The following is a 122191-nucleotide window of genomic DNA, read 5'->3' as shown; positions in this document are numbered from 1 at the left end:
CATTTTTATGCCTAATTATATTATTTCATCTAATGCCTTGCCATACTATGATGTTTGTATGACATTTTATGCCTTAATATAGCATGATGTATTTTTGACATTTTATGCCATATTATACTATGACGTTTTTTTGCATTTTTCTGCCATACTAGATTAAAATCTTTTTTGGCATTTTTATGCCTAATTATATTATTTCATCTAATGCCTTGCCATACTATGATGTTTGTATGACATTTTATGCCTTAATATAGTATGATGCATTTTTGACATTTTATGCCATACTATACTATGACGTTTTTTGCCATTTTTCTGCCATACTATACTTTGACGTTTTTTGGCATTTTTATGCCTAATTATATTATTTTGTCTAATGCCTTACCATACTATGATGTTTGTATGACATTTTATGCCTTAATATAGCATGATGTATTTTTGACATTTTATGCCATATTATACTGTGTCGTTTTTTTGCATTTTTCTGCCATACTAGATTAAAATCTTTTTTGGCATTTTTATGCCTAATTATATTATTTCATCTAATGCCTTGCCATACTATGACGTTTGTATGACATTTTATGCCTTAATATAGTATGATGCATTTTTGACATTTTATGCAATACTATACTATGACGTTTTTTGCCATTTTTCTGCCATAATATACTTTGACGTTTTTCGGCATTTTTATGCCTAATTATATAATTTCATCTAATGCCTTGCCATACTATGATGTTTGTATGACATTTTATGCCTTAATATAGTATGATGTATTTTTGACATTTTATGCCATTCTATCCCTATGACTTTTTTTGGCATTTTTCTGCCATAATATACTATGACGTTTTTCGGCATTTTTATGCCTAATTATATAATTTCATCTAAGGCCTTGCCATACTATGATGTTTGTATGACATTTTATGCCTTAATATAGTATGATGTATTTTTGACATTTTATGCCATTCTATACCTATGACTTTTTTTGGCATTTTTCTGCCATACTAGACTCAAATCTTTTTTGGTATTTTTATTCCTAATTATATTATTTTGTCTAATGCCTTGCCATACTATGACCTTTGTATGACATTTTATGCCTTAATATAATATGATGCATTTTTGACGTTTTATGCCATACTATGTTTTTTGGCATTTTTCTGCCATAATATACTTTGATGTTTTTTGGCATTTTTATGCCTAATTATATCATTTTGTCTAATGCTTTGTCATACTACGACGTTTGTATGAACTTTTATGCCATAATATCCCATTACGTTATTTGGCATTTTTCTGCCATATTAGACTAAGATATTTTTTGGCATTTTTATGCCTAATTATATCATTTTGTCTAATGCTTTGTCATACTACGACGTTTGTATGAACTTTTATGCCATAATATCCCATTACGTTATTTGGCATTTTTCTGCCATATTAGACTAAGATATTTTTTGGCATTTTTATGCCTAATTATATCATTTTGTCTAATGCTTTGTCATACTACGACGTTTGTATGAACTTTTATGCCATAATATCCCATTACGTTATTTGGCATTTTTCTGCCATATTAGACTAAGATATTTTTTGGCATTTTTATGCCTAAATATATTATTTTGTGTAATGCCTTGCCATACTATGACCTTTGTATGACATTTTATGCCTTAATATAATATGATGCATTTTTGACGTTTTATGCCATACTATGTTTTTTGGCATTTTTCTGCCATAATATACTTTGACGTTTTTTGCCATTTTTATGCCTAATTATATCATTTTGTCTAATGCTTTGTCATACTACGACGTTTGTATGAACTTTTATGCCATAATATTCCATTACGTTATTTGGCATTTTTCTGCCATATTAGACTAAGATATTTTTTGGCATTTTTATGCCTTACTATACTATGTCGTTTGATGCCTGACCATAGTATGATGTTTTTATGACCGTTTACGAGTTAATATACTGTGACATTTTTTGGCATTTTTCTGCCATACTATACTTTGACGTTTTTTTGCATTTTTATGCCTAATTATATTATTTTGTCTAATCCCTTGCCATACTATGACATTTATATGACCTTCTATGCCTTAATATAGTATGATGTTTTTTTGACATTTTATGACATACTATACTATGATGTTTTTGCATTTGTCTTCCATATTATACTTTCCATACTATACTATGACGTTTTTTGTCATTTTTCTGCCATACTATACCATCTCATTTGATGCCTGAGCATAGTATGCCTAATTATACTATTCTTCTCATGCCTTACCATACTTTGTCGTTTTCATGACCTTTTATGCCTTAATATACTATGATGTTTTTTTGAAGTTTTATGCCGTACGTTTTTTAGAATTTTTCTGCCATACTTTACTTTGACATTTTTTTTTACATTATTATGCCTTACTATATTATGAGGTTTGTGGAGATTTTTATGCCTTACGATAGTATGAATTTTGTGAACATTTGTGTGCCTTACTATACTATGATGTTTTTTATTAAATAGTATGCTATGACTTTTTTGCCATTCGAATGCCTTAATATACTATGATGTTTTTTTGACTTTTGTATGCCCTACTATACTATGACGTTTAGGACAGATATGAACATATAAGTTTATGAGATATATGAAATGCTCATAGTAAAATGCAACTTTATTAATACTACAGGCTTATCAAAATTCTATATGTTTGTATATGATTTCCTTAATAATTTCTTTTTAATTTTAAACATCCACATCTATCTTTTACTTTAACATATATAATGTGAACACATACTGACAGGCTTTGGGATGGATATATATTCATGTAACATATATCTATTATATAAAAAGGCATACTAAAATATATGGTTCTATTACCTAGACATATCTGTCAAGTATATGATATTGGTCCAAACAATTTTCATGTCATTTTTACATATATTGGCTATACTTCAAATACATATAATTTTAGTTCTTATGTATATATTTTTCATATATGGAAATTCAACACATGTACACATATTACATTTGCGTATGGGCATTCCCAAGTGTAAAGTCAGACCTTATGTTAATAAACCGCTTGATTTATGGCACTACAAAGACAATCTCCTTGTTTTGGAGGGGTGGCAGGGTTGTTGCGTCCATACCAATGTTGAGACCAAACTTACACCCTTGTGTATGATATTGCAATTTTACTGACTTGTAATTGCATTTAAAACAGTGCTCATGCACTGTTTTAGAACACTTATTTTGATGTGATTGCTGTCTTTATGGCATTGTATTGTCATTTGTGCAATTTTTAACCATCAGCTCTCTCGCACATTTATAGAAATGTTGATGTAATGTATAAACATGCTTTGCCCTTATGAATAAATAGAATGAAATGAAATGAACAATTCTACAGCAATATTTTCAGAGATGATTACTAAAAATCAGTAAATCTTTGCATCATCTTTCTTGTATTTTGGGTTTCTGGCAGCTTTATATGCTGTTAAATTGACTCAAAGATAAAGGATAGTCAGGACAGTTTAAAATCTGCATAACAAAAACTGAATGTGAAAATGAACCAAGAAAACACTTTCATAGGAGTTAATTAAGAAATCATCAGATGAGAATTGCAGTTTCCAATACTGTCTCTACCTATGTGTTGTTGCCATAGTTGTACTTAGTATAGAAATGTAATTTCTATGGCAAAAAAGTGAATAATACACACTGAAGGAGGACCTCTGTACATGCTGACGCCTGCAGTCCCTGAAAAGATAATCACAAGGGCAGAAACGTATGATGTCAGTTCCCAGTAGAGCCTGCCCCAAGGCTATCACTTAAAATAATGAACAGAAAGGCTGCTGATGTGTACACATGTAATGCCCTCATGGATTTGTGGATTTATCTCTGTTACAGACACGTGTGACCTCCTATACTCCCTGAAAACTTGCCCAAACTTAGGGCAGTTCAGCTGTTAGTTTCACATGTTTGGGAAGAGGTGAAGTTTAGGTTTGACAAGAGCAGGGAGAGTCACAGCTTTCTGAGAAAATGCATCTCATTGCTGCATAAAATGAGGGTTTCTCCTGAGTGAATCTAGAAAAAGTTCTTGCTCTTTAATCTTTGTTGTTTGTCAAGTTATTCACTGGAAAAGGAAATATACTTCATCACTGAGCCAGGAGTAAGGCCTTTTACTGAATGCTTAGTCATAGTCATATTAAGGAGTTTGTCCCGGTAAACATGCCAAGACTTATTTAATCCAGTGTTGGAAGAAGTAAACAGATCCTTAAAAGTAGAAGTACATAGGTCTTATGTACCTTAGAAGTAACAGTCATAATGGCTCAGTGATTGATTTATTATATACAATATTATATTGTTTCTGATGCATCATTGTGTAAGCAGCATTTTATTGTGCACTTTTAGTCAGTACTTTATTTCTACTGAAACTATCCAAGTAAATACGACTTGCCATTTGATTAATTAAAAAAAATAATTCTTATTAAATTTTAGTTTAGCAAAAATAAAAAAAGGCGAAATACAAAGTAACACAAATGTATGTATACGTATACATACATTGGCACTTTCTATAAGGGGCTTACATCCTTATGCCACTTTATAAACCCGCACATATGTTTGCCCCAATACATACAGTATACACATACACATTTAATCACAAGAACAAAAACAACACAACAAAACAAGGCAGTATAAAAGGATACTTTCAGTAAAGGTTTATAAGTCCATGAGAGTCCATCCAAATGTCAAGAGTTTGATTAATTCACTTAATTAATCTCAGTATATTGCGAGGGATCATTGTTTTCACGTGAGGTTTTGACTTAACCAGTCTGAAATATCAGTTTCGCACAATTTTTTTTAGCCTGGAACACACACAATTCAATCAACTTGTCTGTGCATGAGGAAGGTTGTTTGCTGACACAGAAAACAGCCGCCATGTTGTCTTCACTGTTTTTCTGTATCTCATGAAAGGCACAACAGTGGATAAGTTGAGAGTGGATAAGAGTAAAAGAAATGAGCAGAATTGTGTTCATTTATGAATCTATTTTTATTTTATTTTTTTAGCTTAAATATTTAACTTTAATGATAAAGAACACTAAAATCAAACTGGATATTAGAGTCATCTTAACTTAAAATGCCAAGTTAAATATCTGTTGATCTGTTGTAGTTGATGTTCCTGAAGACTTTAAGTACAAGTAATTTATTTTTTGTGTATTTAAATAGCTAATTTCAAGCTGTTAGCTTTAAAGTCATGATTTTGAAAATGTAACTATTTCAATGACAGAGAGTCAGTGATATTTAACACCTATACATACACTTATTAGGTTCTTCTGGCTTGAAAGTTTTATTGCCACAAATAAGATTCAAATTTAAGGCAGTTTAACAAAAGACAGCAGATGAACGTGTGTACTTTGCATTTGACTGCAACTTTTATTTTTTTGCAAATACACTAGAAATGTTTACAAAAGCACTGTAGAAACATCTGTGCAGTGTAAATTATCAAAACTAAAAATGGATATTACTTTGAAATCATTTTGCACCTAACATGACAAGGGGATTGTCATTTTCAGCAGCAAAACAAATTAGTACATCTTAAGAGGAAACGTCTGTTAGTGACTTCAGAACATTGAAACAGGGAGATGCGGTTGTTACACCAAAGAGCAAATTAAGGAAAAAAAAATTATAACAAAGGATGGTATGGCACTAGTGCTCATCCCTGATGGAGGGCTTCATTCATCAAGATAGTTTACACAGCATCAATTCTTTACTTTACTCAGTCATCAAGATAATCAGCCTTCCAGTAAATCACTCCAGTTTGACAGAAATGGTGCATTTGGCTCCACAAACAAGTTTTTACTCTCACAAGTTCTCATACTCGTCCAACACCTGAATCTTAAACCATTCATATACACTCTTACAGACATTTTATTTTACAGGGCTCTGACAGGTCCCAGCTTAACAGACTGGTCTATCTTTACACTTTTTTTCATATTTTCAGTGTGAAAAAAATGAAATGTTGAATGAAAATGAAATGTGATGTGCTTGTACTCAAGCTGAATATTACAAAATAAAAAGACTAAATCACTCTACATAAAAAGGAATAAATCCTACACAAGTCAAACTAACAAAAGTCACAAATTCAGGAACAAAAAGATACATAAATATCATGTGGCCCCTTACAAAACATCCACAACTTATTTTACACAGCTATGTATTGCTTTGTCTTACATAATACTGAGATTTTTTTCTGCTCAAAGAGCATTGATTACTTTTGTTTGCGCTTGCGCTGGGTGAGAAAAAAGCAATACCCATCAAACTACCATCTGTGATCTTTTTTCTTTTGCCTTGATGTAAAAAGGCACATACATGCATTCACGCACACAAAACACATTTGCAAATACTTCACATAAGTGGTGGCACGATTTAAAAAAAAAAAAAAAAAAAAAATGGTAGGTAGGCGGTGGTTTTGTGGCACAGCCATTATCGCAGAGGAGAGTAAACACGGCGCTGGGGCAGATCTATGTGGGTTATCTTTGGTCAAGCAGGGACGAGCCAATGAGCTTGAAGGATTGGACTCAAAGGTCAGTGTAGTAGAAGTCAGACAGGTGGAGGAGTAGTGATGGCTCAGGTGTGTGTGTGTATGTTTGAACAGGCGCTGTACAAGCAACACACACGACTCACAGGATTAAGGTTTTTCAGGTTCAAGTAAATATTTCCAAAAGGTGGATAACGATGGACTGTGAGTTTGCACAAGGCAAAGTTTCTTGCATGTAGGTGAAATAAAAAAAGGCCTTTAGTGAATTGGTTTTACTTTAAAGGACAATTTCAACATTTTGGAGAACATACTTTTTTGCTTTCTGCTGGAGAGTTAGATTAGAAGATTAATACCACTCACGTGTCTGTCTGTTAAACCTTAAGATGGAGCATAGCTTTGCTTAGCTTAGCTTAGTTTAGCATAAAGACTGGAAACCTGGCTCTGGCTCTTACAAGCACCAGTTTTACAGATGGGTTACCTGCCAAATTATTTGTTGATGCAGTAACTTCCTGGAACCAAGAAATTCTCCATCACATAACCACCCAGAAAACAGTGAACTGTAATTTTCACTAGGGCTGCACCTAATGATCATTTTCATTATGGATTAATCAGCCAATTCATTTCTAGATTGGTCTACAAAACATTTAAAAAAACAGCATTAAATGTCAATGATAGCATCCTATAACACATTTGAGAGGCTAAAATCATCAGAGCCAGGCTGGCCTAGCTAAGCTAAGCATCTCCAGGCTGTGGCTTCAAATTCAGGAGACAAACACGAGAGTGGCATCAATCTTCTCATCTTAACTCTCCACCAGGAGGCGAATAAGCCTATTCCCCAAAATGTTGAACTGCTTTAAAAAGGACTCTCCACCGGTGCTATTAAACCCAGAATCAGACTTCTGACACCAATCTTAGATGGCGCTAGAGTGGCTCGCCCTTTCTGTCAAGTTTACTAACCCTATATATTAACCCCCATGGTACATGTGATATGGTCAGTTCAACTGTTAATTGAGGAATGACTGGTTAACTAGTGATTACTTTACATAAATGTTTCTAGTGATAACTGTAACTGCTAATTCCAATAAATGGCAGAAAGCTTTGGGCTTTGTATCTTTGTGCTCAGGTGTCAAAGGGTTGGCGACACAGAAAGTCTTAAAGATTTAAGACTTGAGAAAAAAAAAAAAAAAAAAGAGTCTGTGGATCAACCTGAAACCGAATACGAGCACATTATGGTTAATACCCCATATTCAAATACAAGTCCATAGGTTATGGCATTTTTTAGCAGCAATAACAAATACAAAAGTATATCAAAAGAAGACACTCCATGTGCTGAGAAGCAAGTAACACAGAGGCAGGGATGTCTGTTGTCCATTTACAACAACAGCACAACCAACACTAGCCAGGACAAACCATTGAAATGTACTGAACATATGGACCACCTGCATTGAAATGACAAGGACAAAAAAAAAAAAACAAACAAAAAAACAATGAAAATACACAGGGCACAATTTCCAGGCAAAGTGCAGGGAATTTTCCATATTGACAGTATTATGGCCTTAAATTCACTTCCCATCGACAGACAGCAATGGGTTTTAACGTGTGATGAGACAAATGTGGCGGACAGAAAAATGAAAAACACATCATGAAACATAAGACAAACAGTGATTCAAGTGCTGTGTGCTGCGTTTGCCTGAATGCCTACAGCTCCTTGGCAAACCGAACGACTGCACAGCGACGGGTGGCGCGCAGGGCTCCCTCAACACCCAATGATTCCTTTTTTTTCTTTTTTTTTTTTTTAATAGTCACGGCACTTGACAAGTGTCTTTGACAGATCAGCTGTAAATATAGTAGTAATAGGACCAAAAAAAAACCTGGTAGCCTTGTGTGAGGACTGGTTTTAGCAATCCAAATTGTGCTTTCTCTAATAAGTAACAGTGTAGACGTGCAGGAGCGGTCGACACCAGACAGAGTTAGTGTCTTTCAGCACACCTAGGAGGACTGCTTGCTGGATTTGGTCAGAGGTATCTCAACATTTCCCCTTTATATATGTACAATAAGGACAAAGAGATTTCCAGCTTATTTGAACAATGTATGAACATAAAGAACACACTGAACCATTGTAAGGCAGAAAGCAGGTTCAAGTCTCCCTTGTAAGTTCTGTGGGTGTTTGTTTTTTTCCTTTTTATCTCGATGTGTGATGAAGCCTAAAAAAGGTGTGACTTTATCAAGCTACTGTCGGCAATCCTAACAATTTCCCATCTAGCTACTCTCACCTTAACTAATGAGGACTTTGAAATGTAGCTGAATGTTTCATTTTTTAACTAGTGTTTTGAAAAAGAAAAAAAAAAAAAGTAATGCAGACAAAAAATAAGGAGAAGAGGAGGGGGTGGGGCCAAAATCACGAGTATTTCATGTGTCACACTACACCACGCCTGTGTCAAGAAAAACAGTTGCCCATTGTCCATCTAAACAGGACACTGAAGTGTAAGATAAAGGTGCACAGACACTTTCACTAATTGATACTTGAAAGTGCGGTGTGTGCGCACTAATTCATCTTAGGAAAAAAGGCAAAAATCCTATAAATAGTTTGGCTCAGTCCATTTTTCTTTTCTGTCTTTCTTTCGTTTGTACAAAAAGGATATGCCAAGTTCAGTTTTAGCAAAACCATTTTATCCTCTGTGCCCAGGAGTTCAGAGTTTTGTCCTAAGGATTCAGTTTACAGGGGCTTTTTAATCTGTCGACTTGAAAGTGTTCTCCTCACGCAACACTGATGGAGAGGAAATTAGCAAGAATACAACTGTAACAACACCCACTGTTGTTCAGGTGAATACTAAACACTCTTTTAGCCACGTTAGTCGGCAAAAGTCTGCTCAGAAGATCATGCATCCGTGTGCAGCAGCGACACCTATGCTACTGTGTTCCCTCAGAAGAATTATGGAAAAAAGGCTTGTCCTGGCCGAGCCCACCCAGAGTCCCGGCGTGTTTAAGGGGCCGACCAGGACGGAAATGAGGAATAAAGGTGTGAGAGTTTGTTGTTGTGTTGCAGCACGGCAGGCAGTGAGGGCCATGCTCAGCAGGTAGAGTAGAGGAGGACAGACAGTCATAAGAGGGCTCAGTGAGAGGAGCAACGTCTTTGTTGACTAAACATATACTGGGGTTTGTGTCCCACCCCTTTTCCCTATCCTCCCCACCACCCAAAATACGTGAAAACGAGCCCACTGTGTGTGTGAACCCCCACCCGTGGTAATGTAACACCCCTGTGCTGCTCCCTCAGCCCCCTTCCTGAGCTCCACACTTGGGCAGGAGATCCTCAATCAACACTTCTGGGCCTCCACTGGAGACATGGCAATGTAGGAGCCATTCCTCATTGGCTGGTTGGCTGGCGTTTCCGACGGCTCGTCCGGTTTGTCGCTGACCTGAGTGTAGGCCGTGTCCTCTTTTGCCGTCTGGATGAGGAAGAGTCGGGACAACAAGAGGTGTTAGTACAAACGCAGCACTGGCAAGATGTTCAAATATGCTTTTATGCTCAACACTGACATTAAAATGGGACTAAATGTTTTGACTGTAACGTTCACACGACAACCTAAAATGTGCACCAGTTACGACAAAAAACCAAGCAAATTAACTTAAAAACAAAAAGGAACCAATTACACTGTGAGGCGAGAACTCAAAAAGGAATATCGTGTCCGTAAAGACAATTAAAAATGATAATCAGAGATGATGGATAACAAATTAAAAGGAGAATAGCAAACAAGGCAAAATGAAGACTTACAGTAAAAGAATGAAAAGCTTCAGTAAAATCAATACGTTTTACTTCATTCTAAAACAGAAAAGGAAAAAAGGGGGGGGTTACAGAAAATTAAAATTAGAACATGGTTAATACAACACTTCTTCACATTGCAATTAAGCAATAACAGTCTCTCAGTCCTAAGATGAACTTAAATTCACGTGTGTACAGAATAGAATAGTTTGCCTTTTTTTTGGGAAACACGCCAATTCAATTTCTTGCAGAGAATTAGATGAGAAAATTGACACCACTCTCTTATCCGCACTTTAACTATGAAGCTGAAGTCTGTGCGAAGGCAAGATCCAAACAAAATCCAAATACCAGCATTTCTAAAGCTCACTAATTAACGTGGTATATCTTGTTTTTTCTGTAGAAAAAGTATCACAAAACTAGGTCAAAACCTAGTGTATGGCTGGACCACACTGTAGGCTATTTGCATTCTGTCTTATGTCAGCTGGTTTCAGCTCTTTTTCTATTTGCATCTCTCCTCCTCTCTGTGCTCACATATACAGTATTTTGATTCAGCCGAATTCCAAGTAAAGCTGTTCTCATTTGCGTGTTTTTCTGTTTCTGTCGTCAAACAACAGAACAAGTACAAAATAGTGACGGAAACACAGCCCATTAAAACTACATGTTAACCGGCAGTAACTTCCAAGCCATTTCCAAGCTGCTGCTAAAATCCTTGATTTTATGAACGCAACGCCATCTGACAAAATGACCATCCACATAAGTTACAGACGACTGCTGTGGTGAGATTTCAGCTATTTCAGCTACCTGTAAAAGCCAAAAACCACACATTTTGGTGCTGGTAGGCAGATTGTGTTACCTTCGGACAGGATCAGGTTAACCGTTCCAACCTGTTTCTTGACTTTATGCTAAGTTAAGCTAACTGCCTCCTGGCTGTAGTTTTATATTTAAACAGACAAACAAGAGTGGCATCAACCTTTTCATCTGTCAACCAAAAAAAGAAATATTTCCCAAAAATAACAAACTACTTCTTTAACATGTGTATTGCAGGCCACTCTATGGATCGTGAATAACCTGAACTACAATAGCATGAAGGCAGTAAGGGCCAGGGTTCAAATCAGAAACCCTGTACTACTAAAGATAAGAGGTGAACATGCGTTGTACATCATCCCGAGGACTATTCTAGTTCAATGCACATTGGTACTCGACAGTGCTACGATAGTTTATAGCTATGCTGACGCTTTCTTCCTGAATACCAAGACTCATCAAAAGATGCATTGACTGTTAAATATTCAGCAAGAAAAACACATGACATCCATTTGATCCAGAATTGTGGAAAACTGCTCATGCAGGCTTTGCTACTCAGGAATCATGCAATGTGTTAGTTAACATGCGCACAGCTCAGGGGTTAAACCTGCTAAAGCTTGGTGAGGTTAATGTAGGAAAATGTTAATCATGCAGAAACCCGGTCAAAACTTTCAAAACTCTAGGATTTACTGTGACATATTATACTATTATCTATCATCACTCTAGGTCCCATTTACACTGTGAACTATGTCAGTGGGTAGCACACTTTTTTTTTCACACCAGGGTAACTGTGGGGATTAATAATACTAAATTTAGGATTAATAATACCACAGCAGCAGGGGCAGTTCCTACCTTCTTCTGGCGGTTTCGGCAGAACAAGACGACGAGCACCAGCAGCAGGATGATGCCCAAACCCACGATGAGCAAGGGGAAGTTTGACACAAGGGTCACAATCAAGAGCAGCGTCCTCATCTGGGAAGCTGAGTCATCATCAATGGTCGCCGTCTAGGTTCAAGATAGAGACGACAATATTGATTTAAGTTTCCCTTACAAGAACAGGTTTATTTCAGTTTGTGTTGAAGGAGGGTGGGGGGTGGGGGGGTGGGGGAGGGTCCTCACCTCATTGACGAACATGATGGGGAAAATGGTCTCGTTGATGTACTTGGTTTTGCTGCAGGGCAGACAGACAGAGACAGAGCGAGAGAAGGACAGAGCGAGAGAGAGAGAGACGGTAAGGTCAGGGGGAACATCTGGCTCAACATGTGGCTGTAATGGGGACAGTATGTGGCAACAGTGAAGTGGGTCACAGTTCAACAAAGTTCGACTTACGGGAAGCCTTGGACTCTCTTCATGATGATATTGAGTTGAGCTCGCTTGCAGGCACGAATGGGAACTCCCGTGGTCTTAAAAAAAAAAAAAAAAAAAAAAAGAAAAGAAAAAGAAGACAAAAAGATATTATTTTAAGTAGAAAGCTTCCGGTGAATCTCGCTTTAGCTTTTCTTATCTTTCTTATAATTCTCACACATTGGAAGAAAATTAAGTATCCCAACCATTAAAATGTGGCTGGATCATTTAGAGAATCGCGTTAAGAAACAATAGACAATTAGGCGACAATTAGGCAACCCCTAATTTAGACCCTTTAATGCCGTTACTACAAATCATGATCAAAACAACATTTCAATAAGACTGTCATAAACCGAAAGTTAAAAAGGTTCAACACAGATCAACCCATGTGGCTCCAATCTGCTGGGATATTAAATATGAGCTGTACCGGCTGCAAGTCGAGGTACGTCTCGTGTTCCTCCTTGTTGGGGTTGAGCCCGTCGACAGCATTGATGTACTTGGGGTCCGCTTGATAAAAGTGGGGGAAAGACACGACGATGGGAGCACCTGGAGGGAAACAAGTACGAAGAGTCAGTGTTTGTGTTTGTGCCTGAAGATGACTCAACATAAACAACGAATGCTGGAGAAAGACGAAAGAAGAAGAAGAAACGTGAGATAAGATAAAACTATGGTACTTTGTGTCAAGCAGATAAACTGGAATTTCAGTAATTGATATATTGCTGCAGATAGCTGAAGAATGTGTGTCAGGGGTTATATTGGGCCTAAATAGTGATTAGCTGACAAACCTAAGACAAGACAGCTTCTTCTGAGGCACTGAATATCCTGTTCTTACCCCTAATTTGAGTAAGAAAAATCATATCTATTTAAAGCTTATAATACTTAAACTCTTAGTGGAGTTAAATGATGTATATACATGTATAATTGCACATATATTGTTTTAAATTAAATTAACTCCACAAACTGTAAAAGACAACATTTCAAAGAGGCAAATTTAACATGTATTTAATATACATCTTGCCAAAATAAAACTCTCCACCTAAAGTCCTTAGGTCATAGGTATATTGGACAAGTAAATACAAAGTGAAAATCATCTTCAACAATACTAAGAGAACAAAACACACATTAACACTACTCTGAAAGATTACCTTTAGAGTCTTTTAAAATGCCAGAAAACTGTGAAAATTACCAATTACTATACATGTCTTGTTTTGTCTGACAAACAGACCAAAGACACTGAGTTTGTGGGTAATTTTTCACCCCCTCACTGGTAATAATAACAATAATTATTGTAATTACAGCCGAAATTACCAGCCGTTTTTCAGCCTCAGTCCTCCTGTAATTTAAAGTATTTTAAAGTGGACCTCTAAGTTTAAAACGTCTTCTACCTGCATTTCACCAGCTCAGTGTAAAATTATATGTAGGATCTGGGATGAGAAAAGAGGAGTGAAATAACCAGGGACTATTTTATCCCCAACCTCCTCCTGTAATGTTAATCATGTCCGAACGGGCCTTTAGACTGTATATGTTGGAAGAACGTTACACAAAAAAACAAAACAAAGAATACTATAAGGATTTTAAATTAACTTCATGTAAATTATACAAACAGCAGAGCGCCGGGGTTACAGTAGCATATCGTTCTGTGATACTACAATGACTTCATGTGTCAAGCCCACTGGAGATTGCCTTATCAGAGCAATCACGCTCTACTCAATGACCACCATAAAATACTTCAACAGCCAGCACAGTTAATTATTGAACCATGTATTGAGTAAAACCTGGCATGCTCAAACAGAGAGAATCAGGCAGCAGGGCAGGGGACGTGGTAGCTGACTGAAAGGACATTTCTGCGGGGTAGAAAGAAGGGGGGAAACTGTCATGGGACTGGTTTGGGGTTATCAAAGGGAGGTGGGTGGTGGTGGGTAACTGGGTCAGGCTCTATGGTTACAGAGGGGGCTCAGAATGAGGGGGGGGGGGGGGGGGTGGGGGTGGGGTGTTCCTACCTTCTCGACAAACGCTGACTTTAAGCACCCCGGTGCCGAGACAGTCTCCAGCTGGCACACAGAAGCCCTTGTTAGCGGGGTTGTCTTCGGGACTCATGAGGACGTCGCTCGGGGGTGCAAAGCGATACGCCTGGATGCCTTTCACCTCCACGTCTTCCACATAGGCTAGATGAATAGACCTGAGGAAAGGAAACAGCTCAGATCTATTCCTAGTTTTGGGAATCATAAGGAAAAACAACTTAAAGAGCCTCTTGAGAAGTCTAAATAAAGACATCTAACAAGTAGGAAAGAGCTCTTGTCATCTTCTAAGCAGTTAGGAGAATAAAACAAATAAGTGTCAAGAACAAGATGATCACTTCCTGTATAATCACACCTCCCAGCTGTGTCCAGGTCAAACTCTGGACTCTTCACGTGTGTTTTACATTCATTGCCATCCTTATCAAAGTTGTAATAACCAGAACTCAGGTCCTTCAGTAGATTTTTAAGCAGGTTGTATATGTCTCAGCCATCATTTCCCAACTTGTACCTTGCTGAAGTTCCTGTCCACACCCTGCCAGGATGCTTTGACTGTAAACAAATCTACAGCAATACACGCACATGTGCATACCTGCAGAGATCGGCGGCAAAGATGTAGAGTAGCTCGTTCCTGTTTATTAGAGGGTGGAAGACAGCGCCATCCGTTCCGTTGATCATGTTGCTCTGATTGGAAGACCACCACGACATCTTCCTATTGTTTGTTTAAAAAAAGAAAAAACACACACAGGCTATATAAGTGCTGGGTGAAGTTCAAGTACTGCACTTGAGTGCAATTTTGAGGTACTTCAGTATTTTCCATTTATACTTCTTCTCTATTATAGTAATTATGATTAACAATTCCTTCTCAGATTAAGATTTCACATGAAAAAAAAACATACAATTTTAAATACAATGCTTATAAAATACAACACACTGTTAAAGATTAAACTAGTGTTTCCCAACTATTTTGGCTTGTGACCTCTTACAAAAAAGCAAAGTGTGGTTGGTTAATCGGTTTTGATTAACCTGCCAATTATTCTTTCATTCATCTAACTCACATTTACTGTCCTGTCTTTACCTGATCTCCTTGCACTTTGTCTAATTGAACAGATTTAGTACTTAGTGCCTTCTCCAAGGTCTTCTACTGTTGTCCCTCACTTGTAAGTCGCTTTGGATAAAAGCGTGATGTAATTGATTTAGAGAAACATTTGTCATAACATGATTTCTCAGTCCATCCTAAAATGTCTGATTCAGTTTACTATCATGTATGAAAAGATTTCAAATCCTGACGTTTGAGAAGCTGAAAGCAGTGAATGTTTAGAATTGACAGCAAATTTTTTTTAAAAAGAGTAAATCTGCAATCAACTAATCAATTGTGTCAGAAGTGTGATTCTGAGGCCGAAAGACGTTAAAATGATCGAGTATGTAATTTTAAAAAAAGTAAAGATTCTTTTCAAAACTCAAATGCATGCAAACATGAATATGAATATGAATGAAAAGAATCTGTGTAGCATAACTTTTCCTTCTTTTAATCATTTCACAACCATCCAGATTTATCTTTGGTTTGGAAACCACTAGATTACATCACCTAAATAAAATGTTACTTGTGTGTTGATGGATTAGTATTGACAATCTAATACTCTAATATATAACATCATATCAGTCATGAGAACAAGCATAATTTGCTGCTAATACCTCTGTATCTTTTACCTAAGTAGCATTTTGAATGCAGGATTCGTACTTGTAATGAAGTGGATTTACACTGTTGTAGTGGTACTTTTACTTGGGTAAAGGATCTGAACACTTGCTCCAACACCGGATTCTACCTACACATGCTGCTCGCATTCAAAGTACAAAGTCACTTCAGATATACAAACACTCATTTTGCAATCCTGATCTACCTAAAGCCAGGGAGCAAAGGCTCTCTCCTCTGGACTTTCACATACCGGTTGTGTAACAAAATAAATGAATATGATAACTGGGAGGAAGTGGAACCCGTGTGCTGACGAGACAGAGTTTTACTATCATTGAGGAAAGCGAGGAAAAGGAAAAAAAAAAAAATCTTTTTTTTTTTTCCTTAGACAGAGGACACTGCCTGACATGAGTTGTTACCTCAGGCCGTTCCACGTGTCAATCTTGCCATAATCCAAGTAGTTCTCCTCGCCAGTGTGGAACACAAACTCTCCTTCATGAGTGCCATTTTTCTGTGGAAAACAACACAAGGTTCAGACAGAGCTGCTGTGACCGACAGATGTTGAGGATACAGCAGAGAGGCACTGAGTCAGAAACAAGTGTTAATGTCTGCTGACAAAGGACCATGGGAACTGTGGAAGAAACACTGCTTTGTATTTGTCATAAAATATGCCCCTTGGCGTTTTCTCATCAGACGCTTACACAATAAGGCTTTAGTAATTGATTGAAAAACTGGTAGGCATTTTCACATCAACTGTTTTGGCCTCCAAGAAAACTACACCGATGTTATAAAGGGCAGTATTTACATTTAAGCTATGAATGTCCAAAAATAGGGAAGTTGACATCTTCAAAAATTCCTCTGACGGAACAGTGGAAAAAGATATTCAGTTCACAATCATATATGGCAAAGAAAAGCAGCAAACTCTTACATTTGGGAGGCTGGAAGATGTGTATTTTTGGCATTTTTGCTTAAAATTGACCGAAACAAACGATTGAATTTCTGCTGATCGACCAATTGTTTTAGCTCTGTTAAATGCTTTCCTCAGCATCACATGGCTGGTGTTGCAGATGTTGGCCTGTAAACAGGAAGTACAATCATCTTCCATCAGCATGTGGCCAATCTCACTTCTTGCGCGACACTACCACAGGTTTCCTCTTGTCTGACACTTTAGTAACCCTTAACAACCAATACCCCAGAGATTTCTTAAGGTTTTTCTTGAGCCACTTGCCTCCACAATCACATTCAGGGGCGCCACAGCTTACCTTCCACATCAGCCCAAAATATTCATCCACGTCAGGCTTCATGGAGTGGATCTTTGTGAGAATAGGGTCTTTGAATCCCCACAGGAACTCATCCACGGTGCGTGTCATGAACAGCCCGACACCCAGGCTGTTCATATACATGGAAATAAAAGTTCGCACGATGAAGGAGTAGGAGTTCATCTCATTCATCACCGCCTGAGGAAGAAAGACAATGAGTTGTTTGCAAAAGATATACGCTGGCTTGTTTGTCTTGGCTTGATATGCCTGATGTTATTGTGCTCAAACTGTCACGTTAAAACTAGGAGGACAATGGCTTCGAGTGTGTTAGCGGAAAACAGTGTGAACAAAAACTAGGGGACCTGATGAACCATGTCTTACCACATACGGGATGTTGACAGTCCTGATAATGTCAACCTTGGGGTCTCCAGCGGACTTCTCAGGCACAAAGACAAAGGTTTTCGGGTTAAGGGCATAAATCTTGGTGCCGTTCTCCAGGAAAGTTATGTTTTCTCTCGGCCTGTATTCCCTGGTGTGGAAAGGGCATTAGTCAGTTAGTCCAGATGTCTTTTGTTTTGAAGCATTAACAAAATCAACCCAGATGATTTCTTCAAAACATGGCTGACATGAAAACCAGCTTCCTTTTCCATCACTATATATCACACGTTTGCAGCTGCACCCCTACTCCAAACCACTGATTGGGTTATGGTCTTCAAATCAAACCTACCTGTAAGTATAGGGTCCGATCTGTTTTACAGATGCCTTCCCGCCTTTCAAGAACTCGTCTGGATTGGTCACATTGAAGAAGTAATACTCCATATAAACAGGTGGAGGTGGATTCTTCCATGACTCAAACACTCGGCTCTTCTCCGTCAAAGTCATTTCCTGTCAGCAAAAAGAAAAAGAAAGAAAAAAAGAAGAAAAAAAAAGAAAGAAAAATCAAATACACATTCGGATTGAGAAACAACTGAGAATCAACAACTCCCACAGCATTTTTACACTTAGGTGGAGCAATGTTTTATTCACATTTTGGAACTTTCAAAGACGTTCCCTATTCTGAATGACTGCCATCTGAGAGCACACATGGCACTTTTCTGCAATGAGCTGGTGCCGGGCCAAGACCCTGAAACCCAGAGGGAGGCAGAGAGAAGTCCTTCATAGCTGAAAAACCGTCAGGACAGGCAGAAAGTCTGAGCAAAAACTGCACAGTCTTTGACCTCAGCAAGCCGAGGCAGGAATCTGTCTGTGGGCTACTAGTCAGCCCACACAACCCAGCAATGTGTTGCAATAATAAGACATGACATCAGTTAAGCCTAAGCCATCGAACTACATGCAAAACATCAGGCGAGACTATAAAAGCCGAACCAGCCTCCACAAGAACATGGTTTCACTCTGAGCAGTTTCACAGATGTTTTGGCTGCGATCGCGTGGAGAGAAACAAACCTGAAAACCAAAGTTAGTGGCAACTGTGTGTGACATAAGCCTGGCTGCCGCATGTCTGAACATGAGAAATCAGTAACTAGATCGTCAAAGTGTACAAGGAAACAGAAAAGCTGAAGATACTGATCAGGACAAGCAAGCCCGTTTTCAATCGTTTGGATGTTTTTAAAAGTTTGGGAAAGGAGAAATCACCCACTTCCTTTCATGTATTTTAAATGGTGAGTTCCTGAAAACCATACACCCCCCCACCCCCCATACATCATCCTCTGCAGTCTCTCAGAGGCACTTCAGAGGGTGAGAAAATATAACTTAAGGTGTGGTGAGCACTTCCTGTTTGGATCTTAACTTCCACCGTTTAAAACATGTTTTTCTCCATACAACTGTTTACTGGGTTTTGTTGCATCCTCATCCCCACTTTACGAAAAACCATGATAGATGTCAGAGGGGTCAACCAAAATACATACTTTTATAGTCTGCGTAGAAACAGTGAGATGGTTCAACTAACTGAAAGACACATAAGATTCAAACACACAAAGAAAAAAGTCTCACTTGGCTGATTTAGGTATGTGATCATGAAATATACGCTCTAGTCTTTGAACACGTTACAAAAATGATTTGACTGGTGTAGGGCTGCAACTAATGGTTATTTTCATTGTTCATTAATCTGCTAATTATTTTCCCAATTTATCTGTTAAATGTTTAGTGTGTAAAAGTCCCAAAAGTTCAAATTTCATGTCTTTATTTTCTCATAATAAAGAATTACTAATGTCTAACTAACCATCAGCGTCATGATGACACCCTGATTACTCAGTTTCAGTTTTATGTCAAAGCTGCGTGACCTCCTCCAAAAAATGTCTCGTGAAGCAGAGAAGAGACCCTGAAAGGGAAGTTTAAGTATTTGAGACATGAAACTCTCCCGAGTCTTGATGAGTCAGCATTTTAATTAATAGCTGAATTTAAAGAAGCGTGTGACCATCATGAACAGTGCACTACAGAACATACATAAAACATAATCCAGTTGAATTGAGTTAAAATGTTTCCTTGTAAAAACAAAATGCAAACTGTCACTTTTGAAACAGGCGTCTGTCTCATCGTTCCCCTGCAGCATTTGAGAAACAAACGTGTCTGTGCCCTGCATGAATCCCTGTGTTCGCCAACCTTGAACAAAGGTCTTCCAAAAAGGCCTTCAAAGTTAGTCAGAATGAGACTCATTTATGAAAATAAAACCTTGATACATCACAAAAAAAAGACAAGAACAAGTGAGAGACAAAGTGGAGAGGGTTTGTCAGTGTGATCAAAATACAGTGTTTGTCATTAGCTAGTGCTGAGTTTAACTAAACAAACAGCAATGTGACCTGAGCCTCAGCCAAACAGCTGCAGGCACAGCTTAGGTGTGGCGTGACAAGATCCTGTTTTCAGTTGCAACATAGGAAATGCAAAGAAAATCCTTTAAGAGTGCCTCCTGTATGGAAGACTTTGACTTCAAGTTGTGAATGAATGGCAAAATTTGAACTACAACATGCTGTGTTTTACCAGCACGACCTTGTTCTTGAACGCTTTTTGCTCAATCAGTCACACTACCTTGAAAAGTCTCCTCTCCCAAACAGAGGCTGAGAGGAGTGGCATGATCTTCTCAGAACCACTCGGGATAGGCAGAGGCTGGGACAACAACAAGGCACTATGAGGTTGCTCCCAGGCAAAAATCCTGCCCCTGAGGACAAGCAGTCTGTCAAATTCCTCGCATGACTTTTTTTGTTGTCGTTTCCCTCCACGCCCAGCTCAGCAGACATACAGAGTTTGTGTCCTGGAGGTAGCTTTGACTTGTCCCAAACAACTAGGCTACATCATTATTACAGAGAGCCGCATTCGACATGAGATTAGGTAGATTTTTGAAGTCAGTTCAGCATGTCGGGTTCCGCCTAATTCAATGGGAAGACTGTGGCGAAAGAGGATTAGCTATGCTGTCATTTCGTGTAATCGCCAGCCACATCAGAATTATGTCCCCTGTTGATGAACTTTGACTAACTCTCTTAATTTGGGTCCCCTGGGATGCTGCCGTGATTCAGAATGAGAGAAAAATGAGACCCAGGCCTAAATTTAACTCCAGGAGGTGAAAACCGTGTCAGGGAGGCGGCTGTTTGTGAGTTTCCTACTTGGACAAATAGTTAATTTTTCTTCTTCTTGGGGGGTGGGAGGGGGTGGTTGCGAAGGAGCAAAGAAGCAGAGAGATTTTAAAGTACAGATTATGAGCTGCACAGTGCATCCAACAGTGATTCATGTCAGTAAGAGGAATGTGAGGTATTTAAAAGGGCGATGGGTCTGTAGGGTGGGATAGGGTGTCAGCTGCCAACAACCCCCACCCCATCGCCCCATATATACCTTAAAATACTGTAAATAAGAAAAAATGTATAATTCAGTACATCCCAACACCAAGAGCCCACCAAATGTAGTTTTACACTTCAGCACAAATTTACTGCTGTTTTCCCTTATGTTTATAGGAGCGCAACGCCAAGAAAAACATCAACCTGATTCACTACTGTGCCGCATGTTGAGCTGATTCTAGAGGTGAGGGGGAAAAGAGTGAAAGTAGCAGTTGTTTCTAAGCAATGTGCAAATCGAACCCAAGTCAGAAATAAATGTTTAGCCTCTCTCTTCTCCATAATGTCAACATGAGTGTTAAATCATTGCAAAGACTCAACTAACGTACTGAAACACAGCCTGTATGTTGATTAACTCATATGAAATTCACGAGACAGATATTGCTGATCAATCTGACAAGCCTGGATTGATTTGTGAAGCAGTGATGACTCAAAATAGACTGGTATTGAAATTTTACAAAAATGAATGACTGCATTTGTTGGGACTGCATTTGGAGGACACATGCCTTTTATTCCCAATAATTTAACCTCTGAAGTCACTCCCATTAATACAAATTGGATTGGTTTATACAAGTTGGACGCTTGATTTTCAGAAAGGTGCAAGGCTGCTTCTGCCACACAATGTAAAAAAACTTACTACAGATTCTCCCCTGGAAGTCAGGGACTCCCCGTTTCTTCTGCACTCACCCAAGCTCCCTTCCCCCCATCCATCCAGACCCGCACACCTCCCCCCCTAACCCACCGTGTCCCTGCTGGCGGAGATTCCTACTATTACTACCAGTAACCCTCCTCAGAACAGTCACCAGTCCAGAAGTGCATCAAGCCTGCTTCTGCAGAAATGTGTCACTGGGTCATGCGCACAGTGCTGGACAGGTTAAGAGCATACTATCAGCAAAGAGAAAGCACATATCGTACGTTTTCTCCCCATTTTCCTCGCGGTTCCTTTCATTCAATAAGAACTTAAATGCATCATGTGATGATTGCTTAAGTCATATAAACGATGTAGATCCATATTGGTTTGTCAAAGGACATACAAATGTCATAATACAGGGTGAGGTCATAATAAAGTCACCTTTAAGAGTCGCACAGTTATTCTCCCCCTTACGGGAATTATAGGGGATTTCTACCTAAAAGCGAAGAGCGTATTAGGCTTTTGTGTAATGTAAAAACATACATGCTGATTAATCATCTGTCTAAGAGCAAGCTTGACCAGAACCTCGAAGCTGCAACACCATGCACCACGACTTACGCGCTGCTAGACCTCGGATTCATACGGATTCCGTAAGAGAAACGCTTCGAAATGATCCCGCAGAGCTGGAGCTGCAGAATGCAGCACCTGAGAAAATTACCACTTAGTAAACACTTAAAATCAAGACAATTCATACACACAAACACCTCTATATTGGATGATCTTGAGACCTTGCATGCACTATCACCAGTGGGATGCTGAATGCGCATGATTGGCCACTGCAGATGAAACGCTTAAACATTTAAACCCCTCATGTGTGACAGATGGAAGAAGTGTGAAAGGAAGGAAATGTACACTGCAGTAGTTGCTGTTGGTGTGGGTAAAATTGTACAACTCACCTTTTTTAACCGGCTGTGTATCATTGTTTGGAAGACTTGAGCCACGACCAAGGCGATCCCCACAATCAGGAGGTGAGCGCACACGATGCCGGTGGCATAAATGGCACAGGATCTTCGAGTCATGATGCCGGGCGGATGTGTTGTCCTCTAGGGCCCCCGGAAAAAAAACTTTACCGAAGTCGATGTTAACTTCCCCCCCAAAAAAATTAACTAAAAGATAACGAAGACGAGGTGTATGAGACCGTGAAACCTCGCCGTCTCCCGAGCAGCAGCTGGTAAACTTCTCTCTCCGCCGTCCTGGCGTGGGCTTCTCGGCGAGGCTGGAGAGGGGAAAGAAAATGAGAATCGAGAAAAATGTTGGCACTTCTCATCAAAATCCGGGATAACACTGGACGACAGAGTGAGGACTGAGCTGCTGTGGTGCTGGGGCGGTGGTGAAATGAAGCAGCAGCTCTCAGCACATCGGGACGTAAGCGAAGAGATGTCCACCTCCTCTTGCTGCACGCATTAATGAACTCGGTCAGGCGTATACCTCTTTTGGACTGCATGGGCGGTGGGCGTGTGTAGAAATAAAGGAAAAAAAGAAAAAATCAGTGATGGTGCTCTCCTCACACGGCTGATGTCACCGTTTCTAACAACAATATAATAATATGCAACGGAAACAAAAAGCAGAAGTATCTTTCTTATTTATTACTCTTTTATGTGAGACTTTATGCACAATTTGTTTGGCTTTTGGTTTCGTTTAATAACTTTTTGCACCGATGCTTCCCTGGTGTGATGATAGTTTAGGTTTCTGGCATGTAGGAGCTTGCAATACAACATGTTAAGATCATCAGGATTATTGCATGAATTAGGAGCATCGTGCTCATCCACACATGGATGCTCGGTGGCAGCATCCACCGGGCGACTTTTTAAATGATCTTACCAGGTGTGTGTTGATGCACACGATGAGGGAAACGGTTCAAAATTTCACTTAAAACTGTGACATCTTATCATTTGCCTCGTTCACATAGACAATGAGCAGACGGCGGAAAACCGTTACCTTTTATAAAGACTCCGCTATCTCACCTCATCCTGGCTCCTTTAATAAACTCAGCGTGGACGTGAAAAAATGAGCCATTCAAACAACCAACGATCGGTGACGTAGGCTCTTTGTCCGACCAGCAGCCGCTCTGGTTGGCTAACGTCCTCCCGGACCACCGCTCAGGACCACTCCCTCTACGCGCTGATTGGTGCGACGCTGGTGAGTGCGATACTGAATTTGATCGACTGATTTCGGGGCGGGGCTTATTTAAAGGGGGAACCGGCCGGTCGTGAGGTTCCGCACACAGAGTGGACGTTCACCTGCTGCTGTGGAGCCCACTTAACCACATATGACTTCTCTGTGGAACCAGAGAAAAATGTGGATGATTTATAGGCAGCATTATGGCCACCATGAGGCAAACGACCACTAAATATTGACAAACATGAATTATATGTGATTGAGAACAAGAGCATCTGAAGGGTCCTCACCATTAAGACAAAAATGTCACTGTTTGCAGTCAGCAGTGTTGTTGACAGCAAACCCTGAGATAGGGTGTTGAACCTAACAGACCTACACAAAAACATGTAACGTTTACATTTGCAGAGCAGGAATTACACAAAAATGTGTTATTTCAGCCAAAAAAAGCTATGAAAGGTTTGGACAACCCAGGTCAAATCACATATTTTGTCAATTTTTTGAAATTGAAAGAAGTAAATACAACCCCTGCAGAGAACAGATAAAAAAATAATCTTTGTTCAAATGACATTTTTTTTAAATAATTAACTGGCAATGCTTAAAAAATGTGAAGGTCGTGTTGTATGTATCTCTAGAATCTAGATCTCTAGATGAAAAAAATATTCAGTCTGATAAATGATATAATATATTTTGAACTGTTTTCCCAAGTTATGCATCTGTTTTTAAATCATAAAACAAGATGGCAGCCCTCTGGGAAGACCTGGGTAGAGAACCGGCAGCAGGGAGATACAGAACAGGGGTAAATGTTTTTTAAATGACCTTTTATATATATATATATTAGCAGTAGATGGTGTAAATTCTCAGTGTGACATGCAGAGGGAAAAACAGCAATGACATTAACTTTGCAGATATACTACAAAAAATCCATATGTTTCAGCACAGCAAAAACAGATATGTGCTATGCTTTGCTTGCCTGCTCGTTGGTCACCTTTCTCCGAGCTTTCGTCCAATGAACATTGATTTTTGTTCAAAGTAAATTCTTAATTTTTCACTATGATTCAGTCCTAGCAGCAGTAGGAACACTAGTTTAGGGATACAGTGTATGAAATGCAAATTCAGACTTCTTTAAATGGGAAAAATGTAAATACGGTAGCATCATTTTGATGTTGCACCAATGGGCTTGTAGCTGTTGAAGCCACTTTGGAAAAGCACAGGCCCTGAAGACTGGAAAATTAACTTGAACTGGAAATGCATGCTGAAGTTGTAGATGTTTCACACCTATAAATGCCATCAGTTCTTCGCTACATCAGTGTGTTACCAGAATTTGGTCGAAATGTGACAAAGAAATAAAGTAAGAAAAGGTCAAAGGTGGCATTTCTCTGGAATTTTTTGTTGCCTTTTGGATTCTGTGGCACTCGAAGCATCTAACCGGTGTAAGGCTGAAACAGGACACCACCGTCCTTATTTACAGACAACACCAGCTGCTTATCTCAAGAGCAGGCTTTTACCCAGAATTCTAGTGGACGAGACGCCATTTCAGATTCCAGGTTACCTAATGAGATGAGAAGGCTGGCTAAATCTGTCTGCACTCGCCAGCTCAACCAGTCATTTACAGATTCAAACGATTGGTTGCCGCTCTTTTTCTGCAATGAATCTGAATCAATCTCGGTAAAGCTATCGTGTCTCATGAGTGAACTGTCTCCCTCTGACTGGGGTTTGTTTGAGGTTTGGTTGATGTCTAATAAGATTCATCCTGCTATAAAATGGTGTACAAGCAGGATGACTGAGAGGTGAGCACGGTCATTCAGTCACCTCTTTCATAATCCATTCCTAAATAAAGTAGGACAAAAGGCTACCATTTTTCGTCTGGAAGTGATATACATCATGTTGTTTGATGTCGCTTAGTGGAAGGAACTAACTGGGCTGGACTCTTAACATTAATGTAATTGAGTGTTACCTCATTGTACTAAGCCTTATAGCAATCCCAGAGGATGGGGGCTGCAGGAGGGGGGCGGCATCTGTTCAAACAAGGGAAGTAAAAAATGCTAAAGAAAATCATCAGGGGGGAAGGATAACAGTCAAGTAATGCAGCAACATTGTTTCTGCCAAAAGAAAGGGTGGGAGGGTGAAGAGGGGTAAAACAGTTCAACCTTTGTAATGGTTTCTTTTTATGTTTGGTCAGCAGAGCGACACTGATTTTTTTTTTTTGTTGGAAGCTGAAGACACCCAGCTTTTGGAGGCCTACACAAAGCTGACTAGAGATAATTTTTAAAAAAAGTGAATATCTCTATGTATAGCATCATAAAAGGGATTCACATTTAGAATAAGGCAGCCATTCATACAAACCACAACAAGAAGACCGTTATCCAGAGGTAAATCATTTTTGGACAAGTTCTTCAAACTAGTGTCTGTTGTCCCCACAAGTCGTTCATTGTGTTCTGACACATTTTGTCCCCCACCAAAAAAACTGCCCCAATGGCTTTTGGTGTGCACTTTGAAGACGCGGCTAAAGTGCAAATCTGCATAAACAGCGAGCACATTTATTTGGACACAAATGCGCATTCAAGAGTTCGGAAAAGAAAGTATTCTCTGAATGTTTCATACATTCTGCACAGTCAGCTTTTCAGAGTCATTCGTGATAAATGTGCAAAATGGGTTATGTCCTAACTCATGTGAGCTTCACTTCACATCGAGTTTAGGAGGAATTCGAGGTCATCATTCTCTCAGACTCAATAATTATAATAAGAGTTCAACTGAAAGTCAGTAATTCACTAGCTCCAGTTCTTTTTTGACATGGTGAACAGAAGGTTGTCACACAGTGTAGTTTGACTGCTGGTATTGTCATAAATGAACAGTATATCCTGTCTGAGGTTTGACAGGTGGATTCGCTGTGTCAACTTTGCAGAGGCCAAATGTAAACACCCTTTACCTGCTAAGATATCAGATTACAGATATCAGATAACACACTGTATGCACAATGATTCATGTCTTTCAGACTCTCCTTCAAATGATAATTCATCACATTGTATTCATCTGCAGCACTGTACAAACAATACTGTCAACACCCTAACTCTCAAAGCTATCTGAGGTTATATCTTTGTGTTTCGAGCGCCAAGAGGATAAACAGGTGTGTGTGAATGAAGACAATTACTAATAAGAAGACTAAGAGTCTACAGTTAGCAGTTCTGTGAGGTTGTACTAAGGCACAGCAATGTCTTGATCTGAATGCTAACATCAGCATGCTAACATGCTCACAGTGACAATGCTAACATGCTGATGTTTAGCAGGTATAATGTTTACAATATTTGCCATCTAAGTGTAGTGTGTTAGCATGCTAATTAGCACTTAACACAATGTACAACTGAGGCTGATGATTAATCATTAGTTTTGTAGGTATAAACCAATAAACCAAAGTATAAACTGGGAATGTGACCGGATGATGGCGCTAGATAGAAAGTTAGAAAGTTATTACAATTCACCCTGAGGGAGCTTGAATTTAATAGGAATCCACCCAACAATTAAAGTAAAGTAAAATATTTCAGTCTGGACCACAGTATTGAACAAACTGACCATCATTGCTATCCGTAGTCCACACTGCTAGCAGGGTTTAAAAAAAAAGAAAAAAGAGGCTTATTTAAGTTTAAGGCAAACACAAACCTTGGCTGTGGGTTTAGAAACTTTTACAGCAATTTTGTTTAAAACTCTAAAATTATATAATTCTTGAAAGTTTAATTTTGACCTTGAAAACACTAGTTTTCCAGAAAAGAAATCTTTGCTCAAGGTCCACTTACTTGCTTTTTCTGTGTTTTTAATCACATCTTTACATGACATAGAAACCACAAAAAAGCTGGTAAGTGGACTTAGAGTTAAGACTTTTTGGTAAAGTCTAAAATGATCCTTGTTCTTAGTTCTGAATAGAAGACATTCTGAATATAAAGGTATAGCACAACAAAAGTAATATGTGAAAACTTAGCAGTTTACATTACAACACCATGATGTGTATCAGTTTTGTATCTTGCAGTTTTAACTTTTGTTTTTCTATGCTTGGGAAAATTATACCAAGTCTGCCACAAACCTTTCAACCCTGTGTTTAAACCAGACAATCTCAAAAATGAATGGTAAACCAGCACAAATGAAAGCAGATTTTCTTAAACATAAAATTTAGGAGCATTATTTTTACTTTTCAGCAACAATCTATCTCTGACAATGTGAAAATCAACCATGTGATACACCAGTCACATTCCATCATCTATCCTCCCTATCTCCAGCTCCCTCCTTATATCAACACAACAGGAACAACATTAAGGCTTTCTGTAAATACTGCTCGACATGGTAAGCGGTGTCCTCCACCCCACAGGGCTGTACGACAGTGGAGCCTGGTACTGGACATTGAGTCACGGTGCTTTCGAGGCTGAGACAGTCTTTGTAAGGCCACAGACTGATATACAGGCATAGCTGGGGGAGTGGAGACTTGTGAGGAATGGCAGACCTTTTCACTGGAGGTGATTAATGCAAACTGAGCCATTAAGTGCTATGGGAGGAGTACACTACAGTGAATTTATTTCTAGGTTAATTCATCCCTTGCTCTCCTGGGAGAGGATCACAGTGACCAAAAGAACTCGCTGTGTTGTAGCAGACAAAAGAAATGTTAGGTAATCTTAGAAATAAAATGTGGGGTAAGAGGGAAAGCTGAAAGATTGGATCCAGTGTCCTATACTTAAACCATACGACGTAACTAAATACATCTACCCAAGTACTGTATATAAGTTCAGTTTTGAGGTCTGTGCACCTAACTTCAATTTTCAGCACTTTATACCCAATTCTACCATGTGTTAAAGTGAGATATTGTACTTTTTACTATTAATTAGTGCCACCAACTGTTTATCTCAATGCGCCCACGTAATAGTAGCGCATGGAATTGTGCATTAATTAGTATTTTCTTTTGCTGATTTTCTAGAAATTAGTGTCAAATTTGACCTACATATTGATGGAAACTTCTGAATGCAGCATTTTTACTTGTATTGGAGTATTTTACAATGTTGTATTGGTACTTTTACTTCCATCACTGGCTGCAGAATTGTTAAGTAATACGAAAAATCAAAAGGTGCCATAAGACAAAAAGCTGAGAAGTTGGATCCAATGTCCTTTACACTAAAGAAAAAATGAGGGTGTTTCTTTGTCATTGTATGTCTTGTATATGTTTTCTCATGGTCAGAGTTTCTAGTTTATTTAACCAACAGTGGTTAAGTGATGGACTGACCATAGAACTCCTTTGTCCACCTAGGTGTGGTTCATTTCCCACCATTCATCTAATGTGTTTTGTAACAGGAGACTTCGACTCATTGTTCCTGCATAGAGCAACAAAGTGTTAATTTAAGAATTCAAGGAGGCAGCGCTGTCACACCACATTACAATGGCAGAAAAATGAACTTGATGATCTCCATAACAACATATCTTGAAGACATGACAACTGTTTACTGTGATTTCAATTTTCCACAGTGACCTTGCTTAGCCTTGCCGTCCCCAGACTTGAGAGGAGAGTTATGTAACAATGTATGCATTGTGCATTAGCCATAGTCTGATGAAGCCAGCCCACAATTTTAGTCACTCATTAAGTTGCAACAGGAAAACTGAAGTTGCAAGATTTACTCATCACAGTAAATGACAATACAAAAAGTCATTTAGTAGTACTAAGAGATGACTAACAAAGTAAGAAATTATTTTATCCCATGCAGGTAAAATGAACAAGTATCCATGCCTGGAAATGCCTCAAGAACAGTTGGGATATTATCTGGCTGCAGTTTATTAATGTACATTGCTGAAATTGTTGGTTGATTGGTTAGTCATTCGACTGACAGATAATTAAATGCCAACAATTTAATGACTGATTCATTATTTGAGGCATTTATCAAGCAATATATAATGTGTTTCGTCTGTAGCTTCAGGTTCACTAAGAACTGCAAGAGCATGGTGTAATAAACACATAAACATGGGTCACATGACCAATTATGACCATCTTCATTTTGTCATTTTTTAGTGTTTTAACATTTTTTCATATATATTCTGTACATACCTACATACATATACATACACACACACACGTGTGTGTGTGTGTGTGTGTGTAGGTGTATATACAGAAATTATATGTATGAAAAAACAAAAACCTTGTTAAGTGGTTTCAAAAATTTGACAGTTAATGAACTGAATAGAATTTTGTCTCAAATTTCCTTTGTTTCTGTTGAGGAAGCTGTGTGACTCACACAGTGAATAAAGGTAACTTCAACAAAAGTTGACTGGACCTTGATTGTAGGACAGTGAGGGAAAACCTCTTGTGCTAGCCTACAACTGTATTGCATCTTGTGCAGATAGTGTGTTGGAAGAATTGCACATCCCCTCTGGTGTATTGTTTTCTACAATTGCTCAACATCCTAGAAGCCGTCAAAGACAGTTAAAAATGGCAGTAAAAAGCTTCTCACTGCGAAACCAGCATGCTGCCAAACCCTCTGATTTCACCATAAACAAAAACATTTCCTGTGTATCACACCAGTTTCCCCCAATTGTACTTATTCTGTTGATTAGAAATAGAAAGTCTCTGGAGGAAAATAAATCCTGTCCCGTTGCTTTGTTTTTTCATTTATTTTATTTTGCATGTGTGGAGTAAATATACAAATACAAGAATGCAAATCATCAAGTAAATAATCAAAAGTGGCCTCCCTTTACTGTTCCTCATTCCTTTCTTGATGAGATAAATCAAGTGCTGAAATGATGATCTGAATTATTACAATGAGTATCATTTAGGATTTGTTCATGGATCAAAGTGGAATTAGTTTTCAAATTTTATCATTTCACTACTTTTGCCCTGATCACATTAGGCATATCAGCAAACACAGTGTCTTGAGGTTTGCATATGTAAACTGTAAAGTAGATATGGTTGTCCTAATATTTACTCTCAGATTTTTTTCTCCAAAGGGGCAGAGCTTTCCCAGGTCAGGCCATCTTTGAGCAACCATTTAGAGAGCTGTTTGTAGACAATGACAAATTATAGAGGTGTCGTGTTTCAGTATTTATGCCAGGATGCATGAGGAGGAAATCCTTTTGAAGAGGAAAGAGGCATAAAGTATCTATGCCTAAAATTTACAGTACACAAAGTTTCAGGCATTTCCTCATTAGAATCTAACAGTAAGCCCCCCTCCCAAGTGAGTATCCTTGTCCTTTCCTTGTGCACATGGACACATTTGGGGGGAGTGATCGTATAACAATACAATATTAAATGTGAATTTAACCTGCCAGGATTAAATCCCCCTTCCAGTGCCAAATTCAACAATATAATAATGCTATTTTCAACAACAGTTATTTGTTGGCATAACTAAACATAGGAAACACCAAGCAAGAGGGAGCAGGAGAGAAGCCTGTAGTAATTGCTATGTTAAAGAAACTAGCAGATCTGAATAGCATAGCAATAGCAACCAGAAATGAGACAACAGGCTTACTGCCGCATGTCTGCACCGCAAGAAAAGCCCTGTTAAAAATAAAGGGTGTCTGTCGACTGAAACACTAGAGGGCTTTAAATATGACAAGGAGAGTTGAATTTGTTTTAACGTGTGTTGCAGTACAAATGGGAGCAGTTCAAAATCATATTATTATTATTATATTAAAATACTGGCATGACCAATTATACATATCAAACAGAGGGAATTACAAATAAATAAAGGCCTGTTACCTTCTGCAGTTGAGGTAAATAAAGGCAACGGTCACTATTTGAGGAGATGTGTATAGTTGAAAACAGTTGTGGATCCGCTGTAAACGCCTCCAGATCATGTAATAGAAACTGTTTTCGCCAAATTATTTTGAAAGAGCAACAGCCAATGGGAAAAGTCCGACACTCGGTCGAGCAGTGGTGTAACTCCATCACTCAGTCAGTCATGGACATTCACAGATGTAGTGCTACAGCCAAAAATAAAACAGTATAAAGCTCCTTGTGAGCATGCAGGCCAAATAAAAAACTGCATCTAAAAATATAAACTTTTCAGGAGCTAAAAGCAGCCTTCATTATGGCTTGATCACCGTGTGTTTGAGTTTACCCAGGCAGTATCAAATTGCATTTATTGGCCAAAGGATGGCAGAATTTCCCCATTCCCCATTCATGTAGCCCCTTATAATGTGAGGTAAAAACATGAAAATAATCTGTATTAGAGTTATACATTTTCTCATGACAATTGTTCTTAGAGAATTTGCTTTGCTGGTAAATTAAAAAAAAGAGCATATTTTAAGCACTCAAATGGGAACAGCAGACCAAAGCTGGTAGTTTTGTGGTGAGGAAATACATAAACTGAAAGGTCAAAATATCAACAAATACAGTTAATCTCAATATGGGTGTTAGTTTTGATGCATGTTGGTTTTAAAAACAGATGACTCATCAGTACACCAGCAAGGAGAAGGAAGGCCCTTGTAGGTCACTGTATGTCACCCAGTCTGACTGAGGCATGTAGGAGAAAGCTATGAAAGTGCTGTGTTGGTAGGAACAGAGTCACATGAGTGAAACTCCATCTATAATTTAACGTTGGAAATTAGTCAGAGAAATCACGCCATACTGACGTAACATGGTCATCGCTACATTATCCATTCACAGATTTGTGTTGCTGTCATATGTTGTTGCCTCAGAGCAGTCCTGTGAAAGCACGAGGAATCTATAGGCAAGAGGAAGAGGCTCGGGATGACTGGCTTGATAAACAAATTCATTCACAGTCTTGATAAGCTCCAGCATAGATCTTACTGGAGGCTGTAGTTCTTGGCATGGAAATACCAGAACTGTTTTTTTTAAATGCCGTTTTAATTGTTACTTTGTGACCAACTACAAAAGATAAAGAATAAAACATTGATACTGTTGTTTGCCCTTTCCATCAGCTGATGGTTTTCTTTTCCAAAGCATAAAAACATGGTTCTTACTTGAAGTAATTAGAAAGTATATTTGCTTTATGAACTGCTATTAGATGTTAAAACATTGAGCATGTTTTATTTATGGTAACAGTAAAGTAAATTTTATTTTATATTTTACGTAAAGACAAGTTCAGAAAACCAGTTGAAAGTGCTGATGTCTAATTTATAGTATGTCTATAGATTATCATTTTTTCATTATTAATATTTTACTTACAATGGTATATATATATATAAAAGTGCACAAAATAATTTACATTTAAATAGACTGCATTATTATAGTTTTATTTCATACATGTTTATGCTGTATTTGTGTGTATAAATATAGATATAAAGATATTTTTAACAACATTCAACTGTTCTATAACAATATTTTGAGTGTTTTCCTTACAGTTAGAGATCTTAATGGGTTTATACTTTGTTTAAATGACAAGTCAGACTTATACAGTAGCTCAGCTGTTCTGACAAAAGGATACCATGTATGACAGTGTAAACGGTGCTAAACCAAGACAAAAATTATTGCATTCAAAGCAAAAATTACCCAAAATTAACTCCAGAGGGTAAACTGCTCCATCAACAACACGATCTTATAGGCTAATTATGCAAAAACAGTGAGTAAACACTGAATTGAAGGTGTCTATTATGGTTGCAAATCTCAAATGTGTATTCAAATGTCACTGTTTTGTGGCTGCATTCAAGTTGGGGCTATTTCACTGGCAAACAAACCGAAACAGCGCATTAGACAGTTCACTGACCGCATTGAAACTGTTTACTAAGTTAGTTTGCTGCTATAAATAGGGATCATCAGTGTTGAAAGAGGGGAAACAGTAGTCTCTCTGTCCCAGCAGTGTTTCCCTGTTGTTTGAACAGCAGGAGAGTCTGGGGACCTGAACTCAGGCTAATTAGCTAATTCATCAACCCCAAAGGGAATGACATGTGATTAAGGCCAGTCAACAATCACTTTTCTATGTAATGTTGTCATGAATTAATCTGTAAATTTAAATTAAATTATAACTGTAAACTATAGGGAACTACTGATTAAGTCAGAAGTTAATACCAGCTCTGACAATAGTTTAGCATGGGTAATTAATAGTACCTTAATCTGTGGTGGAATATAACGAATTACCTACATTTACCCAAGTCTTCTACCAATAACTACAAATATGTGGTACTTGTATTGATGATGATGATAAGATTATTTATTATTCTTTGTAATTGGTTAAAGTACACAAAAGAAAGGTGAGGCAGTCAAAATTCACTCCACCTCAAGCAGCTACAACATTGAAATGCTGCTTACACAGAAAATAATGTGCATATATTAATTTAACATTTATTTTTCTGCATAATGAGTAGTTTCGATACTTCAGGTTCATTTGGCTGATAATACATGTGCACTTTTATTTGAGTAACATTTTGAGAGTGAAACCTTCACTCTTTTATACTGAAATATATTTATTTAAATTGCCTATATAAACTTATCTGACAAATTATCTAAAAAGGAGAGCTCTCTAGCGCTCAAACATTTGCACAATAGACTCCACACAGGGGGAATTTGACTCATCTTTATAACCATACCTTTTATTAATATGCTACTGGCTTGTGCACTTGTACTGTAAGACAGGAGAAAAAGGCAAACAATCTCTACTATTATGGGTGAGTGTTCTTAGTAACTGTCCCTCAAACAACACAACAGCTGTTACCACATTAAACACTCTATAAATGGACCTTGAATGTGGTACTATTATCTACACTCCATATAAAGTCCACGCATATCCAACATAGCAGCATAACATTAGCGTAAAATGAAACGTCTATTTTAGGTTAATGTGTGCTGTGATATTGCTGCACCAGTACTGGCCAATGACCCAGATGCTTTAGTTAAGTAAAAATACCAATAGGCCTACTGCAATGGAAAAATACTTTTACAAGTAAGAGTCCTTCATTCAATACCCTTAAGTAAAAGTATAATAGTATTATCGGCAATACTTGTCTCCTGTGACTGACATATTATGATAGATCATATTATCATCATATTGTTAATACTAATGCATCAGTTTGTAAGCAGCATTTTACTGTAGAAGCTGCCTGAGATGGAGCTAGTTTTGAATTACTTTATTTAGCTTGTTAAGTATAGTAGTTTCCAGTTTCCAACCTAGGAGTCAGGCTCATCCAAATGGCCACCAGATAAATCTCAAGGGTTGTGAGATTATTAGAGGGAAAGGACAGAAGAAGTTCTGATACACAGATGTTTTCAGTTTTTGAATTTTTCTCTTATCTTTGATTTTGAGTGACATATTGGCTTTTTTGAACACTTACCGAGTGGGAATCCGGCCAAAACACGGTGACCACAACTGTACACTGATTTAAGTGTAAAACGTAAATACTCAAGTTAACTACAACTAATGGTTTTATAATTATAGGCTATATCCATCACTGACACTGATAGCCAAATTAAAGATAGTGTTTACGTTCAATTAATGTAAAACGGCCGTTTAACGTCCTCTCGTTTCTCATGTAATGCCTACTGTCTACTGTACCTACTTACCTCTCTACTGTCTCTGCTACGACCCATTATTTTACGTTGTCATGGTTACCAGGCAACAAAACAACGCTTGGCATGTCATGTGCCGGATTTCTTTCTTTCTTTCTTTTTTAACGTTGTGAATGTAAAAGACAGGGACAGTTTGTTTTCTGTAACGTTGTACAAAACTGAGCATGTTAGTGAATAATACTGATAAGGAACCATGGAGACAAAAAACACGCAGCCAACTTTCCCTTGGTAAGTAACGGTTAACGTCGTTAATTGTTAGAGGACACATTAACAGTCGTCTCTCTAACGAAATAATACAAAGTTGTTTCTTTGTAACGAACGCAAAACACTAGTGGGAGTATTTAGTAGTATTTAGATTAACTAAAAGTAGAAATACTACAATGTAAACCTATTCCATTACAAGTAAAATTCTTCTATTCAAAGTTTTGTGTGAAGTGTAAGAGTTATCAGCATAGCCTACTGTGAATACTCAAAGTGAGCCTAGGCCTACTCATTATGCAGAAAGTCCTCATTCAGACTGCTTTATTATTAGTGGAAAGTAAGTAGTACATTTACTCCTGCTCTGTACCGAAGTACAATTTTGAGGTATTTGCTTACTGTTCTTGAGTATTTCAACTTATGCTACTTGATACTTGTACTTTACATTACATAGGGAAATCTTGCATTGTTTCTCCAATAAATTTGTTATAGTTATAGTTATAGTTACTTTAGACATTAAGATAGCAGTTCATATATGATGCTTATAAAATATGATGCATTAATATAGATTGAAGTGTCAAACTCTACATATACTGGCTGAAATGAGCTCCACCTCAACCAGCTGTAACATTAAAATACTGCTGGAGTGTTAATACATAAGTAATAGTATTCCAACAATAGCCTATAAATAATGATAAAACGATTGAATACTTTTTTACTTTTAAAATCTTTAAAGTTGGACTTTTACTCGCTACAGGGGATTTTTACATGTTACAAATACTTTTTTCCACCAGTGGTTGTATTATTAACAATGTCTTAATGCAAGCATTCATTTTGGGTAGTTTTATTAAAAAAATTATTTATAATTTTGCATCTTATTATATAAACTGATTATATATGTAAGTAATAGCTGAATCTATCACCTATCTGTCAGATGAATGATGTGGAGTAAAAACTACACTCAAACTACGAAACTACACAGAGCAGAAGTATAACGTTACATTAATACATATTCAAGGAAAGTACATGTACCTTAAAATTAAATTTTAGTAAAGTAATGATGAGTAATTGTGCTTAGTTACTCCCACAACACTGCCTGGCATACCAGCTGTAATAAAGACACTAAAGTATCTTGGTCTTTCACTTTAGCACTTACAGTATTTATATATGAAAATGTTATGGAGTATTTCTTTCGACCTGTATAGTTATTGTGTCTGTCTGCTGACCTGAACTGAACCGGTCTAAGGGTCGAAAAACGGAGGCCGGAAATGGAGAGGCAAGCATGTTACAGTATATAGCTGTAGTAGGCATGTACAGACTGCTATTTGGTCACTGAGCTGCTTCATTTAGACCTACAGTATGTGTGTGTTGAGAAGAGGGGATGAAACTAGACCCCCTTCTACTTTGGTTAAAGATTTAAAGACCTCTAATGAGAGCCAAATTTGTCAGTCTGTTGCTGAGCAAACAGTAACAAAATTATCTCCTCAGACAATGACAAAATAAAAGCTACATTTTAAATTAAGCCATAGGGATGCAATTAATGATTATTTTAATAATTCATTAGTCTGGTCATTATTTTTTGGATTAATTGATGTAGTATGTGAAATCTTGTGTGACATCTTCAAATGTCTTGTTTTGTTCGACCAAAAACCCCAAAATATTTATTATATTGATATACTGTATGTATATGTATGTACCCCAAAAAAGTAGCAAATAATTTAAAATCTGGGAATATTTGGCATCATTTCATTGTTTTTGTTTGAAAAATGATTAATCAATTTCTAAAATAGTTGCCGCTTATTTTTCTGTCAATCGACTAATCCGCTAATTATTGCAGTTGTATAAAACCACAAGCACTATCAAACAAAATTTAGATTACTGAAGTAGGATTGGTCAATATGGATAAAATCTTCTATCAGGGAATATGTAATTTTATATCATTATATTATTATCTGCTGTAAAAATCAATTGATAGGTTTTTTGGATAAACAAAAGCTACTTCATCAAATTCATGCATAAAATAATTTAAATCTTAAAATCTGTTACACCCACTGCTGGTTAAGTCTTTGGACGAATGTTATTCAACCCTGTGAACTTTATTTTAAATTCAGGTGAGATCAAAAGACTTGAGGGAATCTGGGAATTGTTGGAGAAATGTTATCAAATGATTTGAAGAAACTGAGGGAAATTGAAGGGTGAGTTTATGGGGTCAATTCAATTCAATTTAAAATACTTTTTTGGCAATTTGAGGCAAGCCAGTCTGGAAACAACAGTAGACAATTCATTTGTACACATAGAAATACACATAAGACAATCTGAGAAAGAGTTGAGATTAATGGTAATGGCCATTCCATAACTGACCAACAACATCCACCACCATAAAGGCACATATTATGTCAAAAAATAAATAAATAAATAATGCAAGTGCATTTATCAGTCCATACACAAGGCGAACTGACCATTTCTATTACTTATGTGGCTGTTCACAAGTCTAATGGCATAGAGGCAATCTAAAACACATTCCTGAGTGTATTAGCTTAAAGTATTCTTAGAGGACATGTGGGGTCGTTGATAATCTTATATGCCTTTTTGAGAACTTGTTCAGATGTTGGATCCAACATATAGACAAGAGAAACTCTCCCCACCAAAACAAAACTTGAAAATGGTTTGTGGCTAGTACAGTAGGTCTACAATTAATACTATTTTGTGAAGCTTATAAAGTTCAAACAATAGCAGCCTTTTATTGCCAGCTGTAACTTAATCAGGCAGAAACATGTAAAAGGGAAGTGCAGAAGACTATTTTAGTTTCTCTTAGGAAGAAAGTGACACTTGACCTCACTTCAAACTTTACTTATTCTACAGAATATGATATAACTTTGAACTACAGTGGGCTTCGCTTACCAAAACTTGGAAATTGATGGATGACAGTGTTCAAGAAGGAAAATGTTCTCATAAAGTCCAAACACAACTATTGGATACCAACAGAATAAACCCAATTAATAAGCAAGACACAAGAGAAGAGACAACAGATCAAAGTATTAGTATATAGTATTATCATTATTATCAGGTGCTCCACAGGGAATTTAACATATCTTATCATCTTCTTTTTTACAGAGACATGACGCAGTGACTGATCTTTACTAAGTACAGATCAGTCAGTACAGAGTGTCCAACTGGCAAAACATAAAGTCAGACATAAAGGCAACTCAGACAGCAGTGTGCATGGGGTGAAACCCAGGGTGCATTTCCTGCGCAAACATGAAAAAAGAACACTAAACGTCTGCACACACTAAAATTGAAAGTGCTACTTTTCCACGTCAACCTTTCAAAATCAACTTTGTGGATGAGGAGAAATAAAACCTTTTGCAACCAGATATACCAGAATGACAAAATGAAACCATTCATGTGATTCCTTCCTCTGTTTTCAACTTTTGTCCTTTATATACATTTGTCAGTTTATACACACACTATGAACACACACTGCTGAGATAGCTGACTCAATTTTTTAGTTGCTCTGTTTGCAAGTTTTACATTATATCTGTATCTCAAGTTGAATTGTAATTGTTGAGGTATATTGTATATTGTGGAACACAGTCTTTGTGACTGATGGAGACACATGATTTTAACGGACACTATAACTGTGGCGCGCAGCAGCCACTACACAGTGACTTTATTACATTGTCTGCTATCCTGTGTCTGGTATAGTATTCCCGAGGCGAAGCTATAATGAATACATTCTACTGTTTGTTTATAAAGTGTCCTTGTTTATCATTATCCTTAACCTGTATTGTATCACAAAGTTCAAGTCATATTCAAACATGTGCTTTATATAGATTAGTAAAACTTTTTTTTTTAATCTGCAGGTACAAGGAGAGGTTGCAGACCAAGTATCTTAAAGCCCCAACAAACAAGATTTCATTGGTCAGCAGTAGTTGGGGTTTTGTAAATGTGAACCTCGATGATTGCTCTTCAGTCTTATCTGAGGCCCGGAGAGGTGTCTCACCGGTTATTTTCCATGACACTTCAAACCACAGTTCCACTCAAAAGCCTAGAAAGAGCATCCCTAAAGAGCATGCGTGCTTCTCAAAGCAGATGATCCGAAAACAGATTCGCAGAGAATATGTGGCCTCTGTGGAGGGAAACATCAAACAGCATCCTTTAGCTATGTACCCGCACTATAAGGATCACATGACCGCAGAGGTAAGTGGAGATGACAGCAGTCTGGACTACTAAGATCTTATGTGCTAGAAAAACGAGGCCTGTATTAAAAGTTGAGCGTAGACAGAGAGTGAATGAGGCCTGAACGAAGCATAATACATTTATTCCCTGTTAAAATATATTTACATGACTTAATCTTTTCTTTCCAGTTATTTGATAAGGTGGTATCCATTTTGGACCCAGACATGTGCGTAAACAGCACCTCTTCACTTCCTACGCCTACAACACACCATGCAGAGGAGGAAGAAGAGGAACACTGTAAAGAGCCAAGTAAGGAGGACATAAGCAGAGCCAAACAAGGAAAATCTGCCAATAAAATGCAAGTATACTGAAAATTAGATTGGTAGTATTTATATAAACCACTTTGATCTATTATTCAATTAGATATACCTGACTATGGAAAATAAACAAACGAATTCAGGATTCTGCTTGTAATATACACATCACTTCTAAATCATTTTACAGCAGCTCTGACGTCCAAATCCCAAGTCCTGGAAACCCATATATACTACAAATGAATGGAAACGGTATCAAGAAAGGTCAGAAGGTCAAAGTGAATCAACTGAGCAACCATGAAAACATGAAAGTAGCCACCAAACTTTTCAGCAGATGGTTTGTTTCTCCGGTAAGAGCAAGTTTGAGACACTAGACTACATAGATGCTACAGTACTGTTTGTCCAACCTTAGACAAGAGCTAACATAATATCAAAATGATGATACAAGGGATTTATGTTTGACTCTTGCAGGATGAAGAGATCAATGTTCCTGAATGTCCCATACTTCAACACTCTTCATCAACCACCTTTCCCATTTAAGTGGAGAACGCCAACTGTTTCTGAGTTCAAGACTAAAACCTTGTCAAAGCCACATACAGGGAGGACAGTTACATTTCTAAAGCCTTTGAGCCAAATATAGTACAGAAAGAGTAAAGTTTACAAAATATTAAGCACACAAATAGAAGTAAAATATCACTTTTGATGACTGCTGATGAGAAAAATCCAGAAACATGTACAGCAAAGAGCCTGGTAACTGAATCCCAAAACCTGGAAGAAAACTGGCACAGATGACTTCAAGACACAGGCAACATGTTCAAGGAGCTGGATTTTAAAATCCAAACAAGTGATAAGATGAGGACTACCACCTGCCACAAAAATCCATATCCCCTTCACTGTCTATTAAAAATGGGGGACAGCTGGTTTGATGACAAGATGAGGAGATAAAACAAATGTACAGTATGTAACCGAAGCTGTCAGGAGTTATGTAATCCACAATGGACTAAGCATGATCAGGGAAACAATTCGAGACTATATATTTAGAGGCAGTCTTAAAAAAAAAGCATATGTGTTCAGAGCATTTGCATAAAGGAAATGACCTAAAAAAAGAAACAGAAAAACAGAAGAGAAAATAAAGAGAAGTTAATCTAAAATACATCCCTTTTTTTCATTGTTCTATCTGAATCATTTCAATAAAAGAGGGGTGGGTCTTTCTGAGTGCATAAGGGAGACATTTAACTACTGTATCAGCAAAGGGGGCAGATATTACCCTGAACCGCATGTTGTATTAGCGCCAACTATTTGTCCTGTCTATTCTACTGTATATAACAGTAAATCCTAATACAGCTAGTCAAATAACGTGACCTTGGCTCAGATAAGCAACAAAAAATGATGTATGGATTAACCAATTAAATAATAATTACTTAAAATTGACACTTCCTTTGTTGACCTTCTTTTATTCATTATGAGTTGATGAGCTCATGACAGAATTTGCTAAAAAAAAAAAAAAAAAGGACTTAACACCCTCCTCCAGCACAATTCACTGTCAATATAAATACCATTTTTAGTTTATATATAAAGTCTCCCAAAAGGCTGCAATCTGATACAAAAACACCTTATAACTAACATCACTGCTTATAGCCGGCAAGAAAAAAAATGTTCCAGACCTTTGTAAATAAAGAGACTTAAGCTTTATTAAGACTTTTGGATACCTTCTAAAGTTTTCTGTTTGAGGGAACTGAATTCAAAGCTTTTTAAAATTTTTGAGACCAGCAGATACCCTGACTGCCTGTTGCACTGGCAGAATCAGAATCAGTTTTACTAACAAAGGATAATTACACATACAAGGAATTTGACTCTGGTTTCTAGTGGCTTTCATTGTATTTCCACACAGTGTGTATGTGTATGAACCTAGACTATAGAGACTTTATATTTTATTTGATAACATTCCAGACCTTAAATAACTGATCAAACACTTCTTTTTTTTAAGATAAAAACACTTTAATTAGACAATAAATTATGACAATTCAGCTAATAGTGGATTTCTATAAAACCTTTTTTGACATCCAACTTCATCTGGTGAGCCTTTCAAAAATTAGCTTTCTGTAAGACAAAAAAAATTAAGTAATTAAATTTATTCTGAGGTCGGAGATTACACAGATTATGATCTATTTAACATCTTGATATTTTTATGTAAATGATGAGGTCTGTGAGCTGCTGCAGGGCAAATTTAACAGGAAATGCCTCTTGTTGCAATTGATTTCAGTTGCCTCAATACATCCTCCTGACTCCTCAGACTGTGTGTTATGACATTTCTTGCAGCGCTACAGTGGATGAAATAATCAATCTGACAAAATGTCTGTCTGATTTATCATCTGTTATCGATCAACTGTCAGTATTTGACTTCTGTGTGGATGTTGTCCAGCTTTCCCTTCACACTAACACAGTGTGAAATTGCCATCTCAGTCTTTGAAACAGACACTGAACTGATACAGTATCATGAGAAAAAACCCCACAAATGACTCAGCCTGTGGCTCTTGTTAACTAAAATCTCTTCTAATTATGTTCCATATTTTTTTTCTACCACAGACTAATCTAAATGTTTACTTGAATAAATCTGAAGTGTGCTCAAACACAATCTATCACACAGTGTTCGTATTGATATGATAAACTGTGTATATAAGATGTACAATATCAACAACTTACTGCAACGAGGAGCCAGCCTCAGGTCTGTTGTGATGAGTCGTGCTAGTCTTAGCTGTTTGGGTCGGATGTCAGGAGAGAGTGGACGGGTGACCTGCGTCCCAGTGAGATGAGCATTGGGGAGGATGTGAACTTCACTTCTGGACTCGACATAACACGACCTGGATAAATCATAATCTCAATGTTAGAGAATTAAATACTGATATTGGAAAAAGTCCACAGTTTTGTTGTATTTATTGAGTCTATTTTATGTAAGAGTTCAACTAATGATTAATTTCATTATTGATTAATCTGCTGATAATTTCCTCAATTAGCTGTTTTCAAAGTCAATCTATATCTCAAATAAAATCTATTTTCAATGACAAAAAAAACAGGAAATCCTCATATTTGACCAGTTAACAGTTGCCAGTTTAACTTCAGAAAGTAACTTGAATGATTAATTAAATTAAATTTTCTGTTCAATTAATTGACTAGTTGTTGGAGCTCTAATGTTATGTGAAAGGATTAACAAGAAACTGGAATACATTTGGGAAAAGGGCATCTTTTTGACAGATTTCATGAAAATGACAAGCTGGTGATGAAAACTCACTCTCACTGAAGGATTTGTTGTTGATTATTTTCCCGTTCAGCTCAGCTGTTGTCAGGAAATGTGGCTCGCTGTACACAGTGCATGAACAAACAGACACGCATTACATCGCAATTACAGAGCCTGCAGCACTTTGCCGTGTCTTCCATGTTATATGAGGGGGTAAAAGGTCACATGGGTAGATGGTGTGACCATGTCGTAGCCTTGAGGCACGTCATGCTCACAGCATTCAAACAAAAAAGATGCTACATTGAGCTATTTAGGTTTGGCCGCTCTCCCTACCTCCCACAGGTTTTTGTTCTCAATCTGGAGCCAGTTTTTACGTCTTCAGCCTTGTCGGTGCTGCTGGAAGTGCTGGGGAATATTAAAATTTAAAGTGAGACATAGAAGATACAAGAACATATCACATTCCATGAGTCCATAACAGATACATAGATAAGACACTTGGGAGTTTTTAAGTATACGAGGTGAACAGCTTGTCTCTTCTTTTTACGGTATATTACAGCAACAGTGTGGTCAATGAAACCACTCATGTATAGATCCTCCCTCCTCCTCCACTCCAGCAGCTTCCTGCTCACTTAGCAGCATCACATGATTGTCAGATGTGACCTAAGCTAGCCTCAGAACGAAGTTAATCCTTGCACTGTGTGGGAATGGAGCCAGACGTACAATGTGGTTCTGTGCACTCTCTCCGGTGCAGACCTCCTCCTGTGGAAGCAGCTGCCAGCGGCGCTGTTATCAGTGTGTGGTCTGTGGTTCTCTGAAATCACTCCTCGCAGCTCTCTGACAAGAGACCTGAGCTCCCGGGCGGGGCTCTCCTGCTGCCTCTTTGACTTCAGCAGCCAAAGGAGGAGAGAGGAGAGAAAGGCGATGTCAGTGCAGTGCTGTGGTGATGTCAATATTATAAATAGTTTGTTTGATTAGCATGCATCTGAACAGAGAAACCAGGGCATGCATGACAATCTCACAGGTTCTTTTATCATGCTTGAAGTCAGCAAACGCACATAAAATTGCAGTATGATACTATAAGACAAAACATACCAAACAGTATTTCACTGCTGTGTTGAAATATTTACACTCTGGTTTCTCTCCGTACCACAGGAATGTAACGCTGTGTGTGTGTTTTTGATTTAAAGGCCGAGCAGATGTGCTGAGCTTGTGTCTGAGCTGCCAAATAAACAACGATTCACACATGCACTTGATGAGCTGGAACTGTAGGAGATAAGCAAGATATAGGGAGTTTCTGACTGCACCTTGATCTGAGTGTTGAAGGCATGCTGGGAAGAGGGTGGAGTAGTGATTGCTGCTGGAGTCGGGGAGTCCAGGTCTGGTGGAGGTACATTCAGAGCTGCGCGCAGGTTTTGACCTTGGAGTTCCTACAGAAAAGGAGAAATTGGTTATAACTTTGTTTGTTAAAGGGTGTTTCATCAAGTTCTCTTGATGAAAGTCAGCATAAACATGACTTGACTAAGGCATTACTATCAAACATGCAAGAGAAGCTTAGCATGAAGCATCTAAATAAAATATGGATGTACTTTTACATACATAAGGAATATTGTGTACAAAGTGGATTAACCCTTATTCCCTTAGACAAAGAGACTTTTAGAATGTAATCAGCTCTACCTTCAGGTCAAGGGCATGTTGGAGTTTCAGACGATAAAACTCCTGCTCCTGCAGCTGGATGAAATCTTGGCAGCCTGCGAAGCTTTCTGTCATCTTTGGGAAGATACAAATGTATTTGAAAAAATAACACAGTGATGGTGACAAACAGAGGCAGGTAGGGCTGATAAGGTCATTCTTTTTAACCTAAATATATACACTTGAATTGTCTGTTTTGATAATAGCTGTTTAGGAAAAAAGTGACATAGACACTTACAATATACAATTATAATAAAACAAGTTATTGATAGTAAAAAGTTATTGAGATAATGTCGGTATTTCTGTTGTACAGCATTTGCACATCACCAAACTGTTTCCTTTAAGACCTTTTAAAACCATTTTTTTTTTAGCATTTTCATGCTTTTATTAGACAGCATGTAACGGGCAGAAGACTGAGACAGGCGAGAGAGATGGAAAATAAACCGCAAACGGGTGTGAACCAGGGACGTTGTAGTTCATGGTCTGCACTTGACCCTCAAGGCCACCAGGGGACCATGAGCATGTACTTTTTAAAACAAAATACATTTTAGTACAAATTCATATCCTTTCTCCTTAGAAAGTTTAAATAAACTTTCATACAAATGTGTGTGTGTGTGTGTGTACTACTCTGACCAGAAACTCTTCTCTACTTTCTTTAAAAGCCATATGCTGTTTGAAATAAAGGTGTAAAAGGGTAAATGAGCACCACCTTATGAAGGATTGTCTCCAGCTGGCCAATCCGGTCCCTTAATTGTTGGTCTTTGGAACGAAGGGCCTCCAGCTCACTGGCAAGTTGTTTTTTCTCCTCCCTGACGAAGGTGAGCTCCTGGATCTGACGGTGGCTCTCCAGGCTCTGATAACGCTTCTCCTGGACAGTGAGAACAAGAGACGTGAAGCAAATGTCAGTGTAAAATGTATTTAACTTTAACATGAGAGAAGCAAGTGAATGAACTTGACTGTGACTGGTACATTAAGTTCTTCACCTGGTACAGCTTCTCCACAGCCTCCTCTAGGTGTTGGATTTTGCCCTGCAGAGAGTCGACCTGCTCCCTTCTAGCAGTGATCTCCTTCTGCATGTCCATGGCCACTTGGAGGCCTGAGGTGGACACAAATCCACAAGACAAATGGACACAGAGACACAAAGAGGATAGAAAGAGCAACACACACGAGACATCAGGAGCATATATCACAGAGCTTTAATCTTGGGCTTTCTACATGTCAGCTTGTATCTCAGACTGAAATGCAGCTGAGGATGATGTATATTTGCAGTTTCATTGAACTACACTAATAATTTTTTGTGCAAGACATTGTCAACATTCCTTGATTTCATTAGGATCCAAAGTAAATCACTGATATCGTTCCACTTCAAAGCAGATTGGATGCAAATCAGAGGAATGTTGTCTGATGTTTCTTTGGACATGAGAGCTTTTAATTAAGTCTCAGTTTAAATAATGACGTGGATCTAACCATGTCCATCGGCTCCTTCCAGGGTCCTAAGGGTGCTCCTGACCTGGTCCAGCTCATCATGGGCGTTCCTTAGCTGACTCTGGAGCCTCAGCACCACACCCTCCTGCTCCTCATTCTTACAGCTGTGTAGCCGTTGCAGTTCCTTGTGCTCCTCTGAAATCATGCCCACACAAACACATGAATTATATCCACAGTGAGACATACACTTTAGCAACTAAGCAAACACGGGCAACAATGGAAGGGCTTGGTTGACAATGTAAACATACCAAACATGGCTCTTTGTATTTCTAACACAGCAGGACAAGAAGATCATTTGATTTGGCAAAAAACTGTGAGAGCTGAACTTTTTCTAGAAACAGCGTTGCAGAGGGAGCCAGAATTCCTGGTGCATGAAAGGCCCTGGTTATGCTAATCTGCTGTTCAGAGGTAACAAAAATCCTGAAGACCAGTGGGGTTTACTTGACTTCATACAATAAGTCAATATGGAATACTATATTACATGGTAATTAATAAACACATGAGTATTTTACTATGTATGAGAACAAGGCAGAAAACAAATTAATTTCATTCTCGTGTCCTTCATATCATTGTTTGACACAAACTGAAAGCTGACTATACCATGACTAATAGGATTTTACATGATTGCACAATTTTCAGAAATTTAGAACAGTATGGGTTTGTTGGTTTCTTTGTTTGTGACAAATAAGACGAATAAGACAAATATGTTTTTTGGCTTTAAATGTTCCAGATTCAGATTTGATTAGAGCTGAGGATGGAGCTTTAATTGAACATATTTTGGACAATGTTTTAATGTTTTCTGAATATATTTCCAAAGCATGGAATAGGAGGTGAGAAAAAAGTTACAGACAGATGAAAGCTTCATACATCAAGTTGATTGCAGATTATATATTATCAATTCAAAACATATAAAGTGTTAACTGACATGAACTAGTGTATAAATGTATACACATCAGAATGTGTGGTTAGACGATTAATGTGTCTGACTAATCCCATGAGGTCATGTTAACAACTAGAGATATAAAACTATTTATAATTTCAATGAGGAAAATATAGTGAGTTTGTTTTCCTAACCATAGTTTGAGTTACATGATGAATCTTGGTCTCCTATAAGTTGTGAGAGAAATATTATATTCTGATGTTATGGATGTGTTTTGCTCTTGTGTGGACTTCACTGCATCACCTGTTGTCCAAGTTAGGAATGAAATAAATCTGACATTTATGTAAGCAATTACACTTATTGTGTTAACTATTGGGTAACTGTCTGTTTTGGTGTTTTGCATCTTTGCCAAAAGGCACATTTGACTTGAGAACTTGCATGTAAACTGTTTCCCCCACGTAAAACTGATATTAAAGAGCACTTTCACCTGATTTCACCTGTTGGGCTAAGACTTCTTTACTTTGATAAAGTAGACAAGTGATGAAAAGTTCTGCCCCTTCAAAGGTAATACAGATTCAGCAAAGCTCAACTCACTAGTGAGTCTGAGTAACTGGATACGCTGGATCTCCATCTGGGTGGTGAGCTGCTGTTTCTCCAGAGTTTCCTCCTGGACACGCTGACTTTGTTCAGCCACAGACGCCTGTAGCTGCCGCCTCTCGTGCTCTGCAGTAGCCAGGTCTGACTTGTTCTGGTCTAACTCAGCCTGATCAGTATATGGCACAAGAGGGAGGAAGAAAGAACGATTTTCAAAAGAAAGTAAAGTTAGTGTTGATGTAGAAAAGTATGTGGCATATGAAAGTCAATGGGAAGAAGAGAAATTATAAATTCAATGAATTGATAAGGGAAAGTAACTTCAGGAATCTAGTCTGTCATCATAATTTTGTTCCTGACCCCGAGCTGCTGAATCTCCAGCTTCTGCTGGTTTAGCTGGTTGCTGAGGAGACTGTTCTCTTGGTGAAGGTTGTCGATGGTGCGGCTGTGCATCTGGACGCTGCTCTCCATCTGTAAAAGTAGCATAGCTGTCAGCTTCTCTCGGTCATCAAGCTTCAGCTTCAGTGTCTCTCCTTCTACGTGCAGGGTCTGGCACCGGCTCTGAGCTTCTTCCAACCAGGACAGATGCTGGAAAAATCAGTTTAGCTTTAATTCAGTGAGCCATCAAAACAGACAGATATCACCGGATCATGGTTTTTTAATCTAAAAACCCATGTCGTGTACAGAAATACATGATCTCTTACCTGCTGAGCTTCTTGCTGCTTGAGCTGGAGCTCTTTGTCTTTCTCCCGCAGGAGTTCCTGGGATTTCCTCCCCTCCTGGGCCCTCTGATCCAGCAGGGTCTGTAGGCAATTTTTCTCCTCCCCACTTCTGCGAAGCTGCTCCCTGGCCTCTTCCACCCGTCCTCTCAGGGCCTTTACCTCCACCTGAAGCTCACACTGCTGCTGCTCACCGCACCTCTGGAGGATAAAGCAGGAGGCAGAGATTGTATTTAAAAAGGACAAAAAAATAATAAATCTTTTGACATTGTGTAGAAATATGATCTCAATGATGGGAGAGAAACTGGCTTGACATTTCATCTTGTGTTATTTTTCAATAGATGACTGATAAAACATGTCCTGCGTTTGAGGAAACCCTTCTGAGCAGTTACACCTCAATTTACATGTTCACATGGAGATGGAAGCATTGTAGTATGTTCACCAAAATGAACATGCTCCTTGGACTTAAGAACAAGGACATGAAAAGCTTAAATTTTTAATGGACTGAGTGATCAACAAGTAACTACAGCTTCTAATTTACTCCAATAGGTTTCTGTGTCTTTACTGGGTATGTGTTGAGATCCATTTGCCTGCAGTGCCAATAACCTGACACTTCAGTTTCCACTTTTAACTGTGGTCTTTCATGTAAACATGCATCTATATGAGGATTTTAGGTATAGTAACAAAAGAAAGAGACAAAATCCTGGTTTCATATTCATGGTTTCCTGCAGCACCTTGAGTTGGCCAAGCTGGGACTGAAACTCCTCTGCCTGTTGTAAAGATCGCTCTCTCTCTCTTTGGGCATCCACCAGCTGAGACTGAACCTGAAGGAGCTGCTGCTCCAGACAGCAAACCTATAATTTCACAAATGACATTCGCAAACCAAATAAAAAATTATTTTAGTTCTCATTCTGACATAGGACGAATCCTCATTTTCTTGACAGGACAGGAGTTCCACCAGTGTTGCTTCACTACATTCATTACATTTATAATAATAATTAGAAGTAAACACCAGCACAAACGTGGTGAGTTCACATGGTGGCTGTTTGTCTTATCCTCAAATCACTTTGGTCATACTGATCTAAACATCTAGTGAAGCAGATAAGTATGGCTGGTTAATATTTACATTTAACAGCCTCAGTAAATTGTAGCTTACATTGCTCCTCATAATATTATGGTAGATTATTCCTTACCTTATCTCTATGGCTGGAAAGGGTTGACTCAAGTTCACTGACTTGACACTGGTGCAACGACGTCTGTCTCTCTGCAAGTTTCCTGGGCATAGAAATGATATGTTTTGACGAATACATGAATACATGAATTCAGAAATTCAACATTGTCTGAACTTTTAAGTCAGAAAGCCTTAGACTGAAAACTCCTCTCAGAACAAACAGGCCTGACATGTTTTGGGAACAGCACTTACTTTAACAGCTCCAGCTTGACACTTAAGCTGACACTGTTGTATCTTGATGAGTTCAGTTTGTCAGTCAACAGTGCCATCTCCTGGTCAAGACTTGCAATCAAGTCTTTCATTCTAAGACAGAAACATGAAGAGTGCTTAACAACACTGGTATGGAAGGCAACATACTTTTTGATACTTTAGGCATATTTTCTGTTTGTTTTCTTAGTTGGAAGGAAAACAAAAGTAAAACACCATAATTCAATATGGAACAGGTAGGTATGGTAGCTCTAGTGGCGATATTCCGTTATTAGTCCCACAGTGGGGAAATTTGAAATAACCTGCACTATGGTCAATGACTATTTTATTACTAAAACTAATAATTTAATTCAGCTGTGAGTATGCTTATTGTTGTGGTCTGTTAACAAAAAACATTTTCTGCCTGCACTTTCACATCCTTCTTTAAGCAATGAACTTCACCAATCCAGTGCACTCAGGTGTTCAAATTCCTTGTTTTATCCCACAAGCAGCCCAAAACCGAAACATGTTTGTATTGCTGTCATAAATGACAAAGAAATGACCATATCCTCACATTTATTAAGTGAAAATCTGAGAATACTTGGCTTAAATGTTGACAAAAGTGACAAAATGTATTTATTTATTATCAAAATAGATTTCACATTTTCTGCTAATTGACTAAATGATTAATCAACTAATCACTGCAGCTCTACATTAAATTACCTTTGTTTTTGCTTATTTACTCCACTGCATTCTTCACTCCCCGGATGATCTATTGACTGCCATAAAACAGATGAAAAAAAAAAATCAGACACAATGGGAGGAAAAGTCTCAAGTACAGTCACAGTGAACATCATCTGTAACTGACATCTAGTACTTACCAAAAAAGGTCTCTCCTGTAGCTTCTGTGTCTCTTTGTTAAAATCCTCAGTTAACTTGGCAGCTGGGGACAGCTGTCTTGAACCAGTGGCGACGTTAGGACTTGTAATGGAGCTGTTTCCACATTGTTTATCATGTGATAACAGAGAAGAGTACGTCTCCTTCATAATCTGTTCCAATGTCTCTACTTTCCTGTTAAGCGCCATTGCCTCGTCCTCTGTCTCCTGTAGCTTTTGGTCCGCGGCCCTTTTGATGTTTTGGAGCTCTTCCAACATGCACAGCATCTTTTCCATCTGATCAACGTGTTTCCTCGAATCCTTCACTCTACAAATAAAAAGATCTGTGGGTCAAAAAGATTTTAAAACTTTCTTTACTGAAGTAAAATTGCATCACTGTGTTCACCTGAGGTCAGACAGGACATCCTTTTCCATTTGGACTTTATGCAGCTTAGTCTGCAGATTCATGATGGCTTTGTCAAAATTGAATGTCTCTTGTTCATGTTGATCCTGTGTCTGTGTATGAGAAAATAATAAATTATAAAGACAAAGTATTCAGTCATTCAGACAGCATCAAACTGAGAAGATTCATGGAAGAGTCAAGTATGAACCTTGCTGAGCTGCAAGTCAGACAGCTGTTGAAGACAGTCATCTATTGCATTTTCCAACACCTCCTTTTCAGGAGAGCTGATTTGCCTTTGGGACACCTCCTGGTTTAAATTTTCCACACCACAGACAAGAGGCGGAGTCACTGCCTGATGGTGGGTTGGAAGGATGGTGAACTCCCCAGGTGGGTCATCTACCAAAAGAGCACAAGAACTTTAAAATATACAGTACACTGTCCATGTTGTCAAAGTTAAGGGTTGGTGAAACATGTGTTCATTTAACAGTTACTGGGCTTTTGCCTATATTGATTTCTTCTTAAAACATTTTGCTTTCCAAAGTGTTTCTCCCCTACACATCTGGATATCAAGTCCAGTGATTTAGATTCAGTGTTGTCTTAAATGAAATCACCTAGATAACTGATATGAACCTTCACTTTTACATGTAACACTCAGGTGAGTTACATGTGGATGTTGTGAAAAAATAAAAATAAATAAGCCCTTACTTTCATCTGTCTGGCTCCTGCTACATAAACATTTTGGGTGACACTTCTTGTACTCACTGTGGTTGTGGCAGCTTTGTCCAGGTGAGCTATTGATACCATATGTGCAGCAAAACCTCTCCAAAGCTACTTTGGTTGCATTTTCCACCTCTTCTTGAAGTCTTTGGGTTTCCTTGGTTCGTCTGTCAAGCTCCTCACTGTCAAGAAATGTCAAGAAAGGTTATACAGGAAATTTTACTTGAATCATAAATGTGTTATTTTTGTATTCAGGAGTTTTGATGTTGACTTTTTTTTGGTTTGGACTGTGTTTTATTGTTTAGCTTTTAAGCTTCCATTATCTATTTTATGTTAAATGTTTTGTGATGTCTGCATGAAATGGGTAGTTCATCCAGTGTAAGACTTTTGAATCTCAGCCGAAGCGAGGTGTCATGAGTCTCTAAAAAAGGTTAACAGATGACTTGTTGACAGACTTAACAGTTACTTAAAAACCTGCACAGAAAGCGAAAACATGATTTCCTTAACTTAAATCTAAGTTAGCTTACCCGTTGTTCCCGCTGCAGCTTGTGTTAGTTTTATATGGTTCGGTAGAGATTCAAAATGTAAAACGTGAGCGCCATTATTGCTGGAAAGCCCCAAACTCTGAGGCTCAGAGGGCTGAAACCCCGACATCTGTATTCACTTTAGCAACAAAGCCATTGATATAAATATTTACAAGCTAGGCTATATAAAATAACCGCAACCACTTTCTAAAATAACATAAACAGCTAGCTAGTTTCATCACCATGGAAACAGCTTCCCGTTGCTAATTCCTGGCTAGCCTTGATTCGATGCATTCGATGGTGGTAACAGCTTGATAACATTGTCAGACTGGCTTCGTTTGTCGTAAAATTAAACGTTACATGGTTCTATAACATGAAATTGATTGAAAAGGTAACGATAACGACGATAGTTTGAACACCGGTCAACACCCGCTTTTTGTTACACTATTGTGACGCAACCACGCAAGACAAAGCATTTCCAGTGGTGCATGATGGTCAATGTAGTCTACAACCAGGTCAGCAGTTGTTTGTTTATTCTGGGCGGATCATCTTTTCTGCGGGGATCAAGGATCTTGTTTTTAACATTTACCGCCCCTCATTGTTATCAAAAATGGAAACATGAAGAACTGAGAGGTGTAATTAAGTCGCAGCACTTTTATTATCCTGCACGTCGGCGGCTTCTGGGCGAGGTAAGACGACGGTTTGTTGGTTTACGCTAGCAGGATAGCTAAGTTAGCTAACATTGTCGTTATTTGTGTTTGTGAAGCCTTTAACTTTTTGGTATTACTGGATTTTATTTTTCCACAGAGCCGAAGTAAGTTTAAAAATCCGAGTCTATTAATTCAACCTCTTCTGAAATATGGGTGTTTATGCTATGATTGATTACCTGACCTAGTTTCTGTTTCTGTTGCTCAGTACATATTTTCATTCAGCATAAACTAATGCCACGATTGAATGTGATTTTAATGGCGTTTAACTACTTTTGCCTTTGCTTTTTTGCTATTATTCGCATTGATCAGTTTATAGGTTTTTGGGCGGTTTATGTGTGTGTGTGTGTGTGTGTGTGTGTGTGTGTGTGTGTGTGTGTGTGTGTGTGTGTGTGTGTGGGGACGGAGAGAGGTGGGGGAGTTTTCAAAGGATACATGACACCCAGTAGGTGGGGTTTTCGAGACCATATTTATATGCTCTCATCCCCTCACTCTATAATGTAGGGAGACAGTTGTTGTGGATTTTGTCTTGGATCACAATGCAGAACCATTGAAACATGTTTTTTTCCAGGATGAGGGATCTTCAAGCTGTTGACAGCTTGCTGTTGAAAGAGCTGAAGTCATGTTGTGCTAAAGAGTACAACTTTCTTCCCAGAGAGACTGGTCTGAAGCTGATGGAGTCGGCTTCCACAGAGGTAACCCATTGACCTACTTTTAAATTTTTGGCTGTCTGTGCAGGCATATGGGTTTGCTCCACTTATGTACATTTAATATGTAATGGTCCATTTTCAGAAACACAGTGGAGTGTCTGCGAAATGCAGGGACATCAGAGCTGAGGAGCTGTGGGGCCTGACCAGTTTCTTTGGCTACAGCACCCAAACATTTGTTCAAGCTGTCAATTTGCTTGACCGATTCCTCACCATTATGAAGGTTTGAACTTAATAAAGAACTTAAGTGTAAAATATTTTGTCAAGTTCCAAAATGAACCTGTACATTGTTTTGTAAACTCAGTCTACATACTTTGCATGTTTTATATCACGTTCCCACACCATTGCCACAACAACAACAACAACCTTGTTTGACCTTGAATCATGAGATGTTGACTCACACTTATCACTGTTGTGTTAATGTGACAGGTGCAGCCCAAACACTTGCCCTGTATTGGAGTCTGCTGTCTTCATATTGCAGCCAAAATGGTTGAGGAAGAAAGCAATGTCTCACCCACCCATGAACTCATTCGCATCAGCCAAAGCAAGTTCACTGTGTCAGACCTCTGTCGCATGGAGAAGATCATCTCAGAGAAGCTCAGTGTGGAGCCTGAAGCAGTGACAGCCTTAACCTTTCTACACCTCTACTACTCAGCCTTTACATCCCTGTCTGCTGGAAGGTAAATGTTTCATTTTCTTTGACTTACTTTTGTGTATGTGTGTGATGCATTGGTCAAATCGATTCTGCTTGGCATGAGGTTTATACTAGAAGGATCACATTAGGATTCCCTCTATATTTTAAGGGAGGAGATCCCAAGCATTGGGAGACTGGAAGCCCAGCTAAAAGCCTGCTTATGCCGGCTTGTTTTCTCTAAAGCCAAAGTAAGAATTGCTCACAGGCGACAATTTCTCAGCATAGCAGCATTCATATTAAGTCCCGGTACTTATTAATCTGCTGTTTTTCTCCATCACAGCCATCAGTGCTGGCACTGTCACTCATTGCTCAAGAGTTTGAAGCTCTCCAGTCCATCACCTTGTTGAAGATTGTCCAGCAATTCCAAAGATATCTAAAGGTATAAAAAAAGGGGAGGAATGACTATCACAGGTTATTAGACACTATGATAATGTCTTCAAATATCTTGTTTTGTCCAACAAATTGTCCAAAACGGAAAGATGTAGATCATAGAAGACTAGAAGAAATATATTTACTATCAATGAATGGACTAATTTTTTCAGCTCTTGTGTCATGTTCCCCATTGTGTCTGATGTTAAATTTCTTCTAAATTGTATTAATTTTATTCTTGATAAATAAGCATGATATTTCTCTGGAATTTTTTTTGTCCACTGTTTTCAGACTGAGAGTCTATAATTCACCACATTTTAACACTACTACTACACTTCTCACTTCAAGCAATGGCAGAATACCATGTTGAGCAGCATTTAAGTCTCTTATGTGGTTTATATGCTAAAGTTCTCATTCTTGACTTCTTCAGTTTCAGGATTTTTTACATTTCTTTGCCTTGTATCATAAATGCTTATGTTGAAATTATGCAATGTGGCATGATGGTCTCACTGCCTGTCCATGTGCAAAGGTTGTATGTGGAAAAATACAGCACTAGACTTGTTGATGATAGTGTATTTTGAGACTGCAGTGTCTCAGTTGTTTCCTGTTTGTCGTTTTCACAGATCAGTGACAGCGAGCTGCTCCACTGGAAGGAACTTGTGGCCAAGTGCATGACAGAGTACCGCTCGAGCGAATGTAGCAAACCAGACAACAAAAAGCTGGTTTGGATTGTGTCCAGGAGAACGGCACAGAATCTCCAGGCCAATCACTTCAGTGTCCCGGGTCTGCCAACTATTCCTGAGGGGACCTGGAATGAGAGTGAGAGGTTAATAGTCCAGTTTTTTCATTTTATTCTATCTGTCTTTTTTTTTTTTTTTACAGTCAACAACCAGGGATGGTTTCCAAAAGCTGGTTTGATTTTTTTTTTTTTTTGATTTGGTTCCCAGACAGCAAAATACCCAGATTTGATAGGCTTCAACCTCTTATCAAATATTACATTTTTCCGCACTCTTTCTTTTTTTATTAACCAAGAACAAAGAAAAACATAAAGGTAGCAGCTTCTTATTATAAGCTGACTGTGGCTGGTGCTGGTTAAATGAACAAACATCACCAGCAGCGGATTACATCAGCTGTAGCTAATTAACGCTAATTCATTTTAAATCTAAAGATTAAAATGAAAGGTTTGGCTGTTACTGTGCTCGCTGCAGCTGTTGTCTGTATTCAGACAAAGATTGCTTGTGAGAGAAATGATTTGTAACGCCACTGTAGCACTGCCAGCAGATTGTGTTGCTGTGGTTCAACAGGGACTAACAAAGTGGTGACTCTTCTGCAGAGAAATGATCAGCTAATCATCTTTAAGAATCTCAGTTAAACTTTTATATATACCACATATTTTTTGATTCATACCATATCAGCATTTTAGTTTGATCAGCAAAGAACTGAAAAGGGAATACAGAATGGGAGGATGAATACAAAACCAGCGGCCTTTTGTTTTGCAACTCTGAAGGACAATAGTTCATGTTTATATGGGGTGGATTTTGCATTTAAGCGCAGTATTGTGTATGAATGACCTCCTCTTCTTTCGCAGTGAGGACTCCTGTGAGGACATGAGCTGCGGAGAAGACAGTCTATGCGGCTCGCCAGGAAGTGATGGCGAAGGAGCCTTCTTCCCTTCCAGCTTTCTCAAATGCAGAAAGTGATGAGTCCTCATTGTGCAGTAGCGCTGGATGTGTGTTTGTCCCCTGAATTGTAGCTGCTTTAAAGTGGTCACCATGTTTCAGAGTAAACCTGTGTTTCACTTGTTACATATATATCTAATACGTGTGCCAAGTGACAGGTTGCGATCATTAAGTGCCTGTGTTGATTCAGTTTGTTGTTGGTTTCTTTAATGTTTAAAAAAAAAAAAAAAACATATCGTAATAATGCAAAATGGAAAATTGCAATATATCTTGGCAGCTTGATGGCAATACATCTGAATGTCTTTTTCCAACATGTTCTCTCTGCGGTTGTTTGTGTCCAAGCTCGACACATTCCAGGAAAAATAGTGAAGCACAAAGAAGAACTTACTGGATGTCAGTCATGAGGTTAACTCACTGTTGAATACCAGCTAACACTAGCACATCCTCAATCTTTTTCTACAACAGTTTTTTATACTCAGTGCTTTACATATATACAGTACTCTGCAAATGTATGTTTACTTACGTACATACACAATTATAATGTGACATATATGACATTGTAGTGTTACAATATCAGACTGTAGATGCATGGACACATTGAAATGTGTGATTATGAATGGATGTTCATGTTTACCAAAATAAGCTTACTGTAAAAAAAAATGTTTAAAAAAAATGTACATAACATGTAAAAAAGGAAGAAAAAATTTTATGTTTTGTGAGCGCGACCATAATGTGTGTTGTATTTGATATAACGTGGAATATGTTGGAAGGGTCAGAAAACTCCTTCCAAATAAAAAAAAAAGTAGTTTTTATCTACCACTTGTGTTTTCTCTTTTCATTTTAAATTCTCCACTAGTGGTGAACCGGAGCACTGTCTGTAGTTATCTTAGGAAACTGTTCACACTCGACCTGGAAAAAACCCAGATCAAGAGAAACAGGGTCAGAAAACTAGCATCTTGGGTAATGTTTGTTTACCAACTGTTTAACTGCCTATTTAAACTGAACATATTTGACTTGATCAGACAAAGCAAAGCAATTTCAATATGTCAACTTGTTCTTCAGGGAATAATGGAGGGCACCTTCCACTGTTTTCTCACATTTTATAGACTAAACAATCAAATCAGTTATTCAAGAAAATAACTGTCTGATGTATCAATCATGAAACTAATTGTTGATTTCACTACAATTAAAGACTTAAAACTAAATTTTAACACATTGCTTCTATGAGACAGATCGTGGAGTTGATATTCTAATTCAGTGATGCAAATTTCTAACAAGTTAGTGATTAATCAAATTAAGTAGAGCCAAATGATGGTGTGTAAACCTGGAGCTTTTGGGACTCCTAGGAGTCTGCGGCCCCTTGACAGTTGCCCGCTTAGCCCAGCAGGTAATCCCGCCTTGCTGAGGCTGCACATATGGGGCCCAGATTTTTGTGCTATGCTGGTGAGTAGTATAAAGTAGCATAAAGTGGAATTACTCAGTAAAGTACAAATACCTCACATTTACTTTCCACTACCGCCTAAATGCTCAGATTAAAGATCAGAGGGCACAGGTTAGAGGATTTGACTGTCTCTTCCTCCTGTTTTAAAGCCTCTCCCATCTCTCTATTTCTATCCCATTCAATTTATTACTGGACAAGCTTTCCATTATGCTGAGAGCCGCAGAGAAGCAGCGTGTGTGTGTGTGTGTGTGTGTGTGTGTGTGAGAGAGAGAGAGAGACACAGAGGGAGGGGTAGGGGGGTGGGCGGAGGTGGTGCCGGTGATGCTGCTGGTGGTGGTGCTGGTGTTGGTGAACGGGGCTTGTCTTCTGGCTGGCTGGATGTGTTGACACGCATTTCTGCTCCATCTCCTTGATTAAAGCGGCAGCCTGGAGGGGAGTCGCAGCCGAGTGTGAAGCAGCAGCGGCAGCAGCAGCAGCAGCAGTAGTCAGGGGTCTGGGCAGGCGGAGGAATGAGAGAGGACCGAGCCGCGGCATCTTCACTATGCAGCCGACTACCACCACCAGCCGTCCATTTTATACGACTATATGAGCCGATGAGCTCCAGTTTGTCTGTGTCTTGCAGGCAGGCAGCAACAGTGTGCGGTCCCGGAGATGACAATATAGGCCAACGCCTCGCTGCAGCTACATACAGGGAATGAAAACGCTCCCAAGATGGTCCGCATCGCCAAGGCCCTGGGTTTGGTTATTCTGTGCGTCGCTGTGCTCATACTGTCGCTCATCAGCTATGTCTCCCTGAGAAAAGACAGCCTCTTCACCTCCTCTAAATATTACATGGGAGGCCCGAGGATTATGTTCCATGCAGGATTTCGGTGAGTGATCTTCTTTTTCATAGCAGAGATTGTAGGTAGTTGATGAGATGCAGACCAAGGTTGGTGTAAATATAAACAGAGGAGTGTGGCCTGTAATGTGCATGATTCAACCTGGATGTGATATACAAGCCTTATACATCACTTTCCCTCAATTTGGACCATATGCTTCCTGTCAATCAAACACTGAGCTGTCCAAGGTGGTGCTGAAAATATACTTAGATAAATTATACTTTTAGATAACTTGACACACACTACAGTAGCTATACTGTGAAGGTATGCATCATCCTCATCAACATCACATCCATTTTTTTGTGGCTCAAAAGACAGAGGTGGCAGGTAACTGAGTACATTTCCTCAAGTACTGTGCAGTTCTGAGGTATTTAATATGAGTATTTCCATTTATGCTACTTTATACTTTAAAAGGAAAATTGCATTTTTTTTTATCTTGCTGCATTTATTTGGCACTTACAAGTCACTTTATGAAATATGATGCTTTGTTATGAATTAAACAACTATTTTTTATAATTCTTTAAGTATTTTCTCAATAAAAAAGGCCAAACATTTCATTGTTCTATTGTCTAAGATTTGAGGATTTGTTTATTTTATTTTTGCATGGACAAAACAGGCAATGTAAAGGTTTCACTTTGGGTCTATTGCGAAAGGCTCACTGTTAGTTTTTACGAACCAAAATTTTTTACGTGTGGCATTAGTATTTACACATTATGTAATGGATCTTAATTCTTCTTCCACTACTGATAATTAATAGTTAATTTGAAGATCTATGTTTTACATGTGCAACCCACATGATCAACATGTAAATAGTGTTGAGTACATTTACTCAAATATTGTGTTTAAGTACAACTTGGAGGTACTTGTACTTCACTTAAGTACAAATAAACAATGATACAGCCTATTATTATTATAGAGTAAGCTTGCTGTGGCCTATACGGTATGAAAAACTCAGATCTCTCTATAGAAAACCATCAGAATAAAGGTAGCCAATAATCAAAAACAGGACAAGACCAATACGAATACGAGCGTGACTCTAGATTACGTTTAATATCACATAATGATTACTAAGCATGATATTTCTTTTTTAAATGTAATGTTGTTTTCAGGTCTCAGTTTGCCATGAATTTTCTGGACCCATCCTTCATCCCATTAACCAACGCCCTGAACGAAGAGCTTCAAGGAAAACCGTCCAAATGGAAGTTCAACAAGACTGCTTTTTATCAGCAGAGGTAAGAGATTTTAATTCTCAACTATATTTCCTACTGTACTTCATAAGGTTTTTTCTTTTTTGTTTTATCTGTCATCCTGCAGGATATAGGGTAGGCCAGTAGTGGTTAAGTGTTGGTTAAATGTTAAATGTATAGTTGGACAGGGCAACTAATATTTTCCTTATTGATTAATCTGCCAGTTATTTAATTGATCAATGAACTAATTGTTTGATCTATACAACATTAGAAAATAGTACAAGAAAATGCCCATGATAATTTCCCAGAGCCTGAGGTGACATCTTCAAATTGTTTGTTTTGCCTAATCAACAATCCAACACCTAAAAAAATATTCAGTTTATTATCATATAAAACAGAGAAAAGCATCAAATCTTCACATTTGTGAAGCTGGACTTATTATCTGACTTAAACGATAAATCAATTATCAAAATAGTCACTGATTAATTTTCTGTGGATCGACTAATCAAATATTCTACTTCTACTAACAACTGCACAGTAAGTAATGGCTATGCACTTATGCAGTTATGTCTTGTGGCTGCATCACACTTGTATTTATTGAGCTGAAACTAGATCGCTTGTTTAGATGCATATAAATAGGCCCATAAATACAAAGCTGCATCTCCTATTGCTGCCTGTAACCGTGTTTTCTAAGTGTTTTTTCTTTTTTTCAGGAAAGATATCTTCAGCTACATTGACATTCCCAACAACTTCTCCCTCACAAAGAATCGTGTGCGTGTTGGCCAGCTGATGCACTTTGATTACTCCAGCCACAAGTACGTCTTCTCCATCAGCAACAACTTCAAATCCCTGCTCCCAGACACCTCTCCTATCCTCAACAAGCACTACAGCATGTGTGCTGTGGTGGGAAACAGCGGCATCCTGACCGGCAGCCACTGTGGTCCAGAAATCGACCAGGCTGACTTCGTCTTTCGCTGCAACTTCGCTCCCACGGAGGTCTACTCCAAGGATGTGGGCAGGAAGACCAACCTGACCACCTTTAACCCCAGCATCCTGGAGAGATACTACAATAACCTGCTGACCATTCAAGACAGGAATAATTTCTTCCTCAACCTGAAGAAGCTGGAGGGAGCCATCCTGTGGATCCCCGCCTTCTTCCTCCATACCTCAGCCACAGTGACCAGGACCCTGGTGGACTTCTTTGTGGAGCACAAGGGCCAACTGAAGGTCGAACTGGCCTGGCCAGGAAACATCATGCACGATGTCAACAAGTAAGAGGGCTGATCTGATTTATCATTTGTGCACAACCAAAGTGACAATAATGACACATCTAAATGGAAAGTTTTTTTAGGGCTATAGCCATTGGGATTTTTTGGAGAATTTGAGAGCTTTAGCTGCCCAGAGGGAGGTTACATTCAGCAGTTAAAAACTTTGGCATTGTGGGTGTTGTTTACAGGCTGATTCGAGGACTTTTAGGCTCAGTATATTAAATTTGGTTTTATGCCAACAAAAAATACGTATGTAAAGGACAAGGACTGGGCATCAGTATTGGTGCTCACTGCTCAATGCATCAGTGTTAAAGCTTCAGCAGGAAGGATTAGGATCTGGATATTCTCCACTTTGGAAATCAGAGTTGTTTGGGTTTAATTTATTTTTGACCTGCTGACTTGTCTTTTCCCTCACAGATACTGGAAGACTAAAAACCTCTCTCCCAAACGTCTCAGCACGGGAATACTCATGTACACTCTGGCCTATGCCATGTGCGACGAGATCCATCTGTACGGCTTCTGGCCCTTCGGCTGGGACCCCAACACGGGCAAAGAGCTGCCTTACCACTACTACGACAAGAAAGGGACCAAATTCACCACCAAGTGGCAGGAGACTCACCAGCTGCCCAGCGAGTTCAAGCTGCTCTACAAGCTGCACAGGGAAGGCGTGACCAAGCTCAGTCTGACGCACTGCACTGCTTAGACATACAATGAGTGTTGGATGGTTTAAGAGGTGACTCCACAGGCCGTGACCCAGATACATCAGCTCTGTTCAAAACTTCTGTTGTGACCCACGTTGCATGATAAGTGTTAAGGCAATTTATGACACCCTCATTCTACAAACACACACTCACATCACGCTGTGATTTCACATGAAGATGTCAGGCTCACTCGTGGTATAAATCGCAGATTCATTCGGTATATCGTTGTGTTCAGTACAGTTAGGATTTTTATGCTGCTCAGTTGCTTCCATTAGTCTCCTTTGCATGGCTGCTGGCCGTGGCTAAACAGCTCGAACAGAACAAACGTCTATTTAACTGGAGTCCGCAGGGGATTCAGCTGTGGAAACAGAGAGTCAAATCTGTTTAATACAGTATTGATAGATTTATCGCCTTTTACAACAGTATACTGATTCTGTACACTGAAATCACTGCCCAATCTCAGGGAAGGAGTTAGATCAGTGTTTTTTTGTAATCAGATTCAATGCCTCAAGAGAGGTGCAGTTCCTGTTTTCAGGCCTTTTCCCCCTTGAGCTGTCAGACAATCTGCACTGCTCTGGAAGACGGTATATGTTTACAAGACTGTACTGTATATATCTCTCTCTCTCTATATATATATAGAGAGAGATATATATATATATATAAATATACACACATGTATATAATATACTTGTGTGTCTTTTATTCTCTGTAGACAGTGTGACTGTCCACTTCAAATTTTGTTGAGATTCTTCAAATTTTTGGAATAACAATCAACATTCCAACAATAAGCCATAAAATCCATGGACAGAAAGCAGAAAGTATGTTGTCATTACAATACAGAATTAAAGAAAGTGGTATCGGCCTACATTAGGTTCTGAAACTATAAGACATTTGAAATATCTTCCTACAAGAGTACAAGTCTATAGCCACGCTAGCGGTTACATTCAAGTCACAGAGTTTAGATTTTCAAACAACATAAATACCCGGCAATCTTTGAAAAACCCAAAATGTCGTCTAACAACATTTAACCACTGTTCTTTCTGGTATTCTGATTCTGGTGTTTCCTGACTCCTCAAAGATAATATTTAGTCCACAGCAAGATTTAAAAAAAAAAAAAAAAGAAGTTTTTAACCTGTTTCCCGAGTTGCTACTCTATTTCCTGTCCAGTAAGATGGTAATGACATATCTTCTTACTCTTTTACAACCCAAGACAAATACTAACACGTTATTTTGTTTGCAATTTAAAAAAAGTTAAATTCTTTGTTTGGCTCATGTTGCACAAGTTGAGCCTGACATTGAAATTTTTTGAGAGTTTCGTTAGTTTCATTAAACAGCTTTCTGAGTTTGTCAGGTATTTATTTTTCAGAAATTAGATACTTAGTTTTGTGATGTAATGGCAATACATGAGAGTCACAAACTGGGGCTAAGGTTGCACTGGCTATTCGTAAATCCATTCCTAAGTTTGTGTGTAAAGTTCTTCCTAAATTCTAATTAACTACTAGCTATTTTCAAACTAGTGTGTTACTAAATCTGGTTGCAACCTTATGGTGACGACAAGACTTCAGGGAGTCACTGCTAATGTCAGACAAATAGTAACCCTGGCAGCAAAATTATTCTGGCTCAATATACGCCCCGGTTCCTTGACCCACATACAACATGACTGTCAGATGCTGCTTCCACATCTGGACCAATTCTGGCGCACACAAAGAAAATCTTCCTGGCTGTCAGCCAACACTGGAGGATAACAGCTGGAATCAAGCCAGAAGTGGAAGTGTATGGGGCCAGACTTGGGCTGAGGACTCAGGCATTTGTTGTGCCAGAAGTTTAATTTTGTTTATCAGGGAGCCCATCATCATCAACCACAAATTGTCGTTTTTACACACATTTTTTGTACAGATTAAACAAACGAGATATAGCATGTTAATTAGTGAGCTTTAAAGGTGCTGGTTGGTGGATTTTGTTACCTTTGGAAAGAGCCAGGCTAGCCACTCCCTGTGCTAAGCTAAGCTAACTCGCTGCTGGCTACAGCTTCATATTTAACATACAGACATGAAAGTGGTATCGATTTTCTCAATTGAGTCTCACAAAAAAGACAAGTGTATTTCCCTTTAAAACCCAATATGCTAGCTTTTAAAGACTTTATTATTGAAACATAATGCAACATACGCAACAAAACTTCCAAATGTAAAAGTTTTGCGGAGTTAAACACTGGCAATCCTTTGTAAATGTAGTTAGATATGACTTTGTTTTATTTATATATGCATATAGAGAAATACGTTAATGTTTCAGAGTTAATAGTATTCATGCAGTGTAGTGTGATTTCTAAATATCCGATTATGCTAACCAAACTGCTGTTATTCGGCCATTTAGTGCAACATTACTGACATAACATTTTGTAATTTGAGCTATAGTGTTATTTTTGTGAAATGTAATTTAAAATTTCTCAAGTTTACATTATTAAACAGTATGATAACAGACTTTTGAACCAAATTTTCTATATTTTCTCTTTTACTCTTCAGTCTAAACAGGTTATGTATTTGCAAGCTAATGTTAGCTGCATCAGCTAGTTCCGTTAGCTATGCAACAAGTACACCTGGCAGTTTAGTGGGTGTATATATTCAATTAATATTACATAAGAACTAGTTTGTGTGGTGAAACCTGTTTTAACTTGGCGCATAAATCTCCACTTAGTAAACACAAGCTAAGTGTGAACTTACGAACAGCTGCAACTGTCTCCAGAAAACAAACTGTTGGATCAGTGACAAATGGAGTGGCAATTTTGCAATTCCTACCACTAATGAGGCAAAAAGTGTAAAGTCTGACCAGAGGGTACCAGATTAAGACCATCTTGTGACCTAAATCATGGCGCTAGCATGGCTAAAAACATTAGGAAATATAACATTTTGGACAGTTTCTTCAATTATTCAATATCTACCAACAACTGATCTTTAGGTTACCACTATTTCAATTACAAAAACACTAAAGACGAGACTACACTATTTATTATAGAGCTTTTGATGACTGGGGGAAAGTTATTTATTCATCATGTAACCATATCAATTCCAATATTTGTGACATAAAACAGAAATGAATGAATGTTATATGACTTACTGCATCTTGTATAAAAAAAGCATGATCCATTTAAATGACATTGCATGTGAGGCACTAACAAATCTTTTAGGCTAGTTTTATACAACCTTTTTGAAGATTGTTTTGAGGGTAAAATTTAGTTATTTGCTATTGTTTGTATTCCTGATGGTGTATTCCTCAAGAATATCACCAGTGTCTTTGTATGACAGATGTTTGAAGGCTAAAAAAAAGAAACCTACTGCTATATTCCACATGGGACCAAACCTCTACAGATCGACTTAAAAATGAACAAGCTTTATTTTTTATAAGTGTAAATAATCTTGGGTTCTCAAAAACAGTCCACCCCATCATGCCAGACTGAAGCAGACTGGTGGATAAAGGGTTGAGGACGACTGAGCCCAAACAGTGAAAGCTGGCCATATGACCGTCTTATGACTCTGCAACATGTGCTCCTTGTTTCAAATTCTGGCTTAGGCTGATGTGAAATACACAGAGAAATGCAGTCATTCACACTTCCCAGATGTAGTGTGTGCTTTTGTGCTTATTCAGATTTGGCATGACGGGCATTTGCTTGACATCCTGTCCCACACAAAGCTTTTTTTCTTCCGTCAGATATTTCAGATTTCAGATTTCAGATAGATATAACGTTTGTGTCTCGTCTCTTAATCACAGTGCAGTCACCAACCAACAACCACGAAAATACATCTGATGAATTTCAGGCCATTTAATTGATGTCATAGATGTGTTCATTTAAGAATAATTTAGTCCCTCCATTAGGAATGTTGTGTACACCAAAGACCATATGTTCAAAGGAGCAATGTTACCTTGGCTTGATATAGACCAGTTTGGGATTTTCGAAGCTGTACGACAACTCACACCAAGTATTATGGCAGGAGAAATGGAATATGCCTTTGTTGAATTTCACTTTTTGTGGCACAAAAATTATTTGAAACTTTTGCTTTTTTTGGCTTCAGCCAAAGTGATGTGGTGGAATTTATTTGTGACTCCATGAATGTGCTCCTGTAGTTTGAAAAACGCACTGGCACTGACACGAATGATAGACATTTTCCTCCTCCAAAAAGTTTTTCTTAAGTTTATCTCAGTGTGTGTAAAACCGTAATGATGCTAACAAAGTCTGTGAGGATTGTAATTCCAGTCAGAAAAACAATATAGCTTTTTGTGCATTACATTTAAATGACCAGACAGTGACATACATAATCTTAACATAAATTGTCTTTATTCTAAATGCAGCACTATACAGGACTCATTCCAACAACCCTTTAACATTCTTGTACTTGTGTTCAATCTGCATGGCAACTTCGTTCCATAATGCATAAAAAAGCTTGGCTGCTTATGTACATGTCGTATAAAAGTCATAAATCATGTAAGGGACTGTGCTATCTTGGTTGTTCTAAACAAAAATGATCATCCATATAAGAAATGTAACCATGTCTTAAATGTTTTTAGATTATACTCCATGATAAATATACGTTATGTGCCTGCATACTCCTTCCATCAATGCCTCAATGTGTCAAATAAAAACGGTATTTTTCTCTGACATTACTCATTTGAAGATGTTTTGTTTTGTTTTTTGTTTCTTTTTTTGCTGAACTACTTGATGGCTTTAAACCGGTTTCTGCAGGGTTCACCAATTTAAATCTGAAACTTTTTAATACCCTTTTAATAGCACACACAGTCAAATTGAATAAAATATAATATGGTCAAGCCAGTAAAATAATGAAAATATGGAAAAACCAGTAGGGGTAATATGGCTTAGAATCATTTTTTCTTTACTTCCCAGCCTATAGCGATAATTTCTAAGAATAATAAGAATTATTATGATATATGCTCAATTAATAATTAGACCTGGACCTGGATAATCAGCATAAAATGGATGGATTAACCAATTAAAAATTATTAATTCATTTAAGTTTTTTTTTAAATATTTTCTATAACAACACCTATATTCAGTTTTAAAGTCTTATCTCCTCCTGTCCTTCCTCTTTCTCACTTAACAGTGCATAGGCTATGAATAAATAATATTACAGACAAGAAATATCTAGAGAGGATTTACACGGTAATAACAATATTGGTTTTAGTGAAATGGATATCTCAAGTATGGATCATATTTTAGTTGATTTTCAACTGATCTTCTGCCTTACCTAGCAGGCCCCTTAGTCAAGCTCCATAACAGTGGCAACCCAAACTGCAGTGTCACTCAGGGCAGATGTGAAAAGTGGTTGGAGTGGCTGCTCGTGGTCAAGATCAGCAGGCACACCTCCTCCTGACGGGAGCCTCCACCACTTCGTGGCTCGTGACGGGGCTGCCGTTGGGTGCGGGGCTGGGGCCTCCGTATGTGCTGTGCTCCATCCTCTTCATCACCAGGCCCAGCAGGGTGGACACGGCCTGGTCCACGTCAACACCTGTCACTGCGCTCGTCTCAAAGTAGGGGATGCTGAGGAAAACAGAGAGAGGAGTTCTTTAGTCAATGGTGGAGGAGGAATCCACATCCTTTACTTAAGTAAAGGTCAAAATACCAGACTGTAAAAATATTCTGTTAAAAGTAAAAGTCCTGAATTTGAAAATGTTAAAGTATTAAAACTAAAAACCAAAAAAACTCACTGCAGAGAAAACATCCCCTTTGCACTATTATATATCATACCATTAGATTATTATTACTCATGCATTAATGTAAAGGCAGGACTTTACTGTTGTAGTTGGTTGAGGTGGAGTAGATTTTTTAACTATTTTGTATAGGACTGCAACTAATTATTAATGTGATAATGGATTAATCTGTGGATGATTGTGTAATTAGATTGTCTTGTATGTTTTGATTCAACAACAGATCCAGGAGAAAAATCAGTGCAGCGGAGGTGAAAACAGCTCACTAGCACCATCCTGTGGTGAACTCGAAGTAGGAGTGCAGTGTTCATCAAATTAAATCTAAGACTTGAAAGATGTTTTTAATATCACCAGTGGGGGCATTTAGGTATTGAAGCATTTAGTAACTACATGCGTTTATTGAATTCATATCACCTTTTTTTCCACCTCATTTTGTGCATAAGCCTGAAAATAATGTGCCCAAAATAAAAACAGGGTTACTGTTCCTCAACCCTTTTGATCGGCCTCCTTTGACATAAAAAGGAATATGAGGCCTGTGGTAGTACCGTTTGTGTCACACGCATGAACCAAGTCTTTATCAACAGCTGTGGCGGTGATATGTGGATCCTAAAATGCTTTACACAGAAAGAATCAGGGGACTTGGACCTTTCAAACAATGTCTGATTTGTCGAGGACAGTCGGGACAGTGTCTTTTAAAAGGCAAATAAAATCAAGTGTGTATGAGTTCATTTCGAGCCTTTCAATCCTCCCTCATGAAGGAGGAGGGTATTATGACATGGCAAATTACTATTATTTAGTCTTTCCTCTGTGTGTGAAATAAGTGTGAGGCAAGTCAGGTGTCTGTGGCTCAGATGTGGGATCTACTCTGAATTTGATTTGTGTTTATCAATAGAATCTGAGGAAACTTTTTGTTCAGTCGGTGCTATAGTAAATGTGAATAGAAACATGGGTTAGTTGGGTTAGAGAAAGAGCAGTGGCGGATAGTGGCAACTCCTCAAAACAAAAAGAGGAAATTGTAGCAACTTGACCGATATTCATCTCCACTACACATACACTTCACACGGTCTCACACTGTTCCTTTAACACATAACTCACAAACAATAGCAACGATTTAAAGCCTCACCCGTATCTGTCTGCCAGATCTCTGGCCTGTCTGGCGTGAACATCCCTGGCGTCTCGGAGGTCGGCCTTGGTGCCCACCAACACGATATCTGGACTATCACAGTACGCGTTGGCCTGTAGCTGACCTGAACCAACACAGAGGGAGTCATTTAAACCCATGTAATGCAAATAGACATGCATGAGTAAACTTGAAAGTCTGCTCAGAAATTCCCCTAGTCAAGGTTGTTACTGACAAAGGCAACTTTGCATCTCGCTCTCAGTGGCAACAGGAGAGAAAACATTGATCTGAAAGAGTATTGATCTTGAGGCAGAGCAGACTGCTGAGACGACACATACTCATCCAGTTCCTGACGTTGAGGAAACTTTGCTGATTGGTCAAGTCGAACATCAGCAGGAAGCCCATGGCATCTCTGAAGAAAGCTGTGGTGAGGCTGCGGAACCTGAAAACAGACGGACAACTTTCAACAACTGATGGACGGGTTGACGTGATATTTTGTACAAAGATTCATGGAAAGTCGTGGAACTATAGTACATTTACTCAAGTAATGTACTTAAGTACGGTTTTGAGTTACTTGTGCTTTTCTTGAGTGCTTCTATTTTGTGCTACTTTACAGTTTTATTGCACTACATTTAACTATGGTTAAGGTAAGTTGTAGTTATTTTTCACATATAATAATCTACAGCGTTGTTTAAGATGATCTCGGCCTGGGATGACCTTTTTAAGGATGAGATCAACTGACTAGATTTGCAAATGGTTAACTGCCCCTCCGCCGTTAAAGTGCAGTGCACAGCCACTTTCTTCAGATTTTTTCCTGAATCTTTTGGGACTGTCTTGTTTTTATGATTTTAGCTTTTTTTTAAATTTTTTAATTTTTTATTATTCTGATGATTTGTTTGAAGAAGAATTTGCAAATCCTCGTCAACAAGTTTCTTGCTTTCAGGACCATTTATTGTCAGCATCTCCTGGTTTGAATTTGTTGGTGGTAAGGGGTACCAGCGTACATCGCTGTTTTCATATTACCACTAGTGGTCACCAAAGTAAAAAGTTTTCCACTTCCTATACATGGGGGCTTTGAATAAACATGTCTATAATGTAAAATATAATGTGAACATAAGGTTAGATTTACCTCTCTTGTCCTGCTGTGTCCCAGAGCTGAAGGTGGACTTTAAAGTTCCTCTCAGTCGTCCCGTCAGAACCTTTCCCTGTGTACATCTGATCCAAATCACAAACCATCATAATCCACCCAAAAACTGTCACACCTCTGAACTGAGTTACATATATTTTAAGACAAAAACAACACATCACTTCTAATATAAAGGTAATATGTTCTTTTTTTAAATAACAGGTAAAATGGCATTTTATCTTTGTCCACCAGAACATATATCACTCACCACTCTCTTTTCCCTGAAGTCAATGCCCACTGTGGTTGTGAATTTGCGGTTGAACTTGTTGTCGGTGTACCTGTAGAGGAAGGTGGTCTTTCCCACCCCAGAGTCCCCAAGTGCCAGCAGCTTGATCAGATAGTCATAGTCCCAGTCAGCCATTGTGCAGCTGAGTGCTCAACCTGCCACAGAGTTGGACTCACAGTACAATGCTTTGCCGGTTTGATGCATCATATAGCAAACCATAACAGTTTAAGGAAAGCCTGCAAGTGGGTTAGGCCGAGTAACTACTTCTAGGCATGGCTGGATTAACCACAGAAGGGGTCTCAGGGCAAAGGTTAACCAGTGCCAACCAGTAGCCCTACTTTACAGTAGAAATTAATTAGTCAACTGAATGAAAATTAATTGGCAGCAATTTTGATGACTGATTAACTATTTAAGCCTGGTACCTGCTCCTCAAATGTGAGTATTTGTTAGTTTCTATGATAGTAAACGTTGTTGGTCAGACCAAAACTACAATTTGAACATGTTACAATCGTTCTTGGGGAAGAACGATGCACATTACACACTAGTTTCTGACATTTTATAGCCTAAACACTGATTATTACAGAAAACAACTATCAGACCTATCGATATTGGTTGCAGCCTTAAGCCGTATTCACGTATTCATAAAACAAGGGTCTCACAGGTGCAGTAGGTGCAGTGCCCCTCTGAAACTCCCAGTGGGGTGCCACCTTTACTACAACACTAATGATGCTAGCTACGTTTCAGAGACTCAGCGTCTTTCCAACAATTTTGGAAGCTGCATCTACATCCTGATACTTCACTAAGTGGATAGGCTGCCTTCGGTCTCAATATGAGGGTAATTTGTTCTTGTACAGTTAATTGAGAAACATAAGTAGACTACTTAGTTTTGCATTTGTTCAAGCAGCGATTGGCTGTGCCCACAAATGTCAGTGCAGCTCGGGTCAAAGTTCAACAAATTTGGACAGATGTCACAACGCACCACAAACACAATAGTGAAGAGGTGTGTGCAAAAGCTTTTTTTTTCCATGATAATGTGAATCCACCATTACAGTTAATGGAAGAATACTACCTTTTTATGCAGGATAATTCACTTGAAACTTAAAAAATGGAAGCAGTTTGATGAATAATTCTGAACACAAATGAACTAAAACAGATAAGGTCTTAAAACTTGATTTGGTCCCTCTCCAAGACCATGGCGACAAGACGGAGGACCCTTTATTCTACTTTAGTGGTGCAGATCTTCAACAAATTTGCCGTTAATCAAATTATGTAGAACCAACTGATATGAATTGAATCTTGGGCCCGTGGGCAGTTGCCTGTTGGTTCACACAGGCATAGCAAGACGTCATAACTCCCCACTCATTAGGCAATGATCAGAGAGGGACTAGCACATGACTGGAGCTGGCTTCCACATGAGCAGTCAAATGCCTCTTCAGAGTTTTCTCTGACTTTGCTGAGTGAAAAAGCTCGGCTTGTTTGGCAGACAGAACTCCTTTTATTGACTTAAAGGGCTACGGGCAGACAGCTCAACACTGTATGACGCCACTCAGGTCACTGCAATGCTTCAGTTACACTTGGCAGACCAATATAACCAGCATGGAAAATCAGATTTGCTTATGTAAGAGATTGGTTGAGATGCCACATGGGCACAAGCAAACAATCTTGAAGAATACCATTTGTCTAATATTATATATTCTAAAACTCCTTGCTGCCATAAGTTATTATGCAAGTGCATTCAGAAATGATTCACTGTCATGCAACCACAGCAGTGACAGGACAGGGGATACTACCATTAAATCTGGAGTCAATTCCCATGTGCACGATTAATGGTATTGTATTCTTTGCAATCAGCAGGGTGAGGAGAGGCTGCCTCTAACCTACCGCAGCGTCTGTGTTAATCTAACAAAACACCATCAAGCCATTATTTGGTGATTTCATAAAATACCTACAGACTCAAAGCAGCACAATCAAATTTTCCTCACTAATAATCACTAAACTAACAGCTTCCTTAAAATCACAAAAAAATAATTAGGTTCCTTACCAGTCCGTCTGCAGCAGGTGCCAACGTCCATTCAGAGGTCCCCCAGCTAGTCCTGACAAAATAAAATAATCGCTATCATGATGCGATGGTATATAGTAGACCCTGAACCTTTCCCCCTTCTTACATGTGATCCAGGGAGGAGTTTCATGCCAGCAAGAACCAAGCAGAGCTGTGCTTACAGACCTTGTGTTTTCTGGTATTTCTCATGAGGGGGAAAAAAAAGGCTCTTTGAAAACTGGATTGTGTTCCCTTTCGACGAATAATGTGTGCCTCTGTGGATTTCAGTGGAAATCATCCGGGAACGGGCCCCACTTCTAGAGGCTCAGCGAAGTAATCCTGCGTCTCTAAACAATGTGAAAAAAATATGAAAACAATGAACCTAAAGCTAAAGTCTTAATTTAGGTCCCCTTAAGATTTTGGACTTTACTTTGATCCGTGTTCAGAAAGGGAAGTATAATCGGGTCATTTCAGGTAAAGATTTTCACAAATAACGTTCAACGCACGGCAAAATCACACTAAGCTTTATAAACAATATATCTTTATTTTGCCAAATAATGCTGAATCTGGAAAAATCTGCATGTTAACACAAATATACAGGGGGGGGATGAAAAAAGTCAGAAACCTGAAACTTGAAATAAGCCGTTTCTTTCTTGTTGGGATTGTTAGAGGTGTTGGTCAAAGTCGATGGTGGCGCATAAACATTGTTTCTCAATTTAAGAACAGCAGTTTTACAAAAAAAGAAAAATGTTGTAGACCAGCAGTTACGAGTCATTTTGAGACTGTAATTTCTTAAATCCCATTCATTAACTTTGATTATTGTTCAGTTACTTAATTTTGTCAGTTAATGCTGGTGTGACCACATTTCTTTTTTTTTTTATCCCTTTTATTTTTATTCCAATGTCACTGAACTTTATTTTGCTGTATACATCATACAGTTTTCATGACACCTGTGGTCCTCCATATTTGTGTAGCTGCCTCGTTAACTCGGATTTGCAGCAGTGTCACCAAATAACAAAAAGCCTCATCAAACTGTTCCCTGCTGAAGGGCTGTTAAATAGAGTAAAATGTTAAATGTTTCTTTTATTTCATTCACTCCCTGTATATATCACAAAAAAGAGAAATAACATGTCTGGTCATGAATTATCTTTATCTTTAGGTAACTTGTCAGTTCTCTCTCTAACTGGGTTTGAAATACTTCAGCAGACTGTTCGCCTGACTGCCTTTTCCTGCAGCCTTTCTGTCTTTGGTCATTAGGCTTCTCCCCGGTTTCCTGGATGAGGGGGTCTTCAGGAGCGGCTTCTGTTGCTTCCATTCAGACATCAACTCCCTTTGAACATCCGGCGGAAGCTCAGAAAACACCTCAGGGTCCACATTTCCCGGGAACTTGCAGTCAGAAGACCGGGGGAATGACAGTCTCTCTTCTTCCATGACGTACTCTCCTGGAAGCGCACTTGTGCTTTGAGGCCCCTGGTGATTCACTGTGGTCACTCTGTAAGATGGATCCAATTCGTTTACAGCTTCTTTAATGCCTTCAGTATTTTGTGAGTCTCTAAATGAATGTGTTGTTATGTGTGGCACACTGGGGACTTCAGCTGGTGCAGAGGGGCTGGTAGAAGTGCTGGGAAGGGAGTTTACATAGGTAGGAGATAACAGTTCTTTCTGGATTTCCTCGGGGAGAAGCTTGAACACTTCTGGATCAAAATCTGGGGGCAACTGATGTGTCAGAGTTTTTTTATTTTCATGAGGGTCCGACCTCGCCGTGCTGCAACATGCTGTCTGACAAGGAGGGTTTTCTACAGCAACAACAGAGCTTTGTTTCCATTTGAAACCATGTAATGCTGCCTCAGAGCTACAAGGGCTTTTCGTGGTTACTGCTTGTTGTAAGGGCCGTTGAGTAATCGTCCTGTTTGTGCTGAACTGACGATCCATGCAATGACTTTCTCCACTCTGAGAGGAATCATTCTATTGGAGAATAAAGAAGGAGGAGCACAAATGCTTTCAGGAAATTCAGAGTACTAACACTATTTCTAAGAAGGGAAAATTCTGCAGGCATCATGAAACAGACAGCCTAGACAACAATTGATAATGTTTTAATTAAATTAATGCGACCTCGATTCTGATAAGAGGCAACAAATTGATGGATGGTTAAACTATTTTGAAAACTGACTAATAATTTCAGTAATTTTTCAAGCAAGAATGGTGAAAAACTACTACTTTATAGTAATATTGTAATACTGCAATACTACAGAAAGTCACATTGCTTCTCGTTGCCATATATAAGAGTAACCTGAATATCTTTGGGTCTTGGACTGTTGGTCAGGCAAAAGAAGATATCTGAAGATGTCACCTTGAGCTCTGAAAAGCTGCGATTGACACATTTTCACAAATTTTCATAAAACATTTCATAATCCAAACATTAACGGATTAATCAAAGAAATAATCCATAGAGTCATCGATGATGAAAATAACTTTGAAGTTGCAGGCCTACAACAATCTCACTTTTAGTTTACTGGTGAATGTCCCCTGACAGCATGTAATCAGAAACAAAAACCTTTTATAACTAACATTACTGCCTGCAGCAGGCTAGAGGAAATATTTAATTATTAAATATTTGACTTTTGTGAATTAAATTTCAGAGTCTTTAGTATCTTCTGAAGCCTTTTGTGAGAAAACTAAGTTCAATGCTTCTTAAAACCTTTCCAGACCCTGACCCCTGATTACCCTGATGGTAATGAAGATAATCTGGATCATGTGTGCAGATTTCACAGCATTACTTCACCTGTCTTTGTGACGAGCAGATCTGTGTTTTTCTTGGGGATGTGGTTTGTGTGAAGAAAGATGTTATGGAGCCCTTTCCGCTGACAGCAGCTCCCCTCGTCTGCAGGTTACTGAAGCAAACGTTAATGAGGGTGAGGTGGAAGGCGGCGTTACTGTCCACCATCTTGTGGAAGAGCTTCATGGCCATCGGGACCAGCTGGGCCACAGCATCATCACTGCTGCCTGTAGAGACATTGCAGAGAAAATACTGCTGTAATGGCAGTTTTTGCAAAGCAGGATATGGACATGATGAGAATGATCCTAACTGAAGAGGCACATTCGCTGCCTTCACAGAAACTGTAAGGGACAAACAAAGAGGGTTTACACACTCAGTTTGGATTAAAATTTAAAGACTTTTTAGTTTCCCTAAATTCTTTTTTGACAAAAGTTAAGGACTCAAAATTGGCATAGTTTAAGATATAAAATTTGACATTACAAGACATTACAGGGGTTTCTCTAGATATGTCACAGCTACACCTCTAGATATACCATGACCTGGTTGACTGAGAATACAGATACGAAATACAGACAACCAAATCAAAGCACAGGATCTCATTAACGTTAAACTTATTAGTTTTAAATCTGTTGTTTTATAAACTGAAATATTCCTTACAAAGTTTTACTCTTGAGTCACTGTGTCAAAGTTCATTTATGCTTCTGTGTCAAGGGCCATGCACATAGACTAGGAAGTTACGCCGTTGTCAACAACATGAATACAAGACGATAGATACCACACAGGTCTCAAGAAGCAAGAATTGTGACTGGCTGCTTGTGCTTTGCAATTTTTTTTGAGAGTGATGACAACATACAGGAAGTTAAAGAAAAGACTCTCAGTCGTCTTCTCAGACATCTAACAAAGTGATCACACTGCTTCTGCTCATCATAATCACAGCTCTGTATGAGTAAGGAACGGAGAGGGACTGCACGGTGGTAGTCTCTCATCAGTGTTGAGACAGTGAAACACCGTTTTAAGTTACCTGGGTGTAACTCCACTTGTATAAAGTATCACCAGAGCTCACCGTTGCTCTGCATCACAAAGTACATGAAGGAATGTAAACACAGTTACGATGGGGAATATATGCGTATAGTTTAAGATACTTGAAAGTGTGTGCATGATGAAATCAAATCATGCTCACACTTTCAAGTATTTTTTAGAGGAGTGGGAAACTTGATAAAGAGCGATCCTGAGCTTTTTCAGGTGGGATTTTACAGCGTTCTTACCTGAGGTGATCTTCTGTCCTATGTGGTTGGGGATCGGACACTGACGGCTCTCGCGACTGAACCACTTGTTGGTCGCCGAGTATCTACGAATGGTGAGCCGGAAGGTCTGAGGCTGCCTGCCATCTTTGTTCATCCTGGTTTTTAAACAGGTGATGAAGGTAAGATTCAGCAGCTCGACCATAAATAAAAAAAAGTGACGAGGGGTTAAGTAGGTGGAGAAACTGGCCCTGACCTTTCCACCAGACTGCTCAAGAGTTGTTGAATCTTTTCCAAAACGTCTTTGGTTGATGACATTTTTTTGAAGGAGTCTTCATCACTGAGAGACTGAGACATAAAGAGGATACTAACAAAGGCGAAAGATCAAGAACAATTTTCACATCAAAAGGGAAAAACTGATATCCTGAATTTTAGTCTCTAGTGCTGAATTCTACATTTCCAATAATGCAACCAGAAACTCTGAACCTTTCAATCAAGGTTTCGTCAATTTTCACCTAATTAATTTTAAGGCTTCGAGCCGCCATACGTTACAGATCCACTTGGTAAATATTCATTTAATTGACAGTTATGCTGCATATTGGTTGACCTGCATGTTTACCTGTAGTTCTCAGCTGCATTGAAAAATTCTTTGGTTTTGTGTTTCACTCCATACTACAAAATTTCACAAACTCAGCGGTTATACTAAGAAACATATTTCTACCTAATTTCCACAGATGAGACCTGTGAAATAAAGTGACTCAGCGTGGCACAAACTGAGTTTTAATCAAGTAATAAGAACATCAGTTAGTGTTTCAAGGAAACTGATGTACAGTTTTTCACTTACCTACCACATAATTTCCTATTTTTTTCTTAAATATAACAAGCAGGTACTTAACCCTTTAACTGCCTGCTCGACCATATGGTTGAGCACACTTTGACTCTTCCATTGCTTTTTTCTTGGTGGGGTTGTTAAAGGGTTAATAACTGTAGGAACAAGCACTTTCTCCATTTCCCTGGTAATATAAAGTGTGTGGGTCTTTCTTATGGGAAATGTTTCCAGGAATTTAGCTGGAATATGTCGGACCCATAAAATAAAGCATTACTTAAAAAAAACTCTCACCCTGAGATTCAAGATTCTCCAAAACTGCACCCCACCACCTACCTTTACGTTCAACTGATGAAAAGTAGGACAGTGCAACCAGGGTTATGAGACATTTCAGCTATGAAGGCTAAAAGGCTACCTTCAAAATCTAAAATGCATGTCACTAAGCAGAAAGGTAACTAGTGCAGATGTTTGCTTAATGATATATTGTGTTGATTGACAACACACAGTGGCAGACGACAAAACACTCAGTTGAAGTAGATACTGGTACTTCAGGGATATCCTAGCCTACCTGAGGGGCCCCAGTAGGGGTGACAGGTGAGTCATCAATGCCGACAGCCAGATTCTTCAAGCGCTGAGCACTGGGATGTCCAAACTCTTTCACCAAGTCATTCAAAGGGAAGAGCTGTAGGTCTCGGATGCTGACCAATCCCAAGGCTTGAAGTCTCTTCGCCGTTTGGTGACCGATCCCTAGGAAGACATGACGGCATGACAAATATCGCCAGGGACACTTGATACGAGTGACATGGGCCAAAAATACATCAAAGAGAATTACGAGACAACAGTCCCCTGGGCACAGACTTGTAAAAGGCGTCTCCTACATAGCAGCACGGCAGGTAGTGATTCCTTTGTCTCTCCTTTGAGATCATTTTGTGTCTTTTTATGTTTGTTTTGTGTCTTCTTTTTGCTGATTCTGTCTCTTTGTGGTTTGTTTGCAACTCTTACTAGTTGTTTTAAGTCTTTTTATAGTTGTTTTGTGTCTGTTAGTGTTTGTTTTGCATGTCTTTATAGTCATTTTGTATCTCTTGTTTGTCTCTTTGTTGTCGTTCTGTGTCTCTCTGTAGTTACACTGGGTTATTTTGTGGGTCACACACAAAACGCCCCACAAAATGTGGTTGGTTGATTGTCTGTCCAAGAAGAAAAGAGGTTTTAACAGCATTAAAGAGTATAATCTTTGTTCAAAGTCAATCTATACCTTTAAAGAACACTTTATTCTGTTCACCTTCGCATGAAAAGTTCAACTGATGAATAACTAAATTCCAGAGTTACACATAAGCTGAGCATGTATACCTGGGACTTTGCGGAGACTGCTCAGGCAGCCCAAGATGTCGCTGAGGTTCTCCGGCAGCAGGGTGGTTTGCTGATTGGGTTTGAAGGTGCCAGACACCAGTTTGGCCAGTAGTTTGTTTGTGGCGATTCCAGCACAGCCAGTCAGACCCAGTTTGCTGTGGATGGCTTCTCTCAGCTCTGCTGCAATTTGTGAACCTAAAGCCAGCCTCAGGTAGTCACTGGCTTCAACATCTGCACCTGAGCAGAAGCAGAAAAACACGCACTTATCTGCGGGTGTGAAAACCAGAACATTCTCCAAGACGATGAAGTTTTCATGTAGTGGGAAACTGAAAGTGCAATGCAAATATTTTACAGGTTTTAGCTTCTCAGCTTGTTTCATAACTCATTTCCCGGTTTCCATGAGCCAGATGTACTAAGATGTACTGAGACACACCACAGGCACAAATGTGACTTACTGAGGTGGCTGTAGACGTGTCCTTTAAATGAAAAGCTGTTAGACTCTGGTGTCTGTGCTAGTCTTCTTTCTACCATCTCTGTGGCGTCCATGAAGTTTTCATCAAATCCGAGCCTCTCTACCAGTGGACAGTAGGACATCAGGAGCTCTGGGTGGAGGATAAAAAAAGGTAAAGTGCGGTGAGCACAGAAACAGCAAATATACCTGATGTTAGCTGAAGGAAACGTCCACATCGCTTCCTGAACAGTATGAGCTCGTTGCACTTAACCGCGGGTTGTAATGTAAGTGCAAATGAGGAAAACAAAGCCAAAATTAATAGTGCTAGCATAGAGAGAGTGCAATTTTAACCATCAAATTTTAGATTTTAGTCAAAATGTAAGAAGTCATTTTTTGCTTTGCATTCAGACTTTTTGAAGCTACTGTAAGTGGGAGATGTTGAAAATGCTTAGTCTGGAAAGATTGTCTGACTCTTTATTTCTGAGTCTGACACCAAAACCTGACATTTTGTTGTTTTGTGTTGGTGTTTTTTTAAGATTATTCTCAGTTTCCTGTGAGTTGAAACTAACTCAATGTCATGTGTCACTCCTCTCCACTTTACAGCAAATGGACCAAGAGATTGGTCAACATATGTTTATCGAGTGTGTTTTGAACTGGATTTTATTGTCAATACTTTAGAAAAAAGAAAAAGAAATCAGAAATACAGCTTTATTTGTGGATGTAATGTAGCAGCCTCGCCCACCTGTCACTTTATAGGACATTTCTCTGTAGTGTGTCAGGTCTTCTCCTTTAACCAGCACCAGCTGAGGACATTTCTCCTTAGCATCAGTCACAGACATCAGTTTGGTGACACCCTGCTCTCTTGCCACATAGTTACAGGTGACTATGATGTATTTCTGCTGGATACCTGACAATATGAGAGACATCACTGTACCATCAGAGTATTCTAGGCATTAACAGAAACACATCTGAGAGTCAGCTTTTATTCTATTCAATCAGTTTACCTAAGGGGACTTCTCTCAGTGCTGGGTTTCTGATCATTTCCACCTGAGCATAGAAACAATCCAGGTCAAAATGCAGAATAACTCTGGAGGGTGAAGGAGTTGGTCCTGGTGTCATGTTATTCAGGCTTGGACCTGAAACAGAGTTAGTTATGAACTTTACTGCGGTATGTTTCAGAAATATATCTTTGGCTTCACCACATAATGTTAAAAAACATTAGGCCTACAATAGAGGGTTATTGACAATACAGAATGCTGATGAGGAAAAGTGACAGGGACACAGTATTGATGAACAACATGAAATATTAAAAATATAAATACAGTAAGAATTCTTGCACCCTCCTGAGAGTAAAAGCTCAAGTGCAAATGTTGGGAGAGATTATCTAGTAAACTTTATTTTTCATATTTAATTAATCTCACTTGGTCGTAGAGAGAATTTATTGGCAACTTTTAATAATAATTTCAGTGATTTTTGAATAAATATTTTTGCTGTTTCCAGCTTCTCAAATGTGTAAAATTTAATGCTACTTAGGAACTTTACTTGCTATAAATATCACCAGACACGTATAAATAGCCGATAGTCAAATGTATGTGTCTCTCAGCTCGTTAAAGCAGCTATTTTACAGTAAAAGACCTGGTTTCAGTTTCATACTTTACCAGGAGCAACAGCGGGGCTGAGTAGCACTGAGTCCACGACACTTCTCCTCCACTCGGTTTCATCCTCCTCCATCTCGTCCTCGCTGTTATCCATGTCAAACAACGCAAACCTGGTCTGACTAGCAGGTTTTAATAAGCCAGATAATACTGCTGTTGTTGTGTTTTCGGTGGGGAAACTGTACCAAGCGGTGAAGACAAGCTTTGTCTGCAGGTCCCAGTTCAGTTTTGTACAGCAGTGCCATCTGTCGACTTGGAGGATTACTGCTACACAATGGAAATGCAATAAACCACATCAAATAATAACCTTAATGCAAATCAAAATGTGGTATATTTATTACGTGATTGAATGAGTTTTATTTCAAGCCAATTTTAACGAATCAACAAGAACTTCTAAGGTAAAAAATAAAGATTGACTTAATTTAGTATTTTGTAAAGTTAGGGCGCAATGATAAGGATGAATGCAATCAACGCATGGCTCGAAAAAAAATGCTATATTTAATATTTGATGCAATTAGTTTTATGTCCCGAAAATATAGATATTGAGGATTATTTTAACAAATTAGCTGCAACGTTGTTTAACGGTCGACTCGCGACCTAAAGAGAGCCTATATAAACGAGGCTGATGCCGCCTGTTCTTCTTCAGTTGGATCCACCACTTGTTGGTCGACGGTTAACTAGTCAAACGGTTTTGTGCGTCCTGAAAAGTGGCGTCTAATGTTTCCCTCGTCTGGTCTTTTTGCTGATATAAACTGTCCTTTCTCCAAACGTAGGATTTGTGAGCGGCCTCACTGTCCATACAAACATGCCACAGAAGTGCGGGACATATTTGGTGCCTCGTATAAATCACCGATAGTCGACTCAGCAGGTCAGTGTTTTCAAGTGTGCTATGGCTACACGCTACATCCGGGATGCATTAGCTTGTCTTGTTTGTTTAAAAACTTGAAAATGCATGTTATGGTAAGAAATACGATAATAAATTAGAGTAAAAAATGGATGAGTCGTCACTTTAAAAACAAATTTCGAAAGTTTTGAAAGAATTTACACGTGATAATCTTATATTTTTTCAAGTGAAAACCTCTTGACAATCGCATGCGTTTACAAACGGGTTAACTTACATTTTTATCTTAGCCACAGTACTTTTGCTACTTTTTGTCTGAATCTGTGTGATTTTTAGGTGGTATACATAAAATAAAATCGAAATTTGCAGGTTTAACATGAAAGCACATAAAAATAATTAATTTACACACACGAAATCAACTAAAAACATGAAACATGACTGTGTCCAAACTGCTAATTTATGTGTTGCCTAATAAATCTAACTGTATTTGTTCATGTAAATAGAAAATCTCACTTTGTATTCCCTTTTTAACAGGAGGCCAAAATGGCAACCCATTACCAGTGAGTGATGAGACCAGAGATGTCTGCCTCCAGGAGCTGGAGCGCCTCAGCAAGGAAATTGAAACTGTAACGCACGAGGTGGAGCAGGAGCAAAGGCGACTGTCACTCTTTCAGACTGTACAGGCAGATGGCAGAAGCACTACACCAAATTTTTCTGTTTCAAAGTCTGAGATTGCAGGTAAATGTGTAGATAAAGGTTCTTATGCACAGTCTTCATCCATAGACAAGACGTCCTCCAGACCGAAAAAGTACGTGGTTGACAACTCAAAACCAAGGACTGATTTGGAGTATGACCCCCTGTCCAACTTTTCTGCTGACTTACGGTCTTACAGCTCATCAGGTAAGGAGCAGAAGGTGAAAAATGGACAAGGTTTGAAAAGAGAAAGAGACTCTGTATCTTGTGACCAAAAGAAGCCAGTCTCTCAGGCTCAGCTTTCCCAATCGCCATCCCCACAACCACTTGATGACTCTAATGAAGACTGCGTCCTGGTTATTGACATTCCTCCCTCGCCTGACAAAAAAAGAGGTCGAACTCAGAAACTTGTTGATTGTATTTCTGGCAAATCAGACGGTGTAACAGGAGAATTAAAGTCGCTCGAAACAGCACCTGCTTTACTTGATTCTCCACCAATATACCTTACAAATGCTGAGGCATGCCAGGTCACAACTCCATGTGCATCTACTCTTTATGAGAACAAAGGGTGTGAAAACACATCAGTTGATGGGAATGTAATTGACTTAACTGGATGTTTAGAAGATCTGGGAAGTGAATGTCAGAAAATCACTTGTCAGGCTGCTGAAACAGAAGTGGAGAACTGTCCTGAACCTGCGAGTCTTCCTGCCTCCTCAGACCAACAAGATAAGAGTTGGAACAATATTGGGGCGGAAGAGGAAGAAAACACGTCTCAGGTTGAATTGCCTCAGTGTGAGCTGTCCTCTAGTGTTGAAAAAATGAATCCACTGCAGCCTTATAACTTTCCATCAAAGAATTCAATTTTTTATAATGCTCAAGCTGCAAACTCAGACTCCCCATGCAGGCAACACAACAAGCAAGCCCAGACCACGGAGCCATCAGCTCAGAACAGAGTTCATAACCACTGGTCTCCCAAGCAAAGTGTACCAACACTGGTGCCAGGTAGCCAGAAAATGTCAAGCAAAATCCCAGGACAGATACAGGACAAAGCCATCATTAACCACACCTCATCTGTAAGGTATGTGGAGCAAGCAGTACCAACTCCAGACAGCATGCGGTTTCAAACTCACCACCCTTCATCAATGTATGTCAACTCACATTTGACTAACGGGGATGAATCATCATCTGAACCCACTGAGCAGCTTGTGAGGGCAGATAATGAAGAGGTTATCATCATCTCCAGCTCTGAGGAGGAAGAGCTCAACTACTCAGATGTAGAGCTGTCAGACAGTGACCCAATGGAAGAATGCTACAGGATCTTCATGGAGGCAAATAATGAGGATAAGGGAAAAGAAGAGCAACCCAGTGTGTCCGTAAGTATGTTGAAGGTACTTGAGAGCCAAAGTGTAGAAATTTCTTCAACAGTGTAGACATCTTTTCCCTCACCATGTCATTTTTAGGTTGGCATTATCGATGTGCAGAAGCCACAGTTAAATGTCACACCCCCAGCATTACCAGGAAAGAAGAGGGTTGCTCATGAAGCTAAACATACAGAGGTACATGCCACATACTGAAAATACAACATAGCTAATCTGAAATCTTCAAATAAACTGCTAACAAAGAAACATGTCAAAGGTATCTTCTGCATCAGTAAATTTATAACTGGTGTGCATGTGTAAATTGACACACAGGAGGGAAATTAGATACATCAATGAAAAGAATAAAATGTTTAAACAGGAGCCTAATGCCAAGCCAAATGATAAGTTTGACTGTTTGAAGATGTAAAACAGCCAAATATCTCGAATTTGACCCACTGAGCCAAAATAGCCATTGTCCTCTACCTTTGTGATTAGAAATGAGCCAGATGATACCTTTTTTTTTAATTACATTTTTCAATGCTCCACTCAGCAACCAGCGGCAAAGAGCAGACCTCAGCCCCAGGTTTTGGTCCCCCTGCGTGGGCCAGCAGCTTCGGGATTTGTTTCCCAATCCTCTGTCAATTCCAAGATCCAGCAGGTACAGCAGAGAGCCTCCATGCTGACTGCTTCGGTAAAAGGTGGTCAGGCTTTTGTTTCTGCTACCTGTCAGAGGAAGCCAGAGATCCAGACTACTGCCTGTCCTCCCATTCAAAACCCTGCAAGCACACAACCTGCTCCTGTGCAAAATGGTAAGCATCTGTTGGCTGTAGTGGACTAGATTTGTAACCCATTTGTCTTTATTTAAGGAAGATTTCCATTAGTGTCAACATGAAATAACAAAAGTTAAAGCCTTTAATGTTTTATTTGTTCGTTTTATTTGTACTTTGTGCCATCACATCTGTCGTCATGTTTGACGTTGACATTTTACAAGTAAAATATCTTGAAGCCTGCCCTGTCTTTATATATGTAGATCAACATTTCTTTCTTGTTTTTGTATGAAATACTTTAAGTAGAATTCTTTTTGTGGTGTTTTGTAGTAGTTTTGCCTAAATGTATCGTATCTACCTGTGTTTTTGTCTTATCACACAGCTTACATGAACTACCTATCTCTGGGAACTGCTGTGATCGAAGTAGGCAACAACTTGCACTTGATCCTCCCAGAGGGCACCTTCCCCCTGCCTGTTACTTCAAGTTGCAGCTCAATTGCATCAGTGCTGACCCCAGTCAGTCAAGTGCATACGAGCACTGTCGGTATGAAACAAACATACCATCCAGCTGTAGTTAGCTCTTTGCAAAAATACCGCACAACAGCACCGGTGCTCATTCCTGCGCCGACACGGAAACCTTTACTGATCTCTGCTTTGACACATTTAAGTCCAGCTTCCTCCACTACCCCTCAACCTGCTGGCCATGCTGCTGCTGTTAAGGTAAGAAGTAAAAACACAAACTTTTTGTTGTTTTTTTCCCCCATAGACTTGACTTGAACTAGACTTAAATCTAATGTAAGGTAGAAATGTTTAATACATTATTCATATTGTTAAAAAGGTATTTATTCTTTCAGCCAGCGCCTACTAAACGTAAACTAAAGCAGCAGTGTGAGGCTGCCAAAGACAAAGTGCCCCATGATGTCCGACAGCGTTATGTCAACATGTTCACACAGGAGTTCCTTAAAACAACAGCCAATGTCAACGATGCCTTTGAAAAGGTGAGCATATGCTGCTAAATGTAATCCTCACTGACAAACTGCAGTCTGGATATTTATTCTTTTCTCTGCTGTTTTATTGTTGACAGGCTGTTGCTGAAGAGAGGACTGTGTACAATCGCAGCATTAACAAACTCAAATATCTGAGTATTGCAGTGAATTCACTGAAGAGGCTGAAGAACCAAAGTGCTGTTTCAGCTAAAGGTGAGACTATCTGGAAAAGCCATACTGTGATTCATGAAATATGTGAATGACGCTGATTAAGAAATATTTTTTTTCTGGTGCAGATGAAAAAAACATCAACAGCCAAAGGTTGAAAGGCAGCATACCACTTGACGTGAAGAACTTAAAAGGAAATGGTGAGAATTAATTTCCTTTGCATCCATTTGTCATTTCATTCTAATCTTTTGACAGCTTCTTAGTGCATTCATTTTTCCAGCAGATGATATGGCATTGTATGAGAGTTGGAAGGATTATATTTTGACTGAGGAAAGGCTGATTGAGAGCAATTATCCTGTCCAGCACCCAGAGAAACCTGGTTCTGCTGCTCTTTTTGCTGACAATAAGAAAGGCAACACAGACCGTAAGTGAAAACATCATACCCCAGCTGTACTCAAATTCCTTGAAAAGACAAAATCGATGTTGTTCTCATATTGCATCACTAGAGGGCACCTTTTAACTTGGGCTGTACTTGGAGTGATGGTTAGATCTCTCAGCACATTTCTCTGGTGATGAGCTTTGTCTGTTTTGTTGGTAAAAGCTCTCAAGAGGATCTGCTGTCGATGTGGGGCTACATATTCTGTGAGCCAAATAGGCAAACACATTCGCAAGGAGGAGTGCAACTATCATTATGGGAAAGGAGTTAAGAATAGAGGTGAGTAAGCATTGTAGGGCTGTAATTAACAATTATTCGTACTATCAATCTGTCCATTTTCTTGAGTAATTGATTAATCGTTTGTTCTATAAAACAGTGAAAAATACCAATTACAATAGCTTAGCATCCACGGTGATGTTATCAAATGTCTTGTTTTCTCTGCCCAGCAGTGAAAACCCAAAGATATTCAATTTACTATAATGTAAGACCAGCACAGTCCCACGTTTTGAGATATTGGAACCATCACATTTTTGGCTTTTTTTTTTTTTTGATCAGAATAATTGCAGATGGTGTATTTGGAGCATTTAGGATGTTTTTAAAACTGTTGCAGTGCCAGGTGGAGTGGAGACCCGCTACAGCTGCTGTGAAGGGGTCATGGGAGCACCTGGATGTCAGGTGTTTAAGGTAGGAAACGACATTAAGAGTGAGAAAATTACATTAAGACATGAATGTACTTGAATTTCTTTTTCTTATTTTCTCTTTTCTTCAACAGTTGCATGTCCATGATTCCCTCAGCTTGGATGGTTTTGTGTCCACCATGCCTAGACATCCATCAGATACGAGCTGTCCTGGGGTTTACTCCTTGGACTGTGAAATGGTGATGTTAGCTTCCTTGAGACACAGGGTTTTTAAAATTGTCCTTATGTTAAGCGCTGACCCTCAACTTAAGCCTCCAGCAGCTTCATTTGTGATGCAAAGTATTTTCCCTAAATCAGACACGCTCATTTGACAGAGACTACTCAAATTCCAGATCATATTATTCTGATAGTATTTGTTCCTAATAATAAGTTATACTGTATATAGAAGGTTTGAATTGAGATTTTGCATACCACACTAAAATCCCAAAGTCATTTGATGAGTGCTTGGTTTCATCAGAGGGTGATGTTTCATACTGAGTGGACCTTTATTCTGTCAATCTTTGGTATACAGTGAAAACATTGTGTTACTGTTTGTCTTCATAGTGTTATACTATTCATGGTCTGGAGCTGTCCAGAGTGACGGTGGTCAACTCTAGTCTCCAAGTAGTGTACGACACCTTCGTCAGACCTGATAATGAGGTCATCGACTATAACACCAGGTAATGTTATTATAGGATTGTGACATGCAATTGCTCATTTTCTTTGTCATAACTGATTCTTAGGTGGCCAATTGGTTTTTGCTTCTTCTCTAGATTAAAATGAAAATATACAGTTCTCGTAAATGTAAGATTCAGCTGAGCAAAAATGCTAGGTTAACAACTTGGATGTTCAAAGAGCAGATGCCTCATCTAGTGAGCCATCTGCTCTCGATAGCTTGTGACATTTTACCTGTATAGGTTTTCAGGCATCAGTGAGGAAGATGTGAAGGGTAACAACACCTCCCTCAGAGAGGTGCAGGAGACCTTATTGAGCTTCATTAGCGCTGACACCATTCTGATTGGACACGGACTGGAAACAGACCTCTGTGCCCTGAAGGTGACTACTCAAAGCTTTTCTCAACATCACTGTTTTTGTGGCATAGCTGCTTTCACAACATCCGTCTGTTGCAAATGTCTTGCACACAACTATTATACACAGTAGTGTTTTCTTAAAACAGGTTTGTAACAAGAGTGGCCCTCTGCCAAGTTCTAAACACTAATTCCCAACTAAGAGCCCTTCTTTTGATGTTACTTTCAAGTGTCATAATACTTTTATCACTTATTCATTTGAGTCTTTTTTTAATTTTTATTTTAATCAGCAAAATACACTGTCAAAAAACAACCAAAAGGTATCTTTCTTTCAACTATCTGATGGCTGAGGAGCTGGTCTTTTTTATTTTTATAGATTAAATTATGTAGCTCCAATAATCTAGTGACCAGGGTCTGGACAAAGTAATAGAAACACCTCATGGAAGAGGACAAACGTTGTAATTTCACAATCATGATTACAAACGCTGTTGCAAAGGTCGGTGACGTTGGATGCCAATTGGCAGAATTTGCCAAATATTAAATGAGTTTTGCATGCCTCACTTTTATTTATTTAATTTTATACACATTAGAGAATTATCAGCTTTAGAAAACGACATCCTATTATTCCTATAGTTGAATGCACTTACTCTAAATTGCTTTGGACAAATGGATGTACAGTAATGGGTATATGACAGACACAAAGGACTGCTAATCCGCATGCAACCTATGTGAGCCACTTTGGCTGCAGTAAAACATTTGCAGAAGTAATAACACCATTCTGTAGAAATATTGTCACAAGTAAAAGTATTGGCAGCAAAGCATACTTGAAGTTCCAAAAGTACAGTAAAGCAGAATTGTATACATTGTTGGATTAAGACTTAATATACTGCTGGGTAATGTAGTCTATAATAACATTATTTATTTGCTGATAATATTTTGTATTAATACTCTTAATTTGCAAAGTAACAGTTAATTCCAGTTATCAGATAAATGTATTAGAGTACAAGTCGTGTTCCCCTCTCACATGTAGTTGAGTAGAAGTATAAAGTAGTGGAAATGGAAATAAGGTACTAGTACTATTTGTTTTTAAGAACTGTGTTTTCTACCAATTAAATCCACACTGTAGATGAAAGTTAAGGTTATTTACAATCGAGTAATTTTCACATTCCCTAAGAGGGGTTATCAGGTGATTAGAGCTTCAGCTATCTTCCTCTTTGCTGTAGTTGCTCCATGGGATGGTAGTGGACACATCAGTGGTCTTCCCCCACCGTCTGGGCCCCCCTCACAAACTGACCCTCAACAATCTCACTGCTGAATACCTCCGGAGGATCATCCAAGAGAGTGGTGGGTCATCATGGATTACCTACAGCCACCATACAAGTGTCACGTTTAATTGAATGTTCTTTTAACGTTTACCATCCATCTGAATCAAAATCTAAATTCAAATAAAGACAATCACAATCACACTATGAATTTTAGTAAATATTACCAAAATATGTGTATTTCAAGGAATATAACTAACTTATTGCTGAGGGTGTTGACAGTCATTGTTTGCATGTGTTTAAATAATGTATTACTTTTTCTCCCAGTTTGTGGCCACGACACTGCAGAAGACGCTGCTGCCTGCATGGAGCTTATGATATGGAAGCTCAAAGAAGATGGAAAACTGAAAAAAATATGAAAATAAAGCAAAAAATATTCCCCACACTGTTCATACACGAAAAGATAGATGCTGTCATGCCAATTTGAATGTGTGTGAAGCTCTGTTCTGAGTATTTGGGAGGGCTGTTTGTTTTAGTTTGATTATGTTACTTGATTTGTGTAATAATACAGTATTTTCTGTTTGTTAAGTTTTGATTTGCAGCCCATGTGTTCATGCTTGTATAAATATTTTGGATTGTGCTGTAGTGTGCTAAGAAAACCTGGAGTGGTGCGGTGTGATCAATATTGTCCAAGTAAAGGCGCAGAATGAAATTCCTCTGTGTGTTCTTTTGTCCCCCAAACTTAAACCAGCCAATGAACATCCAGCTTTTAATGTGAAATTGGCCTCAGGTGCAGTTATGCAAATTAGTATGCACCTGTGAACAATTGCAGTAATTACTGGCTATACACGAGGGAGCAAACGAGAGAAATGTACTCTTGCACTGGAATGCAAATACATGGTATTTATTTGTCTATGTAGAGAGTTAAGAGGTTTTACTTTTTGAGTTTATGGTTAAACAAGTGAAACAAACAACAAAATCCTTCCACCTGCTATTTCCATGACTGAAATACTTACTTTACTATTTCAAAATGGTGAAGATTGCTGATCCCTGGACACAAATTCAAATTCAGGACATGGTGGTTACATTACATGCTTAAGATCGTCAGGACAACCACTGAATTTTGTATTTACAGCCATCACTTCACCAGTTGCATTTCAATTCAGCCCATTACTCAGCCTTTTTCTTTGTCTTTCCCTTGCTGCCACAGCACCTCCGAAAGCAGAAACAGCAGGTCTTCGTGAAGAGGAATGTGAGGAGCAGAAGGACAGCGAGAACAAAGGCCAAGACATCCAGGCTGTGATACTGGTACCAGGTGAGCTCATGGGCCTGGACCCTCAAGTGCTTGGCCCCATTGTTTCTCATGGTGAACTCGATCCAGAATATGGCCTCATCCAGAGGAGTGATGGGTCTGTCATGGTGGATACTGGACAGTTGCATGGCATTCTCCTTGTACCTATGAATATGGATGTACAGGGGGAAATTGTAAGTTAATGCATTATGTATTTCAATTTTCATACTGTACTAACTATAGTTTTTGCCTTACCAAGAATGAGAAGAAAAGGGTTGAATTTTCTTTTCCTTTTTATATATTATTTTAAACTTAAATCTCCAACAGAAAAGCCAATATATGAGAGTAAAAGGCCATCCAGTAGTTTTTTAATCTCTTTGTCACCTTGAAATTCTGTGGTGGTAGTTGAAATCTGAACTGCTTTAGACATGGTATCTGCAGGTCTTGGAAAGTTTTTAAGAACTGTTGGATTTAGGATTTATAAACGGTTTTTGAACGCAATTTTGAGCTGTCTGAAGATGTACACTACAAGTTATCATCATTGATTAATTAGCCAATTATTTTCTTTGATCAGTTAGTTGTTAATGAAATATCAAAAACTGATGAAAAAACTTTAACTTAAATTACTTTTTTTAATTGGTTAATTCTTTCATCTAATTTTTTTGCAACTGATCTCAGCCCAGGTCACATTAGTTTAATTCATTATATCATTTGGAATTAGTTACATTCTGCTGGGAAGTACTGAAATAAATCTAATATACTAAATAACTCTTGGCCATGTCATCCTCACTGATTAGTGATTGTGGTGGTAAAATGCATTCTATGTGGTATTTAAGAGTTCTTAAAAAGACTTAAATTTGACCTCTGTTACATTGACAGTCTAGTTTCTAGGTAACAGAACTTACGATTTCTCATTGATGACGGTATTGATTGCGTCTCTAAGATCCTCAGTCTTCATGAAGTTTAAGTCCACGATAAGTGCAGCACCCTTAGCCTTCATATGGACCATGTTGTCTGGCTGGTCAGCGAACATGGGGATGCCCACCATGGGAACACCGTGGTAGATGGCCTCATAAATCCCATTTGTTCCCCCATGGGTGATGAAAGCTCTGGTCTTGGGGTGACCTGACAGGGTAGCAAAGATTGTGAAACATATGTTGAGGGACATTTTTTCACTTCTGAATAATGTGACTCCATGGCCAGATTAAGCTACCTCAAAGGGGCCCTGGGGGACAAAGATTTGTTGTTGGGTCCTTATTGACTCTCTTTGTACGTGGCATTTTCATTATTTCCCCAGGTACCTTGAAATTAACCAGTACTTTAGAGCAAAAATCATTATTTGATTAGTTAAATTGAAAGAAAATGAATTGTACATTTTTCAGTAAATGGCTCAAACAAATAGCACTGATCATGGTACCACTTTAAGGGTCCTGTATTTTCCAGCTATTGCCTTGGAAACATTCCCTTAAAATTAGGACCAAATTGCGTAGGCCTTTCTTACTACTATCCTAATAATTAACAGCTAAATAATAGCTAACCTTTTATAAATTTCTGTGCAGTGTTTTCCGAGAAATTACGTGGAACAAATGAGACCTGTAAAATAAAGTGTTACACTGAACATCTTTGGGTTTTTGACTGCTGGTCAGACAAAACAAGCCATTAGAGTAGGTTAAGTTGGGCTTCAGGGGATGATGATTTGACACAATTTTTTCTATTGATATTTTATAGATGGAATAACCCATCAGTTATTAAAGGAAATTATTGCCAGACGTATTGATGATAAAAATAATTGATGATTGCCTTGAATTTCCTCTATGATGGAATAGTGCTACCTTGCCTAATGTTTTCTCTGTATTAATTACTTGACCCATAGAGAAAAGAGAAGCAGCTTGATAAAACAGAACTTTAACACAAATGAGCTCAACATAAACTAAATACTAAATATACACTGAACATTGGCAACGGCTTATGAGTGGAAGCATCAGATCCTGTAGACATCTTGGAAAAACTACAGAAAACAATCATTCATTCAAGCCTCTGCCTCCTCTTTATTGTACCTTTTAGTGACTTTGTCATTGCTAAAAGTGAGTACTGGTACGTATGTATTGTATTTCCGCTGGGAAAGTGTTTTTTTTTTTTTTTTTCCCAGTTTTGAGTACATATTGTTTCCACGCTCGAAAAGTGACAAAGTATATCTAAAACAATCAGTATGTACATTAAACAACCCCTGATTTTGGAGAGTGCTGTTGATGGACACTATTGTTCCACAATGCAAAGCAAAATGTAAAGGAAATGCTCACAGCTTGAAACAAATGGTGGTGAAATAAGCTCAAGCCACACTTTTGAAAACAAAAAAAACCCCACAATTGCATTTTTGGAAAAACATATAGGTAATAATGTAACTGAGAAAAGTGTTTAGTGGATGGAAAATCCCTTGTCACTAAATTCCTGGCATCTTTCTTGCCAAAGAACAAATTTCACAATAACATCTGTACTATGTAAATTAAGTTCCCCTACAAGTTCCTTGTGATTTATCTGAACGTTGGTTGAATAATTAGTTCACAGTTGTCTTATGAGTTTTGAAAATTGACCAGTTGAATTAAGTGAACCTGAAAAAATAAGTTCAGTAAACTTAAGATATTAATTCGGATTAACAACTAATCAGTCAAGCTGACAAATGTTAGTCAGATTTGCTTTCTTTTTACATTTTCTCAGTTTGGAGAGTTGGTTCTTAATATTACATGAAGATCTTACAGCAGTGACTGCTCGAAGTGACTTTGTTAAATTATAAGTGTGCAATGGTAGGGACTGACTTCAATCATTTTGAGAACAACCATGACTTACTTCTACCATGAATACTTTCTTTAAACTACAAAACAGAGGACTCTCCAGAGAGTTTAAAACCTGTATATTTACATTAAGTTGAGGGGAAAAACATAAGCTCAGTGCACTAAATTCCAGCATGATGTTTTACAGTATATGTCCCTTGTAGGTTTTGTACTGTCAAACTAAATAATGGAGGAAAAAAAACAAACAAAACAAAGTGATGGATACCTTCTTACATTTCAAAGTAAAAGTCATGAAGATTATTATCAAAAGCCTGTTCAGCAGCTTTTATAAAAGCTTTACTTACCCAGCAGATCATTCTGAGGGATCCAGTTGTATATTCTGGTGTTGGTACCCAGAGTCTCTGGTTTTTCTCCACTGTGTCTCCATAGCACCTATAAACAACGGTAAAAACACTATTAGACTAACACAGTGCTAATTTATGTCATAATATACTGTTTAGCATAACATTTAATAGTTAATGCTAAAATGATAAGGAAAATAATTGTATTTTATAACAACCTCAGTACTTTTATTTGGAAAATAGTTAAAGAGATAAAATTGTAATCTTCAAAACCTTCATTCTCTCATCAAATCTTCTTAAATTATTTTGCTTGCCTTGCATCTAGTCCCAATTTAATCAGAAAAAAATACCATGACATAACTTTAAAAACCATATTAGTTGTTTGTATGTTGTAGTCAATTAACTGCAAATCATGTCTTATCACATGCATTCCCTGTGTGCAACTGCTTTGTGACAGTGTCACGTGGAAAAAAAATGAAGCTGACTTAATGTTTTCTGTCAAGGGTTTCCTGTTTAGCTAGTTAAAAGTCTTTGCAACATGATTTTGAATAGAAACCAGTGGCTGCTCGAAAGGTAGAAAATCTTGAAACTCATGGTATGCTGTGAAAAATGACTGGCAGAAATGGAAAGTACAAGCTATCTGCAGTGAATTGCATTGTTCGTGCAACAACACTGATATGAGCTGGGACAGAATATTCTCATAGCCATAGAAACTGTGTCCAGGGGTCATTTGATTTCACTTGGAACTCTAACCTTTTGTGGGATCTGAGCGAGGGCCGAGGCGATCATGTTTCCCTTCTCTGTGGTGATGTTCTTGATCATAGATCCCAATGTGAAGACCACAATACCAGCGTCTCCTGAACTCTGCACAAATTCTTCCATATCCTGCAAGAAGCGAAGTACAGTATCATCCCAATGCAAACCAACCGGCATTTTGTTTCCTCCTTGCAGCATTTAAATGGCCTGTTCTCTTCAATCTTGGAGTAATGAACACCGTGGAATTGTCATAAAAGATTAATATGTCTGTAATAGTGGAGACATTACTACCTCTGGCAAAGGTTTAGCAGGTCTACAGTGGATCCCACCAACGTATTTGAAGTTGGGGAGGAAAGGACGAGGGAACTCAAAATCCCAGTAGGTTCGTATCAACCAGATGTCTGCCCTTCCCATCATCTCACAGGCACTGGTGGGTGTCCCTGTCACAATGCAAAAGAAATGAATGAAAGCCGCCCAATACTTCAAATGAGATATCTAATATTCAAATATTACTTACTTAAAATGTCAAATTGTTGACAACAGTGTTTGGATATAAAAGCATTGCAAAGAATCCAAAGCAATTAAACCACTATAGGGCAGGACTCACCTTTGATTTCAGAGTAATATTTATCTAAAACTGTCCAAAACATGTTATTCATCACGAGGTCCTGCAGTACATAGAAGAGAAAGTTCCACACTCTCTCTGAGAAGTCCATCTTGTCTGTAAGTTTGCTCATAGCACCAGGGACAAAGGAAGGTGGAGCGGGTAGCTGACCACACTGCCTCTCCCAGTTATTGGCCAAGGAAAAGCGCAGAGAGAAGACCAGAGGGATGCCCAAAATATCTGCTACTAAGTCACTGCCAGGGTAGATGGGGTCAGCCAGGAGAAGGTCATATTTTCCCTCCTTTAGCTTCCTCATGATGGTTTCTGATTTCAGCACACCGTCCAAAAACTGCAAAGAATATTGCAGGTCGGTCTTCATCAGATCTGCGAATCTGATATAAATCTGCAAGTAGTTCATTTGATCCATCTCATACATGGAGAAGCGAAGGTACTCCTCAAGAAACTCCTCCATTTCCTTCATTGAGACGGGAACGTCAAAGGGTTCGTAGCGAAAGCGGGAAGTGTCACTGCTGTTCATGTATATCGATGTGCTCGGGACCAGGACCGTCACCTCGTGTCCTCTGTCAATCAGTGTCTCCAGCACAGGCTTCATGTTAATCCAGTGGCTGCCTTCAGTGTACCACACCAAAATGTTTCCTCCGTTTGCACTCCATGCGTTACAAAGTGTCAGCAGCACACAAACAGAGAGACGCTGCCCCAGCTCCATGGTGGCCGTCTGTCAGGAGGAAAGGCGGCTGTTGCCTGATCCTTTTTAATAGCTGGTCCTGGAGAAGTAATTATTAACTAAAAGAAGCTGAACTCTGGCTTGTAGTTCCTCTTTCTGCAGCATGACACAGCAGATAACAGACGCGCCATAAGCATGTGGTTAGAGGTGAAAGGTAATGGTTGTAAAGTTAATTGGTATTAGAAATAAGAATAATCTCCTGTGCTAGAAAGCTACAGTGTAAAAACAGACTTCAGACCCCCGACTTCAAGTTGTCAGCTGCGGAGAGATGGAGTAAAATAACACAAAAGGATAATGACTTCATCTCAATGGGCCTGGACACAATTGCATAATCTGAGGAAGTTGTGAGAGCATGTGGGTGCCTTTGGAAGAATTCCCCTGCATACCACTGAAGCGTCGCAGAGTGAGGCCAAATACGTTGCTTGATTTTTTTAGTGAAAGGTACTAACCAATATTGGATGGAATTACATGATTTTTGATAGAGGTCCATGGTGCCCTTGAGGATGACTCCAAATGTCTTTGGTCACTCCTTAACCCTTCATCTAGCACTGCCACCAGGTAGAAATCTTCACTTATATAGTAAAATATTAGTGAAATATCTCAATATCTTCCAGAGGGGTTGGCACAAGATTTGGTACAGTTGCCCATGGTTACCGGGTGATGTGGCCTAATGACTGTGGTAATGCCCTGGCTTTTTGTCTACCGCCACCGTGTGGTAGTTTAGTGTGTTGTCGCTACAAATATGCTCAGCATGCTAATACACTAAACTAAGATGTTGAACGTAGCATGGTGATGTTTAGCAAGTATGTTTACTAAGTGTCCTTGTGAACGTGTTAGCATTCTGACGTTAGCATTTAGCTCAGTATCGCCAGCCTGCTTCTTCAGAACTGCTTGTCCCATGGTTGGATAGCCTCAGAAAGCCCCTACCCCAACACCTGTCTGACAACAGAATAGGCGTGTCCGTTTCTGACCATTTCTGTAACTTTCCAAAAGCCATCAAACTGACATTGCCACCCATTTTATATTGTCATTGGCCAACTGTGAGTGAATGTTAAACTCCTCTCAAGCTTTCTTTTTTCATTCTTCACTTCTGTCTGAATGCCGTGCAGGAGAGACCGTCTGAAAATGTGTGTTGTTATCCCCTTGTTTAAATGTTATTGTCTCCCCTCACTCTGACAGCCGTCTTTTCAAAAATAACAAAAATAAACACGTTGGTTTTCCAGTCGGGACATCATGTCTCTTCAACTAGTTCTAATCGAGCATAACCCGACCTTATGTGCAGCCTCAGAGATGCTGGCATGGACGTAGACTCTGAGTCGTCTTTTGGAGATGTACTGTATGTGCCAACAGAATGAAGCAGCTGATTTCAGAAATCAGGTAGAGCCAGCTTGGTGTGAATATTTGCGAAGTTGGGGGGTGGTTGTCGACCTATGCCTTTAGGAATCAGTGGCATTGAGGCTGTGTTGTTCTTGTGAAATGTCACCTCCAACTGTTTGGGCGTCTAAAATCTTAACTCTGGGTACTTTGGCCCCCTCATTAACATTGTAGATTCCCTTTGACGCTGGATTCAGGAGCGTCTGGAAAAACAATAAGCATTTGAATATTGAGTTCAATGCCCTGTTGAGGGAGTCGGTGGCCATTCAGAGTGTGTAAGTGTGTACCCTTTCGTCCTCGGACCTCCCCTGGTAGTACAGAGGACGTGTGAGAGAAACTGATGATAGGTGTATGAGGGTGTTGCATACAGAATTGAGCTTAACGACGCATTTTGTCCTTGTATTTAATTTTGTCAACCATCTACCCTTCTCTCTCTACATTCCTGCTGCTTCCTCTCCTTCCCTCTTTCTTCCTCTCTCTGTCTCTCCACCACAGGGTAAGGGTTACAGCGTATTGCTTTTTGAAGTAGATATTTGCATAATCAGATTAGGATGCGTGATTGTCAGTGGGCTCCCCCATCAGAGGGTGCTCCAGAGGAGAGAGGGTGCTGTCCAGACCAACAATGGAGGACTCCCCTCCTCTCTCACCCTCCAACCAGCCCTGCACCTGCATCCCACCCACCACCAACCCACGGCGCACTGCAGGTCAGCTGCGGTGGCAGTCCACACTTGGACTTGCAGCCGTGGAGGGGTGAGAAAGAGCGAGAAGGAAAGGCAAAGGGGGAGGAGGGTGTTCGAGTGCATGACGGGAGTGGGAGGGCAGGGGTTGAGCTGAGATATTTAAACATGCAGAGTGTGAATTGGCTTTAAGGGGATAAAGAGCTCAGGGCCTATCGGTTGGCACCCAACTCCAGAAATTCTTTTTCATGGGCGCCTCAGCCGGAGAGCGAGGGGCTGCCTGCACTGATCTGGCCCATTGTGATAACGGATTCAGACAGTGTGTTAGACGCTGATAAGGAAATGTGCTCTCAATAGACGATTACCCACATACTTGGGAGAGAATAGTCAATCAGGCAAATATACTTGGTGGAGGGAATGAGAAGCGTACATATTTGTTATTATTTTCAATGCAGGGTTTCATAATCCTGCGAGAAAGTTGAGACCAGAGTAACGCTCATATTGTGATTGGGCGATTTCTCTAAATAAGGTGTATCAGCAAAATGTGTTTTGCAGCCTGACAGCATGTATGCGAAAGCTGTCACATGCCTTCCTATCCAGTTGCAAATGATTGAATAATTTAGCATTTAGAGAGTCTGAATTACACTGAAACATTTCACACATAAAGAAGTACAGTTTTTAAAAAAAATATTACGTCTCGTATTACCAGGCAATTCAGCTATTAATAACCACAGTAGTTTTGTTTAGTATTATTTCGACTTCCCATGAAATTGCTCAATTCACCGTGAAATTGCACAAGAGGTAAATACCTCTTGTGCAATTCATGCTGTGGGATAGGCAGACGGCTGCTGTACAGTAGTCATCACTATCCCAGTACAACATGATTTCAGTATTTTTGCAGCATTACAAAGAGTCACCTGTCACTTCCCACAGGCCTCCAGTCAGTGTGTCCAGCTGCCCTCTGCTCCGTTTACACACCATTAGCCCGAGTTTAACAGCTGGGGTGAAAGCGCCCGAAACCAGCTCAGTGTTTACTCTTCAGCTCAGTTAGTTGCAGCTTTTTGCCTGAAAATGGGGCACGTTTTCTACAGTCACAATAGACGATTAGGCGTGTAAATGTCTGACCCCGGTTTAAATGGCTGCCGAACAAGGAGACAAACCGCAACAAAACTGCTGCAATTAAAGCTAGAGCTGAAACAAATAGGTTATTAATCAGTTTGTTGATTGACAGAAAATTAAGCAGCAACTATTTTGGTAATTAATTGATTAAGTCATTTGTTTATCAAAAATATTTGCTGCTTTTGTCTGTTTTTACATGTGTGTGATTTGTGTTTTGGACTGTTGGTCTGACAAAACAAGTAATTTGGGATGTTATAATTTTCTGACATCTTGTATATTAATCAAGTAATAGATTACTTGAAAAAATCTTTAGTTGCAGACCTAATTTTATTTATTTATTTTGTCAGAGTTCGATGGTGTTTCCTATAAAAAGCATTTATTTAGTTGCACGTTAGCATTCTGTATATTGATAAATTGGGTTTTAGTGTTTACCCGAATGATTGAGTTCTGTCATTTCTGTCGTCTCTTTTCAAGATATTCCTGCTTTATATACTTCAGTGCTATCAAATAGCTTGTGCAGCAACAAAGCGACACTTTCCTTAAGAAAACTCCATCTGCACGTCGGTCAACTGGTCAGTGTTTGACTCCAGAATAGCCTCTGACCTCAGGGGTCACAAGTTAAGCTGTCACTCTCAGGGCTGTTTTCCCAGGCCTCTGGTCAGTGGACAGAGAGCTGAGGCCAGCTTTGTGTCCACTCAGTCATCACAGGACTTTTGGGCAAATGTCTCTGGGCTTATTGAGCACGAACAAAGAGGGTCTGCATCGACACGGCGGCTCTGCTCTTAACTTCAGATCGGTTGTGTCTTACACAGTGTTAAATAATTTCAGTCTGACACTGTGCCCCAATTGCTTTTCTGAGGATTCAGTAGTTTTTTTGTTTTCCTGGGTGTTGAGCTATTTCACCACCATCAAAAATAGTTTTACATTTTTCAGCTACATTTACTGACTGTACTGAGGATTTACTTTTCCAATATGTATGCATGTATATTGAGTATCTCTGTATATCCTGCTCGAAAAATGACTTTTCAGTAATGAGTAGTGGTTTAAAGTGACCTCTTTCACTAAAGAGATTCAGAGTGTTTTATTAACAAATCATTTATTAAATAAATAGTTGAAATAAATAACATACTGTATATTCACAAGCAAACCAAAATAACTTACAAAAGAGGTATCAGAAGATAAGTAGCACACTCTTCACAGTAGACAATCAATTCATAATCTTTGGCTATATGACATGCGTATTTTACATAAAATCAAATGAACACATTTGGATGAGAAGATATGTGTGGTGATGTAAATAATTATTGAAAGAGGATTGTCAGTTTTTCTAAAATTCCTCAGCCCAATCCAAAGTATCACCAGTCAACAAATACTGAACATTGTTGTATAAAAACAGTGAGAAAAACAGGAAGTCTTTCTTAGAAGTGATTCTTCAGAAGTCGCATAACCTTGAAAATTGAAAACAAAGGTCAGATTTAGTCTTCTCAAGAAAAAAAAAAAAACAGCATGTCGATTTCAAAAAAAAAAAAAAGAAAAAAAAAAAGTGCCCTTGGCTATTTTGAGACGATTGCGGTCTGGAGAATTGGTTGAGCCATTATCTATTCAAATGCCTTGCTGAATCTATTGCTTGAAATGAGAAAATTCCTTAATCCCCTCCATTTTCCTCATTGGCAAAACATCCTCTTATTGCAAAACTAAATTAGTTCCAGGCGGGTCGGCAACAAGGAATATTAACATGAAGACATGAAGGGAATATTGTACATCCAGGTTTTACACATCCATGCAGAATACAAATTAATTTTCACCTGCAAATCATATTTCAACACTGATCAGCGAGGAGGCAGCCACATTTTGGAGTCCACAAATATCACACAATATTGCATCTTCTGCACTGAAACATGAGTCACATACAGGTGACAAATGCAGAGACAAAAAGGAGTCTTGAGAAAGGACGAGATCAGTTTTTAGACCCAGGAAAAGTGTCAGGCAGTCCACTCAAGAGTTTTCTTTTTTCGTTTTTTTTTTTTTTTTTAGTATATAACTGTTTCTACCAGGCCTCAGCACTGTCACAGCTTGATCCTGGTGATGGAGCTTCGGTGTCACTGGTCAGGGCCCAGGTGTGTGCAGGGGACTGCAGCCGCTCCATGTTTCCTCTGAGAAAGGTGAGCAGAGCGGTGGGGGAGTGGCTAGCCGGCTGACCGCTCTGGCTCTCCAGCAGCTGCACCAGGAAGTTGATGTAGCGCATGGCCAGACGCAGGATCTCGTTCTTGCTCAGCTTCTTCTCCGGAGGATGGGTGGGGATGAGCTTGCGGAGCTCGGCGAAGGCGGTGTTGACGTTGTGCTGGCGCCAGCGCTCCCTCGTGTTGGTGAACACCTTCCTGGTCATGGTGCTAAGTAGAGCTGCAAAGATTAGTCGATTGACACAAAATTAATCAGCAACTGTCCTGATAATCGAATAATCGTTTTAGTCTTTTCTGCTTCTTAAATGTGAAGATTTTCTACTAGTTTTTCTTGCACATGATAGAAACTGAATGTCTTTGAGTTTTGGACTCTGTTGGACAAAACAAGATAATTAAAGATACCATCTTGGTCTGTGGGAAATTCTGAAGCGCATTTTTCCATTATTCATTTTTTCCATTATAACAAAACAATTAATTTGGATAAGAATCTGTAGATTAGTCAGTAATTAATAATTGTTAGTTGCAGCCCTATGGGGCTGACATGACATTATAGTTAATGTATGTCAGAAGGGAAACTGGCAACCTTACTGAAGATTTATTTGTTCAAATACTAGTTATAAGATATAAATGCAACCTTCGTATTTCCTTTTTTTGCCTCATACCAGGCCTTTGAAAAATTGTGCACATTTATACCAGACTTTGCATCAAGTAAAATATCAAATCATTAATGTATCTGAGTTTAATAATTTTAGTTTGTTGTTGTAAAAGCCTTTATTAAGCCTGAGAGTCTCTTAACACAAATTTTGTAACATTTTACTTTAATCCCCGTTTAGCATTTTATAAGCAATGTATGCACTTTTAATAAATGGTTTATAATGTATTATTATGTAGTTATAAGCAGATATAAGTGTTTATTAATGTATTTGTTGCTATAACTCATCGTGTGGGCTCCTATATATGTGTATATATAATGACAATACAGTAAAACAGGTGTAAAAGCATAAAATGCATCTTCATAAGAGAGCTCAAATGTTGACAAATACTGTACAGGAACAAACACATCAAAATGTCCTTACATCTGCTTACAACTCCATTATTAACCAGTTATCAAGTGTTTAAATACTGCTTATAAATGGCAACTACAAGGATAGAAGTGAAAGTAAAGTGTGAGTAAATTTAATTTAAGAGACTTTCTGGTTAAATAAAGGCTGATCTGCAAAACAAAATTGATTTTTCAGTTACTGCAAAGTCTGGTACAAATGCACCGGTATAAATAATTTACTATTACATGATAGCTGCAGGCAAAGAGTACACAGTATCTTCCTGTCATACATGCTCATTCTGATTAATTATTTACTCGACTTAAGTGGGAACACATGGCCTGAAGAGAAAAAAATCTGTCATTATTCCAAAAATTTCTCACCTGTGCGTGTCTGTGTGTGCGTTTGTAGAAATGTGCAGAAATCCTCAGTCGCAGCGTCGGCAGGTCATCAGAGTCCAGGAGGTGGGAACGTACACTCAGTTGTGTCTTCTCATGCTCACTGAGAGATCCAGTGGAGCGAGACGGAAGGAGAGAGTAAAAGACAGAGAGAGGGAGAGAGAGAGAGAGGGAGGGATGAAAGTAGGGGGGAAGACTGCTGCATGCTCGCATCCCACATTTTATAGCAGGGTGAACCCTATTGTGTGACGTGCGCTGTCGAGGAGGTTGGTGTTAACTGAGGAATGATTGTTCAAACACACACCCCCCTCCTGTCCATCACCTCCAACCGCTTCATGATTATATTGTTCATAAATCATCACTTTAAATGACTTTCATAGGTGTTTCTGTGCAACGTTTGAGGGGATTCTGGGTTTTTTTTTTTTTGCAGCTTTCATGATTCAACAGCCTTTTAAGTGACTATTTGTGCTGCTTTTATGATTCATTGCTCATTTAATCCTTGAAGGTTAGCACTAAAGGTGACAAATAAATTCCCATTGAAGTGAAACTGAGACGTTCATCTCTCTGATCCTTCTCTTACTGCTCTGGACACTTGTTCCTTTCTGTTTCTCTGACATTAGGCATGGACAACCCACCGTTCCCTACACCGTGGAAAAGACCTTGATATCGCTGGCTGCTCTGCTATTGAATTCAGCCTGATTGGGCCACAAAAGGTAAAAATACCATATCCAGATTGACAGTTGAACAATATGGGTTTTGTTATGACTATGGTAATCTTGTTGAGCCATTCCAAGGGGCCACACATAAATTACAGAGGAAACAGGGAGAGCACAACGTACCAACTCACCTCTCTCCAACCACTCCTCCCCCCTCTCCTCCCCCCCTCCTCTGCCTCCCACTTTCAACCTCCGTTCAGATAAAAAAATAAGTCTAGTTTAACCAATTGTCACTGTTCCTTTTACACCCTTCAAGTGTTGTTTCAAAGATGCAGCCTTCCATAAAAGTCTGTGTGTGGAGTAGGAATTTACATAATCCGATTAGGGGCTGGGATTAGCCCCAGGCCTGGAGAACAGGCCCGATGGGGGCCGTTTTCTGAATCGGCCATTCATGGGCCCTGCTGCACGTCCAAGAGGCTGCACCTGCAGGCCAGGCGCCGCCGCTCTCCAGCTCCATCCAGCCTCCACCACAGGTCTGCAGACACACTCACTGTAGGGTAGTTTGGCCAGTGTGTTGACTTTCATCACAGCTACAAGGCCAGGAGACAATTATACCTGACCTGTTGTAATTTATCATGCAGGTTAAAGCTGGAAGCAAAATGAGCAGGACAAGCTGTGAAACCCCAACTGGAATAAATTACATCAAATTATGAGCAGGGTTTTGATGCAAGTCTGAGCAGAGACAACATAAGATGACGCATGTCTCTTTAACCAGTCTGACAGGAAGGAGCTTTACTGACTCAAGTCACTGCTGTTTTTTTCATTGTGCCTCCACGCCGCCCGATCTTGTGAAGGCAATATCTCAGTAACGCCTTGAGGGAATTTCTTCAAATTTGGCACAAATGTTCACTTTGACTCAAATATGAACTGATTAGATTTTGGTGGTTAAAGGTAAAAGATTAGATGCTAATTAGAACAAATTACTTAATAGCTTTTATTAAATTCCTTCAAAGTATTCACTGCATATATTATGAGCCTGGCAGACATGGATGTAAACTGCAGCTTGACTCTAGTTATCCATGACAGTGCTCTGGCTCTAAGGATGGCAGTGTAATTAGTTAATCGACTAATTGTTTCAGCTCTAATTCCAAATAATGCGTATCTGCCTTTGAATCTAAAACTGCACATCTCTGTCCGTACTGTGTATGTAGGGAGGACTGGACATTTTGTTACTGCTTATTGGGCCAGTGCTGATCAGTAATTGTTCGTAGGGTTACATGCGTTTATCAGGATTCAGTGTGATTTGAAAATCTGTCAATGACGCAAATACAGCACCTTGTTCCTTATTACTTCATCTCAGTTAATATTTGTTGGTTTTTTGTGTCGGTGACACTTAAGTATTTAGCATTTATCAGCAGTATATACACATTTAATACATGGTTTGTAACAGACTATAATTGTAACTGTAAGCAGATACATGTTTAATGTATTTATTCAAAATTGGGCTCCCACAATAAATAAGTCTTATATATAGGAGAAGTTGGTGACAAATGCTGTACATTAAACATTTAAATATTCTTACATCTGCTTACGGATGAAGCTTGGTGAAAGTGCACTCCAGAAGACTAACATATTACTTCATTTATCTACATGGCCGGTTACTGACTTCTGTCACTGTATCCTGGTTCAATGCCTCCTCATTTTGTTTTCCTTGCTTTTATCAGCTATGTCTCATCCCTGGCTCATTTTATATTATGTATTCTATACAGGAATCTGCTTCTGCCGCAAGGTAAGAAACAATATTAAAATTTTTTTTGGGGGTGAACTCTTTAACATATTACTAAATCAGATTAATAATTTAAGCCTTTTAATTGTTAGTTAATTGAACTACTGTATAGTTTTTTATAACCATTCCTTAAATGTTTTAATACTGCTTATAAATTGTAAATAAGGGGATGTAAAGTGTTGCCTTTGTGTTGTGAACATGTTTTTTTTTTCCGCCTAGGACACAAAATCTGTGCATCACTCTTATCTAAAATCAGTACTTAACCAAAAAGGTGTCACAGGAAACCCCTTTTATTTAGAGAGGAGACACACAGGTGACTCCGTGATTAAAGATAACAGCTGTGTGACCTTTAGCTGTAGCCAGAGCAGGATCCAAACCTAAAGAATGGCTTTGGTTTAAACAGCCTGTTAATTCCCACAGTATCTCTCCTGTCTCATTCAGTCCAGGGCTAAAGTAATGGTCAGGGGCAATTACTGCACCATCATGCTGCTGTTTGCCTAGCTTCATATGGAGACTCCTTTGACCATCCTGCCTGCTGCTTTTGTTCCTGTGCCATTAAAAAAAAAAAAAGCACCATTTTCTCTTTGTTTGTCCACTGCCTGTTAGAAGACAGAGGCCAGAGAGACAGAGATGTTTAAAAAAAAAGAAAAAGAAAAAAAAGAGGCTGCTGGCAGGTTATTGATGGTGGCTAGCCAGTGCTGGGTATGGCTGTCCAGAGGCAGGGAGGCTTGTAGTCGATGTCCCCGGGGGTCGTCTTTGTCTGGGGATCATTCCTGAGGGAGCTGGCTTCACTCTGCTGGCTCGTGAAGATAAGCACTCTCTCCACATGCTGAGAGACGACGATAAGGGGATTGCTTCACTAAATGAAAGAAAAAAATAAAAAATAGCCCCACCATTGGAGCTGCTAAAATGAGAGACTTTATCAGTTCAGCTGGGAAAGACCCCCGATCCCACTCCTCTAACCATAAATCACAATTTGTTTTTCACTGCTGAGCATGCTCTGTGTGGAGGACAACAAAAGCAAAAAGTACACACAGCTGTAATCTTAATATTTAATCTTATTTTGGAAAAACAAATTGGGGACCCCCCTTATTTATTACTTAGAAGCAGTATATAAACAAATACGTTCGTAACACATTGTTGTTGTAATCATATATAATTTGTTTTAAGTGTTTATGTGCAGTATTTTCAACAGCTAAAACGTCTCCTATCATTGTGTTTATATACCAACAAGAGGAGTTATAGTGTATAAAGAAGTGTTGTAAATTTTTAATTTAATAAATCACAAATAAGTAAATTTTTTTTCTGTGAAAAACAAAATTCTTAAAATGAGTAATAACAGTAAAACACTAATACTTAATGAGATAAAACATTTCAAAATATTATTCAAATCTTAAAATATTAGTATTTCATGTTCACTGAAATGATTAAATTCTAATTATTTTGATCCATCACATTCTACAGCCAGTGGAAAAAAACATAAAATGATAAAATGTAGACATTTTTTTTATTGAACCTTAGCTTGCCATTAACACTTAAATCGGAATATGCAGTGACTAACATGAATTTAACAAAACTTTAAAGATGTATTTCTTTTTCATCTTTACAAGCAGGCCACAGGATCAAAGAATTCATACCTAAAATAATTTAAGCCTCGTCTGTCCATCATTTCTGCCGGGAACCCTCTCATAGCTCAGCCTCCCCATCTTCAGTGGCGTCAGCACTGCAAAACAAACAAGGAAAAATCTTACTGTTTTAAAAACAAACCATATATTGTTTTTCCAGAAAATTGATCAATTTCCATCCACTACTGTTATACAAATATAAAAAGTAATGTTTGGCAAATTACTTGAAAACAGATCAATTACTCGTCACAAATTACTCAGCAGCAAAAATACTGTTACATTCCTCGTTACTCGGCTGTCAGCTCTGTCAAAAATAAGAACATGTAGACATAAGGAAACGGTTCAAGATCAACAGTTGGTAGTGCTAATTCTCAAGCCGGTAACCACTGAACCAATGAAGTTGAAGTGATCTGCAGGAAGAGTGGGTGAAAATACCTAAAGCAAAAATGCACAGACTCTGATGGTAAACAACATAGCATAGTAAGTAATAAAAACAAAATAGTGTAGTAAAGCATAAAAATGCCCAAAAAAAAATCACAGTATGGTGAGAAAGAAAAATGTCAAAAAACGTCATAGTATATAAGGCATAAGAACAAAAAACATAGTATAGTGAAGCATAAAAATGTCAAAAAATGTCATAATATAGTAAGGCATAAAAGGTTATGAAAACGTCAAAGTGTACTAAGGCATAAGAACAAAAAACATAGTAAAGTGAGGCATAAAAATGTCATAATATAGTAAGGCATAAAAGGTTATGAAAACGTCATAGTGTACTAAGGCATGAAAACAAAAAACATAGTATAGTAAGGCATAAAAGGTTATAAAAACATCATAGTAAAGTAAAACTCATAGTATACTAAGGCATAAGAACTTCATAAAAAGGTCATAGTATAGTAGGGTATTAAAAGTGTCAAAAAAATGTCATAGTATACTAAGGCATAAAAGGTTATATAACCGTCGTTGTGTAAAGTAAGGCATAAAACTGTCAAAAAATTTCATAATAAAGTAAGGCATTAAAACAAAAAACGCATATTAGGGCATAAAAGGTTATAAAAACAAGAACGTCAAAGAACCGTCATAGTATAAGTCTCATCTTGTCTCGTCGTCTCCCGCTTATCCGGATCCTATAACAAAGCATAAAAATGTCAAAAAATGTCATAGTATGGTAAGGCATAAAAGGTTATAAAAACATCATAATATACTAAGGCATAAAAACAAAAAACATCATAGTATAGTAAGGCATAAAAAAAAAAAGGCATAGTATAGTCAGGCACAAAAACCTCATAGTAAAGTAAGACATAAAAATGTCAAAAAACGTCAAAGTATACTAAGGCATAAAAACGTCATAGTATACTAAGGCATAAAATGTCAAAAAATGTCATAGTATAGTAAGGCATAAAAGGTTATAAAAACAAGAACGTCAAAGAACCGTCATAGTATAAGTCTCGTCTCGTCTCGTCTCGTCATCTCCCGCTTATCCGGATCCTATAACAAAGCATAAAAATGTCAAAAAACGTCATAGTATAGTAAGGCATAAAAATGTCAAAAAACGTCATAGTATAGTAAGGCATAAAAGGTTATAAAAACAAGAACGTCAAAGAACCGTCATAGTATAAGACTCGTCTCGTCTCGTCTCATCACCTCCCGCTTATCCGGATCCTATAACAAAGCATAAAAATGTCAAAAAACGTCATAGTATAGTAAGGCATAAAAAGGTTATAAAAATGGCATAGTATACTAAAGTATAAACCGTCATAGTATGGTAAGGCATAAAAAAGCAAAAAAAAATCATATTATACTAAGGCATAAAAACAAAAAAATCATAGTATAGTAAGCCATAAAACTGTCAGAAAAAAAAGGTCATAGTATTGTTACTGCCCTGGGATGTATTACTCTATTTTGTTTTGGTCTGTTCCTGTGTTTTTTTCAGGTACTATCACCTGACAGACTTCGCCTGAGTGGAGCCTATTTAAGCTGGGATATTCAAGATGGTGTCTCTCTCTCTCAGCTCTCCTGGAATGCTGGTGCCTTTCAGGAACCCATCTTGATTTTGCTTTGTTGTATATTTTGTTTGGTTAAGGCCTCAGTTCTTGTACAGTAGTTTAAGTTGGCTTTCATTTTCAAAGCACCCAACACCTACACTACACTACTGACTTCACATTTTCTACTTTACTTAGGTTGAATTGAGTTATCTTGAATAAATTTGGTTTCTTAAAATGGTTGCTGTGTGGAACTCCCTTCTTGGTTATGCTCCTAAATGTGCTTTGTCCGGCACATTATAATATGTTATAAAATGTAATAAAAAAGTCATAGTAAGGCACAAAACGTTATAAAAACGTCATAGTATATACGGCATAAAACTGTCAAAAAAAAACGTCATCGTGTACTAAGACATAAAAATGTCATAGTATGGTCAGGCATAAGAACAAAAATATAGTATAGTAGGGCATAAAAGGTTATAAAAACATAGTACAGTAAAGCATAAAAATGTCAATATGTCATAGTATAGTAAGGCACAAAACGTTATAAAAACGTCATAGTATATAAGGCATAAAACTGTCAAAAAAAAAACGTCATCGTGTACTAAGACATAAAAATGTCATAGTATGGTCAGGCATAAGAACAAAAATATAGTATAGTAGGGCATAAAAGGTTATAAAAACATAGTACATTAAAGCATAAAAATGTCAAAAAATGTAGTATAGTAAGGCACAAAAGGTTACAAAAACATCATAGTAAAGTAAGGCACAAAAATTTCAAAAAACGTCATAGTATAGTTAGGCATAAAAATGTCAAATGTCATAGCATAGTAAGGCACAAAAAACGTCATAGTATAGTAAGGCATGAAAATTTCAAAAAATGTCATAGTATAGTAAGGCATAAAAATGTCATAGTATAGTAAGGAATAAAAGGTTATAAAAACATCATAGTATAGTAAGGCATAAAAGATTATAAAAACATCATAGTATAGTAAGGCATAAAAACAAAAAACATAATATAGTAAGGCATAAAAATGACAAAAAATGTCATAGTAAAGTAAGGCATAAAAATGTCAAAAAATGTTAAAGTATACTAAGGCATAAAAACAAAAAACATCATAGTATAGTAAGGGACAAAAACGTCATAGTAAAGTAAGGCACAAAAATAAAAAAAAAACATCATAGTATAGTAAGGCATAAAAATGTCAAAAAATGTCATAGTATAGTTAGGCACAAAAATTTCAAAAAATGTCATAGCATAGTAAGGCACAAAAAACATCATAGTATAGTAAGGCATGAAAATTTCAAAAAATGTCATAGTATAGTAAGGCATAAAAATGTCATAGTATAGTAAGGCATAAAAGATTATAAAAACATCAAAGTATAGTAAGGCATAAAAACAAAAAACATAATATAGTAAGGCATAAAAATGACAAAAAATGTCATAGTAAAGTAAGGCATAAAAATGTCAAAAAATGTCATAGTATACTAAGGCATAAAAACAAAAAACATCATAGTATAGTAAGGGACAAAAACATCATAGTATACTAAGGCACAAAAATTAAAAAAAAACCTCATAGTATGGTAAGGCATAAAAACGTCATAGTATATAGTAAGGCATAAAAATGTCAAAAAATGTCATAGCATGGTAAGGCATAAAAATGTCAAAAAATGTTAAAATATACTAGGGCATAAAAACAATAAACATCATAGTATAGTAAGGCATAAAAATGTCAAAAAATGCCACAGAGAGGCATAAAAACAAAAAATGTCAAAGGATAGTAAGGCATAAAAATGTCAAAAAATGCCACAGAGAGGCATAAAAACAAAAAATGTCAAAGGATAGTAAGGCATAAAAATGTCAAAAAATGCCACAGAGAGGCATAAAAACAAAAAATGTCAAAGGATAGTAAGGCATAAAAATGTCAAAAAATGCCACAGAGAGGCATAAAAACAAAAAATGTCAAAGGATAGTAAGGCATAAAAATGTCAAAAAATGCCACAGAGAGGCATAAAAACAAAAAATGTCAAAGGATAGTAAGGCATAAAAATGTCAAAAAATGCCACAGAGAGGCATAAAAACAAAAAATGTCAAAGGATAGTAAGGCATAAAAATGTCAAAAAATGCCACAGAGAGGCATAAAAACAAAAAATGTCAAAGGATAGTAAGGCATAAAAATGTCAAAAAATGCCACAGAGAGGCATAAAAACAAAAAATGTCAAAGGATAGTAAGGCATAAAAATGTCAAAAAATGCCACAGAGAGGCATAAAAACAAAAAATGTCAAAGGATAGTAAGGCATAAAAATGTCAAAAAATGCCACAGAGAGGCATAAAAACAAAAAATGTCAAAGGATAGTAAGGCATAAAAATGTCAAAAAATGCCACAGAGAGGCATAAAAACAAAAAATGTCAAAGGATAGTAAGGCATAAAAATGTCAAAAAATGCCACAGAGAGGCATAAAAACAAAAAATGTCAAAGGATAGTAAGGCATAAAAATGTCAAAAAATGCCACAGAGAGGCATAAAAACAAAAAATGTCAAAGGATAGTAAGGCATAAAAATGTCAAAAAATGCCACAGAGAGGCATAAAAACAAAAAATGTCAAAGGATAGTAAGGCATAAAAATGTCAAAAAATGCCACAGAGAGGCATAAAAACAAAAAATGTCAAAGGATAGTAAGGCATAAAAATGTCAAAAAATGCCACAGAGAGGCATAAAAACAAAAAATGTCAAAGGATAGTAAGGCATAAAAATGTCAAAAAATGCCACAGAGAGGCATAAAAACAAAAAATGTCAAAGGATAGTAAGGCATAAAAATGTCAAAAAATGCCACAGAGAGGCATAAAAACAAAAAATGTCAAAGGATAGTAAGGCATAAAAATGTCAAAAAATGCCACAGAGAGGCATAAAAACAAAAAATGTCAAAGGATAGTAAGGCATAAAAATGTCAAAAAATGCCACAGAGAGGCATAAAAACAAAAAATGTCAAAGGATAGTAAGGCATAAAAATGTCAAAAAATGCCACAGAGAGGCATAAAAACAAAAAATGTCAAAGGATAGTAAGGCATAAAAATGTCAAAAAATGCCACAGAGAGGCATAAAAACAAAAAATGTCAAAGGATAGTAAGGCATAAAAATGTCAAAAAATGCCACAGAGAGGCATAAAAACAAAAAATGTCAAAGGATAGTAAGGCATAAAAATGTCAAAAAATGCCACAGAGAGGCATAAAAACAAAAAATGTCAAAGGATAGTAAGGCATAAAAATGTCAAAAAATGCCACAGAGAGGCATAAAAACAAAAAATGTCAAAGGATAGTAAGGCATAAAAATGTCAAAAAATGCCACAGAGAGGCATAAAAACAAAAAATGTCAAAGGATAGTAAGGCATAAAAATGTCAAAAAATGCCACAGAGAGGCATAAAAACAAAAAATGTCAAAGGATAGTAAGGCATAAAAATGTCAAAAAATGCCACAGAGAGGCATAAAAACAAAAAATGTCAAAGGATAGTAAGGCATAAAAATGTCAAAAAATGCCACAGAGAGGCATAAAAACAAAAAATGTCAAAGGATAGTAAGGCATAAAAATGTCAAAAAATGCCACAGAGAGGCATAAAAACAAAAAATGTCAAAGGATAGTAAGGCATAAAAATGTCAAAAAATGCCACAGAGAGGCATAAAAACAAAAAATGTCAAAGGATAGTAAGGCATAAAAATGTCAAAAAATGCCACAGAGAGGCATAAAAACAAAAAATGTCAAAGGATAGTAAGGCATAAAAATGTCAAAAAATGCCACAGAGAGGCATAAAAACAAAAAATGTCAAAGGATAGTAAGGCATAAAAATGTCAAAAAATGCCACAGAGAGGCATAAAAACAAAAAATGTCAAAGGATAGTAAGGCATAAAAATGTCAAAAAATGCCACAGAGAGGCATAAAAACAAAAAATGTCAAAGGATAGTAAGGCATAAAAATGTCAAAAAATGCCACAGAGAGGCATAAAAACAAAAAATGTCAAAGGATAGTAAGGCATAAAAATGTCAAAAAATGCCACAGAGAGGCATAAAAACAAAAAATGTCAAAGGATAGTAAGGCATAAAAATGTCAAAAAATGCCACAGAGAGGCATAAAAACAAAAAATGTCAAAGGATAGTAAGGCATAAAAATAAAAAAAAAACGTCATAGTATGGTAAGGCATAAAAACGTCATAGTATAGTAAGGCATAAAAACAAAAAACGTCATATTATAGTAAGGCATAAAAATGTCAAAAAATGTCACAGTGAGGCATAAAAACAAAAAATGTCAAAGTATAGTAAGGCATAAAAATCTCATAGTATAGTAAGGCATAAAAGGTTATAAAAACATCATAATACACTAAGGCACAAAAACGTCATAGTAAACTAAGGCATAAAAATGTCAAAAAATGTCACAGTATACTAAGGCATAAAAAAAACATCATAGTATAGTAAGGCATAATAACAAAAAACGTGATAGTATAGTCAGGCACAAAAACCTCATAGTATAGTAAGGCATAAAAATTTCAAAAAATGTCATAGTATAGTAAGGCACAAAAACGTCATAGTAAAGTAAGGCACAAAAATTTCAAAAAACGTCATAGTAAAGTAAGGCATTCAAAATTTCAAAAAACGTCATAGAATAGTAAGGCACAAAAATGTCATCGTATAGTAAGTGTATCTATATAGTGTACGTCATAATTTCTCTTTTTTTTCTTTCCAACTTTAAGTTCATGAAAACTGCATTTATATTTGAGAAGGGGATCATTTTCCATTTGCTGCAGGAGCTGTATTTCCTTCTTTTCACTTCAAAAATCAACATAATGATTTGCCCAAACTTTTACTTGTAACTGAACAGCCACCATCATTCACCTGTTCCAACCAAGCCTGCAGCCTCTCCACTCCTCTTCCTCTCTTGCCCCATCCAGCATTTGGAGCCATACTTAGGTGACGTTGTTATCCCTCCAGTGTAGGAGAGGCTGTCTTTGCCGCTATGACCTTGGCCCCACAGCGTGACCTCTGTTGGAGGGCTCAGATTGCTAGTGATGTGATGGTTGATAGGATGCTGGAGGTCACTGCAGACTGTAATGTATGTGGACATTTGACTGCTGACGTCAGCTAGCTGCTGCAGGACTGGGCTGTACCTGAATGTGGAGTCCAGTTTGAGAGGATTGTCATCAGCGGTGTGTAGGTAGTTGGTGTAGCCATCGAGGTTTGGTGGAGGGCTAAGTGTCCACTCATTGTTTACTCTCCTAACAACTCTCCCCACTGCTCCAGCTCTGCTTGTACACCCAGAAAACTTCACCTTCTCTTTCCACGGATGACTGCTGGTCCAGCTCCTCTCCAGGGAAACATCTGGGCTGCCAAAGGAACTACTCAGGTCAAATCTGAAATTTGTGTTTGCATCCTGCACCGTTGAGCCTAGGTCTTGCTCACAGAAACTGCCCTCTCCACCCTCTGCTCTGAAGAGGTACCTGGTGTTGTGGTCACTACAGAATGGCTCTGGATGTGGGTTGGTGGAGGGTTGTGGATAGGGGGAGGTTTGGTCTGTCCCAGTGACGACTTTTTGAGACTCTGGCTGGTTGGAGTCTGTGTACAGGGATGTGGTTTCACTGAACAGCTAAAACCAAGAAAAGAAAAGAAGCTGATAAATGCTGAACTGCCACTGAGAAGATTCTTAATATTATTTATTATTCACTCAGCAGAGAAATTTGACGAATGTTAAAATTATGACACAGTAATGGAGCCTTGGTGTAGTTCAGGCAGTCATAGATGTTCTTTTATTGTCACATGTCCATGACCTGTCCCTCACAATAGAGTTGTGAAGGTCGGATATCACGTATAGAAAAAATTTAAATGGGAACATAGAGACACTTCACAACAGACAGCGTTTCTAATGTGTTCAGCCTGTGACAGCTCCCCTGTAGAACCTAAATGTATTTTCTGTTTTAAGGGCGTTTGAATAATCTTAGGAAAATAGCAGAGGCTGCGAGTACTCAACATCTCAACTAGTTTGTCAACAGCCAACAGTTTGACTTGTTATAGTAGAAAAGGAAACATTCAAGTGTCCCAGTAAGTCATGACAGTGAGTCTGCATGAACAATACGAAGACCCTGAATCTGAAGCAGCTAAATGGAACTTAGCCATTCATTTTTTTTTTTTTTTTAAAGTGCTTTGACCACTGTGACATGTCCATATGTCCTCTTTGAAACAAGTATTCAAGGTACTCTACTCATAAAAAGAACAAAAAGAAACATACAGTGTATTTCTGGCATATTTAAGTGTAGCGACGTGCCCTGGATCACCTTGAGGACTTTATGTGGCACCTCGGGGAGGAGCTCTTTCAGCTGAGACAAAGAGGCCCTCAGGAGCCACTGGAAGGATGGCACTCTCCTCAGCATGAGCTGACTAACCAGAGGGTTAATACATGGGAACTGCAGCAGACACTTTTCCTCCTGCAGGGAAAGAAAAAAATGTTTAAGCACTGCTAGTGGCTCACAAAGTCAAAGACTTTCAGGGTAGAATGAAAGCCGATCAGAGCGTTAAGGTGTAAACATTCAGTATTTGTTTGGGCTATAATATATGTTAATACATAAATAATAACTTATTTGTACTGCACTTTTCTACACAGTTACAAAATTGTTTCACACAGGACATGAGCGACAGTAATAAGATTACCCCAACTTTCTGGGCTCTCTCTTATGAGCTTGTGCAGATGGGCCTAGCAGGTCTGAGATCTAATCCATTTTGCGCTTTTTAAACAATATGTCGTGTCTGCTAATTGTGTGACACTGAAAGAGCACAGGAGTGGCCCCTCTTTGGCCATTTACTATCCAGTTAACCTCCATTAGTAGAACTGAAGTGTTAAATAAAACTAAAAGAAAGGCCTCTTCACCAAACAGTAGACCGATCTATGTAATTAACAACAGATAAAAACCAAGTCTTCCTCTTGTGGATGGAGCCAAAACACAGCTGTAGTTCAGCATCCAAACAGTAAAACATGGGCCTTCTATGGTTTTCTCTGTGAAGGTTTGGTTTGGTGATGTTGTGGTCACCTGTGAAGGCATCACAGTCAACCAGTCTCTGTTCAGGTAGCAGAGAGGATCCCTATCACTGGACATCAGGCTGTGGAAGCAGATCCGACTGATCCACTGGGCAATTTCCAACACCTCTGACACTATCAGCACCTGAAAGACAGAGTAGGAAACTGGTTTCTGTCAGTGTTTAAGGTAACTTAGTACATTTACTCAAGTACTTTACTTGAGTATTCCATTTTCTGCTCCTTTATACTTTAACTCCACTAAAATACAGAGGCAAGTATTGAACATTTAATTTAACCAAAATTATTTGATGAAGTTTAGTTACTTAGCAGATTCAGATTAATAATACAAAATATAATCAAATAAATTATGATATATTAATTTAGACTAAGATAAGACTATTTATCTCCAGCAGTATATAAATATAAATCTTTAACAACTGCAACACTAATGTGATGTACACATAATGCATCAATAATTAGAATCCATTAACATATATTGTTCTGAAATGAGCCATTTAGCAAACGTGGTACTTTTACTTTTGCACTTGAAGTACATTCTAATGCTAATACTTTTATACTTTCATCTAAGAACATTTTTAAATGCCTACATTTAACAGTTTATTTCTACATTGAGTACTGAGTACTTCCTCCACCACTGGTTTCTATTGTTATTTTGCACACCAACAGTCTAACTGTTTTACTAATTGATTAACCATTTTATCATTAAAATAACTTATCATTAAGCAAAAACAAAAAATACTTTACTTTAGCTTCTCAAAAGTTAATATTTTCTTCAACAAATGTAAATGGAATATATCTTTTTGTTTAGGACGGCTGGTCCAACAAAACAAACAACTTTAAGCCGTCACCTTGTCACCTGTTTGATCAGCATTTTTCTCTGTTTTCTGACATTTTATACAACAAATGACTGATTGAGAAATTATCCTTCAATTAATAAATGATAAAAAATAAGTTGAAGCTCTCTTCGTCTTGCCGGATCATACTTCATCGTCTCCTCAGTACGGGAAACATCACGCCTCCACTAATGCAGCTAAAGACAAGACGGCCGCTAGGGGGTGTTGTTCCTTTGTCTACACATCAACAAAAAACTAAATGGCTCTGACAGACATCCCCTCAGATCAAGTACATAAGAGTATTGTTGAAAATCACTAACAGTTAAAGGTAGAAAAAAGAACTGTGTTTGCGTTATACATGTTCTACCTTGACATCCAGATCCTTGGACTTCATCCCGAACAGCACCAGAGACGAATTAACCAACACCAAGTTACTGAAAGCTTCGCTGGAAAATCTGCCATCACACAGACAGAAGCAGTGGTAGTGAGCCTTTGTGTGCAATGTGTGTGTGTTTGTGTGTGCATGTGTGCACTCTTACCCTCCTCCCTGGATGTCCGGGCAGTGCAGGACGAGCCAACAGCAGCTGTACTGAAGAGAGAGCGCTGTCAGCCTCATCACCAGTCTCTCACTGGCTCGTTCCTGACATAGTTCATCTTGCTCCTACACACACACGGTCATACAGTATATGTTTACAGTCTAATTTTGTCATCCTGATTGTCCATGCTTCAGTTTTATTATGTCAAATACAGGCCAGGTTAAGACAAAAAAAAACACACACACACACACACACTCAGGGATCTACCTTAGGCTACCACAACAGCTCACATTTTAGTATAATGTACATTTCCAGAGGACTAAATTCATCTCTATACAGTCATCTTATAATCATCACTCTGATGCCCTGACCTTCCCTTTTTTAACAGAAATAATGTTTTCATGCTCTAATTCCAACTGTTTGATGTTGTTTTTAAATCAGACTATTGAGCTAACTCAGCACTTATTGTTTTTTTCACATTAAAAGCCTAACTGTAAAGGGAAGCCTACAACATTTTTAATGTGAAATGTCAGGAGCGAGTGTTGAGTTTCATAGCTTAACATGGGAAAAAGGCAAAGTGCATCACCTGATGTGACTCTTGCTGTGCTGATGAATTAGTGCTGTGGGAATGAACGTTATACTGAATTTATCAGGACAACAGGTAAATATGGAGTTAGCATTAAAACTGAGAAACATTGAAATTTAGAAATAAAGGCCAGTCTCTAATAAAAGCCTGTCTCAAATAAAAGCCCACTTCTCTCTGCCACTGTGGTAAATATATTATTACTATATATTATTATATATAAAATTTATGGTAAGTTGCTTTTGTCAGGACAGAGATTTTATTCTTCAGCATCTCCATGCTATACTCAGGAAGCTCAGCAGAGGGAGATGAAAACACCGATTTAATCCAGCATCATCGCAGGTTTGTGTTCTTTGAGGGATGCAGCAGGCATCTCTGTCCCAGGTACCTGAATGACGATAGCGCTACTTTCATCCACTGTGATCACAGCGTAGTGATGGGTCCCTCCGAGCATCTGCAGGGACGGACAGTGGCTCCTCTCCAGCACAGTTATATTAAACCCATACCACAACACACACACACACACACACACACACACACGTCTCACCATATGGCATTTCTGTGATAAGTTATCATCACTGGCAGGAACATTTTATTTAAAAAGCTGACTAAGAATTTTTTCTCTCACTATTTTAATAAAAAAAATAAAAAAAAACAGCTGTATGTTCTGATTCTGGGCTCAGTTTTAAATATTACGTCAGACAGCTTGTCCTGTCCTGTTTTTATCATCTAATAAACTGATCCATGATTCGATCAGTTTCAAGTTTTAAAGATGAAGAAATATTCTTGAGCCATTTTATTTATTGTCAATTTATCAAGATAAAGTTTGTACAACTATCATGGTCATATTCAAATAGTGAACCAATACTTTGATACTAGTCGATGCCAAAATATGACAAATAATGACAATGTGAAATTTTTCTACTGTGGACGTCTAGTCTGAGTCTAGACACAGTGAACAACAAGAAGAAGTGCAACATATAAAGTTACAGACAACGAAAAGCCAGATAGCCACAGATTTGTTCTGTTCACAGAATTCAGCATGAGCGAGTTTCAGTTGTTAACTTTATATTAATGTAATCAAAATTTTCATATCCTGTATTGTTTCTGTTATTGTTCGTGAACTGCAACAGCTGGCATCTGCTGTATGCTCCACACACAACGTTCAGAAAGGCCAATGTTATCTAACACCGCTATCATAGTGACAGCTCATAATGTGAGCCGGGTGTCACAACATAAGAAGGCCACTGTTATTATTGGTCAGGCTGTCAAAATATGTGTGTGCGTGTGTGTGTTTCGTGGTTTCAAATTTGGCATTGAGAGTCAATGGTTTTGGTACCAACTCTGGTCAAAATTTCTGGTATTGTGACGTTTCTCAATCTACATCTCTTACTAAGGTGGATATGATTAATAATTAGACTTGGCTGGATGAATGGGAGAATTTACCCTGACTCAAGTGTCTGTAGCAGCAGTGGACAATTAAGAAGCCCCTCTGTCACAAACAACACATGAGGCACGTCGTCTTCCAGGCACCAAGACGCTTTCTCCTCCTCTATTGGTAAAAACAAAAATACACATACATTTAGAAAATAAAAATGGAAAACATCAGTGTGCAGTAATGTGAATACTGAGTGACAGCAGACCAGTGTGAGAGATGCTGGTGTTGAAGGTGAGGTGACCGATGCCTCTCTCTCTGCAGACTGTGGACCACGGAGACTGGCCTGGATGGTCGTACTCCACCACCAGACGAAAACTGTTCCAGGGGAAGTCGGGGCCTATATGCTGCTCATACACCACTACACACACACTATCACACACACTGGTGGAACAGGATGGGAGTGTGAAAACAATACTTTGTTGAACATAACGTAGCAGCTTGAAATATTTCCTTCAACACAGTGAAACAATTAACAGTCATTTCAGCCACTCCTGTTACTTTCTCATATAGTGGGATGAAAGTCACAGCACAGTGAAAACAAATGTGTTTCATATTCTGCGTATAGAAGGACTTGGTTTTTACTACGTATTCATAAAATAATGGAACACTAAACAGCAAAATCTAAAAAGTTGCCGTTTGTATTTTAATAGTGCCAAGATAGAGATTTACCACCAAAACATATAGATGTGATTTATGAAAATTGTATTGAAATACAACGGTGCCTATTTGCTATCTTTTATTATTGTCTAGTTTATACTATAAGTTATATATTTTCATTTTCAGAAAGCAAACATGTTTGGATTTGAGCAGAGGCTGTTCTATAAATTAAGGTTTTGAAGAGATGAGTTCTTCTTATTCCACAGATCATCATACTGAACTCTTGTCATAGATCATTTTTTAAATGGAAATAAATCACACCGTCCAATGGATCCAGCAGCTTTGTTCTGACAAGAGAACAGAAGTTGAAATTATTTTAGAAAAATCAGTAGCATACAGGATTTATGCTATGAAGCAACAGTTTTTTGGGATTTAATTCACAGATATTAAACAGGTTAGAAGATTGTCTTCAGTCGATCTATCACACATTTGGCTACAGAATATTTTATTGTCGGTGCAGGAAGTGGAAATAGGGCTTTTAGTTATTTATATAAATGTGTCTTTGAAGCATATACGCAAATCATTTTAGTTTCTACAACTTTACATTTGATGGCATTATTATTATACTCCTGCTCTTATCCACTGCTTGCTTGTTCACTGATTGATTCAGCTGATTAATCATCATGCTGCTGCTGGTGTTTGTGGGCTCTCTCTCTCTTTCTCTTCAGGTCGCCCACATTTTGTATTGGGTTTAATTATCCTTGGGTCTAAGCTGCTTTGAGATAAATTTCATGGAGTAAAAAGCACAATATTTCCCTTGAAACGGTGCAACATAGAAGTAGGAAGTAATATAAAATAGAAATAGTTAGGTGTCAAATTTGAACTTAAGTACTGTGCTTGAGTAAATATATGCAGTCGTATTAAAAACTGCAATAAATACGAAAAGACTTATTAACAGCTGTATATTTTTACCTGCTGACCACACTGGCACCGTTCAGTTTAGTCTTGTTCTCCTCAGGACAAAGTGCAGTCACAGCTGAACCTGAGAGAATAAAAAACATGAACACACTCAACTTTACAACACTACCTCATCATGTTTTTATATAGTGTTGTCACAGGAAATTTAGCAAAATACTGTGGCTTGCCAGTGGTTTTGTTCATTGTTGGTGCTTTTAGTTTATTTTTTATCTACATAGGAGAAAATAAAAATGAACTGGAGTCTACTAGAGTGACGTGGCTGAAAGAGAAAAAGAGCCGCTCACCGGCCACTTGGCTCAAGCTGTTGATGATTATAGATCTGTTGACGTCAGAGTCAACTGATATTATGACAAGGACCTAGAGAAAGACCGGGATCATAAACACAGAAACATTGTGGCGGCTGGTCAAACTGAATATAAAGTGAAAATTAAGATTTTGGATGGAACAAAACATCAGTTCAACATTTCAGTAACAAAAATGCAATAAGTGACACAATTTGTGCACAATTCCCTAAGCAAGCCAAAAAAGTACAGCTTTGTTCTTGTTGTGAACACTGACTTTCTCCACGTTCTTCTGTCCTTTCCTGCTGTGCAGCCATGCAGCGAGCAGCTGCTGCAGCTCCTGCAATTTGAGGTTGGACTCCTGGTTCTTGTGACCGAGGAAGAGGATGATTTTCAGCCTCTTCACCAGCTGCTCCAGACTCTGCTCTGCACACACCTCAGCTGCCTTAGTCAGGTACTCTATAGAGCATAAGAAGAAAACTATAAATATCACAGTGTGGTGAGTAATATGTTCTGGGTTTCTGCAGAGTTCATTAAGTTAAATTTGAGACTTCTTAAGACCTTTTCAATATCACAGAGAAAGCAATTTAGAACCTGTTTCACAGTCATACAGGCCAAAGTATGAAAGTGTGATGGAAAACCAGGAAGCATAATATAGCCTAATTAATTTCTTCATTATATCACTTTTTTTCTGTACATCCCAGCAGTGTACAGCAATAATTTATAATGATAAATGATGTAACACAACCTGGACCTGGATAAGCAGCAGAAAATGGAGGAAACTGAATCCAATGCGTTTCAAGACTTTTTAAGACCAGCAGAGTCGAGCAACATTTAAATCAAAATGTAATCACAGCTGTGTCGTGCTAAAACTGTCAATCAAATGATTCAATGATTAAACCAGACCCAAGCAGTCCTGTTAAAGCAAATTTTGCTGAGTTTCAAACTCTGTCTTTTCTTAATGACGATTTAATGTCAGAAAGAGAGAAAGAGATCTGACCAGGTTTTAGGGGCTTTAAAGTCAAACTGCAGGAGTGATGGCGGCTTAAACTGACCCAAAGCAGTACTGAGGTCACACTTCAGCAGCAGCTCCTTGAATGTCACCAGCATGTGAATCAGAGCAGCCTGCCTGAAAAGCCGATCCTGATCTGCATGCAACACAGTGGAAATTTGCAGATTTCACTATTTCAATACTGAAAAGGTTTAATGGATTAATAACTGCATACTACAATATACACTCACTAAGCACTTTATCAGGAACATCTGTACATCTGGTTAATCATGCAATTATCCAATCAGCCAATCACGTGGCAGCAGAGCAATGCATAAAGTCCTGCTGATAAAGGTCAGGAGCTTCAGTTATTGATTTTGA

The 122191-nt window shown here is 38.4% G+C and overlaps 10 protein-coding genes and 1 long non-coding RNA gene across 14 annotated transcripts; 5 read left to right on the top strand and 6 right to left on the bottom strand.

The window, feature by feature from the left end:
* Nucleotides 1–5371: 5371 nt before the first annotated feature.
* Nucleotides 5372–23273, bottom strand: LOC111236467 (lysosome membrane protein 2-like). Of its 2 annotated transcripts, XM_022765205.1 has the most exons (13): nt 22785–23273; nt 18107–18264; nt 17761–17908; nt 17383–17577; nt 16540–16631; nt 15020–15139; nt 14413–14591; nt 12840–12958; nt 12398–12471; nt 12188–12239; nt 11921–12073; nt 10280–10327; nt 5372–9953 (listed from the first exon to the last, which is right to left on the bottom strand). In XM_022765205.1, exons 1-13 carry the CDS (start codon nt 22905–22907, stop codon nt 9822–9824), a joined length of 1593 nt encoding a protein of 530 aa, XP_022620926.1. In that variant the 5' UTR covers nt 22908–23273; the 3' UTR covers nt 5372–9821. The 2 variants fall into 2 exon arrangements, with proteins under 2 accessions (XP_022620926.1, XP_022620927.1); XM_022765206.1 differs by lacking the exon at nt 10280–10327.
* Nucleotides 23274–35560: 12287 nt separating this feature from the next.
* LOC111236521 (protein FAM47E-like) lies at nt 35561–41600 on the top strand. Its single transcript, XM_022765279.1, has 5 exons — nt 35561–35716; nt 39550–39886; nt 40054–40223; nt 40370–40529; nt 40651–41600. The coding sequence occupies exons 1-5, from the start codon at nt 35682–35684 to the stop codon at nt 40717–40719; spliced, it is 771 nt and encodes a 256-aa protein (XP_022621000.1). The 5' UTR covers nt 35561–35681; the 3' UTR covers nt 40720–41600.
* A 586-nt stretch (nt 41601–42186) lies between these two features.
* ccdc158 (coiled-coil domain containing 158) lies at nt 42187–53457 on the bottom strand. Its single transcript, XM_022765179.1, has 20 exons — nt 53429–53457; nt 52236–52372; nt 51682–51869; nt 51477–51586; nt 51077–51398; nt 50919–50974; nt 50202–50312; nt 49972–50053; nt 48752–48979; nt 48420–48608; nt 48063–48231; nt 46571–46723; nt 46087–46199; nt 45813–45971; nt 45089–45181; nt 44714–44841; nt 44135–44278; nt 43748–43819; nt 43469–43536; nt 42187–43040 (listed from the first exon to the last, which is right to left on the bottom strand). The coding sequence occupies exons 1-20, from the start codon at nt 53455–53457 to the stop codon at nt 42931–42933; spliced, it is 2661 nt and encodes an 886-aa protein (XP_022620900.1). The 3' UTR covers nt 42187–42930.
* LOC111236519 (cyclin-G2-like) lies at nt 53239–57686 on the top strand. The gene is made up of 8 exons (XM_022765277.1): nt 53239–53403; nt 53993–54116; nt 54214–54351; nt 54558–54808; nt 54932–55010; nt 55103–55201; nt 55815–56017; nt 56780–57686. Exons 2-8 carry the CDS (start codon nt 53994–53996, stop codon nt 56889–56891), a joined length of 1005 nt encoding a protein of 334 aa, XP_022620998.1. The 5' UTR covers nt 53239–53403; nt 53993; the 3' UTR covers nt 56892–57686.
* Nucleotides 57687–58633: 947 nt separating this feature from the next.
* Nucleotides 58634–62961, top strand: LOC111236518 (sia-alpha-2,3-Gal-beta-1,4-GlcNAc-R:alpha 2,8-sialyltransferase-like). Its single transcript, XM_022765276.1, has 4 exons — nt 58634–59180; nt 60299–60421; nt 61090–61647; nt 62062–62961. The coding sequence occupies exons 1-4, from the start codon at nt 59023–59025 to the stop codon at nt 62345–62347; spliced, it is 1125 nt and encodes a 374-aa protein (XP_022620997.1). The 5' UTR covers nt 58634–59022; the 3' UTR covers nt 62348–62961.
* A 4728-nt stretch (nt 62962–67689) lies between these two features.
* On the bottom strand, nt 67690–72650 carry LOC111236520 (ras-related protein Rab-27B-like). Its single transcript, XM_022765278.1, has 6 exons — nt 72631–72650; nt 70572–70744; nt 70307–70392; nt 69516–69619; nt 69181–69304; nt 67690–67890 (listed from the first exon to the last, which is right to left on the bottom strand). The coding sequence occupies exons 2-6, from the start codon at nt 70722–70724 to the stop codon at nt 67701–67703; spliced, it is 657 nt and encodes a 218-aa protein (XP_022620999.1). The 5' UTR covers nt 70725–70744; nt 72631–72650; the 3' UTR covers nt 67690–67700.
* A 530-nt stretch (nt 72651–73180) lies between these two features.
* poli (DNA polymerase iota) lies at nt 73181–81106 on the bottom strand. 2 transcript variants are annotated; one of them, XM_022765243.1, is made up of 10 exons: nt 80927–81106; nt 80273–80404; nt 80011–80175; nt 79273–79419; nt 78818–79054; nt 78039–78217; nt 76901–76992; nt 76669–76802; nt 75410–75630; nt 73181–74592 (listed from the first exon to the last, which is right to left on the bottom strand). In XM_022765243.1, exons 1-10 carry the CDS (start codon nt 81018–81020, stop codon nt 73807–73809), a joined length of 2187 nt encoding a protein of 728 aa, XP_022620964.1. In that variant the 5' UTR covers nt 81021–81106; the 3' UTR covers nt 73181–73806. The 2 variants fall into 2 exon arrangements, with proteins under 2 accessions (XP_022620964.1, XP_022620965.1); XM_022765244.1 differs by having other exon boundaries at nt 80922–80949.
* Nucleotides 81107–81640: 534 nt separating this feature from the next.
* Nucleotides 81641–89793, top strand: LOC111236528 (RNA exonuclease 1 homolog). 2 transcript variants are annotated; one of them, XM_022765289.1, is made up of 16 exons: nt 81641–81791; nt 82299–83830; nt 83918–84013; nt 84366–84624; nt 84965–85302; nt 85437–85580; nt 85667–85781; nt 85865–85936; nt 86020–86160; nt 86338–86451; nt 86783–86856; nt 86945–87049; nt 87414–87529; nt 87767–87905; nt 89101–89221; nt 89467–89793. In XM_022765289.1, the coding sequence occupies exons 1-16, from the start codon at nt 81641–81643 to the stop codon at nt 89556–89558; spliced, it is 3609 nt and encodes a 1202-aa protein (XP_022621010.1). In that variant the 3' UTR covers nt 89559–89793. The 2 variants fall into 2 exon arrangements, with proteins under 2 accessions (XP_022621010.1, XP_022621009.1); XM_022765288.1 differs by having other exon boundaries at nt 86017–86160.
* Nucleotides 89794–90027: 234 nt separating this feature from the next.
* Nucleotides 90028–95941, bottom strand: LOC111236529 (UDP-glucuronosyltransferase 2A2-like). The gene is made up of 6 exons (XM_022765290.1): nt 94924–95941; nt 94608–94756; nt 94314–94445; nt 93564–93651; nt 91336–91555; nt 90028–90595 (listed from the first exon to the last, which is right to left on the bottom strand). The coding sequence occupies exons 1-6, from the start codon at nt 95645–95647 to the stop codon at nt 90310–90312; spliced, it is 1599 nt and encodes a 532-aa protein (XP_022621011.1). The 5' UTR covers nt 95648–95941; the 3' UTR covers nt 90028–90309.
* A 189-nt stretch (nt 95942–96130) lies between these two features.
* Nucleotides 96131–108702, top strand: LOC111236531. Its single transcript, XR_002665725.1, has 4 exons — nt 96131–96223; nt 103074–103166; nt 104879–104898; nt 108451–108702. It is a non-coding gene; the product is annotated as an uncharacterized LOC111236531 (long non-coding RNA).
* Nucleotides 100883–101221, bottom strand: tal2 (TAL bHLH transcription factor 2). Its single transcript, XM_022765291.1, has one exon. It carries the CDS (start codon nt 101219–101221, stop codon nt 100883–100885), a length of 339 nt encoding a protein of 112 aa, XP_022621012.1.
* Nucleotides 108703–122191: the final 13489 nt, after the last annotated feature.

Source organism: Seriola dumerili, unplaced genomic scaffold (assembly GCF_002260705.1).
Source record: "Seriola dumerili isolate Sdu_G_001 unplaced genomic scaffold, Sdu_1.0 BDQW01000668.1, whole genome shotgun sequence".
NCBI lineage: Eukaryota > Metazoa > Chordata > Actinopteri > Carangiformes > Carangidae > Seriola > Seriola dumerili.
Note: the sequence above shows the minus strand (reverse complement) of the source record. Positions and strands in the feature narration are given on the sequence as shown.

Bases quoted from the DNA above. Each gene is read 5' to 3' on its own strand.
- LOC111236467 (XM_022765205.1), bottom strand. From the start codon at position 22,907: ATGACTCGAAGATCCTGTGCCATTTATGCCACCGGCATCGTGTGCGCT. The intron at 15,140-16,539 runs GTAACAACTCAT...AACAAACAATAG, and splicing joins GACACGTGGAACGGCCTGAG to GAAGATGTCGTGGTGGTCTT. The intron at 12,472-12,839 runs GTACAGCTCATA...TTTTTTTTTAAG, and splicing joins CGTACCTCGACTTGCAGCCG to ACCACGGGAGTTCCCATTCG.
- LOC111236521 (XM_022765279.1), top strand. From the start codon at position 35,682: ATGGAGACAAAAAACACGCAGCCAACTTTCCCTTG. The intron at 35,717-39,549 runs GTAAGTAACGGT...TTTAATCTGCAG, and splicing joins ACGCAGCCAACTTTCCCTTG to GTACAAGGAGAGGTTGCAGA. The intron at 39,887-40,053 runs GTAAGTGGAGAT...TTTTCTTTCCAG, and splicing joins AGGATCACATGACCGCAGAG to TTATTTGATAAGGTGGTATC.
- ccdc158 (XM_022765179.1), bottom strand. From the start codon at position 53,457: ATGTTAGCTAACTTAGCTATCCTGCTAGC. The intron at 52,373-53,428 runs GTAAACCAACAA...ATTTCTTGACAG, and splicing joins AACTTAGCTATCCTGCTAGC to TGAGGAGCTTGACAGACGAA. The intron at 43,820-44,134 runs GTACGTCTGGCT...AATATTCCCCAG, and splicing joins AGAGTGCACAGAACCACATT to CACTTCCAGCAGCACCGACA.
- LOC111236519 (XM_022765277.1), top strand. From the start codon at position 53,994: ATGAGGGATCTTCAAGCTGTTGACAGCTTGCTGTTGAAAGAGCTGAAG. The intron at 55,011-55,102 runs GTAAGAATTGCT...TCTCCATCACAG, and splicing joins TTGTTTTCTCTAAAGCCAAA to CCATCAGTGCTGGCACTGTC. The intron at 55,202-55,814 runs GTATAAAAAAAG...TCGTTTTCACAG, and splicing joins AATTCCAAAGATATCTAAAG to ATCAGTGACAGCGAGCTGCT.
- LOC111236518 (XM_022765276.1), top strand. From the start codon at position 59,023: ATGGTCCGCATCGCCAAGGCCCTGGGTTTGGTTATTCTGTGCGTCGCT. The intron at 59,181-60,298 runs GTGAGTGATCTT...TGTTGTTTTCAG, and splicing joins ATGTTCCATGCAGGATTTCG to GTCTCAGTTTGCCATGAATT. The intron at 60,422-61,089 runs GTAAGAGATTTT...TCTTTTTTTCAG, and splicing joins ACTGCTTTTTATCAGCAGAG to GAAAGATATCTTCAGCTACA.
- LOC111236520 (XM_022765278.1), bottom strand. From the start codon at position 70,724: ATGGCTGACTGGGACTATGACTATCTGATCAAGCTGCTGGCACTTGGG. The intron at 69,620-70,306 runs GTAAATCTAACC...GTCTGTTTTCAG, and splicing joins GACACAGCAGGACAAGAGAG to GTTCCGCAGCCTCACCACAG. The intron at 69,305-69,515 runs GTATGTGTCGTC...GTGTTGGTTCAG, and splicing joins CAACGTCAGGAACTGGATGA to GTCAGCTACAGGCCAACGCG.
- poli (XM_022765243.1), bottom strand. From the start codon at position 81,020: ATGGATAACAGCGAGGACGAGATGGAGGAGGATGAAACCGAGTGGAGG. The intron at 79,055-79,272 runs GTAAGTCACATT...GCTTCTGCTCAG, and splicing joins ACACGTCTACAGCCACCTCA to GTGCAGATGTTGAAGCCAGT. The intron at 75,631-76,668 runs GTAAGAACGCTG...ATGTCTCTACAG, and splicing joins AGGACAGAAGATCACCTCAG to GCAGCAGTGATGATGCTGTG.
- LOC111236528 (XM_022765288.1), top strand. From the start codon at position 81,641: ATGTTTCCCTCGTCTGGTCTTTTTGCTGATATAAACTGTCCTTTCTCC. The intron at 85,937-86,016 runs GTGAGAATTAAT...TCATTTTTCCAG, and splicing joins GAAGAACTTAAAAGGAAATG to CAGATGATATGGCATTGTAT. The intron at 86,857-86,944 runs GTAGGAAACGAC...TTTCTTCAACAG, and splicing joins CTGGATGTCAGGTGTTTAAG to TTGCATGTCCATGATTCCCT.
- LOC111236529 (XM_022765290.1), bottom strand. From the start codon at position 95,647: ATGGAGCTGGGGCAGCGTCTCTCTGTTTGTGTGCTGCTGACACTTTGT. The intron at 94,757-94,923 runs GTGAGTCCTGCC...GCATTGTGACAG, and splicing joins ATATTACTCTGAAATCAAAG to GGACACCCACCAGTGCCTGT. The intron at 90,596-91,335 runs GTAAGTTCTGTT...CCATATTCATAG, and splicing joins ACCGTCATCAATGAGAAATC to GTACAAGGAGAATGCCATGC.
- tal2 (XM_022765291.1), bottom strand. From the start codon at position 101,221: ATGACCAGGAAGGTGTTCACCAACACGAGGGAGCGCTGGCGCCAGCAC.